General features: G+C 43.8%; 2 protein-coding genes across 5 annotated transcripts; one reads left to right on the top strand and one right to left on the bottom strand.

Moving 5' to 3' along the window:
- The first annotated feature begins 24,750 nt into the window (after positions 1-24,750).
- SLC11A2 (solute carrier family 11 member 2) lies at positions 24,751-103,174 on the top strand. Of its 4 annotated transcripts, XM_075591611.1 has the most exons (18): positions 52,708-52,832; positions 57,805-57,888; positions 63,172-63,293; positions 64,411-64,536; positions 66,092-66,211; positions 67,591-67,697; positions 69,872-69,942; positions 71,637-71,704; positions 76,166-76,321; positions 78,556-78,714; positions 79,328-79,414; positions 80,148-80,267; positions 82,106-82,255; positions 83,995-84,068; positions 84,565-84,718; positions 86,819-86,872; positions 100,826-100,856; positions 101,567-103,174. In XM_075591611.1, exons 1-18 carry the CDS (start codon positions 52,763-52,765, stop codon positions 101,593-101,595), a joined length of 1,782 nt encoding a protein of 593 aa, XP_075447726.1. In that variant the 5' UTR covers positions 52,708-52,762; the 3' UTR covers positions 101,596-103,174. The 4 variants fall into 4 exon arrangements, with proteins under 4 accessions (XP_075447727.1, XP_075447726.1, XP_075447724.1 ...); XM_075591612.1 differs by lacking the exons at positions 52,708-52,832; positions 100,826-100,856 and adding an exon at positions 24,751-24,948; XM_075591609.1 differs by lacking the exon at positions 100,826-100,856.
- A 5,400-nt stretch (positions 103,175-108,574) lies between these two features.
- On the bottom strand, positions 108,575-132,933 carry HIGD1C (HIG1 hypoxia inducible domain family member 1C). Its single transcript, XM_075591613.1, has 4 exons — positions 132,785-132,933; positions 122,697-122,800; positions 116,885-117,019; positions 108,575-115,980 (listed from the first exon to the last, which is right to left on the bottom strand). The coding sequence occupies exons 2-4, from the start codon at positions 122,788-122,790 to the stop codon at positions 115,916-115,918; spliced, it is 294 nt and encodes a 97-aa protein (XP_075447728.1). The 5' UTR covers positions 122,791-122,800; positions 132,785-132,933; the 3' UTR covers positions 108,575-115,915.
- Positions 132,934-144,179: the final 11,246 nt, after the last annotated feature.

Raw genomic sequence — 144,179 nt, 5'->3', positions numbered from 1 at the left:
CACTGGTATTGCACACTACCCGGATTTGACCGGATTTTTGAGGGTGGTAGACACCAGATGATGAGAGGTACCAGCATTCTTCACCTTCTTTCAGTGAGTGCGCTGGCTCTGCATACCCGCTAAGGAATATCCTTAGCATGAACGCCACAAGTTGATTCTTGGTCTCCGGTTTCCCTTGTAGGGTGCAGCGGAGCTAAGTGAGCCTAGAGATGACATGTTCTCTGTTGTTTGGGAGGCGTCTTCTTGGTGAACGGAATGGTAGCGGGGTCATCCAACTGCCCGGTCCGTCTTTGAACAGCTCCTCAACCGTTAACCTGGGGAATTCTCTTTCTTCCATCGATGGTGCTTGCTTATTTTTTTATTATTATACGGTCAAACGTTCCTTGTTGTCTGAAACGTTGTGCACCCTAGGTCATCGGTACACATCTCTGGCACAAGAACATCTCCATGTATTTTGGTGATACGTCTTTGTGTCTCTTTGTTAATCGCTTTCAGGAGGTTGTTTTCTCCCTGGACATGACGAAGAACAGTCTCTTTTGCCCTTGTAAATCCCTTTGTGAAATGTCTCTGCGACTGTCTCTTTTTAGACGTATGAGAGGACAGTCTTTTTGCCCTTGTAGTGTCACCTGCAGGGTGCAATCTTTTGCAGCTATGCCAGCCATGGCGGCTGGCTGCTTTGCCACCTGGCATTCTGCGGAGAGGAATGGCTGTACGTCTCAGATGTGCCATTGCTCACAGGAGGATTGTCCGATTGTCTCTCTTATTTTGGACAATCCTTTTGTCGATCACCTTCAGGTTGTTTTCCTTCTTTAGTGAAGTCGACTCATCATCCTTAGTTGTCTGGACTACTGAGCATCCTAGGCCATTGTCACATTCCCCTGATGCGAAGATGTTTTTGTTGATCTCAGGGGTATGACCTTGTCTCTTCTCCTCGCTTGGCCTTCTTGTCACTTGGATATGGCCAAGACATGGTTGGATAGAGATGTATATCCACATTCTGTTATTACTGTTCTGCGGGCGTCAACATAGTCTGGTTCGTGCCCTTTGTCGATCTACACGTTGCCCACTATCACCCATCCTAGGTCAAGTCTTTGGGCGAATGGGGCGTTGTGGGGTCCGTTGCGCTGTTTACGGACTTTGTGTACCCTCAGGATGTCCCTACCGAGCAGCAGCAAGATCTTGGCGCCTTGTTCTACCGGCGGGATGTAGTTGGCTATTCCTCTGAGGTGTGGGTGATGGCGTGCCACGTCTGGTGTGGGAATCTCATTCCTGTTTGCCGCCATGTGATTACACTCTATGAGTGTAGGGAGAGCTATCTTCACTCTGTTGTCCACTGAACGTATGGTGTAGCCATTTGCTCTCCTCCCTGTTGTCTCAGTTAGCCCTGCGCAGATTCTGACTGTGTAGGGTGAGGCATTGTCTTGTGTGTTGAACAACAGAAAACCGGCGCCTCCAAGAATATAAGGTATGTGAAATCTGACCAAATAGAGAGTCCAATCGGGGATGGCAAGCAATCCTGAGGGAAAACTTCAATGAAGTCTCACGAGGATAACAAACACACATAAACAACAGAAAAGACAAAGGGAAAAATCATAGTGTAACTCAAAAAAACAAACACTGAAAAAGAATAACTAAAGGATTATTACAATTTTAATAAAATGCAATTACTAAATATAAAACAACAAACAAATGTCCGTTGGGCTAAAGACACTAATGAGGCAGTACCATCCAGTAGGAGTAAAATTGAAATCCTACTTACAGCAAGGCTGAGTAAATAAGACCCATAGAGTAGCTGTCCTTCCTCCCCAGGCCAGGAAACCTCTGCAGAAGATGAAATTGCGTGTCCTCCAGAGCTCCACGCTGCCAGAACAACCACCGCTGCCGCACTCACAGACCTGCACGGTCTACGGGGGATGCCACACGGATGATCCGGAACTCCACGCTGCTGTGACAGACAGCAATGCCGCGCACATAGACCCGCTGGTCGCGCGGTGTGCTGATGACGTCACAGTGTAGCGCTGGTGCACGGGGAAGTCCTGGAAGTCAATACAGCTCCTGGGGCTTAGAGGGACAAAGTCTGGGCTGGGCACAACTCAATAGGGAGGGAATGATACTGGTCTTAGAGCCAATAGAACCACCCTAAGCGTTTCGTGACGGAAGTAACTTCCAGGACAGGACTTCACCGTGCACCCGCGCTACACTGTGACGTCATCAGCACACCGCGCGACCAGCGGGTCTATGTGCGCGTCATTGCTGTCTGTCACAGCAGCTTGGAGTTCCGGATCATCCTTGTGGCATCCCCCGTAGACCGTGTGGGTCTGTGAGTGTGGCAGCGGTGGTTGTTCTGGCAGCGTGGAGCTTTGGAGGACACGCAATTTCATCTTCTGCAGAGGTTTCCTGGCCTGGGGAGGAAGGACAGCTACTCTATGGGTCTTATTTACTCAGCCTTGCTGTAAGTAGGATTTCAATTTTACTCCTACTGGATGGTACTGCCTCATTAGTGTCTTTAGCCCAACGGACATTTGTTTGTTGTTTTACATTTAGTAATTGCATTTTATTAAAATTGTAATAATCCTTTAGTTATTCTTTTTCAGTGTTTGTTTTTTTGAGTTACACTATGATTTTTCCCTTTGTCTTTTCTGTTGTTTATGTGTGTTTGTTATCCTCGTACGACTTCATTGAAGATTACCCTCAGGATTGCTTGCCATCCCCGATTGGACTCTCTATTTGGTCAGATTTCACATACTTTATATTCTTGGAGGCGCCAGTTTTCTGTTTTTTTTACTGTTGGTTTTTGTTGATTTGTGTTAATCACATTTTGCCTAGGCAGCCTCACCTTTAAGTCAAAGTTTTCATAGTAATCACTGTAATTAACATTGTTACTATATTGTATTTCAAGCATTAGCGCTGTTCACACTTTTTCTTTTTGTGTGTTGAACAAGCTGAAGAATTCCGTCTTCGCCAATGATCTGTTGCTTTGATCATCGATGATTGCATACAATCCTAATAGCCCTCTCAGGTTGTCCCTGGGTGTGTACTACGACAAGGCATATTTTGGAGCAGGACCTTTTGTCACATCCTTTTCCCCAAACCTCGGTGCACTGAGACGTGACAGATGTTGGCTCTCCTTCCTCCCCGCCATGGAGGATGGGTTGTTGAGTTGGTGTAGTGTCAGCACCTCTGGATGTAGAGATGTTACACGTGCTTGTCACTTTTGCACACTGCACATTTGATGGTTTCTTTACAGTCTTTGGCTAGATGGGTTGTGGAATCGCAGCACCTGAGCAAACTCCGAATTCTCAGAGTAACTTCTTGTGTTCCTCTATGGACTTCATCCTGAACCCGAAGCACCTGCTAAGTGGGTGTGGCTTCTTGTGTGTGGGATATTCCCTGTTTGGTTCCCTTAATTTCTTGTTCCCAGCGACCGACTTGTTTGGGTCATGGGGGACACGTCCGTCCTGTGGACCGAGATGGGTGTTCGAGCGTTACCATATCTCGCCACTGGTCTCTCATTCCTCAGGTGGCTTTCACTGTGTGAGGTCTGCGCACCTAAGATGAAACTGGGATCGTTTCGTGTCCTTGCTGCTTTGCGAAGAAAGCTCAAGAAGAATGAGAAGGGAGGGAAGGCGACTTGCTTCTCCCTTTTGTATTTGGAGCCTTGTGACGTCCATCTTTCTTGGAGGTTGTAGGGTAGCTTCTCTAAGATGGGTCTCACTCCACGAGCTGAGTCTAGGACGTTGAGACCTGTTAGGGTCTGTTCTTGCAGACTCCAGCTCCTGCAGCAGATCCCCAATCTCTCATAACTTCGTGTATTCTTTGGCTGTGATTCTAGTAAAGTCGTCAACTCTTTTGAAGAGTGCGTCTTCGACTGCTTCTGGGCTACCGTAGCACTCCTCTAGTCTTTCCCATACTAAGTCAAGACCTACTTGGGGGTGGTTCACGTTTGCTGCCCTGAGCCTCTTTGCATGTTCCACGGATTCTTTCCCCAGCCATTTGGTGAGTAGGCTGAGTTCTTCCCTTGCGGAGAAGCCCAGACTCTTGATAGCGTCCTTGAATGTGAACTTCCATATGCGGTAATTCTCAGGACGGTCGTCGAAGTTGGTTAGTCCTGTTTGCACCATGTCACGCCGGATCATGTACTTGCCCATGTCTGTTAGGCCTGATGCATCGGTGTGTAGGTCTGGTTCTGATGTGGCTGCTGGGAGAGGCCTTATGGTCTCCTCTTCCTTGGTATGGGTGTTTGCTGACTGCTGGTTAGTGTGAGGAGCTGTGTTTCTCTGCGTGGGTGTACCTGGATTGCGAGCCTGTCGTAAGGCATCCATTTGTGCGCTGGCGTGTGGATCACTGTTGCGGCTGTGGCCATCCCAGGTTGCGTGTACCCTTGAAGGAACAGCATCTTCTCCACGTATGCCTAGCAAATCTTCGGCGTCTGTTATGTCACCCTCGTCCTGTTGAGATGGTACGCTGGTGTTTACGCTGAAGAGGCTCCTCACATAGCCCTCAGTGCGTTGGACTGGATCCTCTGAGGCTATCCGTCTGTACGGTTGCTCCCCGCCATCCTGTCTCGCAGCTGCCTCTAAGACTTCAGCTTGGGCTATGGCGGCGGTGTCCTCCTCTTTGCTTAGAGCTTCTAGATCCGCGTCCAATCTGGCCTTTCTACACACAGCGGCGGTGGTATTGGCGGCAGCATTGGCGTTCGCAGTGGCAGCGGCGGTGGCATTGGCAATGTTTTGCTCCTCTCCTACGCGCGCTCTCTCTGCCCTTATGGCTGCATCTCTCCGACCATATTCGGCCCTAGCACATGCGGTGGCTCGCGCCTGGGTAGCCTTTGCGCTCGCGCTAGACATGTTAGGCCTCGGGCATGGTCAGTGCTTATGTGCTGAGCCGTGCTGCTGCTCGGCACTGAGCCCCTGCAGCCGCAATGAGAGCGGCTTTAGCAGGGGCTCGCGCATGCGTCAGCACGCTTGGGGAAGCGTGTGTCTGACGGAGTTTTGAAATTTCCCCGCTTGCCGGAGCGCAGGGCCAGTCACGTGAGCGGTTCGCCCAATGAGGGCGAACCTGCTCCGTGACGTCACTGGCCCGCCCACGTCCCGCCCCCTGACGGCGCGCTGTGTAAGGCCAGGGAAAGCACCGTTTTCCCTGAGCCTCAGCGCGCCTCCGCACTGTTTGGGGCACTATGTCCCAGGCCTTAGATTGTACTGCTTTTGCTGACCTTGATAAGAGCCTCGATGTGTTGGAGCGCTGTAATGCGGTTTCCAGCAAAAGGTCTTTTCTCTTATTCTCAGTTTCTGTGATAGTGGCTCGCACGCGGCTGTCACAAGTCAGGTCAATATTACGCTTTCGCCGATGTTGGCCCTGGTCAGGTGATTGATGTATGTCTCTGAACAATCTTGGTAGCACGAGTAATCAGTCCTTAATTGAGTTATTGCCTGCTCGAGCTACTGTACATAATTGCCGGCGCTAGCAACATTGCGTATTCCCAGTGTGTTTTTTTCCCAGGCCGTCTCTAATTTAGCGCTGTGCGCTTCAATGTCAGTCTCATATTTTTAGCGGGCCTTTTGTGTCAGTGTGACTTTCCGTTTAGGCCTTGCGCCTTCCTGCGCCTGTTGCAGTTGTGCAGCAGTCTCTGTGTCAGAGTGGTCACTCTCCTGCGTTGTGTCTGGTGAGGGTCTGAGATCTGCCATGCTGCAGGTGTGTGTAGGCCTTTAGTCAGTGCGTGTGGCGTGCGGTCTGTTAACTGCGTCAGCGACGGGCGACTATCTCGGATGATGCCGGTCGGTGTCCTGCAGCATCAGCGTAGGGATAGCTGTACTTACAGGTGTCCAGTGGCTCTGACCCTTGTCCTGGCGCGTGGCCCTTGGTGGCGCTACCCCTGGGAACGTGGCACAGGAGTAGGTGTGATGGTAGCTCCTCACTGTGTAGCTGTGCAGAGGGTGGAGTCAAACAGAAAAGGCAGTAAAAGTTCTGTGTGTAATGCACTGGTGTGCTGGTAGTGCTGCTGTTTTTTTCAGTGCTGTGCTGTTTAAACTGCTATTTTGCTGTGTAGAGCTGCAGGCTCTGTGTGGCAGTGAAGCTGCTTGCTTTGCTGTAGCTGTGTAAGTAGCAGTTTTCCTGACCCCAAAGCACACAGTATCTGTATTTGTCATCATAACTCTATGCCCAGGATATACTTGAAAACGAGAGGTAACTCTTAATGTATTACTTCCTGGTAAAACATTTTATAAATAAATAAATAAAGCCCTGGAAGAAGTATTTGATTTCATGCACTTTTCTGGAGCCACAGGGTATACGCTGGGTAAAGGTATGGCCAGATAGCTTAACTCGTTCCTTTTACAAGTACAACAAGTTCTATGTCTTTTCTTCACTGTATTGGGGAAAGCATAGACACACAAAGACACTTGTAGATGATGGTGTAGTGAGAGAGATGTACTTGCTCAGCAGCTAGATTAGAAAGGAAGTGTAAAGGAATCTGGGAAACAGGAATAGTCTCAGGAACAGACTAAGGCTAAGTCCTTAGTGATTTTAGCCAAGCGGAGGCGCCCTGAGGCTGAGGGAAAGCGGGTGCTTTCCCAGGCCTTAGACCGAGCGCCGTCCGGGGGCGTGTCGGGGGGCCTGTGCCATCACGGAGCTGGTTCGCCCTCATTGGGCGAACCGCTCACGTGACCGGCCCTGCCCTCCGGCGAGAGCAGAAACTAAAAATTGTTTAAGACCTACGCTTCCGCAGGCTTGCGGAAGCGTGCGCGAGACCCTGCTAAAGCCGCTCTCATTGCGGCTGCAGGGGCTCACTGCCGAGCAGCAGCGCGCCTCAGCACGGGTCAGCGCCTATGCGCTGACCATGCCCGAGGCCTAACTCTGAACAGAGACAAGGGAGGTAGGAATAGCCCACTCTCAGTTTAGGAGAATAGGAGGTTGCTAAGGCAACCAACACTGACTAGGGCTGTGTAAGAGCATATGTATCAATAATGTTGCCTTACACATGCAGCTAGCTGCTGGGACAGGGGAAATTACAGGCAGCTGAACTAGGGAGACATACAGTAAATCCTATAAACTGCAAAATGACACAGGAAATTAGACAATCCTGTTCCAGGACATGCACCACCTGTAAAATTAGGTTTGGAATTACAGTTACTTTAAACTAGACTAAAGGCCCTTAGGGTTTACACATGGTAGATTTCAATATTATGCACAAGGAGGTTAAGTGACTTGCCCAAGACCATATACACTGGTATTAGAGCTCTTTCAAAAGCAGTGTTCTTACCTCGAAGCTTCTTTTTGCCAAACAGTGTAAATCTATTTCTTTGTATTCTGTCACCAAATCAATAGACTGTAAAAACGCTAAAGCAAGCAAGATTGTCTAGCCAGTGCATGTTGTATATATAATATTTGTACTGGTTCAGAGTCCAATTAAGCCTTTTAACTGTATCAATGGAATGGTTTTGAAATGCTGATAATGTGTTTGCTTTTTTGTTTTGTTTATTTTTTTTTTACCCAGAACACACAGCCAAATTCTTTGCTCTCTGGCCCTGAGACAGAGGGGTACAATTACTTTTACATTTGTTTGGAAGGAAGTGTCACTTTTACAATTTCTTCCCCTGATTACTGGAAAATCACTTGATGGTGTTTGCACAATTTCTATTGGCTTATCAATGTCTTTTTAAATTCTAGGTAGCGATGCCAACCAGTGAAAACCAGTTTGAAGAGCTCTTATCTAATCCGAGAGGCCCCTTTAATAGTGCAAAAGTGGCACACCACCAGTGGACAGAGAGCTTGCCTGGGGCGAGCATAATGGGAGACAAGAAGTCAGACTGTCCTCCATGCGAACTAGGTAAGTGTTCAGGGTGCAATCAGACTGCGTTGAATAGGAGAGCCAAGGAGACTTCTACACTGCTACATCTCACCCCAAAATGTTAAATCACAGCAATTTGTACTTGGGGATGGCACCTATTGCTGTGAAGACATCTTCCCCGTGCTGAAGGAGATTTTAGTCCCATTCATTTGAATGGCGCTAGAACGGTTTTGCAGCACCGACGAGACATTCTCTCAGGATATTACATGGGCGCACACCTTAGTTATTGTATTTCAGTTGCAAAACTGGTGCATTACTGAAAAGGTTTAGCGCCAGGGTGGTCAACTCCAGTCCTCAGCGGCCACCAACAGGTCAGGTTTTAAGGCTATCCCTGCTTCAGCAAAGGTGGCACAGTCAATGACTGAAGCAGGGATCTCCTTAAAAGCTGACCTGGTGATGGCCCCTGAGGATGGGAGTTGGTCAACTTGCTCTAGAGCACGTGCAGCAGTTTTGCAGTGCAACTTTAGTCAATGACCCCTTGTGACTGCATGCTATGGTATTTAGGGATACAGGGGATCAGACATCTCAGTATTTGGGGGTGCAAAATTCAAGGGCTCAGGTGAGTTAGATTTTAAAGTTCTGGACCAAATTTTTTTTTCCATTGGAATTAATCCGATTTGTAGAGTGTTATCAACATTAACAACGGGATAACAGTAAAACTATTTTTGTAGTGTGTCCTATTTTAAAATGTCAATCAGCTACAATTAACCTATTATACGGGCCAATTAGTTAATGTTCGTCCTAGAGGAGACTGTATAACTGCACTCTTCACTATCACTTACTTACCCCCATACTCTTGTAACGGGTATTCCCCCCCCCCAATCGCAGATTATTACTGTGTGGGTGCAGGAACATATAATGTTACTCAGGTGTGGTGCATAACCTGTTGGCTCACAGGAGGGCTGAGCTTCCGCCACGGGGAACCTGGGGCAATTACACTAGGGATAATACTTACAATGATGCAGCGCCTCCACCTGCGATGGCTCCCACCAGAGGGGGAGTGGTTCCTCGCAGGACAATCAATGATAACATACACAGTGAGGTATAATAACTAAGGACTTTACTAACATGCAAACAACGTATCACGGCAGTACCACAATATAACCTGTGTCCCTCTCTCGAGGAGACACCTTCTGCGTCGCGCAGGACGCTAACCTCTATGCGCCACGGCGGACGCTAACCACTCTGCGCCACGGCGGACGCTAACCACTCTGCGCCACGGCGGACGCTAACCACTCTGTGTCCAGTAACCCCCCACCCAAATGTCTCGCACTCCCAAGGTCAAATATCAATGTGCGTGTGTATGTGTGACTGCGCAGCCACTATGTTTGATGATAGGCCTGGTTGGTGCACGTGAGTTGCAGGTTACCTGCCCGGGGCTCCAGCCACGGGTACCGCGATATCAAGGGGGATCCGCACGATCCGACGTTGTCCTCCACACCGTGTGGGTTGAAAGTCCCGCGCGGATAATGTCACATTAGTCTTAGGGTCTTGGGTGGTGGTCTGAGCCCAGAACCCACCTCGCAGGGCCGCACGGCTTCAGCACTGTGTCCCTGACTAATCAACCAATTAATGGGGCAGTGTCCCTATCTAGGGCCTGTCCCTACAGCTCCACAAACTACTTAGTGACTCAGGACCTAACTGGGACCTTGGGGGCTGCTGGCCTAATGCAGAGGGTCACTGACCCCTGCATTTACCTCTTTCCCCTAGCTGATCCGGATCCTGACTGCCTGCGTGGCTGCAAAACCCCGCGAAATGTATCTTTTCCTTTGCCAGGCAATCCTTCAGCCCTATTGGCTCCCTGGGGTCATGTGTCTCTGCCCCTATGCACCCTGGGGGCTGGCAGTCTCGTCTCGCGCATGCGCGAGCTCTCTGGGGCCTCTCGCGCTGTCTGTACTCACTGCGCATGCGCCACAGCCCTATACATGGCGGCGCATGAATTTTTTTGGAGGGCAAATGTTTGACTTTTTTGCTCTTTCACGTAAAAATGGCTGAAGAGACTTATCTCAATCCATCAGTCCTAGAGTATTTTCAATAATACGTTTGTAATATAGCGCTGACCCTGTACACATAATTTTGCAGGCATGAGTCCCTGCACAGTAGGACTTACAATCTAATGTTTGTAGTGCAGGGTTTGTGTATTTATAATCTAATTTTCGTGTCTGAGGCACAGGGACATAAAGTGACTTTCCCAAGGAGCTGACAAGGGACAGCAAACCAGGCTCCCTGCTTCAAAGTCTGTGCCATGGACAGAGAGTCAGGGCATTTACTCGCTATCACTGAGCTGCTCCCTTCCTAACTTCAATTTGCAGAGTTTTTTTTGTGGTTTCCTCTTTCTTGTGTCCCAAAAGTGCCTAGTACAGCTTTTCATTGGAGCTGCTCAAAACACACCCCATAGCATTAGAGCGACATGTATCATAGTGTTTTCATTGCGCTTTTCCAGGATGTTTCTATAGTTCTCAAAGCCACAAATTAGGCATCGAGATGAAATCTTTGACCAGTTTTGCATCTTCCCTATATAGAGCATACTGGGAACAAGCTCACCTTTCCAGTACAAACTAAGGAGAAGCCTTAGAATGTCTACAACCAGCCGTTTCTTTGCTTCATTAAATACTCTATGTTATCGCCACTGGTGCCCCATTTACTACCACCACCTGCTTTTCAATAAGAGATTTTAAAAAGTCATTGGGAAAAAAATACTCCATTAATTAAATGCTGTGGACCTACCTTAGAAATAACGACATTGGTACTCATAAACTTTGAGTTATACCATTAAATCACAAATCCTATCAAAATAATTGTACTTCATATTGTATAATGACGTTGCACATCTGCTAATTCATGTGGAGTTAAAGCAGCAAAACATGTAGCACTGCGCAACAAACAGCAGATTCACCAAAGGAAAAAAAACTCAATATTTTTAATACAATAGAATTTCCTTAATTACTTTTATTTTTTATTTGCCATATAGATTTATTTGCAGTTTCCTTAAAGCTTTAATGCATTTCTGGCCCCTCGGGCAGAGGAGGAGGTAATAATATTGAACTGTGATGGGATGTGGACCCAAGACACTATCTGGAGAGGCAGATGTAATATTAAAATATCATCATAATATGCATTATGTTCGCATTGTTACAATGACCTACAGTAGTTATGGGACAGTATGTTTCAGGTACTATATTTCCCTTACTGTCAGAGACGTGCAAAAATGGGTCATTAATTAAATAGAGCTTTTTAGCAGAAAAAGTTTTGCCAATATGAACAAGTCAAAAGTTACATTTTTTAACTGAATTTTTGAATTTCACCAGAGAAGATTATACCATGAAATATAAGAGAATGATCGTGTGATAGTCCGATTTCATAGAGTACCCATTGACTTATATACTGTACCTTCCAAAACAGTCCTCTATAGTCTATACAACTTGTGGAGAGATCCCCGTGCGCACGCCTAAGGTACGTGTGAAAGGATCCTATCTGCATATTCAAATAATCTCATTTGCACATTTGAATGAGTTTATTGGTACGTATTTCAGGTGTGTTCACAGTATTGTATAGAGCAGGGGTTCGCAAACTTTTATGTTCGCGCTCCCCGTCTCCGCTCCCCCTTGCCTACGCCCCCCCCCCCCCCCCATACCTGCTCTTGGGCTCCATGCGTCATGTGACACATTGCCATTGGACGCCGCGTTGTCATGGCGACGCGTCAGGGAAGAGCCGGCTGGGAGCAGGTAAGTGAAGTTGCAGAGGCCTCGCGCCTCCCCCGGCATATAATTTACATGCCTGGGGGGAAAGTGCAGCGGCTCTGCAACCGCGCACCCCCCATAGAAAATCCCATACCAGCGCACCACTGGTATAGAGGAGTGTTATAGGAGGTACTTCAATCACTGAGACTTTACTAAATAGGACTCTCCCGCAAAATCCGTATTTCAGGTTGCGGAGATCTTTACTTGACAAACTCTTTTTATTTTATTTTTTTTATTTTCTATTTTACGGAGTCTGACAAAAATGGCAAATTTTGCCAGGTTCTCCAATTTAGACGAAATGTCCGCACATCTCTACTACTAGCCATCTCCTGGTTACTTTTGTTGGGAAAAAAACCCCCCAACTATTTCCAGCAGAAATGATCACATTCCTGGAAAGTAAGAGATTAATCCCAGTGTTGTTTACCTGAACGTGTAAACTGTAACTAGTTAAAGAAAAAAAGGCCCAAAGTAGCTGAGCTAGTTTGCAAATAACCTAACACTTTTGCTGCCAGAAACTAACTATAACTAAACGTATTTATCTAAAAGATAGGTCTATTATTAAGTGCATGTAGTAATAATTTTCCTTTCCTATAACATACATGTAGTAAATGCCGTTTTGATATCTAGAAAGCTCTGCCCCATTGTTTAAAAGGGCAGGGTATGCGAATGAACGCTGCAAAAAAGCTTGCAATCTTCTAACCAAATCTGTCTAATCACATGTAGCCAGGTCACCCTTTGTTGCCCTGCGACCCCCATCACCTCCGTGGCCGTGATCGATGGCGGGTGCTGCCGGATCCAAGCGGCAGACCCCACGGCCATTTCGGAGGGTGGGGGCCGAGCAGGGAGTGCTCCGGTGCCCCGGAGGTCCCGTGCAGGGCGCCGTCATGTTGCGCAAGTTCGCGCATGCGCAGTGAGTGCCGGCGGCCCTGAAGAGTTGCATGCGCAGTGATAAGGCGCGAACGCTAGCCTACCAGGGAAGGCTCTTGAAGGGACTACAAGTCCCATGAGCCTCAGCAGCACCCCATGTGACGCCAGGGAGCCAATAGGGCTACAGGAGCTCCCTGCTTGCAGGGAATGGATACAATTTGCGGGGTTTTTGCAGACGGGCAGTTCAGACCAGGAAGAGCTAGGGGAAGGAGGTGAGTGCAGGGGTCTGTGACCCGCTGCATTAGGCCAGCAACCCCCCTTAGGCCCCAGATAGCTCCTGAGCCACCTTATAGCTTGTGGTGCTGTAGGGACAGGCCCTAGGTTAGGGAACCTGCCCCATTAGCTGCTTGCTAGTTAGGGACACAGCGGACGCTGCACTTCCCGCCAAAAGGCTTGGGTTCAAGCTTACGCCACTAAAGATAGCTGGACTATCTTCACGGAGACCACGGCAAGCAGTGACTGCGGCCGGCCAGCTGCAGACGGATTCCCGCCAAGGTACCAACGGTGCGGAGCTGCGGTGATATTATCCACGCCAGAATTCACCCCACGCGTAGGAGGACATCACGTCGGATCAGGCGGATCCAAAACCAGTTGTATAGCAGCACCCGTGGCTGGAGCCCGGGCAGGTATCGTTATAAAGTGCACCAACAGAGCAGAAACATGCTTTAAACTGGTTTCAGTCCTACCTATCAGGAAGATCCCAACATGTGTCCATCTCAGGCTCTAACTCCAACCCCCTGGATATCACTTGTGGTGTCCCGCAAGGCTCTGTTCTGGGGCCCCTACTCTTCTCAGTGTTCATTAATGATCTTCCCACAGCTTGTAAGGAAGCCTCAATACACATGTATGCAGATGACACAATCCTGTATGCACACAGCCATAGCCTCTCTGACCTTCAACACATACTTCAGTCTGACTTTTTGAGACTCGAAAACTGGATTTCCCAAAACAAACTGTTTTTAAACACTGACAAGACTGTAACAATGGTATTTGGGACCAAGACTAAATTTGTAAAGCTTCCAGTGACTGAGCTCCTGATTAGAACCAACGCTAAAACCACCCTAACACCTGTCACTAGTTTTAAATACCTGGGCTTATGGTTTGACTCCCACTTAACATTCGGGATGCACATTGATACCCTGACAACCAAGACCTATGCCAAACTAGGGGTACTTTACAGGAACAAATCCTCCCTAAGTCTCCTGGTCAGAAAGCGTATTGCACAGCAGATGCTAATGCCAATTATTGACTATGGAGACATAGTATATGGCTCGGCTCCTCAAACCCACCTTAGCAAACTTGACACCCTCTACAATTCAATTTGTCGTTTTGTTCTCCAATGCAACTACAACACACATCACTGCGAAATGCTCAAAGAACTAGATTGGTCATCACTAGAGTCTAGGCGCAAAGTTCACCTTTCCTGTCTCACCCTCAAATACTTTCTGGGCAAGCTACCCAGCTACCTGAACAAGCTCCTCACCCCTACCACATGCAGTACCTATCACCTGAGATCAGACTCCAAAAGACTATTCATGGTCCCAAGACTCAACAAAGTATCCGGACGTTCCTCCTTCTCCTTCCGTGCACCCCAAAACTGGAACAACCTACCAGAGACTCTCATATCCACCACCAGCTTAAGTTCTTTCAAATCTAAGGCTGTCTCACACTTTAATCTGGTCTGTAACTGTTTCATACGCTCATAATATATATTTTCTTTAACTGTGCATGCAATGTCTTGTATATAAATGTATACCTTGTTCATTTATGTAACTGTATTTGTAACCATGTATTATTTGTTTTACTCTGTGCCCAGGACATACTTGAAAACGAGAGGTAACTCTCAATGTATTACTTCCTGGTAAAATATTTTATAAATAAATAAATAATAAATAATTCACACCCAGTGGCAGTGCTGACCACGGGACAAGGGTTATACTGTGGACACGGTGTGGGGGTACACGTGGTGGGCACTGGGTATACGCTCCTAAGCGGGGGTGACGGACAATTGAGACTTTGGTACAGAGTGGTACAGTTATTGGTTTGATACATATGGTTAATGTGTTGTGTTATGTTGATGCTGCATATAATAAATGGTTATACCTATACTCCAGGGTATGTGATTACTATATGCGGGTCCTGTGTAGGGGACATTCTACACTCCTAGAATCCTGCACAGGTGGAGGTGCTGATCAAGAAACGTTCCAGAGAGCACCCCAGGTTCCCAGCAAGCGGAAGCTCAGGCTTCTTGTGAACCTGCAGGTATACGCACCACACCTGGTAACACATAGGTTCCCCCTCACATACACTCTATATGCGGTTGGGTGGGGGAATACCCATTATATTTGGAGGCGCTCCTGAGAGCTCAGACCTGGGGTGCCCCACTCAGTTATTAAGTATGTCACCACCATTACTTCACCGTCACCGTCACGCTCAGAAGTGTATGACCGGGTCATGGAGCTGCAAGTACCGCCGCTTCACACGCTCGCGGTGAGCCGGGTCCCTGCTGATACTCCGTCTTCGGCAATACAAATGGCCTTGAGGCAGCACCCAAATATCCGGGATGCCGACAAAATAAAAGTGTTGGAACGACGTAAGGATGCGGACCAGGAGTGTTGCTCCGTGTTAGTGAGTATAGGGTAAGATATAACCGAAGACCGGGGCCCGTCCAGTTTGTGGCTCGCGAGGCCGACAGGTTCCTGCTGTATTGTTGTCTACCCTGAACTGCCTATAAAATCCGAGCCAAGCAGCTCTCACACGAACTTACAAGAGGTTGCTATGCACACATCACCTTCCCCCCCTGAAAGTTATTGCGGAGGCGGCCGGGATGCCCTCACAGACTACAGTCCACCGTTAAGTATTGCCAGCTCGTCCTCTAAACGTGGGGATGATATCCGAATGCTAGCTCAGGCTATCCTACAAATGGGGGCGTCCAAATCCGAAGCTCCGGCCCCGCAGCAGTATCGCAAGTTAAAGATCTTTTCAGGACCAAGCCGACCCCGACTGGCGAAGAAGCGTTTGAAGTCTGGAGAGAATACACTTCTCAGGTCCTAGAAGAATGGACATGCTCTGAGTCGGTGAAGCGGCAACGAATAATGGAATGCCTACGTCTCTCGCGTCCACCACAATACAGATGTGTAAAGATCAGCATGCGGACGTTACTGGGCATCAGATGCTAGAGACTCTTGTGCGGGCTTACGGGCGAACCGAAGACATAGGACAATTGATGAAGAGATACTACAACCTTTGCCAAAAAAAGGGAGAGGATCTATCTGACTTCCTACAGAGGATTCAAGCGGTCTTATGGGAACTGCGTAAGCGAAAACGTATTACCGCCGCAGAGGTGGATGAGTATCGCCACGCGCAATTCCTGAGTGGAGCCCTTCCCACTCATCCTATTGTACTCATGATGAGGTGTTCTCTGATGCGAGGTGACCCCCCTTCCTAGGAGGAGCTAATGGATGAGATAAAAGAACATGAGGTCTACGCCCGGTTGCATACTTCCAAGAAGTCTAAGGAGTCTCCAAAGAGTGAACCTCTGGGCTTCTGCGCCAAAGGCCAAGAAACCTCCAAGTCAGGAAGAGGAGGCCTCACCCAAGATCCCGGTCTCCAAATCCAGACCATCCGGGAAACCATCTTCTCCATACCCGGGCCGCCCTGAACCCGGCGAAGTCGTCTGCTATGGCTGTGGTCGAAGAGGCCACTTCCCAGGATCCCGACGAAAAACCTCCAAGTAAGGGACGTTACGCTAAAGCCATGCTCTGCCGGGTACAGACCACCGAAGCCGAGACATCCGAGGCCACCCCTGCGCCTCCTGAAGCACCTACTGACCTAAGTCCCGACGATGGGACTCCACCCGGGGATGCTTAAAGTATGGCCCCTCTCCTATCGTGCGTGTGGTAGTAGAAGGAATCTATGCCTCTGCTCTGCTGGACACTGGATCCCAAGTGACCATAATATACCAGCAATTCTATGACCAACATCTCCACCACTGCCCCATGCGGTCGGCGGAACATATGAAGGTGAGGGGGCTAAGTAACGAAGATTACCCCATCGATGGGATCGTGAGAGTTCAACTGGATATAGTCCAACTGAACACCGGCAAGAAACATCCCATGCATGTGGAGGCAATCGTATGTCCGAAGCCCCAAGGCCAGTGTCAATACCCGATCATCTTGGGGACGAATACTGATATAGTGCGAGCCGTAATCCGACCATACATGAAAGAGACCAACGAATTACCTATGGCTAGTCCACTCCTTGACCCTGTACTGCGGGAAGAGTGCAACCGAGTATATGCCTTAGAGCGGCATGGGGAACTCTACAATCGTCAACGCGGACTGACGACTATTTTACCAGGGGGAGTGCAACGTATCGCCGTCTGGTGCTGTTATCCCGATCGAGATGATACTGAACACCTGTTCTCTCTGGAGAGTACCCCTGAGGAAGAGGCTCAGAGAGGGTATAGGGTAATACCCGAAGTGCGAGAGTGGAAGACTAAAATTCCTCCCTGGACCTACGTATATGTGCAGAACCTCTCCCCGTTCCCGATGGAGCTTTATGTCGGACGAAGTTTGGGTTGCATATATCCGGTCAGCCCTGTGGAAACAGCGCCGCAGGTGAACGCCGCTACAGTGGGCGAGCAGTTAGTTGATCTGGATTTCAACTTCGGGGACTCGGCGCTGCCGACTGAGTGGAAGGGTCGACTGACGGCCAAGCTGAATGAATGAAGGACGGTGTTTTCCACAAGTGAAATGGATGTGGGCCGCAGTCGCAGCGCACAACACACCATTAGGTTTAGTGACGCCACTCCGTTCCGTGAACGCTCTCGTCGCATCGCCCCCAGGGATATGGACGATGTAAGGAACATCCTGAAAGAAATGGAGACCGCTGGGATTTTGACGGAGTCTCGGAGTCCTTACGCCTCACCCATAGTGGTGGTTAGGAAGAAGAACGGATCTGTGAGACTGTGTGTCGATTATCGAACCCTGAATCATCGTACAGTACCCGACCAATACAACCTTCCTCGCATTGAAGAGATCCTGAATGCTCTCACCGGGAGCCAGTGGTTCAGCGTTCTCGACTTGTGTTCTGGGTACTACCAGGTACCTATGAGTGCGGAGGATCAGGAAAAGACAGCCTTCGTCTGCCCCCTGGGCTTCAATCAATTTACCCGCATGCCCCAAGGTATATGTGGAGCTCCTGCTACCTTCCAGCGACTGATGGAGAAAACAATCGGGGACATGAACCCTCGGAAGTGTCTTGTCTACCTGGATGACATCATTGTCTTCGGAAAGAACCTGGAGGAGCACGAAGAGAGGCTGCTAAAGGTGATAGACCGTCTTGGACAAGAAGGATTGAAGTTATCCCTCGACAAGAGTCGGTTTTGTCACACCTCGGTGACCTACGTGGGACACATCGTGTCTGCTCAAGGAATTGCTACCGATCCGGCCAAAGTAGAAGCGGTAGTGAACTGGCCGCGTCCCGAGAATGTCACGGAAATACGATCATTCCTGGGTTTCTGTGGGTATTACCGTCGCTTCGTGGAAGGGTACTCTAGTCGAGCCAAACCCCTGAACAACCTCTTGAAGATATACCCCGAAGACACCGGAAGGAAGGCCACGTCGGCCCGCCAAGCGTTTGGCGATAAGTGGACGCCCGAGCGTGAACAAGCCTTACTGAACTTGAAGAAAATCCTAACAGAAGCACCAGTGCTTGCGTATGCTGATCCTGAACAATCATACGTTCTGCATGTGGATGCCAGTCTCAATGGACTGGGCGCTGTCCTACATCAGAAGCACCCGGAGGGTCTTCGACCTGTAGCCTATGTCAGCTGCAGCCTGACCCCCAGCGAACAAAAGTACCCCGTACACAAGTTAGAGTTCCTGGCTCTCAAATGGGCCATCACAGAAAAACTCCACGATTACCTCCACGGTGTCACGTTTGAGGTAAGGACAGATAACAATCCCCTCACGTACATCAATACCTCTGCCAAATTGGATGCAGCAGGACACCGGTGGCTGGCAACCCTATGTAACTACATATTCTCTCTGAAGTACAAGCCGGGGCCTTTGAACATTGGAGCTTATGCACTCTCACGACGACCAGGATTAAGTGCTACTCCCGATGATCATGAATGGGAAGAGATCCCGGGACCAGGGATGCGAGCAATGTGTAGTATAGCAGCCGTCGTCAATGATCAAGTAGCCTTCTCCGAACTACGGGTTGCAGATTCCTTAGGATGCCAGTCGCAGGCTATCCCCGCCACCTACTGCGATCCCAAGGGAATGAACCTAACGTATGATAAGGCCATACGATGGAAGGACCTAGTGGACAACCAAATGAGAGACCCAGTAATCGGCATCATTCGGCAAGCTGTTCAAAGAAAGAATCTGGCATTACTGAAACGTGCTCCCAGAGACATGGTCGCGTTGCTAATGCGTGAGGTGGACAAGTTTGAGATTGACAATTGCTTGCTCTATAGGGTAGTACCATATCACGACCACCCTGATAGGCGACAACTGTTTCTACCCCAAAACTTAAGATATATGTTGTTGAAGTCGCTACATGATGAACATGGGCATCTCGGAGTAGAGAAGACCTTTGGATTGATCAGAGATCGCTTCTTCTGGCCCAGGATGCGGGAAGCGGTAGAACAATACTGCCGCCGTTGTACTCGGTGTATTCAACGCAAGACCCTGCCTACAAGAGCTGCCCCCATGGCCCATCTGAAGAGTTCTGGTCCCATGGACCTAGTGTGTATGAACTTTTTGTGTATTGAGCCCGATAGCCGAGGAATATGCAACGTGCTGGTCATCACGGACCATTACACCCGGTATGCGCAGGCCTTCGCCGCAAAAGACCAGAAAGCCATCACAGTGGCAAAAATATTATGGGAGAAGTACTTCCTTCATTACGGTCTCCCAAATCGGCTTCACTCAGATCAAGGTCGCGATTTTGAGAGCTCTCTGATCCGGGAGTTGCTCAAAATGCTGAACATTGCTAAATCATGGACGACTCCGTACCATCCCGAAGGAGATGCGTTACCAGAATGATTCAATCGGACCTTATTGGACATGCTCGGGACTTTAAAGGGTGCTCAGAAGACTGAATGGAGTCGACACGTGGAGACCCTGGTTCATGCGTATAATTGTACCCGCCACGAGTCAATTGGATTCTCCCCATACTTCCTTATGTTTGGGCGAGAGGCAAGACTGCCAGTAGATGTACGGTTTCGAGTGTCCACGGATGGGATACACAATGCTACCCATTTCAAATACGTACAAAGACTCAAGGACAGTCTACAGCAAGCCTACCAACAGGCTGAGGAATCTATGGCTAAACTGAATGCTGGCAATAAAAGACGATATGACTATAAAGTCAAGTATCGGGAGCTACGTCCTGGAGACGCTGTGTTACTTCGTAATCTGGGAGTCCCTGGAAAACATAAATTGGCTGACCGATGGAGAAACGGAGTATACGAAGTAGAATCTCAGATGCCTGGTCTCCCGGTCTATCGCATCAAAGACACTGAAGGCCGGGTAAAGGTGTGGCATAGAAATCATCTCCTGCCCATACCTCAAATAGGGGACAACGAATTGGAAGTGCCCACTGCTTCGCTCGATGGAGAGTCAGATAGTACAGAGGATGGCCCAGAGACTGTAGTAAATGCCACCTCTGAGGATCCTATAGAAGGAACCTCTCAAAGGGGCCTTCTGACCGCGGGGGTATCTCCTGAAGGAGCTACGGGTAAAGGACCCCTTGGTCCAACGACATATATGTTGACTCCAATGAGCCAGCCATTAGATCCACAGAGCCCATGCTTTGTGCCGCAAAGAGACTGTTCAGAGACATTTCTCCCCTCAAGGGAAGGGGCTGAGCCTCAGGACTGTACTTATCCTCCCCAGAGGGAGTTGCTGAAGAACAGCTCCGTAGGAGCCAAAGAGTCAGGTACCCTCCAAACTGGGTAACCTATGATCAAATTGGGGCACCCCATTATGAGGCTCAGCAGTGGTCTCGGAGCAAAATCCAATCCGTGATTGTGATGCTCACAGAATTGTGTAACATTGTTTAAAGTTGATGCAATGTGCTAAGTTATATTCGTACAAGATGCATTTTTATTATATAACGTTTGTGTATAGTAGTAAGTTGTGTTCCAAGCGAGGACGTTGGGGATTTTACCAGGGGGAGGATGTAGCCAGGTCACCCTTTGTTGCCCTGCGAACCCCATCACCTCCATGGCCATGATCGATGGCGGGTGCTGCCAGAGCCAAGCGGCAGACCCGACGGCCATTCGGAGGGTGGGGGCCGAGCAGGGAGCGCTCCGGTGCTCCCTGGCAGCTCCCGTGCAGGGTGCCGCCATGTTGCGCAAGTTCGCGCATGCGCAGTGAGTGCCAGCGGCCCTGAAGAGTTGCGCATGCGTAGTGATAAGGCGCGAACGCTAGCCTACCAGGGAAGGCTCTTGGAAGGGACTACAAGTCCCATGAGCCTCAGCAGCACCCAATGTGACGCCAGGGAGCCAATAGGGCTACAGGAGCTCCCTGCTTGCAGGGAATGGATACAATTCGCAGGGTTTTTGCAGACAGGCAGTTCAGACCAGGAAGAGCTAGGGGAAGGAGGTGAGTGCAGGGGTCTGTGACCCGCTGCATTAGGCCAGCAACCCCCCCAAGGCCCCAGATAGGTCCTGAGCCACCTTATAGCTTGTGGTGCTGTAGGGACAGGCCCTAGGTTAGGGAACCTGCCCCATTAGCTGCTTGCTAGTTAGGGACACAGCGGCCTTAGAGTGGCATGGGGAACTCTACAATCGTCAACGCGGACTGACGACTATTTTACCAGGGGGAGTGCAACGTATCGCCGTCTGGTGCTGTTATCCCGATCGAGATGAAACCGAACACCTGTTCTCTCTGGAGAGTACCCCTGAGGAAGAGTCTCAGAGAGGGTATAGGGTAATACCCGAAGTGCGAGAGTGGAAGACTAAAATTCCTCCCTGGACCTACGTATATGTGCAGAACCTCTCCCCGTTCCCGATGGAGCTTTATGTCGGACGAAGTTTGGGTTGCATATATCCGGTCAGCCCTGTGGAAACAGCGCTGCATGTGAACGCCGCTACAGTGGGCGAGCAGTTAGTTGATCTGGATTTCAACTTCGGGGACTCGGCGCTGCCGACTGAGTGGAAGGGTCGACTGACGGCCAAGCTGAATGAATGAAGGACGGTGTTTTCCACAAGTGAAATGGATGTGGGCCGCAGTCGCAGCGCCCAACACACCATTAGGTTGAGTGACGCCACTCCGTTCCGTGAACGCTCTCGTCGCATCGCCCCCAGGGATGTGGACGATGTAAGGAACGTCCTGAAAGAAATGGAGACCGCTGGGATTTTGATGGAGTCTCGGAGTCCTTACGCCTAACCCATAGTGGTGGTTAGGAAGAAGAACGGATCTGTGAGACTGTGTGTCGATTATCGAACCCTGAATCATCGTACAGTACCCGACCAATACAACCTTCCTCGCATTGAAGAGATCCTGAATGCTCTCACCGGGAGCCAGTGGTTCAGCGTTCTCGACTTGTGTTCTGGGTACTACCAGGTACCTATGAGTGCGGAGGATCAGGAAAAGACAGCTTTCGTCTGCCCCCTGGGCTTCAATCAATTTACCCGCATGCCCCAAGGTATATGTGGAGCTCCTGCTACCTTCCAGCGACTGATGGAGAAAACAATCAGGGACATGAACCCTCGGAAGTGTCTTGTCTACCTGGATGACATCATTGTCTTCGGAAAGACCCTGGAGGAGCACGAAGAGAGGCTGCTTAAGGTGATAGACCGTCTTGGACAAGAAGGATTGAAGTTATCCCTCGACAAGTGTCGGTTTTGTCACACCTCGGTGACCTACGTGGGACACATCGTGTCTGCTCAAGGAATTGCTACCGATCCGGCCAAAGTAGAAGCGGTAATGTGTTGTGTTATGTTGATGCTACATATAGTAAATGGTTATACCTATACTCCAGTGTATGTGATTACTATATGCGGGTCCTGTGTAGGGGACATTCTATACTCCTAGAATCCTGCACAGGTGGAGGGGCTGATCAAGAAACGTACCAGAGAGCACCCCAGGTTCCCAGCAAGCGGAGGCTCAGGCCTCTTGTGAACCTGCAGGTATACGCACCACACCTGGTAACACATAGGATCCCCCTCACATACACTCTATATGCGGTTGGGTGGGGGAATACCTGTTACACACACGTAGAGTTATCTGCCTCCAGGGTGAATGGAGCCGGGCGAAGGCGTGCTGAGGCTGAGGGAAAGTGGGTGCTTTCCCTGGCCTTAGACCGCGCGCTGTCCGGGGGGGAGGGGTTGGGGGCTGTGACATCACGGAGCTGGTTTGCCCTCATTGGGCAAACCGCTCACATGACCGGCCCTGCGCTCCCTTGAGCGCTTGAATGTAAATTTTTGCTAAGGAGCAGCAGCACGCCTCAGCACGGGTCAGCGCATAAGCCTTACTCTCTAAAGCAATATTATATAATGTACCACAGTATACTCTGGACTGCAGAGATTGATTTGAAGACACAGGTCCGTATCCTGTAGAGAGAGCAGTGGTCCCCACCTCTAGTCCTCAAGAATCCCCCAACAGTTCAGGTTTTAAGGAGATCCCTGCTTATTTCTTTATGTAGAGGGGTACCCCCTGGCTCCTATTCTACCCAATGGGCTGGCTGTAAACCCTGGTATTAACAGGCTTGCCAATAGTTGGTATGGGGTACCCCCTCACCTCTGAGTGACAGCAGCGGGTGGTACATCCTGTTGTAGCTGGGACAACGGGGTGCCCACCTTCTGGCTGTACTTAAGGGCAGGACTGCCCTAAAGTTAGGTTTGTTGTTCCTTCCCTCTGAGAAAGGCAGGTCGCACGACTGGGAGCCTGAGATTGGGGCCTACCCATGTGCTCTTCCCTATCGGGAGGAGTGAGTGTAGACCAATACCTCTGCCTCCACTAGGGAGGTGGGGAAGAGCTAGGATGGTTTCGGGTGCCCTTGGCCTGTAGTGACCGTCCAGGGACCATCTTCAGTGATAACTGATCTGAGAGACTGTATCCGGCAGAAGACTGCTGAGTACCTGTTGTCTTACTGCAGACCGTAGTAATAAACCGTTCCTGTTTGCAATATACCTCCGGCCTGGTGTGTGATCTAACTGGGGGGAGATGTCAACAAACACACAGATACCCAGCAAGCTCTCAGAAACCCCCCTCATCAGTTCTACCGTGGGAGATCATCTCCATTTCCCTGGAGCCTACGGCAGGTGGAGGCGCTTAACTGCTAAGCATTATTTGGGGTATGAACCCCAGAAGCCTGTTCCTGTGTTCCCAAGTAATTGCGGACGACTCAGCCCTCCTGTTGCCAGCAGGTATATGCACCACACACCCCGTAATGCCCCTATCTGCGATTAGGGGGGGGGGGGGTCGGGGACACCGTTACATTTATAACAATATTTATATAGCACTCTTATCCAGGTGGCTCAATCAGTGACTCAGCCACCTATGCTGAAGCAGGGATAGCCTTAACATCTGACCTGTTGATGGCTCTTGAGAATTGGATCTGGGAACCACTGCTGTTTAGCACTCAGCCTAAGTTTTGTGTTGGGGAGGAAGGTATACAGCCCATAATCCATAAACCACCTTTACAGAGCAAGAGAAACTACTCTTTGCTAGTCCCAAGTGCCACATATATCACCCAACATTTATATAACACACGGAGAGACATTTGAAAATAAAAAGATGCATTATTATTATATCCCAGGTGTGCTCCTTTTTGTGCACAGGTCGCTCCACGTTATATAAAGGTGTGTTTGGGGTGCTATATATACAGTAGCACATGGGAGTCGTCAACTAGCACTGTTTATTATGTGTGCACAGTTAGAGTGCCACTACATTGTTAAAGAAAGTAGTCTTATGGCAATTCACCAACTGATGAGTACTCAGTGGCTACTATTCAATGTGCTTGGAGGCGGTCTTCTCCTTGCTAGGGAAGTTTTTAACCCTATTCAAATAGGTTAATTGAATGAAAGGCGGTTACATTTTCCCTAGAACGGAGAAGATGGCTCCACAGCATATTGAATTGGTGCTCAGAGCAGCCGCCATCACGTGATCTAGCACTGCCATCCTGGGCTGGAACTACTGTAATAATGTGCGTTATATAGAGAGCCTGTGCACTACCAGCGCTCCACCAGCAGGGGGCGCACAGCACGACATCCAACCTCCAGCAGGTAACCCGATTCTGGCGCGCGCCGCCCGGTGAAGTCAGACAACCTGACCCTCGCGCCATAGGCCACCACGCCACTCATTCTTCCGGAGCACGTGACATGGGGGCGGGGCCTCGGGATGTCACCGGCGGAAGCCATGGAAACAACGAGGTGACCGAGGTGTCTGCGCCCGGCCCCAGGGACCCGCTGACCGGGTAAGAAAGCCGCGAAAACCCCCTAATCACCGCACTGCCAGGTGTACACAGACACACAGACAGAGAGACACACACACACACACGACAGAGGCACACAGACCGATACACACATATATTAACACACATATATTAACACACATTCCCTGCTATCTCATATATATACACACACACACACACACACACACACACTCACACACTCACACACTCACACACTCACACACTCACACTCCCAGCTAGCTCATATATATACACATACACACACACACACACACACATACACACACACACACACACACACACACACACACACACACACACACACACACACAATAGGTTACATGTGGGTTGTTATTGTTACATGGACACTTCGGTCCTGTGTGCAGTGGAAGGGAGCAGGGTGACATTGGGATAATTCCTGCCAGCAGTATGTCACGTAAACAGTACAGAACATTGCAGCAATATCTCCAGCGGTCTGTTCTCTGTAACTAATCGTGCGATGAACATGAAACGCTTCTTGTTATATATCTTTATTTTATATTCGCCTGAAGGAGCGGGTTTGCGGAGAGGTGTTGAGCATGTGAAGTTGCTTGCTGTACTTCCCCCCCCCCCTCACTGCACAGCGCCTACTATTTTCTATGGCACTGCTCACAGTAGGACTTTTAGAGACTTTAAAATATATATAATTTTTAAATAAAGAAATTAATATAAAAAAATAACCCATCACGTGATATGTGGGTAAAATAGGTCCTCCTAAAGTTGTGTTGGCCCTGGCGATTTCTCCTCGGTTAGTGCTGCCTTTTGGTGGATCAACATGGGGTTGTATACAACGTGTCGTTTGTGCGTTAGATAAAACCCCATATACAGACTACACTCTGCATAACACTCGAGACGTTTTCCATAATGGGTCCTTATAATTCTTTGTTTTCCTTAAGCTAACACATTTTAGGTTGAGTGGTTGAAGACGTTTTGCTGCAATCGCAGGCCAGAAATTTCTTTACCCTGCTCTGTCTCCCTGCTCTATCCAATCATCAATAATGCTTCAGTTCCTTCTGTCACATAACATTATAAGCACGTATTGCATAATGAGGGTTGCAGAGGCTCTCTTGCAGCACTTCTTTACACACATTACGTAAGACGTCCCAATATTGAGACCTCAACTGAATACTCAACCCCTCTTCCCCCCCCAAAAATAAAATAAAAGACTTAATTGTTGCATATCCCATCTCCTAATTATCTTGAGCACGCTGTTGAGTTTCCTTATTTTCCTGTTCTATATTGGATACACCTGCAGTTCTGCCATTCATTTTTTTATGTGCACTGTGTTCATTTTGGTTATTGTATGGTTTCTGTGTGAGGAGCATCCCTCTTTTACAGTACTTCGTCTCATTGTCTGATCCAGGGGTGCACAAAGGGGGATGTGAGATTTTGTAAGGTGGGCACAGTGCTTACAGAGGCCCCGTGCTCTTCGCCGAGGCAAAATAAGTGCTGGGGGGGGGGGGGGGAGGAATCGTGCAAGGCCTCTAACATCCCTTAAGCGACACGTCACCATGGCAACGCGACATCAAATTACGCCGCGGGGTGATGACGTGTTGCCATGGCAATGTGACATCCTTTGACGCCGGAGACAAGGTAAAGAGAGAGAGGGGGGGGGGGGGGGGGAGAGAGCAGGCAGCGGGGCACAGACTGAAAAATTTGCGCACCCCTGGTCTAATATATTATCTACATCAGGGATGTTCAACTCCAGTCCTCAACCCCCCCTCCCCCGAACAGGTCAGGTTTTCAGGATAACCCTTTTTCAGCGCAGGTTGCTCAACAGGAGGCTTCAGCTCTGTAGACCCCCTGTTTCAAAACTATAATAATACTAATAATTTTATATATATATATATATATATATATATATATATATATATATTAGTGGTCGACAAATAACCAAAAAATCTACTCGCCACCTAGTACCAAACGTGTGCTGCTTGGGCCAATAGAAGCTCGCCACAATGTAAAATCCACTCGCCCGGGGCGTGCAAATGTATAGGTTTGTCGAACACTGTATATATATATATATATATGTATGTATATATATATATATATATATATATATATATATATATATATATTAATAAAGTTAACCTGTATTGTTGCTCTACTATAATGTATAACCTTTTTTTAATTTGTGGACGTAAACTCTGTACTCCTATTAGTATTTGTATTTAATTATTTGTTTGAATTTGGTGAAATGTTGTGATATTTGGAGCACGCATCCAACATGTCGTATTCCACATGTCGTATTCCACTGACATTCGTTACTGATTTAAGTTGTTGGCATGGAAATTGATGGTGACCAGAACTGTGGATTAGCAAGCTGTTATATATAATTTTCATTTATTATCCTGCATTAATGGTGGGATCTCCGAATTCTGATTGCTATGTCCCCCTGACTTTGATGATGGAAAAAGATTAATGCAGATAGCTGTTTTATTGATAAACCGTTGGTTGCATTTAATGAGACCAGTATTATTCTTGTAATATAGTTTGTGTTGTACCAATGCTACATCCATGTGCTTGAAAGCTAAACTGATTTATAAATAGGGATTACGGTTTTAGGTTTTATCCGAAAAACACAGAATAAAACACCCCCGAGTGATGATTTTGCACTACCAGTTAGAACCGGTAACGAGGCATCATTTCTTATTGAAACCTGTCGTAGCAACCCAGCCACATGTAGGATACACAGGAAGTATGCAAATAATTGTATTTTTAAAAATGCACTGACATACACCGAAATGAAACGTGTTTCAATTATTTTTTGCATTGTGAACGCAGATAAAACAAAATATATCCCAAAAATAAACATTGCAAAACGGAATCTGTATTTATAAATAATATATTTGCATGTAGCTTATTACAAGGGGGATCAGAAGTGTTTGGTTTTTGTGTGTGAATTTCTTTTCTATGATGCTTACAATTTTCATACTGTATGTTGTGAAGTAAGTTTTAAGGGAAGGAATAAGCAACAGTTCATGTTTTATCTAGGTATGCATGTGAGATTGCAATCGGATTTCTACTAACGCAAGACTAATATTTAAAGTATAGACCTTATCAGTTTGTTTTGTATAACCAAATTTACTTTACGTTTTATAGTAGATTTAAACAAACTCATTGCAACACATAGTCAAGATCTAAGATAGCATAGCTGGCATTTTTACCTCGATCTTGTGATACCTGTGATGGTTACTGTGTTTTGGATATATTTCATGGCCTTGTATGTAGTTTTAGACGGTAATAATGAATTCCTGATGGTCACATGGATCTTAAGTGGTGGACTGATGCCGGCAAGTTCCACTTTTTTTTATGTTCAAATATTTTTATTGGGTAAGCAGAAAATAAACAACATCTCGAGACATTGATAGGAAACATGATACAATTATATTTTCAATGAATACGGGGATACAAAAAGAACATTGACTTACCAATAAATCCAATAAGACCTTATCCATATTGACCAATACACTGGAAGTATCAGTTTCCTACAAGCTTATGACAAAATCAAACTAATTCTGTCCAGTGGGTGTCGTATATAAAAGTCAAAGAGAAAGAAGAAAAGAAAGATACGGACGGGGGGGGGGGAGGGGTATAGTGAACGGCAAGTTCAATTTTTAATGTCATAGACATAAGACTTTTCTATATATGAAAGAAAGAATGGGGACTGAGGTTTGTACAGCACGTTAGGCCTCGGCCAAGCTTCCTGCTGGCGTGCTGAGGCGCGCTAATGCTCAGGGAAAGCGGGTGCTTTCCCTGGCTTTGCGGGTACTTTCCCTGCGCGCCGTCAGGGGGCGGGCCGGGGGCGGGCCAGTTACGTCATTGGGCGAACCGCTCACGTAACCGGCCCTGCACTCCGGCAAGCGCTTGATTTTTAAAATTACCTTAGACCTACGCTTCCGCGCGCTTGCGGAAGCGAAGGCGAGCCCCTACTAAAGCTGCTCTAATTGCGACTGTAGGGGCTCAGTGGCAAGCATGAGCGAGCGTCAGCACGCTTCAGCGAGTAAGCGTTTACCAAGGCCGAGGCCTTAGAAATTGGGCAGACTACATGGTTCTTATCTACTGTCACATTCTATGAAGATTCTGCTGCAGTAGAGCAGGTGGTTTTAAAGATGGATGTTGTATGCACCACAGTAGAACGCTCCTCCATTATCTTGATGGACAGCGGCTGCAATTCAGCAAATGCTCTCATGAGTGAGTGTTGACTTTTCCAGAACATACATTTTAAATTCACTTAGAAATGCTTAAAAAATAACTTGAATAACTGTGTTTTAATAAAAAAAAATTTTTTTAAGGTATTAATCCTAGGTTAATCCATTGAATGACAGTTGGGACTGCCCCTTTTTATATCCTTTGTATTGCTTTTGTGTTGCAGGCCTGATCTAGAAACTAAAAAAAGTGTTATGCTCATATCATTCTTTAATATGCTGCTCTCTGAATTGACTAATTCTACAATAAATGTAAAGTACTGTAGAACCGGTGCTGTTATGAACAGAGTACCAGCACAGATCCTATTTTCTGTCGCCGTTGACTCCACTGCTTTCCCCCGGTGGGTGGAGGATTGCTGGAAAGAGCAATGTCACCTTGTCATAAAGTAAGTTAGGGCTGCGCAAACTTTTTGCCCTGCGCCCCTGCATGTTTTCCCCCACTGCTCGAGCCCCTACTCACTTTGTATCAAGCGTCAAATGAGGCCAAACGTGACCAAAGGCGTCTTTTGACGTCGCGCTGCCATGGCGAAACAGTGTCAAATGATGCCGCGGGTCATGTAATGTCACATCACATGACACCGTGGCATAATTTGTCTCCGCTTCGCCCGAAGCCATCTGTAAGTGAGTTATAGAGGCCTCGCGTGGGCCCTCGGCATTTCATTTAAATGCTTTCGTGAAGAGCGTGGTGTCTCTGTAAACGCAGCGGCGCCCCCCCCCCAAAAAAACTTGCGCACCCCTGAAGTAAGCAATACAGTTGCTCAGAAGTTTGATGTAGCAGACGTTGTACCAGTTAACACTGGCGCGTTATTGAAAAGCAATGGCTAAGAAAATGACATGAGTTTTTGCGTGCGTTAACTTGTGGTAACGGGTTAATAACGAATACATCTCTAGATGTCTGTTTTGGGTGCTTTAACAGACCTGTAGTTTAGCACAATTACAGAGCAATTGTGCTATTATCATAGTAATATTTTAGCTCTGTATGGGGAACAAGAGAAAAGGGAATATAGACAATGGGGATGGGAACGCACCCACTTGTCCGTTAGAGCAGATGCCCATGTGCAAGATGTCATTAGTATGTTCAGCTAAATGTCAATGTTCTATATTTGTTAATCTGCAGCAAACTGATAAACATAAAGATCATCTCGAATTCCTCCTAACTTGTGTTTTGTGTGGCTGCAAAAGATAACCCTATGCTGTGTGTCTGTGTAGGTGTAACCCGTGTGCGGTTCACCGCCTGTGCTCTGCATCTGCAAGATGTGGAATTGTACGTTGTATGCACGAAGGGGGTGTCCCGGCCCCAAAATGGGGTGGGGGGGAAGAATTGCACCAGGTTTATCAAAGGAAATTATTCCATTTTCTTTCAATTCCTCTTTTTTTTTTTTTTAATTTTTTTTTTGGCACTACTGTTGTGATAAACCTTGGTAAATAACCCCCCTGAACACTTTCTGAAGATAATAAATGCACCAGTCCTTGAATGGCAGCCAAGTTATACTACCTTTTGACCATATATACCTGTATGTCCCTGTTACTCTGGAGCCTTTTCCCTGTTGGTAAATAAAAAAAAATCCGTCCCACTTCTTTGTTCTGTTTACGCTGCCTTCACTTTGGGTTCTTCATTGTGAAATCTTCCAGTATTGTTGGTGTTTTGTTAATCTGTATGGGTAATGAAGGCAGTGTTTACTTTGCCTGTATATACAAGAATGTGAACACAGTCTTATGACAAGAGATTGGGTAAAGGCTTTGGTTAATGGGAACATTTAAAAAAAAAAGTTCTTGTTTGTTGTTTTTTAATGTCGTGAATTTAACCTCTTAAATGTGCCACTGCAGGTAGGGCCAGTGGGGGCTCTCCAAGTAGTTTTCCAAGTGTAGGAGTACTAGGCTACATCAGTATTGTAATGTAACTATAGGTACGTTTTGAAAGACTTGAAATTAGCATGTGTCAATGTTTTGCAAGCATTTCTAGAATGTTATGTGTATTTGTACAGTTCTTAGCTGCCTGAGCAACCAATCTGCAATTATCAAAATCCATTGGCCAGACGGTGAAAAGTCTTGGTTTTCGCAGTGATTTTAATAACTCGCGTAAGTCTGTGGTTCTCAATCTGTGGCCCCTAAAGACTTTTTTAAAAATTCACTTCCAGCTGCTTTCTGTTTGCTGTTTGTGCATTTTTTATCACTGCTCAAGGGTGAACCTTTAGATAAGGATGCAGCATATTTTATATAATAGTTTTTTCTTTGATAGCGCTGACGGTGACGGTACAAACATACATTTTTTTGCAGGCATGAGTCCCTGCCTTGCTGAGCTTATAAACTGTTTTTGGTGCAAAAAAAGTGTTATATAGTGAGTGGCGCTTAAATCTATTCAGTGATATTGATCTTAAAAAAGAAAATATCGACTTCCGGTGATGTCACCACGGATGGCTGACCTAGGAGAAGAGCTCCTGACACCCTCTGAAGAAATTGATCAGAAAAAGCATTCCCCCCCACGTCAAACCACCCGAATTCAGCTCCTAACTCTGCACCCAGCACTGAGGAGATGGCGACGAAAGCGAAAAAGGCTCAGAACACCGTTACCAAGTTCTTCACCCCGGCACCGCGCCAGGCAGAACTAAGCCCTGGATCCCAAAATGGCGCCGAAGAGCCGGAGCACGCTTCGCTAAATGAACTCCAGGAGCAGTTTGACCCCGAACAACCTGGACTCAATAAAGAGTTCTTTGAATCCCTGTTCCTCAAGATGAGGAGAGGGGTCCCAGAAGACATTGAGACGGCTCTGCAGGGCATCCGAGCCGACCTAGGAGTCCTCACCAGCAGAACGGACGAATTGGAGGCCAAAATTGGGGGAGCCATCAATACCCAGACAGAGACCCACGACGAGGTCTCCAGATGCGGCGATGTAATCCGAGACCTGCAAAATGCATTAGAAGACCTCGAGAATCGAGAGAGGAGACAGAACATCGCCGTCAGAAGCATCCCAGAGGCTGTCTCCCACAAGGTTCTCCAAGCTTACCTCCGCAAGATTTTCCTGCAGCTGGTGTCAGGCCTCACTGAACACGAGCTCCTCATGGACCGAGCCCACCAGGCCCTGGGCCCAAAGCCGACAGACCCCAACAGGCACAGAGACGTAGTGGTGAGACTCCACGCGTACTCCACCAAAGAACGCATCATGAAAGCCGCCAGGGGTCTGCGCAGCATTCAAACAGACAATGCGGACATTCAAATATTCAATGATCTCTCCAGGACCACAGTGCTCAAGAGACACGAGATGAAGCCACTTACCAGCTACCTCCGCGACGAGGGGGTCAAGTATCGTTGGGGATTCCCCTTCAAACTAGTGGTGCTCCGCAACGGGCGGCACTACACAATCTCTCTGCCCCCAAGGACGCGAGAGATATCCTCAAAACCCTAGGGATCCCCCCTTCACAGAACGACAACCGCCCCCCCCCCCCGTGCCGTGGCAGGTTCCAAGCCCTCGGATGCACCCGAGCGTCTGAAAGGCTAGCCAGCCAGAAACCACGCTGACCGAGCGGGCTTCTCCTTTGGAAGATCCTGCCTCCCTAGACGGATGAAGACCCGTCGCGCATTCCTAGGTTGCCTACCTACCCTGAATGTCAGCAGCCCTCATCCCCTTACCTGCAACGCTGCTCCCCCGTGAACAGCGACTGGCTCCATCTTGCCTTGCAACTTCCATCAGAGAGACCTCCGCGCAAGCCCTGGGGCACACCAAAGATGGCCGCCACTAACCCTTCACATCCTCTGACTCCCCAAGACCGTCCTGCAGCAGAGGAGAAACCCCGACTACCTAGCGGTCCATTGCGAGCTCCCCTGCTCTTCTGCCCCCCTCCACCCTTCCCCCCCTTCTCCCTTCCCCCCCTCCTCCCCTCCCCCCTCCATTCCCCCCTCCACCCCTCGCCCACCCCCAAGAAGTCCCACTACTCTCCCTCACGGATCCAGCTTTGCGAAGAAGGCCCCCCTCCATTCGGCTGGAGCCACCCCGACAGATGCTTCCCGTCGGCTTGCTCCGGACCCCACCTTGACGCGAGTCCGTCCCCAAGTCCCCGGATGCCCAGTTCACTTTCCCCCCTTTTTTTTTTTAAAAGGAAAGAAAAAAAAACTGAACCTACTGCAGAACTGATGCCTCTTAAGAGACCAGCCCGGGCCTGAAGCACTCCTCTTACCAGGGACTACTTTACAGCGTCCCCTACTTTCCTGTGTCCCCTCCATAACGAATTACGGTGGTCATGTTGTATACTATCGTCTTGACCCCCTCACACTCGCATCCCCCTCCCCCCCCCAAGTCAAGCTCCATATGCCACCCCTCCCCCCCATCCCCACCCTACCCCCCCCATCCCACCTTCCCACCACACACCCCCTTCCCCCCCGTCCCACGGCCTCAGCCTCCCCCACACTATGCCCTATGATACCCCCTACTAAAACGGAGGTGGACATACCCGAATCGCGCTAAACCTGGCTGTGCTATATGTGTCTTTGCCGTATCCGTACGATCTATGCAGAGCCCAGCCTCATGGGCCCCCTTTCCCCAGCCCAACAACGGGTCCCACCCCCCCCGATGCCCCTCCAGGAACCCCCTATGCCAACATGAGGAATAGTACTTTTGATCTATATATGCATCTACAATGACTGTTCCGTATGGTTTAAGGAGAACATAGTCTGAGGACTTGCAGACAAGGTGTTCAACTCAAATGTGCTCCATGTACCACCCTAACAGTACCCATCCCCCCTCCCTCCCCTCCCTTCCACTTAATGTCGTCAATTAAAATCATCTCCCTCAATGTTAAGGGCCTCAACTCAGTTAGAAAACGCAAACTGGCACTCCAAGAACTTAAAAAAACCAAAGGTGACATTATATGTATCGAGGAAACTCACTTTAACACCCCAGATCCCCCTAACACGTTCAAGCACGCTTTCCCCCAAGCCTTCTTCGCATCCTCCCCAAACAAGAAACGAGGAGTAGCCGTATTGATTAAAAATAACATCCCCTTCGCCCCAACAAAGATAATAAAAGACCCTGAGGGAAGATTCTTGCTCCTACAAGGCATCCTATCAGGATCCCCCATATCTATATTGAATATATATGCCCCTAATGACAATCAAGTCCAATTTCTCCAGAACCTACTTGGCTCACTGGACTAAACCATACTTTCCTCGCTACTGGTGATTGGAGACTTTAACATGGTCCTCTCCCCAGACCAGGACAAATCTACCCTGCCCACAACACCCCACACCGCCCAAACACAGAAAAAGGCCAACAATTTTCGAGAGGTTTTACAAAACTACTCCCTTTCGGACATCTGGAGGACCTAGCACGTGGGTCAGAGGGACTGCACGTTCTTCTCAGCTCCACATCAGTCTTACTCGCGGATTTACTATTTTCTAGGCTTTCTCTACCCTTTGTCAAAAGTTCCGCATATAAGTGGAAATTAAACGACTCTCTCCTCAACGACCTCCAGGTAGTTAAGTCAATCAAACAAAAACTAAATACTTTTTTTCCAAATAAATAGTGGTTCTGTCTCAGCAGCAGCAATGCTCTGGGAAGCACATAAAGCTACCATTAGAGGAGACCTTATCTCGCTAGCCTCCCATAAGAAAAAAATGAAACTTAAAGTGCAAAAAGAACTAACGGACAAGATCCTGGCCCTTGAGCAGGCCCCATCTAAAAGATTTCTCAGAACACTAGATAAAACAAGAACAGAACTTAAACTACTGCAGCTTGATGAGGTGGAAAGGGCGTTGAAATGGACCAACCAAAGGTTCTACGACAGGGGCAACAAGGCAAACAAACTCCTGGCCTCAAAACTTAGAGGCGTAAAGGCCAAAGCCCAGATTACAAAAATCCGTACCAGAAACGGACAAATATCTTATAATGAAAAAGAAATAGCGCAGGAAATCGCAAAATTCTATGAAGATCTTTACAACCTTCACCCCACATGGCCAAGAGCAGGACAGTGCCAAAATAGCCGCAAAATACCTGACCCAATGCAACCTCCCATCCCTATCAGCTGAATAGCTCGAGTTCCTTAACCAAAAAATAACTCAGGAGGAATTTTCCCAAGCCATATGCTCCCTCAAAATAGCTAAGACACCGGGACCAGGTGGGTTTTCTAACGCGTATTATAAAAAGTTCGCTGCATCCCTCTCCCCCTATCTACTGGACATGTTTAATTCCTACCTGGAAGGTGAGCCAATCCCAGGCACAATTTCGGCCGCCAATCTCGCTAGCATCCATAAGGAAGGAAGGGACCAGCTACAATGCGGTAATTACAGGGCGATCTCCCTACTTAATACAGACCTCAAACTCTTCAGCAAGATCTTAGCAAACAGACTGAACCCGATTCTCCCCAGACTAATTCATATAGACCAAGTGAGTTTTGTGTCAGGAAGACAGGCCTCTGACAACACCCGCAAAATTATTGATATTATAGACCACGTCCACCTCAACAAGATCCAAGCCATGATTCTAAGTCTTGACGCCGAAAAGGCATTTGACCAAATCAAATGGTCCTTCCTCGACCAAACCATGCTTAGATTTGGTTTCTCAGGCCCATTCCTAGAGGGGGTGCGAGCCCTTTATAATAACCCCACCGCTTACCTAAAACTTCCAGGTGGACACTCAAACCCAATCCCAATCCCAATCAAAAACGGAACCAGACAGGGATGCCCTCTATCCCCACTACTATTTGCCATCTCTATTGAGCCACTGGCTGCCCGGATCAGAGCTGAACCCTCCATAAAAGGCATCCCAATTGCAGATACCGAATACAAGATTTCCCTTTTCGCCGATGACGTCATTTTGACCCTGGCTGACCCACATATCTCCCTTACCCAATCTACAGAAACTATTAGACCAATTCAGTCTGGTTTCCGACTATAAAATAAACATGGATAAATCGGAAGCGCTTAATCTCTCCCTCCCAGACCCCATATGGAAATTATTACAGTCCAACTATAAATATAAATGGAATACTTCCCTTATAAAATATTTAGGAATAAAAATAGCCAACTCATACAGCTCCCTTTTATCAAGCTAATTATCCCCCCCTGTTCCGCCAGATCAAAAGAGACCTGGATGCATGGCACGCCCACCCGATCTCCTGATTTGGCAGAATAGTGTCCACTAAAATTAACATTCTCCCCGGTTTACTTTATTATTTCCAAACTCTCCCTGTCCCAGTTCCATTATCAGAACTACGGATCATACAGTCACATATCCTCCGTTTCATATGGAAACAGCGCAGACCGAGGGTCCCGAGATCGGTGTTATTATCCTCAAAGATGAGAGGGGGTTTGGGGGCCCCAGATGTGGTCAGATATTACAATGCAGCCCAGCTGAGGCAGGCGGTGGTCTGGAATAACTCCCCGACCTCTAACTGCTGGTTGGCAGTGGAGTCCCACTATGCGACCCCCACCCCCCTCCCGGTCTTATTATTGCCCCAGATGCACAAAAAAAGGAGACCCCAGAGATTCGAGCTTGGGGCGATGAGATGCACGTGGTCTACCTGGATAAGAACCAAAGGGAAACATGGCCTAGCTTCATCCCCTTCACAACTCGCCCCCATTTTCGGGAATCCAGATTTCCCGCCTGGATGCGCCCATAACCAATTTGGTCAATTTCAGGACCTAAACATTAGAATGGTTGCGGATCTGCTGAAGAGTGAGGTACTGTCCTTCCAAGAGCTCAAAAGTAAATTCTCCTCCCCCGACTTCCCCATTTTCAAATACCTGCAGATAAGGCACTTCCTGCGAGCTCTATTCCCAAACTCTAAATTCACTGCACAGACCAGATTTGAATCCCTTTGCCTAAAAGGGGAATATCAGAGAGGATTAATCTCTGAAATCTACCGAACGATCGAGGCCTCCCACCCCCCCCCCCGTATTCCTTTTCTCATACGTATATGCAAAAATGGAGCGCCGACTTAAACGTACAAATCGACCAGGAGGATTGGGAGGATGTCTGGGAAGCCGCTTCCATAACATCAATTTGCTCCATCACAAAAGAAAATATATATAAAATCCTATTCCAGTGGTACCTTAGGCTGAGGTCCCGTTGCACGCGTCCGCACGGCTGGCTTGCTTGCCGGCGGCGCGTGCAACTCGCTGTACCGCGATCTGCGGTCTACAGGCTGCTTTTCTTGGAGCGGGGGGGGCGTGGCCAAACGGGTCGGGGGGGGCGCGGCCATGACGGGAGGGGGCGCGGCCATGACGGAGGGGGGCGGGGTCCAAAACAAAGCAGGGCTCACAGCACTGCAGCAGCTCCACACACTAGCACACAATAGCTGGCTTGCCATTCGTTGAAGGGAGCCAGTCTATGATTGGCCCCTTCGCGTACCATGTGACGCGTTGCAGCAAGAGAACACCATTCTCTCGTGTCTCCTGCTGGCTACCGCGTCACAGCATGTAGCACGTTAGAAGTGAGGAGGGACTGGGACCCGATCGTGAGTTCAAACAGGAATGGTAAGTTGAGCTCACGTCGCCGCCCGCGCACACGGGCGCAGCGGGTCCCAGCCCTTACCCCGAGTAGACTGAGCCAGATCTTCCCCGGCACAGCAGATTTGTGCTGGAGGGGATGTGGTCAAAGGGGGGACATGGCCCATATCTGGTGGTCATGCCCAGAAATCCAGAGGTTCTGGACCAAAATCCAGAGACTCTTGATTGAAACCCTAGGACTGGAGATCCCCCTGGACCCTCTGACATACGTGTTGGGAAAACCAATTGAGGACCTCCCTGCCCCATTGTCCAGACTGACCTCTGCGATCCTAACGGCCGCTAGATGCTCGGTCGCGGCGGCCTGGAACCAAATGAAGGCTCCCTCCAGGAGAACAGTAATAAATAGAATAGACACGGTCATGAACATGGAGAGACTCACAGCCATGCTGAAACAGAAAATGCACCATTTCTACAAAACCTGGGAACCATGGCCGGGCTCGGGTGCTCCGTCACTACTACAAGTCTTGGTCCAAGTATGACACCCTGCAGCTCAGAAGGGACCAGAGACCCACCGAACCCAACCCAACCCTCCCCTGACTTCCCCCCCCCTTCTTTTTCTCTGTGTCGTTCCCACCTATCCACCCGCCCCTTGTCTTTCCCCCTCTTTTTCAACATAAAAAGGAAAAAAGGTTTGAGTATCTCAGTCCACGTCGCAGTCATGTGCCTATGACTTATTACTATATGTTTTACAGCTGTGACTGTTGTTACTATCTGTACTTACCTTGCAAGATACCAATAAAGGAAAGAAAAAAAAAATATCAAGTGATATGAAAGTGCATAAGTAGTGCACACCCACCCGTATTCTCAATAAATTAGCTTAAATAAAGTGATTGAAATAAAAAAGTCAAATACAGACAAATAGGTATGTTGCAGCTTCAACCCTTGATATGGATTGCTTTCCCAAGCCAAGATTTTTCATGTGTCCAGGTGATTCAGGGAGCGCAGATACATATAAAAAGAGAAAACACAAGCAAATAGTGCAATATGTTTGCAAAGTGACGATCTTCAATAGATCCCTTCAAAGAGTCCAAAGAAATTTGTACTCACAATTTTCTAGTGTAAACGTGTATATAAAGGTTTCTTTGCTCTGTAGCACCAGGCTAGAGGCAGCATATACAGGGACACCTTAGTGGAGTAGAACAAGAAAACGCAACATACCGCAGACTGATAACTTTACTGTAAAATGAATGGATAAGGAAATACACTCACATGGTGCTAGCTCAATTTAGGCATATTGATCATAAAGATCAACGCCGACGGCTGGGAATCTCTCAGCTTCTGTGCTCTAGATGGCTAGCGTCGCCCGTCCTCGCGCTTCTGGGTGGAATCCCCGGATGGAACTGGAGACGGATTGGTAAGCAGGCAGGTAGCGCTGTGTACAACCTCCCACTCGCTAGTCACTGGATACACTCAACGCGTTTCACCTTATCAAAGGTTTCAACAGGAGTGGCTTGGAGTAATATCATTCGCTATAAGTACCCTATCTAGGCATTGTATTGGGTGGTTCTCTGTCAATGAAATAGGGAATACCCAAATGAGCAATCTGGTCTTTAAATAAACATAGCTACCGATCCTACAGTGCTTGATACAATATATAAGTCCAATCGGCAAATATGTTGCTGATTGGACTTATATATTGTATCCAGCACTGTAGGATCGGTATCTGTTTATTTTAAGACCAGGTTTCTCATTTGGGTATTCCCTATTTCAGGCATGCGCAAACTTTTTTTTTGCGGCGCCCCCTCTCCTTAATTCCCCCCTCCTTACCTCACGCAGTGTCAAATGACGGCGCGGGGTCGTGTGACTTTATGTTACCATAGCAACCGTGACTTTACGTTACCATAGCAACCGTGATGTCACATGACCCAGCTGCGTCATTTGACACCGCGTTGCCATGGTCACGTTTTGCTGAAGCCGGCTGAACCTCGGTAAGTAGAGATTGCAGAGGCCTCGCGCGGATTTAATTTCAATGCCTGTGGGGAGAGCGCGGGACCTCTGCAACCGCCCGTGCCCTCCCACTACCCCCCCCCCCCCAAAAAAAATCTTGTGCCCCCCAGTTTGCGCACCACTGCCCTATTTCATTGGCTGAGAACCACCCAATAGAATGCCTTGATATGGTACTGCCCCGGAGACCAGGCATTTACACCTTTATACTGGGGTCGTATCACTGAGCAAAACAAGATAATGAAATAATTTATAGTTATAGCTATAGCTATGTTACAATAGGCATACACACAATGATTCACACAATGATACACACAATACAGGCAAAAAGACACACTTACTTGGGATCTGGGATAACAACCTAACATTCCTAGGTGCAGGGAATCCTTAATTAAGGATTTTCCCCTGATACCAGTTGCAAAAAATAGGATAGAAAATTTGAGGCAGCTTTAGCTGAAGCAGCCCTTTCTTGTTGGAAACTTAGAATCTTTAAACTTTGGAGAATCTGAGAAAATGAGGCGCGCCAGTGGTTATAACACCGTCATTCACAGCACCTATCTCCCTATCAGGTGTGCGAGAATATCCTTAGCAGCCAATCTGAGACAAACCAGTATCAAAAACAGGGTTTCTCAGAAATCTGAATGAACCCAAGGGCAGGTGAAATATGTCCCCTCTGCCCCTGGTTCCCTTCATGCCATCCGCGGTGACAGGCTCCGGCCAGACTGGGGAACCCCTGTCACCTGTACAGTAACTGGGTATCCTCCCTAACCTGGAGACCCCTTATCCTTACAGGGATACTTTACATCCATTTCCACTCCAAGGCTGTGCTGAAGCAGGGAACTCCGGTGGGGAGTTGCGCAAAGGGAGATCTTGCCTGACCAATATGTCTATATGCAGCCGGGGATCACGCATGATTCTCGGGTACATTTTTTGGGGGAGCCAGCAACTCTCGGTCCCTACAATCTAGGCACATTCTGACCAAACTTTCTCCGCAAGCCCCCCCTTGAAACTCGTATCACAGCAGTCCCCGCTTGCTGGCATTCCCTGCAAAGGTAAAACACAGAAAATTCTTTATTGTCGCATAATTACAGGCAATGACAGGTAATGCATATATAACAGTTAGGTCCAAGAGCTAGCACTCTAGGACCCCAAAACATGGATCAGAGGAAACCAAACAGGCTTAACCTTTATTAGTGAGCCTGGCTGCCTCTTCACCGTCACAGGTACTTATAGCGAATGATATTACTCGAAGACACTCCTGATGAAATCTTTGATAAGGTGAAACGCGTTGAGTGTATCCAGTGACTAGCGAGTGGGAGGTTGTACACAGCGCTACCTGCCTGCTTACCAATCCGTCTCCAGTTCCATCCGGGGATTCCACCCAGAAGCGCGAGGACGGGCGACGCTAGCCATCTAGAGCACAGAAGCTGAGAGATTCCCAGCCGTCGGCGTTGATCTTTATGATCAATATGCCTAAATTGAGCTAGCACCATGTGAGTGTATTTCATTATCCATTCATTTTAGATAAAGTTTTTTCAGTCTGCGGTATGTTCCGTTTTCTTGTTCTACTCCACTAAGGTGTCCCTGTATATGCTGCCTCTATATAAAGGTGTCCCTGTATATGCTGCCTCTATATAAAGGTGTCCCTGTATATGCTGCCTCTATATGCTGATACGTCTGGTGCTACAGGGCAAAGCAACCTTTATATACACGTTTACACTAGAAATTTGTGAGTACAAATATCTTTGGACTCTTTGAAGGGATGTATTGAAGATCGTCGCTTTGCAAACATATTGCTCTATTTGCTTGTGTTTTCTCTTTTTATATGTATCTGCGCTCCCTGAATCACCTGGACAACCTGTTTTTGGTGCCTGAGGGCAGGGAGATAAAATGACCAAGGTCACAGGGAGGTGATACCGGGATTTCAAACTCTATGCCATTGTTTAGAGTCAGTGCCTTTTACTCACTAAGGCTGCGTCAATAGAGGGGGGAGCCGCGCTCCTCCGCGCTGAAGCTGAGGCTCGTCTGCGCAATCGGGAGCGATTGCATGAACTAGGAGACAAGCCAGCGTGCGCAATGGGGATGCGCGGCACTGATGTCACTGGGCCAATAGCCCACGAAGCGTCAACGTCACGGCGCCTCAGCACGCCTGCGGACGCTCGCGGGGGCCCCTCTCAAGACATCCTCATTGAAGATGACTGGGCTCATTGCGGAGCGTCCGCATGGCTCCGCGCTGACTGTCCTTCTATGGACGCAGCTTAAGGCTGAGTCCATGGGGACTACAGCCATTCGGAGGCGTGCTGAGGCTGAGGGAAAGCGGGTAATTTCCCTGGCCTTAGTTCGCGCGCCTTCCGGGGGCGGGCCAGTGATGTCACGGAGGTGGTTCGCCCTCATTGGGCGAACCGCTCATGTGACTGGCCCTGCGCTCCCGTGAGCGCTCAAACTAAAAAATTGTCGGCTACGCTTCTGCACGCCCCTGCTAAAGCCGCTCTCATTGCGGCTGCAGGGGCTCACTGCCGAGCGTCAGCACAGGCTGACCATGCCCGCGGCCTAACATTGCCACACCTAGGAGCATTTGCCAAAACACTACTTCAACCAGTTAGGGGGATATAAAACATGTATTAACAGAGCTCTGGGTATGTGTACTGGTCCCCTTACTGATTATTAACATTAAAGTTGTCCTTGTCATGGTAAAGTTTGAAAAACACTGTTGTGGCAAATATCAATGCTTACATTTGATATTGGGCTCTGATGAGAGCACAAAGTGGCATATAAAAGTAAACAAATGAAGTAATTGATTTGAAAATTGAATATATGTGAGGAAAACAATGACCAAATCAATAGCCCATGTTATTCAATTCCATTAATATATTCAACGTAAATGTCATTAGTTCATTTTGTTGCGGTTTTGGACGGCACCTTGTGTATAAAGGTTATGCACCTGCTTCTGAGCCTGTCACTGCTATGAATGAAACCTGTGCCATTGTTTGAGTTCTTGCCCAGATTCCTGCACAGTCAGAAAGCTTGGTAAACTTGTGAACATTTCTCATTTATGGCTTGCTGACAACAGGAACTGTAAAGAGCAAAGTCAAGGAAAGTCCTGAGCTTCATGGAAAGTGTGGGTACATGGTAACCTTTTTGGCGTCAGAGGTCTACTGGCACGTGGCCGTGGCGAGCCCTTTGATAAGAGCCCTCCACTTATGTTTTGGATGCTCAATGGTACTCCCCTATAAAAAGAGCAATATAGGCATTACTTACCTGGTTCGTCACAAGGACCCTGTGCATGCCATCCCACATGATGTACATACTGTACCAGTTACATCAATTCATGGCCTGTTGGAAATGGTATTTTGAACTTGAGTGCATTTGTAATGCATGCTATCTACTTCATGTTGTCTTGTTGCATTGCCCCACAATTCCTGACCAATTCATTTTGGGAAATTGGCAGAATGGGATTTTTGCAATGTTAACACATTTCTCTCTTTTTTTTTTTTTCAACTTGCTGCACTAAATATTGATATTAAGTACCTAAATATACGGTACCCCCAGCGCCACTCCTGGAGAAAATGTAACCTAACGCAGCTTCCTTTCTGGCTCCTAAATGTTTGGTGGCTTGTAGCGCTGTCATTGTGGGTGGCTTTTCCCAGAAGTAGGATTTTGGCAAACGCTCCTAGATACTGTATGTGGTGAGTGAGCGGCTGTTCTTCCCGGGAGACTTTAATGATGTATTTTCAGCTCAACCAGCAGTACTGATGAGTTAGCAGGTTGTAAATTTGCCGTTATTCTCAGTATTGCTACTTCTGCATTGTCGATAGGAGACTGTAAACACGAACACTGTCTTCCATAATCCTTTCGCTGCCAGAGGGGCTCGCAACGCAAGCACTCCACTTCCTGTGTTCAAAAGTCTTTCAATTTAGACTGCACTTTTCCCATTTAATTGATATACTTAATTCCAGAAACTATCAGGATACTGTAACATTAATTGACTTCTCTATTTTTCAAATACGGACGCCATTATCAATTTTCTAAGAAGGGCATTTTTGGGGGGAATCTGTGCAACATTTTATGGGTAAATAGGTATAATTCCCTAACTACTCCCAACAGAAGCAACATATTTGATGCAATCCAAGGTATTTCGGCGGTTTTATACTTACTGGAAATAGTTTGAGAAATAGTTTGCATTAAAGACAACATATACAAAGAAATTGTTCACCACCCTAAAAATACATATTAACACAAATAAAAACATATCAAGTTAGACTTTTAGGTCTGTATTTGAAAAGCTATAAAACTAAAATAAATTAGCCAAGTGAGATTGCAATGTACTTTAACATTTGCCACTGCTGTGTTTTCCAGCTTCGACCTATTGTATAAAATTCTCCAATATTAAAGCAGCAATACTTTTTTAAAATGTTATATGTTGCGCCCTCCCTGGGCGAACCGCTCACGTGACCCGGCCATCGCCCGGCAAAACCAAACACGTTTGTCTCACCGCGCATCGGTCGCCTCACCACTCGCGTGCACGTGTGCATTGGCCTCCATTGGTTTATATAGGGCGCAAGCGACGTTGCTGGCGCCGTCGGAACCACTATGGACGCAGCCTAAGGTAACATTACGTACTTTACAAAACTATATACAGGCATACCCCGGTTTAAGGACACTCACTTAAAGTACACTCGGCGAGTAAGTACATATCGCCCAATAGGCAAACGGCAGCTCACGCATGCGCCTGTCAGCACGTCCTGAACAGCAATACCGGCTCCCTACCTGTACCGAAGCTGTGCGCAAGCGGGGAGACTATAGAGCCTGTTACACATGTGTTATTTACATCAGTTATGCACGTATATAACGATTGCAGCACAGTACATGCATCGATAAGTGGGGAAAAGGTAGTGCTTCACTTTAAGTACATTTTCGCTTTACATACATGCTCCGTTCCCATTGCGTACGTTAATGCGGGGTATGCCTGTAGGTGTAACCATGTATTTGTCATCATAACTCTGTGCCCAGGACATACTTGAAAATGAGAGGTTACTCTCAATGTATTACTTCCTTGTAAAAGATTTTATAACTGTACATAAATACATTATTTATGGCTACAGTTTACAGCTCAGACTGCTGGGTATATTGGCAACAAATTATCACAAACAGGAACGTTGCAAAAATCTTGCACTGCTGGGGAGGTGGGTTAAAGTGAAATGGGACATTTGGCCGCGCCAATTCGCTGCTGAAACTTCAGCTCCTGGCCGCTTTGACGGTAAATGTTATTGTTGGTTAGGGGGTTAATTTAAGGGGTTTAGCGGTTCGGGTAGGAAGTTAATTGAGGGGTTTTAGTGGTTAGGGTATGGGGATTTAGTTTAGGGGGTTTATTTACCTTAGCGGCTGGCGGCGGAGTGTCCTAGACAGTGGTTAAAGGAGCAATCCAAGCTGTTTTTAAATGTTTTATTTAATTTTGTAATACAGGCTTGAAGCAGGATGTATCCAGAGATGAACCTCATTAATTTCAGCTCCGGGAACTCCTGCTTCCAGAAATACTTACCTCTGGAGGGGGTGCCGGTATCTCTGGGCAGTTTTCTGCAGTTTAAAGCTCCCATGTCACATGGGCCAATAGGAAGCCGCCACCGGGTGACTTCATGGCTTCCTATTGGCCCGCAGGGCGTGGGAGCGTTGATAATCAGCCGTAAAGTGAACCTTGGAGAGCTACCGGCACCCACTTAGGCCGTGATTAAACCCAAAAACACGTGTGGCATCGCGTGTGGCATCGCGTGTAGCGGACGGCTGGGGAAGAGATTGAGAATTTATTTTTTGTGACAGCCTTGTCATGGGAGTGGTTCAGCCAATGGGGGCGAGCCGCTCACTGCCACGCCTCCCAAGCCTCCTCCTTTATTTTCACTCAACCCTATTCTTCATTAGTTAAGCATTCTGGCTCTATATAGCCATTGGGTCTGTTCCTGGAGCTAATAGACATTTTTTTTCTATCCACTATAATCTAATATTACAGAACCTTTTTATTTTAAAAAGAAAAAAAAAAGCCATAAGGCTGCGCCACGGTGATGCTGCGCACGCGCTCAGCGCGATCAAACACATTGCTAGCAATGTGGTTGTTCAGCTTGAGTGAGCACGTGTAAGTTCCCGTGAGCGCACAGAGCTCAGCTGCTTGCAGAGACCAGCAAATTTGTTTTTGCCGCTCGCTGGCACGTCACGTGAGCGGTTTGCCCAATGAGGGTGAACCAGCTCTGTGACGTCTTGGCCGCTCCCCCCGAGCGCGCAACTGGCTGGCCACAAATCCCCCAAGAAAGATGAGCGCCGAGCTCGAGCGCCACCGTGGCCGCAGCCTAAGATTTCAAATGCTTTGCTGTTTTAAATCAGTAACTATGTTGTTTTTATAGTTCTAAGCAAGCGAGTACTATGTGAAAATACTACAACAATTAGCCAGTTACCGCTACTCTCTGTTGCTGTTCTGACTTTACATACCCACAGGCTAATGCTGACTGTTTTATCCATCAACCTCAACGTTTCATAAGCTTCTTCTGTTTCTCTTGCTGTTTTATTATTAGAGTTGTGCTCTTCCTTCTTGAATATGCAACAAGACACACCAGGATTTGTAATTAGGACGGAATAATTGCATGGTTTGAGTGTATCATTAAGCACAAGGTGTGGAGTGTGTGAAAAGACATAAAAGCAGCAAGTAATTACTACTCTCATAATTACTCATCCAAAAGGGCTACTATGGCAATTAAACCATGTTAACAGCCCTATAAGACCGTTATTGGAAAATAAATCTAAAACCGAACCCTGAGAGATTTCGGTACGATTCATTAAGAAGAAATGTAAAGGTAATGTTGCTGGTTGCATTAAAATATGGCAGATTACTGGGAAATGCGGGCTTTTTATCTGACACGTAATATGCGGCATCCATCACAGGTATCAGACACGTCCTTCAGGTATTGATATAAAACGAGTGATAAAAAATATATCTTGGCTTTATCCCGTCGCCTAATATTTTAATGACAAAATGGGGTTTAAAATGGTCTGATGTTTACATGAAGGGTATACCTGTAAAGTTTCAGAAGTTTTGTACACTATTATTTCATCCATGAATAACTCCTGCTGGTTGCCTAGATTAAGGTATCACAATATGGACAAAAGATAGTTTCCGTGGGCGCCTATATTGACAACTGCTATAAAAGGATATACGAAAACCAAGCCTGTTGGTTGTGAAGAAACGTGGCTCCTCACGGTGTGCTTGAAAGAAAAGAAAAAGCACAACACATAGCGTAATACTGTAGAATGTAAGACAAACAACACTTAAGACAACATATAACAGCTGAGAACTGGATAGGTGAATTTAGCACAATTAAAACATTTAATAATAGTTAATAATTAATATAATGCACAATACACATGGACATATATTATGTGAACAAGTAAAATGAATGAATTAATGGTTCTAATACTCTGTAGCACCAATGATGATGGTTGCAATGCCTACTCACCAGATGGAATAGGTTTGCAGGCAGTGGATAATTTAGAGAGTATCCCCTCTCGTTTCTTTAAGTTGCTCTCTGCTAACTGGCGTCTCCGTCTGCTCGTGGATGTAACTCATCAAACAGGAACTCCAGCAACACGCTAGGGAGGACGTCCGGTAGATGGTAAACAGCAGCAGCTGATTCAGCACGCCGTCGGCAACGGGAGACTAGCCAGTTAGTGGCGCACACAGATTCGCCAATGCGTGGGGATACTGACACCAATGTGCTGGGTATTAAAATCGCCACCCTACGCGTTTCGAGAGCGCTCTGCTCTCTTCCTCAGGGGTATATGAAATAAAATTCCAGCGACATCCTTTAAATACAGGGTCCGCAATTTTAGTAAGTAATTTCACCTGCAGCTGATTGCACATGCGCAGTGTGTAACGGTTTAAATGTGCTGTATCTCATTGTCACGGTAACTTATGACAGGGTTATAATAATACACACCAAAATATCTCTGGGTTGAATTGAACACGACTTAGATATGATAAATTAGAGTTTATTCCTTAAAGAAGGTGAACACACAAGATATACAAAAACAGGCAAAATATACACTTACTTGGGTTTGGAATGGGGATGATGAAGTAATCAGGAAACAGGATTAGCAATTCATCTGGCATCAAATAGTTGGTAAACTTGAAGGCACGAAAACACGAAGAACACTGAGTATAAGCTGGACACTGGTTTATATGCAATTTCCAGTCTATACCTTATTATTGAGTGTAGGCCATTGGAGATCAATTACCTGTACCCAATCTCTTCTTGCCATCTCACCTGAGGGCACCTTAACACCCGCCCACTTGGTGGATATTATTCTAATCAGGGGGCTTAGTTCCACAACCCCCCTCCCACAAGCCTGGCATCTTAAAGTCTAGCGTGGCCAGGATACCCTTTGTCCAAGGTGTGAATTACCACACTTAATCTCAAGTACCCATGTCCTGCATTTAGTTGGGCTTGCATACACAAGCAGGGGGGAGTCTTTGATCAGGAGTTTATGATCGACCATTTGTGTCCCATCCTGATCATTAACATAACATATGGGCTCTGAGTTTTCATACCAGACCCAAAATACAATTTATACTTTAATACCTTCACATATTAAAATAATCCGTTCTGCGGGGCGCAGTGGGCTGATACTTGCCAATCCCTCATGCCGGAGGGGACTCTCCATGGTGGCCAAGTTTCAGCTCTCTGCGACCCTCAGAACCGGAGATACACAAATGCCGTTTAAAATACTTTTTAATACAGGATTCTTCGCTTCAAAATGAATCTCTGCTTTTCACTCTTTTCCCATTGAAATCAACGGGCTCCGCCGCCATGGGCTTTCAATGGGTCAACTCCGCCATTGACGTCTATGGGACTTTTCCACCATAGCCTTTCAATGGGGGAACGCCGCCGTTGACGTCTATGGGGAAAATCACCAATCTTTACAGTTACCCATACTCCGTGTGGTTGTTCGGAGAGGCCTGGAATTGGCCATGCAGTCATGCCGGAGCAGTTACTACATGCGACCCAAATCCCAGTCCTCTGGTCCTCGCAGAACCGGAGATATGGACTTATACTTTTTGCAGTCTCGGACTTAGCCGTTTTAACGCCACGCGGCTCTCTCCCATTCATCAATGGCCTACGCCGCCATAGGAAATGCATGGGTGAGCGCCGCCATTAGATTCAATGGGACTTCCGGTCCGCCATTAGAGTCAATGACGTGACCCTCTTGTTGAGCTCGTCCCTTTATGGGGGTCCTGGATTCTCGGACCCGGTGGTGGTCGAGTGTGGGGAGGCCTAGGAGCTAGGGGCAAAAATAATTTTATTTCTAGGTGCCCTAGAACCTAAGGTTCCCACGCCAATTGTGGTTGAACTTGAACTCAGTGATAAAGCTCTTTTCAAAGACATTATATCCACTCTTGCGGTCTGCGGTTTGGATGGCTGCCAACCTGTTCCTGGAGGTCGGCGTCGAGGAATCCCCATTGAAGTCAATGGCCCCATTGACTTACAATGGGAAACCGCCGCTCCTCCTCTCGGACGCCATCTGCTGGTCTTCGCTGGAAACAGGCCCAAAGCACCAGATCTGTCATTGGAATGCATGGAGCTGCAATTGCGACCTATGGAAGGCTGAAAAATGGAGCCTGAAAAGGCGGGAACCTGGAACAAAGGGCTATAAACACTAAGTTAACCTTAACCCTGTCCCTCCCGCATCAATCCCAGTGTATGTGTTGGTGCAAACACTGGACTGAGAACAATACATTTTTACAGAGGAATATACATTTGGTTGCTGAAGCAGGGAAAAAACACATTACTGGACCGCAGTCCAGTTAACCCCTTGCTTCCCAAGTAAGAGCAGGGGGGTGGCCAAATGGGGTATATCCCCTTTAATACCGGACCAAACCCCCTCTCCCATGACAGTCATCAACTACATGAGCTCCTTGGAAGGCCTTTTTTAAATGGTTCCTTGACACTTCATTGCCATCTGTATTTGCTATATAATTTCAAACCTTCTAACTGCCTTGTTGGAGAAGCATGTGCTCTGATGCCAGACTTTACCAGCAGGCAGAGGAGAATAAAATGTCTCTGAAAAGAGAGAAACTGTATTTAATAAGGTTTGTGTCTTGATAAAAGAACGGTTTGTAGTATACTTCAGAACATTTGCTGCTTCACACAGCAGGGGCTCTTCTGGTCCCTGCAATCGCTCTTTAGGGTATTTGCACTTCTAAATGTTTTCAACATAAATGCAAAACCCCTTAATAGATCTATTGTGGGAATGGAATTCAAAGTGGTTACAAGGAGTGTCTTAAACACAGGTGCCTTTGTTCTGCATGCAGATTTCCATCCACTTGTGCATGTAAGGGCCGTGTACAATGGAACTGCGATTTGGCCAAGACTTCAGCCTAGCAGAGAAAATGAGATGGCGGATGTGATACCCTGAGTATGTACAGGACTTCAATAGTTTAACTGAAAATCCCCTACTTATTCAAAGCCATAAACATTGGTCTAGCTACATGGGTGCGGTTCCGCATAGCAAAGTATATGGGATTTGCAATTAAATGGAAGAGAGAAAAAAAACACTTGGCAATATAACTTATTACCACTTTTAATGTTTGTTTTCATAGTTTTATATCTGTTATAGCAGTGTTTCCCAACTCCAGTCCTCAGGAAACCTCAACAGGTCAGCTCTTAAGGATATCCCTGCTCCAGCACAGGTGGCTGAGTCAAAATGACTGAGCCGCTGATTGACCCACCTGTGCTGGAGCAGGGATATCCTTAAGACCTTACCTGTTTGGGTTCCCTGAGGACTGTAGTTGGGAAACACTGTGTTATAGTGTTTAAGTTTAGACCTGGAAGCCAGTCTGTCTGCCCCCCCCCCCCCCCCTGTCACTTCCCCCATGCGAGGTAACAGGGACTTTTTTACCATTTCATTGCCAAGGAGGCCTTTAACACCAATTACACATTGTAAAGTCAGAGTTCCAATTTGCACTCGCAGATCGGTATTAATCCTGCCACGGGGGCATGTCAATCCTGCAATGCTGAAGGAATAGAACACCATAGAAATCTCCAGGGAATTCGTAGTGAAGAAGTAATTTAATTATTATAACATCGGTGATCAATTTTTTGGGCCCATCTAGGACCATCTTGAGAGGTCAAGTATCAATCACATGGTTACATTTCTAAAGAGACTCTTCAGAGATTTCTTCTCTGTAAAATTAACACGAGAAAAGTAGCTGAAGTATTTAGATCTTGGTCTGTTGGTGTTCGCCAGATTTTTTGGAAGACCCTGTAGCTTTTGAATTCTAATTTATCTAGAGTAAATTAATGGGATTCTGTATGCCCCTATTCTTACTCATTATTTTCTCTTTATCTGGCTATTTCAATCAGTGTTTACTCCATAATAACAGGAGATTGGCAGAATAGTAATGTGCCCATACTGCCAATGTCCGTTCTTGTGCAACCGTGTTAACTGAATAATGCATAGGTAAATTTGTCAAAGTAAACAAGATTCTCATGTTACTTTGGGTTAAGATTAAGCAGTTCTTTTAATGCAGCTTGCAGGATCTTAATGTCGTGTTTAAAGCTGCAGACCAAGCAATATCTTACATGTGTTTAAAAATAAAAAACGAAATCAGTTGTGTACTATGAGAAAATACTTGTAGTATTAAAAAAAAACAAAAAAAAACCTAACTCTTTATGTATTCTAATGTAACAAGCATTATTTGTTTCTATAGCAACGATTTACAAAGTCACATCCCCTTTCACTTCTGAAACAGGCTCTGGCACAACCCTTTTTGAGCCCTCTCTAGCAGTGCACCAATTGTATCTAGTAACTTAAAGTGAACATAAGGCACAAACAAAAAAATTGATATTTTGTGAACAATCTCAGATGCGGCCTAAATACCTGCGGTAACCCAGACCGCAAAACACACTAAACTAAGCAAACTGGTGTTCGTGGCGCAAAATGAATGTGAATATATCAGTGCAATATAACCATGCAATAAACCAAGTGTGTACAAATAGACACTATCACTTAAGCTGCGCTTATAGTGACAGCAACGCGACGACATGTTAAAACAAATGCATTGTCGCTGGCGCTTATAGTGGAAGCGACGGAGCGACAGAACTACCAAAAATCTGGTAGTCAGTGGTTTTTGATTTTTGAAGAGACAGTCTCCACATGTGACTGGCTATAAGCCAATCAGGGAGCTTCCCCGCCGTCTGCCTTCCCCCATGCTCACGTCATTTGGCCTTGTAGCCAGCAACGTCTCCCAAACATTAATTACAACTTTCGCAACAGTGATGGGTGATGTCGCCGGCTGTATAAGCGCAGCCTTATTCTGCAACTCCGTGGAACATGATCCTCCGAAGTGGTTCCTCCTTGAAAAACCTCATGTAGAAAAGAAAGCACAGATACATGCAATATGGTGCATTAACATGTTACTTTCATTGACAAACAACACGGGGGAACAGGATCTCGAACCCATAGAACATTGCATCTTCAGTCCTCTCTTGCTGCACTGACAGCCATTTAGTGAACCCCTCTGCCGAATTTTTGCTGATCGATCGTCAACTTAACTAATTACTTATCATTGTGTGGATTGTATTGATGCACATAAGGGGGGGGTGGAAGAGAGTCGGGGACAGCAACTTGGACCGTTGCTTTAAAGTATGCTTTCTCTCTCAGTCATGGCAAACAGTGTGTGTATCGTTGTTGTAGGGGTAAGTCATTCACTACTGTACATTCTTTGAGTACTGTGGAAAGGCGATTAAATGTTCTTTTTGACAGGAAAAATTCTATATTTTAAAAGGAAGGTATTTTGATAGAATAAGTTCTGAAGATTAGGTGTCTTTAATTCGTTTCTCAATAGAAATATCAAGAAATTCAAAGTCAGGAAATGCATTTCGTGAGGTTTAGCCAAAAATGCACCTAATGAGTTAACTCTACAACAACAATATTGACTTATTTTATTTGGTAATAGGTACCGTTCCACCCCCTTTTATCCCTCCTCCTTCTACCAATCTTATACCCCTTCTCTGTTTACAATGCATGGCACTTTCCTCTGGCAGCGGAGCTGTGTCGTGTTCCAATACAAATCAAGTCATTGTTAGAAAATGACACCGGAGAACAGACCTGTTACATGGCATCATAAGACGAGAAGTAATCCTGAGGATGCAGTGCACGGTCAGTCACAGTCATTTTGGGAAACAGAGGAGGGACACTACTGATTATGGGGACTCTTTGGGGGGAGGATTTTACAGACTGGCACATGAATTGAAGGACAAGCCAGTGACCGTTTCTGTCCTTTAACCCTGTGAGGGCTGGGAGGTCAATCATGATCTTCCTGTAAAATCTGTGGGGAGCGCAGAATGTGATCTCTCCAACAAAGACGCGCAATAAGATTATGAAGTGGCTATGGCATCATGGAGCCCCTGGAGTGCCAGACCCCATGATGTAGCTACGTCCGTGGGCACCCAACAGGTTGGAGGGGCAGTCGTATGATGTAGATCAGGAGTGGCAAACTCCAGTCCTCGAGGGCCACCAACAGGTCCGGTTTTAAGGATATCCATGTTTCAACACAGGTGGCTCATTGAACCACTGCATATAAGATTTACCCCCACCCTGTCTATTAGTGATCTCTGGTATGTTTTGAATAGTATTTACTAAGATAGAGAAGGATCCCCTTATGCGGCACAAAACACCCAGTAGAGTAAAAATCAATTTTATTATAATTCATTCAAATATAGGTGTGATGGATCAAGGACAAAACAAACAAACAAACGAATAAACAAAAAATTAAAATAATCCGGAGAGCCATTGTAAGGGTAGAGAAGGAGTAACAGCACTGGATAGAGTAAATTAGTGTATCTACTACCCCCAAAAAGGTTGTTCTGTTGTTGCTCCTAATGTCCGTGATGGGGTGTAATAATCCCTAAATGATGGTGTATCAATGCAGTAATGCCTAAACTATATTAGCTATAGGCATGCTGTTTGAAATAATGGCTGTCCTTAAAAGCTCAAAATACCAGTAAACTGTAGTGTAAGTACCACTAAGAAGTAACGTGATGAAATATAATATCTGGTTCTTGATAATTAGGTAGTTAAATATATATCCCTAAAGATGATAATATATTCTAGGATATATACTGAGTAAGCTTCCTGCAGGTATTATTGGACCTAGCAACCCAAATAAGTGGGTGGATATAGTAACCCTTCCACCACTAAGCAAAATAGTTATTTGCTCAGTTGGGTAGTACTAAGAAGTACACTTCTTACATGGACGTTTCAGAAGTGTTAAATCCAGTATTCCGCTCCGTGGCTGTTTGAAAGATAAGTATAGGACACCATAATAAACAAACTCTGCATAAGTTAAAGATACACACATAGCATCAGAACGTTCTTGCTGTCCACGACCACAGTCTCCGAAACGCTCTGACAGATGGGACACCCTTGCCTCTCCGAATCAGCCGACGTCGCTAGTTAGCTGACGTCGAACGTACCCGACGTACGTTTCACCACAAGGCTTCATCGGGGACCACAGGCGTACCTGTGTTCACTTGTATGTTTTGAATATCAAACTTTATTTTTTAATTGTGTGCTGTTAATTGTCCAGCTTGTAACAGGCAGATTTATTTGGGTGAGGTCATGTGACTGTTTAGCTGTATACATTTCAAGGCACTTAGGGCAAGCATTGCATTTTAAGATTTGCGTTTTTAAGTGAATATGTAGTTGGACTGGAAGCTGGAACTTTCTGCAAACTCATCTGCACAAGGCAACAAACAGTGAGCTTATCTGACCACGCTAAGATTCCATGCTTGTTAGCCTGCACAATTAATCCACCCCTTGTACACTTACTGCTGCCTCTCCAAAACTTGACTGCACACAACTGCCTTTCCCCCCCCCTTATCCTAAATCCCTCTGCAACCCGTGAACAGACCCTTGCATTGCAAATGCTGCAACACATTTTGACAAGGAAAAGGCACTTCTCTTCTGTTTACGCTGTCCACACTCACTTGGCTCACAAGCTTAATGCAAAGTTACTTACCTTTTGTGATCATGAACTTGCTACTTACCTCAACTCTGTCCTTTTATTGTGACCTCATGGAAATATTACTCTCTCTATCCACTACAAACTCCTTCATCCTGGGCCACACCCAATATCATTATACACTATCGCTTATCATTTATATTATCATTTTCAACCCCTGACCTTACACGTGCTGTACAGACTACAGTTTCTGAATGTCTGTCTGCGATATCATCCTGGATGGCCCTACGCCGACTTAAACTTAACATGGCAAAACCAGTGCACCCAAACCTGGCCCTACTACCTCTTTCCACATTACTGTTGGAAGTACTATCATACACCAAGTAGCCCAAGTACGCTGCCTAGGGGTCACACTCGACTCCTCTCTCGCATTCAAAAAGTATCTCAAACCTGTCGCTTTTTCCTCTGAAATATTACAAAGATACGCCCCTTCCTCTGTTGCTCCCCTGCTAAAACTCTGACTCAGGCCCTCATTCTCTCCCGTCTCGATTACTGTAACCTCCTTCTGTCCGGCCTTCCTGCCTCTTACCTGTCTCCCCTACATATTATCTTTAACTGTGCATGCAATGTCTTGTATATAACCATGTTCACTTAATGTCACTATGTATTTGTCATCATAACTCTATGCCCAGGACATACATGAAAACGAGAGGTAACACTCAATGTATTACCTCCTGGTAAACATTTTCTAATTACATAAAATAAGAAGTTACAAGAAAATACATTTTGCCCATTTTTTGTGCTTTTTGATTTCTTTCATTTCTAGGTCAAAAATTGATTGGGTGGTGGCTTTAAATCCTGAAGGCCTTCCTTCCCCTCATACCAAGTGTGTCTAAAAGTTACGGATTCCATTTGAAGTATAAGACATTTTTTATGTAACCAGTTTGACTACTACTTACTAAATAATTTCATTCTATTGCACATGCCCAGCATGCTGGCTCAGATCCTGTTACTTCATGGAACATCATTCGGACCAACCTACACATTACCAAGATTGATCCTGCAGGCATCAATATTAATTTATTTGGATCTTAAATCTACAGAAAATGGCTAGATATACAGGCCAGGAGTATACGGTTTGAGAAGCCAACATAAAACAAAAGTGCACCAGAGAGCTAAAGCCCTGGGAATGTTTTGTCTGTTAGAAGCTTTAGGCCACGTCCATAGTGCGAGTGACCGCGAGGTGCAAACAGGCCACACCTCCTGAGGCAGGCCATAGAGCGCGCAATGAAGCGCGGCAGCATTTTCAGGAGACGAGAATTAGTTTTTTGTTGCGTGATGGCCGTGTCACGTGAGCGGTTCAGCCAATGAGGGCGAACTAGAAGAGAGTAGCTCTGGCGTGGGTTAATTCACGTGAAGCACAGTGCATATGGATAGGGGGGTGAGATGCAGGGAGGTCAGTCAGGGAAGTTTGTGACGTCCTGGGGTTAATTGTGAGTGCTGCGACTGATCCCCAGTTGTGGACACGATCAAAGTCCTTTATAAATGTGAATAATATTCTGACTCCGTCGGGGGACTAAGTGTAGGGCAATGGAGGCAAAGAAAACCTCCTTACCTACTATTATTGACCCCTTGATTCAGCTCTGCGTCCCACGATCAATGGAAGTCCACGCTGCACGTCTGCAGCAGCAAAGAAATTTCCTCTTCCCCCCCCGAGGTGCCAACAAAAACCGGAAGCAACAGGTATAGCTGTAGCAATGTTTCAGGGCACTCGCAAAGAGTGGAATTAGGGTGAACCAGCCTCGTGACGTCATGGCCACGCCTCCCCGTCGCTGTGGATCTCCGTCCTCAGATCGCTCGACAGGCGCGCGCGGCGCCATGCGCTCCAGCGCGCGAGCCCACTATATCCGAGGCCTTAGAAACCATTCTTCTGAGAATCCCCCACCCAGCTCTACAGCACACTAGAAGAAGAGATGCCGTGGGCTTAATTCATTATTTTTTTTTTTTAGTTGCCTAAATGTTACATAGTTGTAATAATGAAAGATCTTTAAGTTATTCCTTGTGTTGGAGTTGATGTGATGGTGTGTTACTGTGCCACTGGTTGCAGATTTAAACAACTTGGAAAAACTCTGGATTAAGGGTGGTTGATTTGATCCTCTCTTGCCCAGTTCTGTTTTAATAACCCATCTTTTCCAAGACCTGACTAGAGTAACTCTTTCAGTGCCAGTGCGACTATTTGGGAAGGAGTTGCTGGTTCTTTTCTGCCACTGACATATTTAAGATGTGCTTTGATGGGTTTCCCACCTGCATTGAATGGAAACAAATGGCCACGGTGGGGATTCTCACGTGTGCATTAAATTCATGGGATTTTGGGGGGGGGTTAATATTGTGGGCAAGTAATAAGGCCTCGGCCATGTTATTTGCTTGCTGGCGGAAGCGCGCTCCCGCTCAGCACTGAGCCCCTACAGCCGCAATTAGAGCGACTTTAGTAGGGGCTCAGGGGAATTTAAAATTCCCCCGCTTGCCGGCGCGACAGGCCGGTCACGTGAGCGGTTCGCCCAATGAGGGCGAACCAGCTCCGTGACGTCACTGGCCCGCCCCCGGCCAGTGACGCGCCCGCCCCCTGACGGCCCGCTGAGAGCGCGTGCGGTAAGCAACCGCAAGGCCAGGGAAAGCACCAGCTTTCCCTGAGCCTCAGCGCGCCGCAGGGAGCATGGACTCAGCCTTAGGATTCTTGTCAATGAAACATAAATATTTGCTTATTGCATCCAGTGTTGCCACTGCTGCTCAGGAACTTAGTAGTTACTGCAATGCAGCCTACATTTCTGTGCCTTGACTGCAAATCACTCATTGCCTCTCCTTGTCTGTTATGGAAAATTCTAGAACATCTAAGCACTATTAAACAAATATTCTTTTATAATTTCTGAATATAAATCCTATTCTAAATGCATTGTCCCGGTATAAGTCCCTAATGTTTTGTGCCCTAGCAACTGCACCCTTCTCCAGAAAGCACAATGCAAAATGGTTTGTGAAGGCTAGATGAATCCTTCTCTTTATAGCATGCTTTTTCTTTTTTTGCCGGTATTTTTGATTAAGTAAGTGCTTTAAAATTGGACCCTCCATTCAGTACCAACGACCTGTAACCATATCTTTTTGTTTTCTCTCTAGTTAATGTGGTCTATTCAAAGGAACGTCAGTCATCTCTAACAACTGCAACCATGCCGTCGGACCAGGATTACCAGCATCTAGACGGTAAGGATAAGGACCTCCTCATAACGCCAGACGGCTACAGTATAATAAGCAGGGATGTCTTTTATTGAAGTTCTGTTTTGTGTATTTGGCTTTTTGGTTCCAGGCTCTCAATTTATTTTTTTCTCCCAACATAGTTGTATATTGCAATTATTCCATAAAAAATGATTGCACAGCTCAGATAAGCTACTGAAGCGTGATCACTGCAGGGGAGCCACCAGAACATTGCAAAGTAATATATTGCAACGTGTTCCTATAGCAATGTCGTTGACGTATATTTTCTCTCCTCGCGATGGACCTAATCGCCAAACTCCTGAGAACAGCAACGGCTTCTTCAAACCCTTGTTTCTAAGCAGCTGCAATGTACAAGGGGCTGAGCTTCTCTCATATATTGGAAGGTGGTAGGGAGAACGTGTAAAGAGTTCACTGAAAGCCAGAGGCATGGCTGAGCTGCTGCAGGCCGGGGAGCTACAATGTAGGGCTAAGGTTAGCGTGGGTAAGTATGCGTTATCAGCCCGAGTACAGGATTTCTAGCAGCAACAGTAATTGGGGAGGGTGGGATTATATAGTGGAGGCATATGGGGCAAAACCAAACCCAGCATGCTTAAATAAGCTCTCAGACAGATAGTTTAGACACAAAGTTCCAAGTAGCAGTGCTCAGTCTGATATATACATGTGAAAGGTATACATGTTGAAGTTGCACACATACATGTGTGAAAGAAGCCCAATGATGCTGAATGAGTGACGTACTGGACCCAGTGTTGTGTGTATAATGTAGTATAAACAGAGATAGCTATAGTCGTCCATAAGTTGGATACATTATCTTCATACGAATGTATCACATCAATGCATTGCTCCACCAGACGAAAGCTCTCTACAAACAGCAATGTTGCCGGTCAACAACTCCTCCTGTTGTAAGGGGGAGACACAGTACTCACATATAGCAGCTTCTTGTCCTTGCGTGCATCACACCGATAAGTCATAGCAGGAAAACAATCCAAGGATAGGAGACGGTGCACAGCTGAAAAAACGGGGCCAGCACCAATGCTATGGAAGTTTAAAATTAATTTATTGGAACAACATAGTAACGGGGAACAAAAACACACTCTAACGCGTTTCAGGCAAACGCCCTTTCTCAAAGAGTACATCCGCATCTGATCGCGCTCCCTGTCTTATAGGGAATACCCCGCCTCCAAACGCCGATGTCATAGTATGAATTTGGCGAGAGCCGCATATAGAGCGATCCTTGGATTGTTTTCCTTAAGCCATCTACTGGAAACGTTTGTAAGTCGCTGCTGCAACTTTGTAAAGATTACTAGTATCATGCTGTAGTAACAAAGAAGGGAGATTTCAAACCTCTTAGGGTCCTTCATCAGGTATGACAGAAATACATGATAATATACAGTGTACAGTATGTAAGGGGGATATCCGGTTACAATGGATGTAGACTGGAAGAGTGAAATAAGAGGTAGCCTGGTGTGAAAATTAACAGTAGAGACATACTGTAGAATAAGGAGACGTGTGGGGCAAAACGGTGAATATGAAATAATATCAAATAAAAACCACTAGAACTATTTTATGTTTGAGAGGTTGGAAAGATTGTAACATCAACTACTTGTTGGTCGAATAAAAAGTTATCATAAGCCCCTACTCCCTCTCCCTCCTTTGTTACTACATTGTTGAAAGGACCAACAGGGCTACTCGCCCTTCTTTGCCTAGTAGAGAATAGTACTAGTAGTTTCTAACAAGTTGGTGCAAAGCAGAATAACGTTACTAACTATAAGCAAGTTTATAAGCAAATCTACTGCACACAGTTAAATGTGCAAAATATGTATAGTACATATCACCCACTTGCACTTTATATTCCTGTATTTTGTACATGTAAAGCAGATAGTTTGCTAATGGATATAGTGCAATTTTCTTCTGTACCTAATTTCCTCATATCTTAATAGACCTAAGTTAGTAGTGGCTTTGTAGCTGAAAAGCTGCCTATGTGCAAAGAGTTTAGTCAGATTGTCTGTGACTTCCTAGAGTAAACTGCAAACTCTGGGAGACTGCCCGGCATGTCAGCTGATTAACAGCTCACCCCTTCCCTCTCTGATTCAGCGGTTATGGATGTTGTGTTGTGACTTTTGCCACCCAAACGATTGCAACAGCAAATTAGTGTAAGGTAAAAACCCTTTGTTTATATGGTAAAGTCACATACTGTATCTAACGCCCATGCAAGCCACACTTATAGTATGTGTGCCACACTTATAGTATGTATGTGTGCCACACTTATAGTATGTATGTGTGCCTGCATCTGATCGTTTTAGTAAGTAGTGTTTCTTAATACAGTGCTGTTTTATTATTATGAAATTGTTTGGAGTTGAACATTTTCTCCTCCAACCTTCAATACTAATTGTACTCCTTTGTTTGAAAACAACGGCATTAGGGCGCCGGCAGCAAAAGTAGAACTTGTATGTATTCAAAAGAACATTATTTTGTTTTTCCTGTGTGCACTTTGTATAATCCATGTGCTGAAATGCCCTTCAGATCTCCCCCATAACAAAGGGATAAGCATCTTTTACTAGCTCACTGTTATCGGCCTTACAGAATGTAATAAGAACAGCCGTGGGCTTTTACTTAACACCTTTTTTAGTCATTTTCTCTGTTTTATTCAAACCTTCATTAAAAATGTGTTATGAAGCTTAATGTGACGACATAAGGCTTTGCTAAAACGTTCGGATCGCCATGTGGCTCAGACTGGGCTCTAAACTATGTAATGGTCTTCAATAGCACAATGCGCTAATAATCTCGTTTGACCAATAACATTACCACCATTTCGGTTTTATTTGACGGTTTGCTGGGCACAGCTGCATACACAGATAATAAATATGCGCCCTCACAATGTAGGGAGGGACACAACCAGGCACTCTCCCTTATTTTGCAGTGGAGCATGATAATCGTGTTTAACTTCTGACAAGCTATTTCGCAAAGGTTTCCAGTTTGCTTATGCAACTGTGTGTTTTATTTAGCCTGATAAATTAGTTTTAGGCTATTCCAGCGCTGAGGGGTTAATTTTGTTTTTGGAGCTTTGGATTTTGAGTAAAAGATGTGACGAGGGTAAGGAAGAAAGATGAAATAATGCACTGGCCATTAGTATAAAACATTTACACAGGTCAAGTGGGACTATCAGTGCAAATGCATTCTAATCGTTGCTTTAGTTCCTGGCAGGGGTAATCAACTCTAGTCATCAATGGCCACCAACAGGTCAGGTTTTCAGGATATCCCTGCTTTAGCACAGGTGGCTGTCAACAACTGAAGCACGGATATCCTGAAAACCTGACCTGTTTGTGGCCCTTGAGGACTGAAGTTGGCCACCCGTGGCCTACTAGATGGGTTGAAGAGGCAATCCAAGGCAGCAGATTTTTTTTGCAAATGTTCTTATTGTTTTATTTATAAAAAAAAAATATATATATATATTATTTGAAGCAGAGAGTCTCTGGCACTGAACCCCTTTAATTTCAGTTCCGGTGGGAACCCCCTGCTTCCAGAGATACTTACCTGCGAATTAGGTGCCGGTAGCTGCTCTCCTCGACAAACAGGGTTCACAATACAGTATGTCCTCTGTTCCTTTCCCGACCTGTGGGCCAATAGGAAGCCGCTTTGTCATCAGTGCAGCTTCCTATTGGCCCATGTGACGCGGGAGCTTCAAACGTGAATGCTCTGCTCGCTGAGCCGGAGCAGCTACACGCACCTACTTTGGAGGCAAGTATCTCTGCTTCAATTCTATATTGAAATTGTTTATTTTATTTTTATTTTAAATTGTTGTTTTGGATTGCTCTTTTGAAACTAATGATCACTAATTAAAACTCGAAGTGAACTTTTGTATTTGATTTAACACTGGCTCTCATCAGGCGCACGTACTCTAATTAATTGTGTAAACAGCGGCACCTTGTTTACATAACCACTTTTTTTTTCATTACAATGTATATCTTTTATATTCCCTCCCCCCCCCAATCATCCCTATTTATCTGTATTGTATGTCTTCATTTATATAGCGCCAAAAGTGTACTCAGCGCTTCACAAAGAATACAGTACAGGGCATTATAATAATACAATAAGTGCAGCAAAATCAAACAATAGGAAATAAAATCGCTGCTCCGAAGAACTTACAATATAAGGTTTGAGGGAAACTTACAGAAACAGGTGAGGGAACAAGTGCTGTAGATGGCAGTGCTTGGCTACAATGGGTGGTAGGAGTGACTGGGTGTGGGACAATAACCATGAGTGCAGGCTATTGGGATGCTTGATTTGTGGGGCGAGTTTTAAGGTTAGTCAGTAGTAAATGGAAAGGTTGACACCATTTGCATGGGAGGAGATGGCAGTTAGGCATGAATGAGTGCAAGTGTGTATGTCTGGCTTCCCAGCAGCAGAAATGAGTAGATAGAGGGTGTGAATAGAGGATTTGTGTGGGTGTTTTATATTGACAGGTAAAGAAGATGTTGGGAGAGAGGTGTATAAATAATGGCGCAGAGGGGAGTGGGGAAGTTGCAGAGAACAAGGACATTCACAAAGGCGTGAGGAAACAGTAAACAGAAAAGGCAATAGAGAGGCACAGTGAGATACAGGAGGAGAGACTTCCCAGGTACTGGAGGATAGGAAGAGTACAAATAATCACAGCGTTTAGAAAGTAAAGTTCTCACAGTTGCAAAGTTGTTGTGTGTAGTCCAGATCTTCCTCTATCTTCACCTCCACTGTTAACTCTGCCCAACCCTTAAATATGACACTTTAAGATGGGACACACAGCCATATGGCTCACAGCAAATATAGCTGGTCTTAAATACTCTAAAACAGTCACTTCAATAACAATCATGGGAGGGGTGTGCCTAATCAACTCACAGATACATACCAAATGGTTAATTACATTTTAAGAAGTGCTCTTGCAAATTAAATGTTAAATTCTGTAGCCAATTGATGATGGGATTCAGCTCGGAAACATATATGTTTTAAGAGATAAATCAGAATGTTAGTCCAGATATTCAGAATGATTTGATTAGTTAATTTGTGTTTTTGTGTAAGCATTTTATAATTCCATACAAAAATACAATAAAAATGTTTAACAGAAAACATTTACTAATGGCTTTAAAAACTACGGTTTATTGGAGGCCATCTATTCAACCCTTTCAATACCATTGGGGTGGTTGGATCTGCTTAACTTCTGTGCCCGTGCAAAATGCCAAGAAAATCAGACTGCTCTATATTTAAAGTATTTTGAGCATGTGCTGTCATGTTGATTTCTAGAAAATGCGTCTGGAGATCACAATAACAAGGGGGACAAGGAAGTCAGCATTATGCCGGTGCTGGAAGCAGAGCCGTTTACCAGCTACTTTGATGAGAAGATCCCCATCCCTGAAGATGAGCAGGTGAGTGCCCATCTCCTAATACAGCGTTGCGCAAACTGGGGGGCGCAAGATTATTCAGGGAGGGCCCGGGCGGTTGCAGAGGCCCTGCACTCTTCCCCCAAGGCATTCAAATTAATGCCGGGGGATCGCGTGAGGCCTCTGCAACTTCACTTACCTTCTCTTTGGCGATGCGTCGCCATGGCAACGGGTGTCAAATGCCGTCGCTGGGTCATGTTGGCATGGCAACGTGACCCCGCGACGTCATTTGACGCCGGAGAGGAGGTAAAGGAGGGGGGGCGCGAGCAAGGAGGGAAGCAGGAGGGGGGCGCACGCGGGAAAGATTGCGCAGCGCTGTTCTAATACATGAGGTTGGGGCAGTCTCATTGCGGGCAGCCATCAGAAATGTTGGCTGTTTTTTGCTGTGATTTTGTTTTGATGAAAGTAAAAGTGCAGTCCCATTTAGAAAATGTATTGGGTGGGCAATAGAAAGAACAATCCTGTATTATTTGTGTACATTTGCAATGCTCGTTATCTTCATTTAGGCTGTGGTGTTAAGCTTTCAAAAATAAAACCATGAAGCTAACTCAAAGGCCCAACAGCAAGTAGCATGTACTATAGCAGCATGCCTGGCATCCCTTTCCTAATCCTGCAGCATTAGCAACATGCAGAGTCACAGCAGAGATATAACGCACTGTTTATAAATCACAATGGTGGCCATTTAAGAGGCTCTCAAAATAATTATTTGCATCAGTGTTCCTCCAGAATATACAGCTACTGCTGGTAGAATGCGAGTTAAACATAGAAAGTAAATCATCATTGTGTATTAGAGCTTTACATTTAATGACAGAAGCAAACTAGGAAAACTGTGTGATAGTAACATCTCTTGGTTCCTGCAGCCTATACAGTACTGTATATGCCCAATCATGTGACATAGCAGCCTCTTTACTAAGCTTCTTCAATCCCAGTCACTTGAATGGACCGCATGATAAATATGGCCCTTTGTCTTTAGCAGAGTTGGTTTCACCAGGGAATTTTGCTTGCTGAAAAATGTACATTTTTATGTAAAACTCCTCTACAGTTATCACAGAAGAGTTTAAACATAATTATAGCCGTATTCTTTTGTTGTTTGTCTCTGTAGTACTCTTGGTTCAGCTTCCGTAAGCTCTGGGCCTTCACAGGACCTGGCTTTCTCATGAGCATTGCCTATTTGGACCCTGGAAACATAGAATCTGACTTACAGTCTGGATCTGTTGCTGGCTTTAAGGTGAGGAGTGTTTCCTCAGTGGACGTAAAGTTCCTTGTCCTAAATATCTTAATGTGTTTTTTGTTATGGACATACAGTATTTGTACCAGTCATTGCATTATCACCATTTATAAGCACACTTAATGTACCGAAACAGGGCTTTGTTAGAAAATACCATTCTGATAGTTGAAAACGTTGACATTTAGTCTGGGAGATTTCATGGTTTTAAGATGATTTTGTTCAGGACCATGTTACCGGTGTTCTCCCCACAGTTTGATTGGATTATGTAAGATGTACAGCTCAACCCCGTTATAGCGCGATCCTCTACAACGCGGCCCCGCTTATAACGCGGTCTGGGCGTGGCTCCCGTTTTTTTTTTTTTTGCATAAAACATTCAAGCTTCACTCACACAGACACAGAGCATGACTACAACATACCCTGGTTGGTAACACATTGTTCCATAACATGACACAAACTTTAATAGCAGAGAGAGAACTGCATAAGTGGGAATACAGCTTTAGGCTGAAGCAGTCGGGTTTTAGGACCATGGGGAAACCTTAACCTTACAGACTGCTGTCTTTGCAGCCCCTCACAAAGTAGGAAAGCTGGTGGTACTGTAATTGGAAGTGTGGGGAAAAGTGCTCTAACTATACAGTTCATCCACCTACACCTGACAGGAAAGGTCTTTAGGATAACAAGGTAGTAATTGACACTGCCCAATCAGGGCAGTGTAAGAGTTAAGTTATCCAGCAGCTGCTGACCTCACTAATTGCTGAAGCAAATGCACTGCTGGCCCCTCAGGCAGAGAAGGGGTTAGCAGCCATGGACACAGGAGGAGTTTGCATTGCACAGCGCCCCACCCCCTGTGGTGTCGGATACCCTGCACCTCCGGGTAAGTCCCGATCGCGGCGGCCATTTAAATTTTTTTACATTTTTTTTTTCTCTCCTTCCGCGATCCCGGTTATAACGCGGTCTGTGGACTGTGAACCCCGAGTACCGCGTTATAACGGGGTTCAGCTGTATATATGCAAAGGCAGGTATCTCATTTGGAGAAGTTCTCTGCCTTCTAAACTTTGAAATCAAGCAAACCTTTAGTGAGATTTGGAGGCTGTGAATCCGATTCCTTGGTGTATATCCATTTCAAACCTCCGATGAAAATAAGAGTATTCAGTAATATACTGTACTGTACATGAAAACACAGAGCAATATGATTTTATTTCCACCGGGGTCTCTTGATACATAATCCCCTTATTGTTTATGCTAAAAATATACCTTTTGAAAATAAAGTTGAATGCTACAGAAAAAAAGAGACATGGTCTCCCAAAGTGGTAGTGCTACTGTGGAGTTCTTAAAAAATCAGACTGCATTTAGAGTCCTGAGTGTGGAAGATGGATCATTGTAGTCTCCTTTCCCGTTAATCGGGGATTTCTAACTGACTATTGTGCAAAAAAAATAATCTTATGTCTAGAAACGTTTTCACCTGTTTAAAAAAAAAAAAAAAAAAAAATCATATAGAATGGGGGAGTACATAAAACAACCTTGTCATACATAACCCATGGGGTTTGTTTCTTCTCAGCTGCTGTGGGTTCTCCTGACTGCCACCATCATAGGGCTCCTCTTGCAGCGGTTAGCAGCCAGGTTAGGAGTGGTGACTGGCCTCCACTTAGCTGAAATGTGCAACAGGCAATATCCAAAGGTATGTTCATTTCATCCAACCACATGACAGATATTATACCTGTTTATATGTAATTCAGTATGGCTGGTCAGAATGAAAGTTAATGGTTTTTGGTTTATAATTTTTTTTATAGAAACACATTGATCTTCCCACAGTAACTGTCAGTATTAAGAACATTTTCCTTGACATCATAATGGGTTTCCTTTTTCCCACGTGGGTAACTCACGACCACTCCAAAGAGGCATTGTATGTGTGCATAAAACTGGTCAGCAGTGTATACTGGAATCAAGAGTAGAGCTCAGGGCAGTGCCCTCAGGCTTCCTCTGTCATAGGTATACAGGGCACCATTTGGAAAGGATTCATTTTGGTGCTCCAAAATTGGAAATTATGGAATTAAATCTGTAGACCTTTCCAGTTCCAATTATTTGTGACTACTGATATGCCTACATATTTGCTCCGATTGTAATAGTGTGACGTCTTAACAAATAATGAAGCTTCCAGCTCTGGTTATACTGTATGTGAAGCTCAGGGCAAAAAAGTTGATTTCTTGCAGATCATGCACATAGTCGCTAATAATAGGAGAAGAATGTCACGTGAATCTTAGAGTTTTGAGCATTGGTTATATATCCGCATGTGTGAGATCCGCATTGCCCACAACTATGCGGTGCTTTTTTTTAAATCACGCAGCAGCATATTCACTCACTATAATGTTATAATGGTAAAATAGATATTTCATAACAAACTCTTCAGTAGACTCTCCAAAATGAGATTTTACCTTGGATACACATCTAGATGTATTTCCCAAAACCTAGGCCCAAATGGGGATATTCTGTATAGAAATAAATATAACGTAAAACCACTGCATATATTTCACATGTTATTGCTAATCGTTGATTATGGTGACACCGTGTATTACATTACGTCCCACACCCAACTCCATAAAATTGACCTTTTTGTACAATTCCAGACCATGTTGTCCTAATATGCAAGTTACCCCAGCTTGCTGTGAGATCAGGATAAAATCCAAACCTGATGGGATGTTCCTTGCGTAGTCTATGAAAACTCCTGTGATAAATGACTTATCTGATCATCCTACTTATTCCAGCATTGGCTGGGGCTTCAGTTTTTGAACCAGAAGTCTGCTAAATCTTCCCAGGGTTTATAAGGAAGTTGGCGTTTTTTAAGGAATTTTGGGAATGGATACTATCTCACTTAAACACATCTGTACATGTAGCTATTCAGTTCTTGGGTTGCATCACAGAATGACGCCTTCTGATTATTAAAATCAAAACAAAATGTATATTTTTAATGTATCTGCTTTTTTTCAATAAAAAAATGTAAAATAGTTGTTGCCGCCTGGGATCTGATTCATCACTTGCCTCTTAACTTTCCCCCTTTAGGTTCCTCGCATTATGCTGTGGCTTATGGTGGAGTTGGCTATCATTGGATCTGATATGCAAGAGGTCATTGGCTCGGCCATTGCCATTAATCTACTATCTGTAGGAATGTAAGGACCTTCTTTCTATGACACCGTCATTTTTAGCCTAGTGCACATATAATGAAATATTATTTAAGCTTTTAGTACACGGTAACACTCCCCCACTTGCCCCCCCCAGCCCGCCCACCCCCTTGTAATCGTGAATTCACATTTCCTTCATCTAAATCACAGGGATGGTGTATCTGATACATAAAGCAGACCCTTTTGCCCTTGTAATTATTTTAAATCAGCAATACCTCCTAATTAGTTTACTTTTATTATTATTATTATTTATTTATTACATCAGAACTGGGCCTTAAACGAGCTGTTTGCAGCTTTCGGGACCCCCTGGTTCCTGAAATATTTAACGTTTTTTATGTGCCAGTCTTTTTAGTGCTCACACGACATCAATATGGCTGCTTTACTCCTGTGGGCCAATTGTAATTCACATCACCAAAAGCATGACACTGACTTCCTATTGGACAACCCTGGCAGACATCTTTGATCGTACTTTCAGTTTACTGCACATAATAAAAGGAAATATCTCAGGAACCAGGGTAGTTGCAGAAGCTAAGAATAGCTGGGTTTAGCTCCTAAGAAACCCTGGTTCTGATGGAAAACAAAATAAAAAATGGTAGGGATTGCTGCTTTAACCCTTTGCGGTCCAATTAATTTTCACTAAGTGCGCCAGCAAGTCTAATTTATTTTTCGGGAGGAGGAGGGATCAGTGCAGCTGCTGAGAGAAGGGGAATGCAGGGGACTTGTGCTGCAGCCGGCGCCTCACTCCACATCTTCCTCACTCCTCCTCCCGATCCGACATTGAACCGCAAGTGGCAAAATATTTTGTCGGATATAGTCCGACATTGGACCGGAAAGGGTTAAGTACCATGCTTCCACGTTGTCTTGCTAGTTTTGTGATGTGTGCCAATAGATCCTAACCATTACCCATATGTGATTGGTACATTTCTCTTATCCTATTCATAAGGACCTATACTGACAAAATATCATTATACTGCCCACACACGTCCTACCAGGCACATTTGCCCCAAGCACGCACACACTCCAACACATGAACTTGTTGTCCTGCTAGTTATATATTTTTATATATAGAGGGGGGGAAATGCAACTCCCAGCACACCATTAAGGCAATGCGTCTAGAGATTCCCCTGTGTACTGGAATAGAAGAAGATTCTAGGGTGACTGGTGCTGATAACTGGGATCCACTAATGTATGTTTACTGGCAACTGAAAGGAGAAACAAAATGCGTAACACATGCTGCAGGGGGATTCTTTTAGCAGGGACAGCACGTTACAATCACACCCAAGTGCTATGGAACCTCCTCATTTCAATACAAAATAGAACAACATTAAAAGGCATAATATTTTTTGCAGTTAAGGGCTTGGTGTAATACTTTGGCCCAAGGTTGCCTATTACTGAGCTAACTCACACCACCCCTGCAAGCTCAGAACCCAGAACCAGTACACCATATATGTGTCAAAAGGAGTGTGTTACTGGGATTGTAATCTCATGTATAGAACAAAAGACAACAAGCCCCAAAGCTACATCCAATATGATAATTTATATAGTTAAATATATATCTGTTTTTCGTCATAAATGAGGATAATTTAGTTAAATTCTTTGGCCAAAGCATTGGAAGCTTGCAAACCATGCCACGGTATGGATGGCCCTTCCTTTGGGGGAAAACCAATATGTATTTAACTATATAATTTGACATATTAGATGTAGCACTGGGAGTTTTTTGTCTCTTGCTATTACCGAGCTAGAAATTAAAACGGTGTGTGTGTGTGTGTCCTTGATAAAGGACCCATAGTTGTCCGAAACGTTGCTCAAACTGCTGTGTTGGGTTACTTCACACAGTGTGAATAAATACCTTTTTTGACAACATCATGTTGGTGAGTGCTGTATGTATGTATGTATGTATGTATGTATGTATGTATGTATGTATGTATGTGAGAGAAATCTGTAGGGAATTTCTGTGAATGTGTCTAAGTGGACGGTCAGTGCCACAATGAAGAAGAAACCTATGAGGTTTCGAAAGCTATGTACCCTGTAATTGAACCTATGAAGGACTGTGATGTAGGTCCGCTAAAAGCCATCACAACCTACAACAAATCTGCATTGCTGCAATGAGAAAGGACAAGGATATTTAATGAAGACCTGTATGTGTTATTTTTCCTTTCCAGAATTCCTTTATGGGGAGGAGTGTTGATTACCATCATAGATACCTTTTTCTTCCTCTTCCTAGACAAGTATGGTAAGCATGAAAAATGTTTGTTTTATAGTTTATACAAAGAAATGAGAAGCTGTAAAGATACATACTCTTCATTTCCGAAACCCCAAGGGATGTCTATGTATTGACCTCTGTCGTGGAAAAACTCAGTTCACACTTATTATTATTTATACAAAAGCAACCTGTTAAGAAACTTTATTGCAGCGGCCGCTTGCAAGAGTGCATTGGAATCAAACATTGCTGTCAGACTTACACAAAAAGCACTGATGAGATGTTCCAAAACAGCCTTACTTATACCCCAAAAAGGGGGCGGGCATGCATAATTTCATATGTAATTATTGGTTATACATTTGCTATAATATATCTTTGTCGACTAAACATAAAGAAAAGATTTTGCTGGCTAAAGATCTCATCTTCCCCCTTAAAGGCAAACAGCTGTATATCTCTTGTCTAAGGGCTGTAATATAGTGCGTGCGCGCGCATGTCAGTGATAATTGGCTGTGTAAGACTGTTTGTATACTTGAGACGCGTGCGCGCACGGCCATGAGCGTTGGCGCGGCAGATCAGAGAAATTACAAGAAAATTGTATTTTCACGCTGTTGCCGCGCCACGTGACGCTATGAACCAATCACAGCACGGCCTAATGCTGTGATGTCATAGCCATGCGCGTCTCCGCTAGCTCTATAGAAACTATACATGCGTGGCAAGTGAACGCGCAATGCCATGTGCGCGCCCGCACGCGTACCAGCTTGTACTTACTATATTACAAGCCTAACTACACAGAGACCGTGAACAGATAAGAACATGACGGGCCCACCTCAGGAAAATAAACACAGGGTCATCAGGTGACAAAGTTCAGAAAAGGAAAAAAAACCGTCTTTCATATTTCAAGTCTACTACTTCACTGTTACCCATAATATACTGTAACACAAAACATGGCTTTTCTCATAGTTATATAATATTATACTGCCACACCTCATACTCTCAATTTGTCCCATTGCTTGGAGCTGATGGCTGTTGTAGGTCAGGGTCACAGATTTGGTGTTTGGGTTCAGTACTTGTAAAGGTCTGCTCTCAGCCTTCATACCTACAGGCAGCCAGTAGTTCAGGATCTACAGTAACTTGTACTGTAGCTGTGTGTGTCACTAACCTCATGCTCTGAAGTTCAGCATTTTTATAGAGCTAGAATGAAATGGTGCACATATTCCCATGCAAATAATAAGTCATCACTCAAGTTACGCAGCAAATAAGTCAATTTTATAATCATTTATTATTTTGTTTAGTTTCATTTATTTTTTCCCCCTCCAACACCTTTTATATAGTATAAAAGTATACCGCACTCCCAAAACAAGGTCACTGCGAGATGCACGGAGGCATTGCAGAATACAGCATACATACATAGGAAGGAGCCTGCGCACACTATTTTAGCAAAACGGATATAATATTTATTGCTGAAACCAAACTTTTTCATGCATCTTCTTTAAAGACGAAATACAAGGTGTTGCAGCGAGTTTTAGCTGTGCGCAGCTCCTTGTCTTATCTTGTTACTCTCTTGCAACGGAGGAGGCTCACAGAATTGTTCCCATTTTCTTGTCCTCGCTTGCAAATAATACATAAAATGTGCTGCTACATTGGTGGCATGAGCTTTCAAATGGGGGATTTCCTGTATCTTTAAAGTCACTTTTATAGCTCCATCTAATGTTGTTTTTTATTTTTAGGACTGCGGAAACTGGAATTACTTTTTGGGATTCTTATTTCAATTATGGCGGTTACATTTGGTTATGAGGTAGGGATTTTATTTTATTTCAACTGATAGACGTCCACACACCGCGATTTGTAACCCATTATTTAGATCCTGGTGGGTCATGCATCGAATTTCAGAGACATCCCTCTCGTGTAGGATTCATCAGATTCACATCACTTGCTGGTCTTGAAAAATGTATAATTTATTAGCAATATTTTGTTGCCCAATCAGAAGTTCAGTCAATCAATGTTTGTATGAAAGTGTATCTGCATGTTGCCCTTTGGCCACTCTGCTCCCTGATGGTGCAGGGCTGAAAACGCACGGGAACTTACATTCCCCACACATGGGCTGACTGAGAAACTTGGAGGATATCCCTCCTGATACGAAAGTGAATGAAGGACAGTGGCATGTTTCATAAGATATAATGTCGCTGGTATTTTTAAATACTTTGTTTTAACATTTCCATAGCAAACTTAAATGAGTGTTTACAATCTTTATATAATGTCTTGGGGGGGTACGATTGTTATAGGGGGATTCACTAACCTCCAGTATGGGTTAACGCACTGCGGTAATGCGTTAACTGACATTCAAGTCAGTGGAAGTCGACACTGGGTCACAATGCGGTATCCCGCAGCAGAGGGTAATCTCCCCAACTCGTCTGTCCTCAGATTTAGGTAAAATGTTCTTTTTGCTCTGTTTTATGTTTGACTGCTGATGGCTTCATATTTACGTTGCAAACCATTTAAAATAAATGGCTTATATGCTCAAATGTAGCAGATCTGTTGCAAAGCAAAAACATTCATCTGTGTCCAGATACATATAAGTAAATTTGCTATACAAAGGCTGATTTAATCTTTCTGTGACTGGCCCTTTAATAGTAATAGAACTCCCGTATTGTCCTTGGCAGCACAGTGCAGGAGATCAGGAGTGATCATGTGCTACCCTAGTCATGCAAATGCTTGTGGAGTTGAAGATGATTGCCTACTGTACAACACATGACTTGCTCCTACAGCAAGGAATAGGCTAAGGGCTATATTTATTAATTAGTGCCAAGCTGTAAGGCATTTTATAACCAAAGGATTTGAATAGGCTGTGTGAGGTGCGCAATTAGAACCATATACTGTATATGGCCCATAGATGTTTCTTCCTGTTTAAAGCAATATTCTGTTATTTAACTTATCAACACACTGCTGGTAGCAAACATATTAAAAAGATAGTTAAACTATTTAGCTTATAAATTATATACAGATGCAGTCGGATCTATTGTTGCCCTGCCCCACACATGAGCTGGTGAACTGTGGACCAAGTGCGGCCTGATCACTGCTAAGTGCAGAGCAGGGGCAATTGTCGATCAGATCAGGATTAACACAGCAGCGTCCCTGGATCTGAATGGGACTCCTGCTGCGCTAATTGTACCGAGTTGCATCAGTCTGGAAAAGCTGTGCAGTGAGAGCAGACAGAAGCAGTCCCTCTTTCTGCATAGCTCGAACAGGCGATCGCAATGTTTTTATTTGAATTACATAGTATTGAAGCAGGGGCTCTCCCGATCTGAATTATTAAACGTTACAGGCCATGGTATGGGCTGCTGGTATCTCCTGCAAGTTTAATTCTCCCGCGTCACGGCCCACATGACTGGGACGTTTAAACTTGCAGGAGATACCGGCAACCCATACCAGGGTCTGTATCTCCAGAAGCAGAGGGTCCCCGGGGCTTAAATGAAGGTGGTTCAGCTCCAGAGACCCCCTGTTTCAATACTATGTAATTAAAATAATAATAAAAGTAGCTTCATTACTTTAGTAGCCAGCTGCTAAGGTAATGAAGTGGTGAAATAAAAGTACCCAGTATGTTGGGGGTGAAGAGGGTAGTTGCCCCGGCGTGGGTGGTTAGGCCTCATGTGAGGGTAGCAGGAGGGGTTGACCCCTTATTTACCATGGCGGTTACCACCGCTAGGGTAATTAAGGCGTTAACCCTTCCCGCTACACACCCGGTAGGCCTAACCACCCACCCCTGGGCAACTACCCCCTTTACCCACCCCCTGAATACGGTACAATCAAATACAGTACATTCAAAACAAACACTATCCATTTAATCCACTATTGTCACTATTTATTTATAAAATATTTTACCAGGAAGTAAAGGAATGGAAGCAGGCACACGGTCTTTCTAAAGGTGCAGTTTATTGTGCCACCAAAGGTCCAACGTTTCGGCAAATAGATTGCCTTTATCAAGGAGAGGGCTACAGAACATGCTAAACATACCACAATTTATACACAAATGGGTACTCACCCCTCCACGATCACTGCTGCCTTGCTCCTGGATGTCGACGCCCCCATCGTGACGTCAGAGCGCCAGCGCGACGCGGCGTGATGACGTCATGCACCACCAGGGGAGGATCCCAGGGCTCCACGAGGAGACAGCCTCCCCAATGCCTGTAACAGGCTAAGATGGCTGTCCTGCAGGAAGCTGGAAACTCAGGGAGCCGCCCCCTCACTGGCAGCAGAGGCTCCCCTGGTGACGTCATCACGCCCTCACGGGGGAGGGGGGGCGGGCCCTAGGCATCAGACCTGGGGGGGCGGGCCCTAGGCATCAGACCTGCCCTGGAGTGGAAGAAAGACAGCCTGATGCCCAAGGAGGACTGAATGATCGTGCAGGGGTGAGAGCCCTTACATAAACAATCAAGTGTAATGTGACTACAATTTTATTAAATAAAAAATAATTAAATAAAGTGTACAAATTAATTATATAACCACAGTGTCACCTAATGCAGTGTATAAAAAATGGTAGAGAACTGTATTTATGCTAGCAGCATTACATATAGAATTAGAACCTGAAAGGATACATGATACATATAGATAAATGCATATACAGCAATCCTTAGAGGAATTACCTCTCGTTTTCAAGTATGTCCTGGGCATAGAGTTAAGATGACAAATACATGGTTACAAATACATAGTTACATAAGTGAACAGGGTATACATTATATACAAGACATTGCATGCACAGTTAAAGATAATATATATTATATTATAGGCGTATGTAACTTTTAGAGACCAGATTCAAATGTGAGACGGCTTTAGTTTTGAAAGAACTTAGACAGGTGGCGGCTGTGAGAGTAGATTGTTCCAGTTTTGGGGTGCACGGTAAGAGAAGGAGGAGCGGCCGGATACTTTGTTGAACCTTGGGACCATGAACAGTCATTTGGAGTCAGATCTCAGATAAAGACTCAACAGGGGCACAGATAGCAACATTTGCAATCAATGGGCACCCTACTAGCGACCCCCCCCCCCCCCCACCACCATACACTTTTGCCGTTTCAAAAACAATCAATAGCCAGCAACCCTGCCAGGATGAAGGTCATCTTCATTGCCATCAACATTAAAATAAATAAACTAGCTACTGGCCAGTAACCCCTTAATTACCTTAGCGGTTAGTAATTACTAAGGTAATCAAGGAGTTAACCCCTCCCACTCCCCACCCGGGATTCCTAAACACTCCCACTATGCACCCGGGATTCCTAAACACTCCCACTACGCACCCGGGATTCCTAAACACTCCCACTACGCACCCGGGATTCCTAAACACTCCCACTACGCACCCGGGAGGCCTAACCCCTCTCACTACGCACCCGGGAGGCCTAACCACTCAGTTATGAATGTTAAAACATTCCCGGAAAGGCAAAGTAAATATAACGGCGCATTCCCCCAAATATTTAACCGCAAAATGCGTGTATTGCCATATTTTAAATGGCACTGTGGCTAGCAATAATCAATTTCCCAACTGTCTGTGAGAGAGGAATCTTTGTACGTATGTTTATCATTGTGTAACAACATTTAAATCCTACTAACCTTCTTAACCATGACTTAATAATTTGTATGTACTAGATGAAAAATACAAATAGATACAGCTCAACCCCGTTATAACGCGATCCGTTACAACGCGAATCCGCTTATAACGCGATGCAAGCTTGGCTCCCAATTTTCGTATTAATGAATATTTTACAACACGATTATTGGTATCTTAAATACTTTATTGTACAATGCATACAATTGTACATTATTTTTAAAGCGATCTGCTTATAACGCGATGTGATTCTTTGGGCCCCACGCACAGCGTTATAAGGGGGTTGAGCTGTATTAAGTTGTAGAAGTAAATCTCCTGATAGCTTGTTTATTTTGCGGAATTTCAACAGGCCTCAGCTGTACTACTGTACATCGACACGCATCATTAGTTTATAATGAAGTAGACGTAACATCCAGATGTTTTGGTTTGATGCTTCTCATCTGGTCACCCCACATTTCATTCCCCAGGACCCGCATCAGCTGCCCTCAGTGGTAGATAGTTTGTGGAGCGATTGTGTTGGAATTGACCCAATCGCAGCAAACTTTCGTAAATGCAGAAGAGGGGTTAACTGTCCCCCAGAAAATAACAATATTTACTATTATGATACTGTATCTGGATGCTTGATTTAAGTGATTAGCTCTTCTCTTTGCTTCTCTCTTTCAGTATGTCAAAGTAAAACCTGACCAGGGGCAGCTGCTTAAAGGCATGTTCTTTCCATATTGTGAAGGATGTGGGACCCCTCAGCTGGAGCAAGCAGTGGGCATTGTGGGAGCTGTGATCATGCCACATAACATGTATCTACATTCAGCTTTGGTTAAGGTATGCTATTGTAAATAATACTGTCTTGGGGTCATGATCGTCTCATTGCCCGTGTTTGCTTTTATACTTCTGCAGCCAACACACTTCAGGTTTCTTGGCTAAACTATTGGGAGTGCAAAGGAGTTGCCACCATAGACTGTGTATGTTACCGGGTTTTGAACTGTTCAAATATTGTATGCATATTATACACTGCATGGAGAAGAACAAAGAAACTTAAACTTGATAAATTCTCTTCTTAGTGTTTCCCAAATTGTTTGTGTCCTGTTAAATGAAAATCTAGATTTCTGTCATTCAGAATCGGAGCAGACAAAGGGAACCTTAAAATAACAGCTTCTAGATATACAGAAAAGTACTGTAGTGATCTCATTCACAGATCTCAAAGACAAATATGAGATCCTAAAGGCCCATTTTTTCAGATAAAAAGTGTATCAATACCTTAACTAGGGTTAATGATACGTCTGTTTTTTTTTGGACTCGTCCAACTTCTTTGCATATTAGAAGAGCTTTCAAATTCACCACCCATCTTGTATATAATTTATTCAGAAGTCAAATCATGTGCAACAAATAAAGGGGCGATCCCACTAAAGTGACTAAACAAACACACTGTGATAGTGTGTACAATGAGCTAATACTGTGAGTTTAACGAATACTTGTGAATTTCTGTGTACTAATACAATGATTAATAATTGAGAACATGTGTGCAGTGCTGCTCAGCTCAAAATAACTGTCCAAAATAGTGCTTCACCACATTCTTCTCCCAACTTTGGGAGAGCAGCCAAATAAAACAGGGAGAAATCAAGAAAATATATAGTGTAGTAGTCTTGTGCACTATAACCTGAAAAGTTGAACATTAATTCAAGCGTCAAAGTAGTCATCCCAGGTTATTTGCATTTGGATGCCTTCTTGTTATTCACTCTTTATCCTCCCCATAGATGAATATGAAAATAATATCAGAGACCGTGTAATAGAGTGTATAGTTTATTGTTGTTTAAAAGTTTGTCAAAGTCAGCAGTAGATCAGCAGCTTATGCCCTCACATAGATCTTTTTTAAACCCGCTTTGGAAAAACAGAGAGTTGGTCTAAGAGACTCGGCTTATGCCACAATCGCCTTTGCAGATCTGTGGGTACCCGGTCGTCTAGTTCTCCTCCGTTACGCGTCATTTCCGGATGCGCAGTACTTTCTCCTTCCCGTGTGGGATTCTCACGCTCTGCCTGTCCATCCAACTCAATGTCTGTTGTCATAAGAATTTCTTTGATAGCAGTCCCTTAATTGGGGAAAAAACAAATAGATCTATATCCACCACACATTAGTTAAGTTATGGCGGGTAAAAAAAGTGACAAAAAACCTCCACCATAAAGCATATAGCAAATGGAAATATTACTGTGTGCTCATTTGCATGTCTTAGACAGGTCTGTTACATTTGCATTATCTATATATAATATATCTATATCCCTTACTTCACATATTGGCATCAATACTTTTCTATTCAAACCGCGCATTGACAATCTCGCAGATATCCTCAATGTTATAAAAACAAAACAAAAATGACCAACATTTAAAGGTTTTAATACAAAAATGTATATTTAAAACAAATCTATATTTCTCTCAAACGCTTAAGAAAATAGTGAAAAGAATATAAAGAGAAAAATATAATGAATACCACTTAGAAATGCATGTATGCACAGATGTAACCTATTCACCACCACCTCTAAAATATATCTATATCTATTATCACGTTTTAAGTTATGGTGGGTGAAAAAGGCAACAAGAAACCTCCACCGTATTGCATTTAGCAAATAAAAAGATCACTTGTGAGCACATTCTTAGGCATGTCTGCAACCCTGCCTTTCACCATTATCCCCAGCATACAGTGCTTCCACTGCAGCAAGGGATTCTGGGAAATGACATGCAAATGAGCACACAATGTGTCACCTTTTGTCTGAAAAACCATTGTTACATGGAGCCCATATAAGCTATAGTAATACTAGACACCGATTTAATACTTTTCTTCCTATTCCTGACTTCTTGTATCTTTATACATTCAAATCTAGTGCTTGGAAGATAACTAGAGGAATCAGACATGACAGTTGGTAACTTCCTGTATATATATATATATATATATATGCTTTTTGATATTTTGTGGTTATACTTGCTATATTAGCTATACTTTTTTGTTTGAAAAATGATCTCTCTATCTCTCTATCTCACCTGGCATCGGTTTTGTTTTATACAGTCCAGGGATATCAACCGTGCCAACAAGAGAGAAGTGAGGGAGGCGAATAAGTATTTCTTCATCGAGTCAAGCATAGCCTTGTTTCTTTCTTTCATCATCAATGTCTTTGTGGTTGCGGTGTTTGCAGAAGCGGTTTTTGGAAAGACCAATGAAGAAGTGGTAAGCCTTCTATCCAGGGATTCCAAACCACACGACCCTTAATCTAATGTTAACACCGCATTGAGCATTTCAGAAAAATGGAAATGAGCCGTAGCTTTATGTAATGTGATCAACTTCAACCATCGCATTCATTCTCCCGGGAAGACACTTTGAAGTTGACCGGTTATCATAACTTTATGGGATTATTTCGAATCTCTGCGTGAGGGGGAGGACAAATTCTCCCCCAGATTACATTGTGCATACTACAACTGCAACACCTGGGCTGTCCTGTGTTTATTCCAGTTGCAACTCTGTTAGCGCCTTAACTGATGTTTGAACATATAAATATCTGTGCCCTTTGTTTCTATATGTAATACATAGTAGAACGTTATTTCAGAAGTCTAAGATAATCATTTACTTCCTATGTCATTTTAATTGTGTTTCCAAAATAGGGTTCATAGTTTGCAGCAAAGGGCATTATTTTCTAAGAAAGTCTAAGCTGTTTTGGTGTTTGCTGATCTATGCATGTGATATTCATAGCAAAAGGGGTAGATCACTTGAAAATGTGTTTCTTTTTTCCTTTGCTTTTATCACACATTGTAAAACAGACCTTGTTCTTCCTTTCTATATCCAGTATGAGGTTTGTTTAAACAGCAGCAGTCCTCAAAGTAACTTGTTTGCCAATAAGACGTCACCGCTGGAAATTGATATTTACAAAGGGGTGAGTGTTTCTAAAGATAAGCTGTTTCCTTGTATTAAATCTATTGAAAATGTAGGTACAAGAAAAATATACAAAATGTATCCTTCAGTTCCATTCGTTCAGTGGCAAGTCCTTGTGGGATTGAATCTTATCTGAGAAGATTAAGGGGAGATATGTAAAAAAACGCTCTTCCTTCAATTCTATTTGTGTATTTGTGTTTATCATGACATGGTGTATGAGGATAGGTATAGAAGGTATAAGGTAGATCAAAAAGAAGATCCAAAAGATTCCTCCGCTAGTTGCACTCTATGCATACTTGGAGAGAAAATAGATAGATATATACTCCGTTTATACAAACAAATACCTTATTTAGAGATGTCTCAGTAGATATAAGGTACCTACCAAAGACACACTATTAAATTAAATTAGCTACAATAGTAAGCCATACATATATTGAGAATATGCATGGATTATTTGTCCAGATGATATTTGATAAAGGAACATAGAGTGCAACTAGTGGATGAATCTTTTGGTTCTTCTTTTTGATCTACCTTATACCTGAGCAGATTAAGATAAGACTTTTTTTTGGATAAGGTTCTTTATACTCTGCAAATGTCTAGGTTAAAAAAATGAAACTTAAAATTGGTAATCTGCTTTAAAGGACATCACATGGAATTCACTTTCAAAATACGTCATTTTGGGGGGTACTGTGCTCTTGACTCAATCACTAAGAGGGGTGTGTTTTGTATTCCAGGGTGTGATCCTTGGATGTTATTTCGGCCCTGTAGCGCTCTACATCTGGGCGGTCGGTATTCTAGCAGCAGGGCAGAGTTCTACAATGACTGGCACGTACTCCGGCCAATTTGTTATGGAGGTATGTGTCTATCTGTGGTCAGATGTGCTACTTATGTGCCATAGATTGTGAACTGGGAGTTTCAACTCTATATGGACGTGGGCAAGCTGTTTTTTCTCCCTCTTCTAAATGTGATGCAAACGCTTAACTTGGAGAATTTGTTCCACTTGTCCTCTGTATTCCCACCTAAATATAACAACACAAGAGAACACGCGCTCAATCCCAAAAGGAAAAGCTGATAGGTGCACTAAGGGACAAAATCGTACATTTCTACACTGAAAAAGAGAGAAAATGCTTCTAATTGCACGCACGCTAAATCTGAAACTTGATACTAGAATATAATATAAAACATAACCTTTACTAATTATCCAAAGCTAAAAAGAAAAAAAAAAGCTGTGTGTGCTGTGCACGCGCATAGTAAGTGAAACTGCTTTGACTTTTGTCACAGAAATTGTATTTGTATTGGTGATGTTTTAATTAAAAATCAAAATACAATTTCATTGACAAAACGCAAATAAATTTGACTTATAATGCGCGTGCTCGGCACACATCCCCTGTATTAGCTATTTGCACTAAGTGTGAATTCCTTGTGTGTATGTGTGTCAGTCAGTGTGTGTGTGTGTATATGTGAGTCAGTGTGTGTGTGTCAGTCAGTGTGTGTGTGTATGTGCGTCAGTCAGTGTGTGGGTGTATGTGTGTCAGTCAGTGTATGTAAGTCAGTGTGTGTATGTGTGTGTGTGTGTGGGTCAGTCAGTGTGTGTGTGTCCTGCTGCAGCCAGGGGCGGGGTGTAACATTGCGCACCACCTCTCTTTTTAAGCCGTTCGTTGAACTTTCTAAATCGACTGCTAATAAAAGACTGGTACAATTTAATGTATGAACGCCCACATTAAGCTAATTTAAATAAATTAGGAATATACCCTACCACCCATCAGATTTATGTGTTCTACACAAAGTGTTTTGTGCCTCTTTTTGGCCAACTCTACATCTGAATGATATTTTTACAAAGTCCAAAACACCATTTGTTTGCGCAATTAATTTGAACTATGACTCCATTGACCTTTGACAACTGTAAATTGGCCCCTTTGTTTGATACTGTATATAAATCTAAAATCCCGGTCTTTAAACAAACCTGCACAGGAATTGGCCAGAGCGGATAATAAATTAGTTGCACATTTTGCAACAGCCACGAGGTGTGAGATCGCAGCATTTGTGGAATCAAATCACAATTCCATCTATTGACAAGATTCGGAACAGAATTTGGTTTGTTTGCCAGATGGAGAAGTTGACGAGTTTAGTCAACGATACTGGCCCAAATTTCCAAAAGGTCTGGTCGCCATGGTTGGCCCGGACAGATATCCAGGGAGTGAGCAAAGCCACCGTTTGGCTCTGATAGGCTTAGGTGCGTTCTCCTTTGATTATCTGTAGTGGCTCTACAATTTGGAACAAAGGTCGGGTCTAGGGTCCACACGGTATTAGGTAATCAGTTAAACATGCCGAGGAGCTGCCGGACGAAAATTGGAAAGACGTAAAGAACGGAGTCCTTTAAGGGGGACCACGATTCAAAAACTTGGTGGCTCTCCCCCCCTCTCACCCTCTCCTCCCCCCTCCCCCTCTCCCCCCCCCCCCCCCCGCCGCTCCTCCCTACTCCCCTCCCCCTCTCCTCCCTAACCACCCGTGTTGATGTTTTGTGTTTCTGTGTTTTTTCTGTTTTTGTTTCGTCATGAGGTTTGGCAAGGACATTTACTTAAGAAAAATTAAGGTGTCAAAATGTATGTCTGCTATGCCTTTTGAAAAAACTCAATAAAATTTTGAAGTTGAAAAAAAATCCCGTTCTTATCAATCTTGTTCTCTTTGCTAGGGTTTTCTGAACCTGAAGTGGTCCCGCTTTGCTCGAGTGATCCTGACCCGATCTATTGCCATCACACCCACCCTGCTGGTAGCAATTTTCCAGGATGTTGAGCATCTTACAGGGATGAATGATTTCCTCAATGTGCTTCAGAGTCTACAGGTGAGGTGTCTTGGTATATACATAGTGTATTCTTTGAGATGAGGTCTTATAATAACCTTTCTCCAGTTGACCCATAATGAGGCACAACCAACTCCAGTTTTGGACGTATACCTAGTTGTAATGGTTGCAACTTTCAAGTCACTAAGCAGCCAGAGGTCGTGTTACTGTCTGGTAAGTCAAAAGTGGATTGCAAAAATGGGCATATACTCAGCACTCGTGTTACAACAGGAGATGGATTTGGAGAATTAGTCTTTAAACAATCCATTATGTTTCTCCCTAACCTTCCTCTTCTGGCCAGTATAAATCTTTATTTTATAGGTCAATGAAAAAGAAAAGACATCCAAACCGTAAAATGAGTTGCCCCTACCCAAAAGAAACCCTAATTTCTCTGTGCTGGATGGTGCAGTGTATTACCATTGACCGTATATTCTGCACTTTGGCAAAGTGTGTACACGTGCTACTAAACCCCCTGTTTAGCACAGTGATGCTGCATACGACCCTTGGGGTCTTCTCCTGCGGCCATCAAACGCTCACCACCAAATCAGTCTGCTCTCACTTTTCCCACAGGGAATGGAGATGTTGCCGATCTGAATCGTAGCTTCTTTCCACTCCCTGTGCTGCCTAATGAACGTGCTATTTACTAATTCCCAATGGAAAGAAAGGAAAGGGACCGTTTTATTCATAATTGTGTTGGCACTGAGAAGCTGACTGGAGGGCAGAAGCTCATACCTATGGTTACAATATCCTATACACACTCATTATACACACATATATATGCACATACACACTGTACTGTACACGTGTGTATTTAGATTGTAAGCTCTTCGGTGCAGGGACTCCTCTTCCTAAATGTTAATTTTTACGTCTGAAGCATTTATTCTCATGTTCTGTTATTTGTTATGTATATGATTCTCATGTGTATTACTACTGTGAAGCGCTATGTATATTAATGGCACTATATAAATAAAGAATATATATATTGTTACAAACGCCCCTCTTTTGTAGCGCTGACGTCTGTCTGGGCTCTTCACGACACAGGGTTAATTAGAGAAATAATAGGACAATACAAAGCATTACGTTGCTTAACTCAGGCTTCTGCCTGCTTTATTTTCATCCCACTAAGGGACTGAAGCTTTAACAGGTATAAGCAGGAGGCAGTTCGCTATTAACCTTCAGCGGTTTACTCATATCAGTGATATATTTCACACACTGTCACTTTAAGAAAACAAAGAAATCATAAATAAATTCTATCCCCTTCAGGGATCTAACTACACAGCAGAATATGCCTCTCTAACTGTTGCTGGGCCAACTAACCTGGTTCCCCAGTTTAAACAATACCCTCTCATTTAGGGTCACTAGACACAACATAATAATATCAACAGTTTTTAGACACAGCTTAACTGATAGAGGAGGGGACAGCGTCCCCAGAGCCTGAAATCCATTTTTACATGGAACCCTTATAATGCTCGCTGTTCACCCAGCTTTATATATACACATATACGCACACGATAGGCTACATGATGTACCATATATGTAATGTGTGGCCCTTTATGTAGATAGTGTAGCCTACCACTGGTTTAGCACATATTGGCAGTCACTGGCACATTCACTCAGACAAACGAATATGCTTTAATAACAGCAGCACTAATTGACATAACATGAAAGCCCTGCATATTTTATATACAAATCTGTGGTATCATGGATATGTGTTTTATGTATCATTTCTTTTCATATTTTAGCTTCCATTTGCATTGATCCCAATCCTGACGTTCACCAGTCTGCGGTCTGTGATGAATGAATTTGCAAACGGGCTGTAAGTATACAAACCATATTTATGTAAAAGCTCTGAAAAAATTGCAAGCAAGCAAACTTCCATAGATCTCTCAGGAACTTGAGCATCCCAGATCATGTAAAAATAATAAAAAGGTCACAAACACGGGCACTAACGCCTTATTCCCACCCTCAGCCTCTGCCCACGCTCTCTGCTCCCTCCTCACTGACCGGCGCTGCACTAACACCCCTTGTATGTCAACACTGCAGCTTGTCACAGCATCTGATTCTGATGTCACGTTAGTGAAGCAGGATCGGGCACGCTGTGACGGGCTGCAGCGCTGACTGATGGTTCAATCAGCGCCCCCACCAGGTTGCCCGCTTGCTCCCATTCCCCATAATTTCGTTTGTTAGTATTTCATAGCAGTGGTTCTTGGAACTTTTCTTGCATTGCAAACTTATTTTACCATAGATTGTTAAATGAAGACATTACATGTTTTTCACGATGTTGTCTCACATTTTATTCTCTGCATTTACAGAGGTTGGAAGATTGCTGGAGGCCTTTTCATTCTTATCGTTTGCTCCATAAATATGTACTTTGTGGTGGTGTATGTCTCTGCGTTAGGACATCTGGCATTGTATGTGGTGGCAGCGATTTTGTCCATTGCCTACCTATGCTTTGTGGCATATTTGGTAAGTATGATTACCTGATTTCCCTAATTAAATATGAGTTGATAGTCTGGTAACCTAGAAGAAGCATCTTGGCGTGCATTTTTCATAATTTATAGTTATATCAAGAGGTATTTAACATTCTTCCTCTGACATTATTTCTAGTTGTGGGGAAACTTTGAGGTCACTGGAATGAAAATTACCTCCAATTCAATGCTGCATTTTTTTCTGTGTGACCTTAATAACCACATTGTTGGTTTTTTTTTTGGAGGGGAGGGGTGTTGACAGCATTAAACGGCTCGGGACTATTTAATATGATTCTCCACTGATCTCCTCCCAAATTTAGCAGCAAATTACCATTATAGCACTTGGTGATAATGATTCACCCTGTGTTTAAAAACAAATAAAAATCACATCCCCATCTGTAGTATTTTAAAGCATCAATTTAAAGTTATTTGCAAGCGTATGTTAGCATTGCAACATAAAAGTATGTTAGCATTCGTGCCCCGTACACAACCTTGCTTGTCTGTAGTTTGGGATATCACAGATTACTACTGTGGGACTCCAGTTATCCCTTTGAGTGCCCCATGACATAGTAATGATGTCATCCTCACAGGGTATGGTTGTTCTTGCTTTGACTGCGCCTTGCGTTCCCATGGAGAGCAAAACGCAATCTGCCCAGTAGTGAAACGGAGGAGGCCTCTTCCTTTTCCCAGGAAATGGCCATCTGTAGTTTCGCGACTGCACTTTGCCAAATTACCCCTCTGGCACTCAAAGGGTTAAGTGTTTACTGCTGCTTTAACAGTCTGAGTTCCCCATGAGGTAGCTACCACATCTTGAGGTCTTGCACTCCAGGGGATGCATGGGGTAGAAGCAATGTCATGGGCTTTTTGCTTGTCTTGATCTCGATGAGCTTGAGGGTGCCTGCATTTTAAAGCTCCTGGGCCAATAGGAAGCCATACCTGATGACATCACGACTTCCTATTGGCCCTAAGCCATATAGTGAAACCTGGAGTGGCTACCAGCATGCCCTACGGAGGTAAGTATATCCGGAAGCAGGGGGAAATGAATGGGGTTCCGCTACGGAGACCCCCTGCTTAAATTCTGTATCTAAAAAAAATGGAGAGAAAAAAAGCGGCTTGGATTGCCTCTGCAAAGGCTAATTTTTACTTTATTTTCTTTACTATGTACTATATTTTGTGGGGTCTCTTTGAGTGCAGCTTTAAGGACCACTATTGCTCCACTCCTTTTGTTAAAATTCCTGGTTTCTGCTAGCACCAGCCCCTGTATATATAAACGTTATAGTTGAGCAGGCCACTCTATCTAGTATATCCCTTGATGTAGTTATAATAATGAATAAACTTATTATCATTCATCCACTGAAGCGCCACCTCTTTTTTTCTACTGTAAACCAAAACCTAGAACCTAGCTAGCTAGCTTCATCATCACTTATTTTATTTAGAATATACATTTTATTACTATTCCTATAATAAAGCCTTATAAAAAATATACTGTGTGTGTATATGTGTGTGTGTGTATATATATGTATGTATGTATGCGTGTATATATATATCTCTATATAGATATAGATATAGATAGATAGATATATATGGATATCTATATATATATATATATAGAGATATATATATATATAGAGATATATATATATATATATATATATACATATTCTATCGCAAATGGAAATATTACTGTATGCTCATTTGCATGTCTTAGACAGGTCTGAAACCCCGCCTTTCAACATTATCACCCAGCACACAGCTGGTATATAGTTATATTACACACACACAACTTTATTTAGGCAAGTATTACCTTCACGTTACAATGGGTAGTAGCCCTCCAGAACCAAATCATTTTTCAGGTGCTGGTTAAAACACTGGCAGACGGATTGTGCATTGTTTTTTAGACCTCTTCCTTAGCCCACTCAGTTTTTACTAAATCATTGGTAGGTGCAATGTAGACTAGAAAGCCTCAAATGTGCTGTCAGCCGTTTAGCTCACGTGCAGCACATCTGCTCAAAGTTTAGTTATAGTTTGTATAATATTCGTTTTTGTTAAATAATAATTCTGGACATATTATTCACTATTTCTTTTCTTCCCCCTGTAGACGTGGCAATGTTTGGTTGCCCTGGGCTTGTCGTTCCTTCAATGCGGCCAGACGGTAAGCATCCATCAGATAATGCTTCCCGAAGATCAACCCTGCTCCCCAATTAATTGAGAACTGATTCTATCTGTGCGTGACAGGTAGCCATCAGAGCCAGTGTGTTTCTATGGTTTACTGTGTGAACATACCAAAAATGTATGTGCAATTTGCACAGAGGATGATTAGACGTAAAGTCAAACTACTGATCATTTTGTTGTATAAATGCTTGGATGTACAAAATGTTTTTTTTTTTTGTTGTTGTTAAACTGCCCACTGGCAGCAGGCTGTTTCTTCTGCCAAATAGTCTGTTTGTTTTACTTTGTGGGGTGCCACCCACAACTGACATAATGCCATGTTGAAATGTTAGGAAGTAAGGTTTCCCACAAACACAATCAGGATGTGTATCTTAGCATTGTTGCCTGCTGCTGAAATTCTAAGGGTACTTTAAGGTTTCATGGTCTATGATTTAGGTTTCATTAAGACCCCCAGGGACCCTGATTTTCCACTGGTCTGCCCTAGTAACACTACTGTACCAACTTTTCCAGTGGCCGAGAGTCTTAAAAGGAAATTTGAGCCCCTTCTCCCCCAAACCGATATGCTTTCTTATCGCTCACATCACAGTGCCTAGCCGCTCTGCCAGTTATATTCAGGAATCGGAGCATACAGCTTCCCATTAATGCTTAGGATTGTATGTGTTATTGAGAATTATGGACTTTCCGACATGTCATTTAAGAGCAGCAGGAAATTTGATCACAGCCTCATTACACCTATCCTCATGCATGAGTTTAATTTCCAGGTATCGTTCTATACTAATGTTTACATACTTCTGCAGAGGCCTACATGGCACTTGACCTATTCAGTGAAAGGCACAAAGTCTTTCCCTTTTACCAACAAGAACCTGTAGCATGACACACAAACCCAATAAGAGTTGCACTTTGGGTGATATTTAAATGCCGCCGTTCTATAACTGCGTAGACTATAACCTTCCTTCTGCTAGAGGAAGTCTGTAGGAAGAAACATAACAGCCCCCTGCAGCAGAGAAGGCATTTAAACATTGTTTGCTCTACTTCCCACTGTGATTGATCAGGTTACATGGACCAATATAAGATGCTGTATACAACTATACATAAGCTCTGAGTCCTTTTTGTTGGGAGACAAAATTTGTGTCTTTGCTTCCCATGCAAAAGTGCGTGCTGGTCATCACAGGAGATGGACCGTTTCATTGTCGTGTATTGAAAAATATATTGATATTGCTGTTATCCTGTTTTTCGTATAGATGCAAATGCTGTCAGCTCTGAAATGTTACTAGGCCTTTAAAGAGCCAGGTGTCTCAATATGATTTAAAGATAATGGGACAATGTATCCCTTTGGCATATGCTACATTTACACCCCTTCCTACAGACACACTCCACTGTTTGTTTCATTCACCAAACTGCTGCACATTGCACAGTAAAATAATGAAAGGGAATTGTACACAGTAGATCTACATCAGTTTGTGAATGAAGCCGCAAACTGTTAGATCAGCGTTACTCCTGGTGCCCCCATCTTTTTCTGCCTGCGGTATTTATCAGCAGTCTCTCCATTTGTCACAATGCTTGCACCTTCTGTTGCAGCCAGGATAAAGTTTTAGTAAGAAAACTAGAAAAACACACCCGATCCCATAGAAAGAAGCCAGCAGCATGTTCTAATGCTAGTAGGCACCAGTTCTTAGCACCACACAGCAGAACGTGTTTTTCAAGATACAGTATACCTCAATTCAAATGAATTTGCTACAGTTTTGTAAGGATGGCGTAAATGTCATGAAAACTTTACATTGTATGTTGATCGCCTATTGGTGTCATGGACAGGTTTGGAAACCCCCTGTGTGCTAATGAAATGTGAGAACAGTAGTTCCTTAGTATTACTGTCAATGACCTCTGATGAATACACTGTTTGGAAAAGGTACTTATGTGCTACAAAGCACTTGTGAAAGAACCATAATATTTAATATGAAGAGGAATAATCTCATAACTCCGTTCTTTGTCGCTTTCGCATAAGAAATATTTCCGACTTTTCTACTTTATTTAGAAATGCTGACGCAAAAATCACTGTCAAAGTGAAGGGCTCCTGTTAATGTGGCTGACACAAATAATCCTTTTACATTTATAATCTGTAGGAGGCACTGTTTGGGGATTTGAATCATTTCACATTTAGGCAATAGATTTTACTTACACACTGGTGAACAGAGAAAAAGAATCCCTGGAAGAGTTTGAATGAAAAATGACGGACTCGCATAGTCTGATTTCCAAACAACGGTGTTTATTTTCCAAATGTGGCCCTGCTAAAGCTCCCCATGAGGATCAAAACATTGACATACACTAGGTGAATAAATACACCCTTTTTAATGTAATTTTTTTTTATCTTTTCTTCTTTGAGATTCAATAGTGTAGTTCTCTTTGTTTTGTCTTCTGGATGCTTTACTTTTGATCTTCTATGAAAGATCAATTGACGGTCCTCATTTATGTGTGTGTTCTTACTACTACAGCAGGAATGGCCAACACCAGTCCTCAAGAGCTACCAACAGGTCAGGTTTTCAGGATATCCCTGCTTAAGCATGGGTGGTTCAATCAGTGGCTCAGTCATAGACTGCATCACCTGTGCTGAAGCAGGGATATCCTGAAAACCTGACCTGTCTTAGTCTGTTTTATATTGTCTGCATGTAATTGTTTCTTTCTTTTAGTTATTTGAATCCTTTTTGTGCGTGAGATAAATACTCCATTTTGTGTAAAGTTTAGAGAAGCCATGTGTGGCTGGAAAAGCACTGAGCTTGGTATCTGTAGCGTGGTGATTAGAAAAGTCACCAGGGAGCATAACAAACAAATCAAGGATTAATCATGTTGAAATAATTAAAACCGTGCAATTTGAAATTCCATTCACGTGACACACCCACACACCCATTTCACTTGCTATGTCCCCAAGAAACCTGTTCACATTCTTCGGTGTGAAATCTTCCATTCGTGGTTCTTGAAAAATCAATGATAAATATTTGTTGTGCTGTAAATGCTCACAGAGCGAAATTTGGAAGTGTCCCTCCCGCACTACAGCTTTTGTATTCAATCATTTGGCATGGTGTCATTAAGGGAATGGACGTTGTGCCTAAATGAGATTCTTTTGTAGTCTCTTAAATTTGAACATGCTAAATATTATAAATATTAAATAAGCGGTTCCTCCCTCCATGCTCCCCCTCGCCCCATATTTTATATTTTACATCTGTGTGGAGCAAGGCATCTCAGGAGTGTTTACTGTATTTAAGTTCCCTGGCTTCCAAGATACATACTGGGAACATTGGCGGCGATACTTCCATGCTTGTTGAAATCTCCAGCGTAGGGGAAACTGCTGCCTTTTAAATTATGAAACAAATTTCCTATAACCTTTTTAAATGCTGCTGCTTAAAAAGAAATGGTAGTTTATATTAGTGATTGTTGCAAGCCATGGTATTGCTTGGTATTAGGCCCATACTCTGTATATTGCTTGAGGTTATTTAATTCCCTTCATTTGAGTTCGATAGATGTATTATTTTCATTTGCAAAGCATAAATAACCAGGCCTGGTGCCTTGTGGTTTATACGAACGCTTTGACTTCTGTACTTTGAAATGGCTACTTGAATCATTAAATGCACGTACCTATGCTGTGATCAGTGAATTTGAAAATTCCTCCACCTGATTTCTGCAGGAGATTATAATGCATTACAACTAACTGCCTAGCACTCTACTTATAGCTTTTTTTAATTGACCCTTCTGCTGCGTCCAGATCTTCTAATTGGTTTAGCGGCTGTCTTTGGTTTGCATGCTTTGCCAGGTTCTCCAAGTGGTTTTATTTCTGCTACAGGCCATTGTGTTTTAGCTCAATTACCTATTATTAAATTTCTTCTTTATAAATGAATAGTAAAATGAATGCGAATCATCAAGGACACAATTTACACAATATTAATGTAATGATTTTATTTGACTTCTTCCTTCTCTTCGCCACTAATTGCACTTCTCAGTTTGAGAGAGAACTACTTGTGTCTTCAGCAATAAACACTTCGCAGACAGAAAAGGGGGTTACACATGTTCTTTATTTTTATCTTCTAAGCAAATGGCACACAATAATATAATCACAAACAGTGTAGTTTGTTATATTAAGTACTCAATTTTATTAATCTGCATACATTCACAATATTTTGTACATACATTATGTTAATTAAATTAGCAACTTGTTATTTTGCACAAATTTGACACAGCTTGTTGAATAAAACGATTATTACGTGTTATCTGTTACCATCTCCGCAAAAACGTATCTAATAAAAGCTCAGGTTTTCACAAAAGATCTCTCCGAAAATTGTATCGTCGCACTGAGGACCAGGCATTAGTAATAGTCGGGAGCGAACGTCCTCTTTTTATAGGATACATGGCGTTCAGCAGTATGTTCCTTCAAGTACCTTACACGCAGAATAAAAAATGGATGCCCCTTGACGCTTGAAAATACACCTAGATTATTATTTAAATTTCAGTTGGAATCACTCCAATAGTGTACATACACATTTTCATTATTTTGGAGATATAATTGAAATAATAGAGGGATTGCCCAAAAGCTGTTATCTGCTGGATGTGTGTGCAGCTCCACCTTCTGCATTGCAACCTGCTACAGCGGTAAGGGAGTCTATATGAAGAAGACATCCATCCATTCATCAAATGATTGCTGTTCAGTACAACTATAAAGTATTGCCACACACACAGATTATACAAGAGGGTTTTTTTTTCTTAATAAACTGAAAATGGGGTTGATCATAATAAAAAATAACTAGCAGCGAGATGCAAATTACATTTCATGTGCAAATCCTCATCCATGGGAAACCATAATGGAGGATGTGGTATTGGGGGAGGGTGGCGTGATATTTTTTGTCTGGGGCTTTTTGCTGAAGATCTGCTTCATATTATTATTCTTATAGGTTACAAGAATCCAATGTAAAAGCTAGTTTGTGATGCCTTCCTGTAAAATTATCCCCTTTAAGAACCATGTGAAATAGTAATGATTTCTAAAAGGGGGAAAAAAGAGGGATAATTAAAGAAAACAATTTTTTTTAAAGTCTTGCTTTGTGATCTGCTGTAGTTGCTCATGCAGAAAATGTCTTTAAACTGTTATCTAACAGTTTCACAACCGGAACCTTAAAGGCTGATACCATCACAATCGGTGACTGTTTACAGTAGTGACAGCAGCTTCTCTACAGCATACTGTATTAAAGAGAGCGCTCCACTGTCAACAGGACCTTATTTTTTAAATCCATTAAAGAGCAATATACAGCATTTTTACGTTGCAACGCTATTCCTCCAGCAAAGGAACGAGTAAAGGAATCGGAACCATTGAAAACTTGATGGCATGCTGCTGTTTCCTGGGGCAATAAATCCAAACTTAACTTAACCTTGGTTGGATTCATCACTTTTTTTTATCCCTACGGAACAGCACTAGAATAAATTGTACGATTTCCACGCTACTGTGAATTGTTCATTCTAATACAATAGAACTGTATAGAACAAAACAACAAAGTTATTGCCCTTTTGTAATTGTCCTTTAATTGTATGTTCAATCTAAAACAAGACTACTTAAGCTTTGGAGCGCTCTTTTATACAATCTGTTTCAGTGCACACGCAAAAATAGATGTATAGTTTTCAGATTTATGGTGCAGTTGAGAGATAAGCTTTGAAAAGATAAATATAATTTATAAATACAAAAAAAACATTAGGGTTGGGAGTGAAAACTTCAACACATCTTAATAGCCCCCAACTCATTACGTTGTAGTACTACTGTCTACTGCTCACCTCTTAGTAGTGGATGCAATAGTTCTCTAGCCGAAAGAGGTCTATTCCAAAAATGTACATTTGAAGTAAAATCTAATCATAGATTTTGTGCTGAAAACTAGATACCAGCCTCTTGTGATGTACATGCATATAATGCCTAACCGTTTTCTCTTTTAATGGTTAGACTGAATTTGCCCAGTCTGAGAGCCTGGAGAGAACGTGGCGTCTCTTAACTCACAACGCTCCCTCGTTTTAAGAGCTCGACTTTTAAATTTTAATCAGAAATGATGGTAACACTTTTTTTTTTATTCTTGATCACTCCAATGGATTGAGATTCTCAGTGTGAATTAGAAAAACAAAGAATCAAAAGCTGTGCAAAGAATAAATGTGATATAATTGATCATGGCACCTTGACTGTTCCAATAAAAGCATTGCTGTTTAATTTCAGCCGTCTGTGTCTTCTTTAAATTGAAATGTGTTAATTTAGTAGTCTGACCAAAAACACCAATCAAAGGCAGATCAGAATGCATGGGCCATATACATAGGCTCCTTGTCTCAGAATTGGTATACGTCTGCCTTACATCCCATTACAGTATTGTAATTTAAACAGAATTACATTTTGTTAGATGATAAGCTAACTGCTACTGTGTAGGATTTTATTTCGTTTCAATAGTGAGGCATTCAAAATTAGGAAACCTTGAATGATCATCAACTATTCAAAGTGTACTCCTTCCCTTGCATTTAACTGGGGAAATTAACAAGCTTTCAATATTAATTTCCAGAGGGAAAACACTTTTTCATCAGGTAATTTTTATAGCAGATTTAAAGGAAAATATTGGGGAAAAGTGGTTACATGTGCAGAATTTCACATCAATTAGTACAAGAAATATAAACGTAACATTCACAAAATTGTGATCATAGTCCCTGTTTATTACCTTTTGAATTTACCCAAGCAAATTATTTTTGCAATTTCCCAATACAAAATACAATCTGAGCAACCATAGCCAATATAATAAGTAAGGAATATCTGGTTTATTTGCAAATGTAGGTGGTGTATTTTTATATAGCTCAGCAGACCGCAATGAACAATACAAAAGCTCAGAGTGTTAATTTGGTTGCGTCAGGGACTACATTTATTGTATGTCTTTATTTATATAGCGCCAAGAGTGTACTCAGCGCGTCACAACGAATACAGTACAGGGAATTATAATAATACAATAAGTGCAGCAAAAATCAGACAATGGGAAAGGAAATCCCTGCCCCGAAGAGCTTACAATTTAAGAGGTTTGAGGGGAAACTTACAGAGACAGCATGTGAGGGAATAAGTGCTGTAGATGGGTGTGCTTGGCCACAATGGGTGGTATAAGTGACTGTGGGACAATAGCCATGAGTGCAGGCTATTGGTATGCTTGATTTGTGGGGCTAGTTTTAGGGTTAGTCAGTGTTAAATGAAAAGGTTCACACCATTTACAGGGGAAGAGGTGGCAGGGAGGCATGGGAGAGATCAGGTGTGTATTTCTGGGTTCAGGCTTAGGGGAGATCCCCAGCAGCAGGAAGGAGTAGATAGAGGGTGTGAATAGAGGATATGTGGGGGGTGATTTTTATTGAGGGTTGTTGGGAGAGAGGTGTATAAATAATGGTGGAGTGGGGATGTTGGAGAGAACAGGGACATTCACCAACGAGTGAGCAAACAGTAAACAGAAAAAGCAATAAGGAGGGCATAGTGAGATACAGGAGGAGACACTTCCCTGTTATTGGAGGATAGGCAGAGGACAATTAATCACAGCTTTTAGAAAGTAAAGTTCTCACGGTTGTAAAGTTGTTGTTCAGAGTCCAGATCTTCCAATCTTCACCTCCAAGATTAACTCCACACACTTAAATGTTACACACAGCCATACGGCTCACAGCCAAGGTATCCTGTCTTAAGTATTCTAAAACACAGTCACATTGATTAGCAATTAAGGGAGGGGTCTGCCTAATCAACTCAGACACACCAAATTGTTAATTACATTTTAGGATCTTGCAAATTGATTGAAGGAGACATACCAATTAATACATTTTAAAATCTGTAGCTATTGATAGTAGTAGAATCCAGCTCACACATACCTGTTTGAAGTAGTTTGAAGTAGTTTTGTAGTAATCTAGTGACGCAGTAAATCTCATAATCTAATTTGTGGTTTGTTAGGTTCTGTTTGTGTTCATGGGATGTCCTATCATCCAATACTTTTGGAACCTCGTACATGAGACATTGACAGATATTTAAGTACCTGTCTTCACATGTATTCATTGGATACCAAAGATTTATATTTGAAAGTTTTTCTTTCTTTTTTTTTAATGTAATATCTAGGCAATTTATGATTTTTTTTTTGAGTCATACTAAATTTTGGGAATAATTAACCAATATTTTTTTTGTGCACCAAGTTCATGTGTGCTCATTCATTGGTTATCACATTGCTGTAAAAAAATGGCAGATACAGCATGTTCAATGAGAACAAAGCAATACTTCTAAATGACAGAGCAGGAGGAAAGTTGAGCGACTTTTTAAATGGGAGATCAGTAGGTAAAACATGGAGATGGCAAGATTTAGCGAAGTTGTGGTGATCACAAAGAAGTGGATAAAGGAGAGGTGAGACAAAAATGATACAATATGACAGGGCTCTTTAACGGGCTCTCCAAAGGGGCCCAATCACAAAACATTTAGAAGGGTCATTAGCTTATTGTAATGTCATTTTAGAGACATTTCAAGACTTATATTTCTTTTATTTCAACATTTTGCCAGCATGCCATATATATTTACATTACCTTGGCTTACAAGTGAGCTGTAGTGTGAAAAGTGGCACTTAGGTGCCTCAGCAACATGTATGTATGTACAGTATGTATATAAAGCCATTAATGGATATAGCAGTAATACACGTGACAATCATATAAATAACACATAATGGGAAGAAGTGATTCAGATATCAAGGTGACATTTAAGAAAAAGAGGCCCTGCCCCGAAGAGCTTACAATCTAATTGATAAACTAGTATGAAGAGAGTGCCAGGGCCACGACAAAGCCTTTAGAGAGCTGCCATTTGAAGAGTCCTGCAATATGAAGTGGAAGAGATGGATGTAGGCATATAACTTTGAAATATGACGGTCTGTAACGAGAAGGTAAGTATAGCACAAGAAAGGTTGTACACACCAGGCCTGAGGTGGCATTCCACATTAGTGGTGGTAGAATATTAGATTGAATGAGAAGAGGAAACTACAGTAGCCAAGCTTGGTAAATACAAAGGAGTGAATAACTAGCATAGTCGACTGACTGGGTCTAACGCATTTTCCATTATTTGGATGTGGGTAGAATGAACATTGTCAGAAAACACAAGAGGGCTATTGACAGCTATGCCACGGCGGCATGTTTAAGTGGGTGATGACTATAGGACTAAGAATAACCTCTGGAGGGGGGGCAACGGTTTTTTTTTTTTTTTTTGCAAACATCTACTTCTACAGATATCAGCAAAACAACAGGTTACACAGGAATGCATACATAGTGTAAATGAGGAACGAGCAAAAAAAAGCTTATTTGCATCTGTTTAGGGAGAATATGAAGTTTTAAAGAAGAGGTTAGTAGGCCGAGCTCGGTGAAGAGGAAAAAAAGACTTACTATGCCAAAGATTCCCAAAGGAATGAACAGTAAAAAATAGAACAGTTATCATGAACTGTGACACTGAACTGATTCTGGATTCACTGCAATTCTGCTTTCTACAGCCCAGTGTTGTATAAAAAATAAATAAATGTTCTCCCCTAACAAAAACAAATGATGTGGGTAGGGAGCAGCAGGCGTAATATCTCAGCATTTGACAAAGTGGGGATCATCTGGGGTGAGGCTTCAATGGAGATTTTCAGGTTCCCTCAATTTGAATCCCAGTGTTTAATGGGAAGATGGAACTGTGTACTGTTGTTAACCAGTTGGTTCGCCCCAATTCCTGCTCCTTGCAGGATTTTGTTGCAGTGGAACAATTATATTTTCAATATTGCTCATTTTAATTGCTTCTGTAATCTGTTCAAAATCATACCGGGCTGTCAGTCAATTTCACAAACTAAGGAATAGATCCACTAATGCAGCGGTGCTCAAACTGGGGGGCGCGCCCCCTTGGGAGGGCGCAAGATTATGTAGGGGGGGGGCGCAGGCTGCGTGCGGGGAAACCTGGGGGCGGGCAGAGCTGTGCACGGGCAGCCAGAAGCTCCGTGCTGAGGCTACTTCCAGTTCTCTGCTGTGTCTGCCTGCAGAGGGGGCGGGGCCTTGCTGCGGGGCCTTCCCTGCACACAGACAAGCCCTCCTCCTGTCTGTTACCCGCCCGTTTTCAGCAGCACATGGGGGACCTGAGCAGGCTTAGTTACTCCCTCCCCCCACTGTGGGTGTGTGTGTGTGTGTGTGTGTGTGTGCGTGCGTGCGTGCGTGCGTGCGTATAGGGACTGCAGTGTGTGTGTGTTGGTTGTCATTGAGCGTGTGTTGTCTGTGTGTTGTGATTGAGTGTGTGTGGGTGTTGTGATTGAGTGTTGTGTGTGTTGGTTGTGATTATGTGAGTGTTGGTTGTGTGGACTGTGACTGTGACTGTGTGTGTTGTGATTAAGTGTGTGCTGTGTTGGCTGTGATTGAGTGTGTGTGTGTGGTGTGCCTGTTGGTTGTCTGTGTGTGTGTGTTGTGATTGTGTGTGTGTGGGTGTTGTGATTTAATGCAGCGGTGCACAAACTGAGGGGGGGGCGCCCCGGGCGCAAGATTATTTAGGCGGGGGGCTTGCGGCAAAACCTGGGTGCACAGGCAAAAAAGATGTGCGTGCGGCCAAACAGAATAGTGCAGGTGGCGGCCACGTGATACGGAGGTACGGGGGAGGAGCACGCCCCAGCGCTGTGATGTCAAACGCCCCTCCTTCCGGTGTCTGCCCTACAATAGCGCTGTGTTCCTGCTTTCCTCTGCTGGCAACCTGCTTCGCTGCGATCCTCTGCAAGTGAAAGGGTAGGCTGCCACTATATCAATCATACTATGAATGTACTGAAATAATAATAAAAAAGTGTAAACACTTCCCCGCTCGTGCTTGCAAAATTATGCAGGACACCCTGTGCTCATGCTTGGAGAGTTGGTGATGTGACCGCTCTCAGCGGCAGCGTGGACACAGCCTAATTTTGCAAGAGCGAGCTGTTGAAGTATGTAAGTATTTAGGCTGCGCTTATAGTGCCGGCGACGCGACGTCGCCCGAAAACAAATGCATTGTCACCGCCGCGTGCGCTTATAGTAAGCGTGACGTGGCGACGTGATTTTTTTTAAGCCGGCAATATTTGATTTTTCAGGGGCGATCACCTCGTGACAGCCCCTGAACCAATCAATGGCCTAGTCGCCCACGCCTCCGCCGCAAAGCGAAATACAACTTTCGCTAGTGTCACCGTCGCGGGCACTATATGTGCGGCCTTAGACATATTTGTATTTACATTGTAAACCGTTTAATAAAGGTTTTTTTTAATGTGATTTTGATTACATCAGGCAGGGGGGGCCCGAGAAATTTCATGGATAAAAAGGGGGGCTCGGCATAAAAAGTTTGCTCACCCCTGCTAGTAGTGTCTGAGGGTCTGCAATTTGCATAAGGGATAACCCACAAATTAAATACACCCTTACATGCAAGATCAGAAAATATCCTACTGTCTGTGAAGGTCTACATTAGAAGAGCCAAGCCTCAAGGCAGCAATTCATCCTACTGGAAATCAACATCCTGCAATAAAAAGCATGACACTGGTGCTGTAAACCGTCACTTACTTGTACCCAAAAAGTACAAGCGGCATTAAACTGAAACTCTTAGGCTTGTTATATAGTAGGCGCTGGTGCGCCCGGCGTTACGCCTTTAGTTGTTGGGGTGCAAGCGGTGATGCGCGCGGTTAGGGAGCATGACGTCACAGCGTTAGGCCGCGCTTTGATTGGCTCGTGGCGCGTCAGCAGCACGAAAATGCAATTTTTTTGTAATTTCCCTGGTCTGCCGCGCCACCGCTCACGGCCGTGCGTGCGTCCCTAGTATAGAAACGTCTGCCTTAACACAGCCATTTCTAACTGACGCACGCACGTGCACTACATTACAGGCCGTACACAGCATTTTATCTTCACAAAATAAGTGAAAGTGGGGTTGCACGATAAAACTAAGGAGGACAACCCAGTACCTTCATCCATCCGACCACATTGGAAGGAAACGTCTGTTAGGTATCAACATTGCAAGTACCATATACAATACAATCAATGTGAGGGCTTGTTTAAGTTCTATTTTATTTTAGGAGAGGAAGCTAGGAATTCTTAGCACATGAAAATATCTACTGCTGTAGTGCAATTCGTTTGTAGAGATGAGGGGATTCCACTGCGAGCAATAGCTGCTGCTTTATTAGGCCTCGGGCATGGTCAGCGCTTATACGCTGAGGCGCGCTTACGCTCGGCACTGAGCCCCTGCAGCCGCAATGAGAGCAAAATTTAAAATTTTCGCGCTTGCCAGAGCGCAGGGCCGGTCACGTGAGCGGTTCGCCCAATGAGGGCGAACCAGCTCCGTGACGTCACTGGTCCGCCCCCCAACACGCCCCCGGACGGCGCGCAGTCTAAGGCCAGGGAAAGCACCCGCTTTCCCTCAGCCTCAGCGCGCCTCCGCCCGGCATCACTTACCATGGACGCGGCCTTAGATGGTGAGAGGAGTTACAAATCTAGGAAAATTACATACAAATACAAACAAGACTTCAAATCAGTCACAATGAGAATTTCATACATGAAGCAGCGATAGCTGCACAGCATACATGAAAGCTCATTGAAATGAATACCGTTCCTGTAGTAAGTATGTTACATTTAGCACCGTCTTGGAAGCAAAGCTCTGTGTTTGTATAACTTTTGGTAGTAATCTGTATGAAACATGAAATGCAGCAGAATACCAGTCATGCACGCTGAGTGAAGCGGACTGTGGAAAATGGAGAATAAAATGACTAATGTAAATGCATCTTAATACATCCGTGGAAACTGTTTGGATTCAGTATCACCTTCCATCCAAAGAATATTCTAACAGGCTTTGCTATAACATATTATCTTTAACTGTGCGTGCAATGTCCTGTATATAATGTATAACCCTGTTCACTTCATGTAACTATGTATTTGTAACCATGTATTTGCCATCATAACTCTGTGCCCAGGACATACTTGAAAATGAGAGGTAACGCAATTTACTCCTTCCTTGTAAAACATTTTTATAAATAAAAAAATAAATATACCTTAACCATAAACATTCAGAAGTCTGGTGTGTACAATCCATATAGTGCATTTCTGGTACTCTACTGGGCAGTAAAGTAACTCAAATAAATTGATTTTGTGGTCTCATACTGAGGCAGCAACTTAACCCAGTATTTGACATGACATGCCACGTGCTGTATCCTCAGGCCACACATCCACCCTTGAGAAGTAGGGATCTGAAGTGGTGTTCTGCTTGCCCTGGCCTGTGAAATTGGTACAACACCAGCATGAGGTCTCCTTTACCTTGGATACCAACTTCCATTTAAGTGAAGCAGAAAGACAGTGGGACTGATGAAACATGAGGGGCAGCACGAGCCAGTGCTTGTTGAGAGTTTTTGCTCTCTAGGGGTCAACCATGGATGAGAAATGGACTTTATTGGGAGAAGTCTTAGGCTTGTTTTATAGTTAGTGCTGGTGCGCGTGCACGTTTCGTTTAAATAGTTGTAAGCAGTGGCGTGCTTGTGTATAAAAATGTATTTTTTTAAAGTGTATTGTGGTCTTTAAAACGTTCAATTATTCAAATAGTTGTAATTTTAATGGAAACATAGGAGCGAACCAATGTGCAATTCAGTTGCAAATAGTTGTTCTAAATCTGTATTGCAGCCTCACTGTGATTGGCTAAAGAGTGTGACGTGCACCGGTAGCAGAGCGAAAAGATACTTTCCGGGTCTTTCCCCCGATCTGCCGTCTCAACGCTCACTACCGTGCGCACGCGCGGCTGAAGTATAGAGCGTCAGGCCTGGACACAGCCAATTCTAATTGACGTGTGCGCACTATATTACACGCCTTAGACATATTGAATATATGAATGTTGTGTAATGCTTGTTGCCTGCACATGTATACATGCTGTTTTCTCTGCTGTTTTTACAAGCTTTCTTTGGGTGTTATTGGAGTTGAACTGTGTAAGTACCTAACTTTGTAGTTGGGAGGAAATGTTGCATGTTTTATATGATATGTGGTTTCTACCCATAAAAATGTTTTAGGACTAAATAGTTTTGCTATAAGTAGTAAAACCCAGAGCCTGAATACTGTTTCTGAGACACATTTAGTGAAATTGGTACATGGTGTCCATTGTTATCCAGTACTAAACTCATGGGTGCAGGGGGCTTGTATTGAATTATTGAACTATTGAGCAGGGTTTTTGAAGCCTCTGTTGCAACCAAACGGAATAGCAATTCTACTGGTTCATTTCAGACGCCAGAAACTGAATTTTTGTTCAATACGCAGTAGAAAAGTGAAGTTCTAATTAAAGGTAGATGTAATGCGTTGCAGGATCCTCTGCATCAAAGGGATTCAAAATGTTTCACTAGATCAGGGGTGGCTAACTCCAGTCCTCAGGGGCTACCAACTGGTCAGGTTTTAAGGATATCCCTGCTTCAGCACAAGTGGCTCAGTCATTACCTGATTGAAACACCTGTGCTGACGCAGGGATATCCTTAAAACCTGACCTTTTGGTAGCCCTTGAGGACTGGAGTAGGCAACTCCTGCTCTAGATCTTTCCCCTTCAGTGTACATTTGGTATAATAAGAAGTTCTATTGGGGCGCTCCTTTTTTGATCTTGGGTTTTCTTTCTCCTGTGGCGTTTCTCACATTTCCTCTCGCTCCCTTTTAGTGCCATCTCGGACTGACTGCCTATCCTGAACTTTTCCTCTTACACAACATGGAGAAAGAAGACACCTCTTCGCCCCGATGATACTGGAGTCAGAAAGCAGGGCTTATCCTTTGGCTAGCAAACCTCCATTCTTGCTAGAGGCCCCATCTAAGCACTGCACAGCACACAGAGTTACCGTGGTCAACCTTTCGGGACACCTCGTATGAGAACAGTTTTGCAATCTATGTAAAAGGTGGGCTGTCATGCTCACATCCTTTACTATACATGGCAATGGCATGCACATGTTAACTGTTAAGTGTTTTCACACGATGCATTTTACTTCCTATTAAGTTGGTTGCAAACCTATTCTAGGGCTGAATGGGAATCAGAAGTGTGTTATATTAGTGGTAAAACACTCAATGGAGTTCGCCTTGGTTTAAATCCTGTTGTCAGCTGTCCTTGTGAGCAAGTCACTTTATCTACCTGTGCTTCAGGCACCAAAATTAGATTGTAGGCTTTTTGAGGCAGGTCATCTTTGTACCTGCAAAATTCTTGTATATCTTTGTGTACATTATCAGTGCTATAAAATATTTGACTTCAAAATTTGTATCCGGCTCACACTGAATTGATTCAGTGCCATCTATAACTCTTGAAGTAATTAATTCTGCATGAAACAGCACCCCGAGGTAGGATTACTTACTTCCGAAATGTTGCATTGTGTATCAGTGTATTGACGTTTCCACAGTAGCGGAATCTGATTGATCAGATCTGTTCTGTATCTGGCCACATATGTGAAATCCAAGCTTGCCAGGAAAACTGGCAGCATGCAATAGTGTCCTTTGTTCTCTGAGAAGCATCGCACCGAGGCCTATCAGCAATTTAACCTAAAATGCTAATGGCTTATAGAGGCAGTACTACTATTTTTATTGGCTACTGTCTTACACAGGATAGTGGCTCTGGATCTTTGTCATTCATATGCAGGTAAACTCATAGGTTCCTGTACTGTGCCTTGTACAGTTGAGGGTTTGCGTCACTTTGTTTCTCCTGCACATTACCAGCTTCTCCTAAAATTAGACACATCGATCGACAGTTCCTGGCCAAACAATGAATTGGCTGACAGGATTGCTTGACAAAAAGACAACGTTTTGCGATGTCTTTCAAACTGATTCTGTGTCTGACAAGATGGAAGCCTATTTATCTAGAAAATGTTTGTGACGTAACAATAGACCCTGGAATGTGGAGAGCATTTAGATCAGGGCGATCCAATTGTTTGTTGACGGGGAACTAGCTTTTTTTTTTGCAGTGTAAGCACGAGTCGAATTGAGGCTCGCTGAAATAAGTCATCGTTGCTGTAGGGGGTGAAAACTGTAGAATATGACCTGACCAGGCCTCAAAAGAAAAGAAATTAGATTTAAATCATGTTTTACTTTTCCAAATACGCTTTGAGACATATTAACAACATACACAGATTCCCATCAAGCTCTGAGAAACCCCAACCATTACCACACACTATACAGTATATATGCATATAAGTGTCAAAAGGAGTGCTAGTGGGCGTGGCTAAATGTATACCACAAAAAACAAAATTGCCCAAAGCTACTTCCAATGTGACAAAAATACACAGTGCAATACCTATATATCTCTTGTAAAAAGGGTCATTTAGTTTAACCCTTTGGCCAAAGCGTCTTAAGTCTGCCGCTACTTACAAGGCATGACCGAAGCAGGATCTAACACTCACCAGTGTTAAAATTCTTATTTACCTGTATAATTACAGGAAGAATGATCACATTGGATCTGTCATAACCTGGCAAAATGAAACTGACCTGCCAACTTGGAAAGTGGGGTGGGACAAGCTTAAACCTTGGGGGGGAGGGGCCACTACCCTCCCATAAGCTACTGAGACCAGCTGCACATGCTATGGTCATGCCTTGTAAGTGGCAACAGGCTTAAGACGCTTTGGCCATAGGGTTAAACTAAATGACTCCTTTTACAAGAGATATATATATATTATATATATATATATATATATATATATATATATATATATGTATTGCACTGTGTATTTTTGTCACATTGGAAGTAGCTTTGGGCATTTCTGTTTTCTGTTTTTTGTTGAGACATATTAAGGAACAGCCTTTAACACAATGGGGATGTGAAGAACTGGGGTGGGTGAAATATCAATACACCAGCATGTACATTTAGAAATCATTCTAAAAATACAGCATTCTTCATTTCAAGGGTTATTTATATCCTAATACGACCTTAGAATAATGGTATTTGTTGCAGTCACAGAATCATATCGGTCTCTCTTTTTTTTTTTTTCCAGTAATCACAAAAAGTGATATTGTTTTCTTCCAGACAATATAGTGATTAGGCTTGTGTTACCATTTATGATGTGATGAGAAAGCAGTATGTTGATCAAATAGGAGTCTCTCCCACTCGTACCTGGAGTTACTATTTTTTAGACCCGAAATTACCGCCATACAAGATGACAAGCTACAGAATCTTTAGCAAACCTTTGATATTTAAAATGAAGATTTGACGTCCGTCCCCTACATTGCATCGTCTTTTGACACACACGCACACACGCACCCACCCACACTTTTGCAGGGATCTGTGACAAAAACAAAATTGTAATTTTGGACAAAAATGTATTTTGTTACATTGAACGCACTCAATGTTTTAATTTAATTCATTACCTTGTCTTTTCAAAATGCATTTCGTGGAACTGATCCGTTTTAAAATAGAATAGGTCGGGCAACTTTAATTGGAATAAAGCACGTATAGGTGGAGAATGAGTATCCTTGAGGCAATAGCACTTTCCTCTCATATGTAGAAGCACAGGGACACAGGACAAATATTATCATCATATTCTTTTACGTATATGGCGCCAACAATGTGGGGGTAAAAACCAGAAGAAAACAAAATACATACAACCTGCTTCGAGGAATGTATCTTATAAAATATCTCTTACTCCCCTCCCCCCCCCCCCCCCGACCCTGCCCCACGTGTTTTAGGCACCAAGAACAGATTGCAAACTGTCCCGGCCAGGAAACTCATTTGACCTGCAAGTTTCTATGTATAACACACTCTATATATAGCAATACATTGTTAGTGCTGTCAGATAGTAAATAATGTACTCTCTGTTCATGTTGTTCTTATTGTAACTGCAAAGGAGTTTGAAATGGAAATGAAATCCTCCAATTAAGGAATGTAATGATTCCAAATAATTTGGAATAAACCCAATTGTAGGGATTAACACCTTATACTCGTGGTATATTTTTATAATCTGTAGTTTAATTTATGTAAAATACTGTGTATTTTAAGTGAGTATTTAAACTCCTATTGTTTAAACGTGCAGTTTCGCACAGGCGACCAGTTGGATTTCTGTGATGCTTCTGAATGCTTGTCAATTAAGTACTTTCTTTACCCTTATCCCCTTGTCCTTATCAGAGAACCAGTAATGTTAGGCGTCGGAAGGGAGGGTGACGGGGGGACGACTTGCTGATCACACAAAAGGGAGGTGTGAGATTAAATCAAACTCCTCCCAAGTCTAATTTTAATAAATACATATAATACTTATAGGTGAGAGAGTTGGGTAAAAAAGGCATCATTTACCCAGATGAGCCCATTAAACAGGCCAATGAAATGAGTTCACTTTGGTCCTAGGAGGCATTTCTCCTTCAATAAGAAGAGGCGTTTATTACCACTGCGCTCATTTGTTGCTGATAAAATAGGAGGGTTTCTTTTGCAAAACGGCGAAATAATTTGCCATGCATTTTTCAGTAATCCGAGTCTAATCTGCGAGTGACCGTGTGTGTTTGGACCAAAGAAATTATATTTTGAAAATGTTGTCCAGCATTTTCTATAAAAATGTGATGCTCAGCACAGCAGATAATAGCTGTTTTGCAGGTCTCAGTTGCTGTAGGTGCTATTTTCAGTATACAGGCCAGTTGTAGGTTACAGTACAAGACTAGGAAAAAGGATGTCTAGCTGTAGGTGACTATGAATAATGTTTGACATTTTATATGCCTTTCTTTAAGAACCGATAAACCATTACACACACAGTATTGTAATAGAGATGAAATATCCACAAAAAAAATACCTATACTTTTTTAAACAGCCCCCTGTGTACTTGTAAAACCTTTATAGAAAGACTCCATTATATCGTTTTCACGTTATTAAATCGATACATCATTTTGCAATATTTTCTTTGCATATGAAGACTATAAAATGCAGTTTTGCAGGATTTGGCCATGCAAGAAGTATTTAATGAATACAGCAAGGTGTATTCCCTTGCAAAAAATATGCATTTTATACGTCATATTCGCAGTTACGTTTTACAATGCCGGGGTCCTGCAGCACCAAAGTGCCACAAGCATCTCTGACAGGCCCCAGAAATGGAGGTGGAGAGGGCTGTACTTTGGTTTCCATCAGGCTGATTAGCCCCTACATCATGAGCAGGTACCTGGTACTTCATTAGGGCACTATAATAATGAATGAATAGGCCCGAGGTCCAGACTTATGAAACAGTGTTATGCCTTAAGATATCATATTCCACGCAAGTATATCGCAAATGTTGTCCTTCTGTAAGAGCGATAGTTAACCACAAGCTAGTGGCATTTACTTCAGTGGTGTTAGCATGAATGCAGTCCTCCCGAGTTCTCATTTGTGTCTTGCTGAGCAGATACAAACAGTTAGCCGGTTGAGCTGGCTTAACTACTGTAGTATACAAGTGGTGGTGTTTAGTGCACCAGGTTATATGGTAAGCTCCTTGGAGCTGAAATGAAGTGTGCCGGTAATGTTCTACCCTCTGCTGCTAGGGCTGTAATAATAATAATAATATTATGGAATAGTCAATGTATTTATTGCATTTACCGTCATGAGAATTGTATATCCTGCTGGAGAATGGGCAGCTTTTTTTTTTTAATATGAGTATAATAGATTCATGTGTATTAGAAAATGTTAATGTGGAGATTCTTAAAGCAGCAGTGCCACCTATTTGGCTACTTTTTGATGAGTTGCAGACAAACCGCCATACTGTAGTACAATGTGCTATTGCAGAGGGAAGAGGCCCGCGCCACATCCTATTATATTCAGGTGATGGAAGAGTGCAAGTCGTTAATCAAGTCTTGCAGATTTGTTTCAGATCCGCCTCCTTCTGCTGGTGTCTCTTCCTTAAATGCCACCTGAGCCACTTACCCAAAAAGATGGTGAGTAGGTGGGATGAAAGGTTCTTACGTTTCAGAGTGAAACGGAGCTATGTTCTTCCCATTGTTACAAGCCTGCTGTTATAAAGCACTACAGAAGCATGGTTAGTAATAACGTTGTTCTTCATGCTATGTCCCTTCACATGAACGTTGATTACGGATGTAATGACAATGTCATTGTAGTTGTATTATGAATTTAGTTGTGCTATACATCAAATACTTTCACCAACTGTTGGCCCTTCTGGCAGTGACCACCTGGTAGTGGTAGCTGCTACAGCTGTTTAGAGAAGAGGTTGTTGTAAGCTTGCCACATAATGTACATATTCCATTCATAAAATCAGACAACTCATGTGTATGCCTGTGCCGGAGAACTGCAAACAGTAGCTACAGAGAATTTGCGTTTATGCAACATTCGTTCCTATACACATACTGCTTTGCTATAATCCTCAATATGCATATACAACAAATCCAACCAGAAGTGTAACGCTCAATGCAATGTCCTGGATATTAGGACAGTGTGAGTAGTTGATGTAAAAGCTTGATCTTTACATGCATACCCAAGTGTCTTGCTTAAACCTTCCCTTAATGCATAAAACAGGTACAACATTGTATACACCCCTTTCTCTCACTATGCTCTTCCAAAAGGTATTGGTTAGTCAGTATAATACTTAAAACACAGGATGTTTAGTTATTCTGGGCGAGATGCCTCTGATACAGTCACTTCATACAGCATTATCTGAGCCACGTCAAAGAAAATATGGCAAGTAGGCGTATCATGTAAAGTCCCGGAGTGAAAGGTTTCTAAAGTACAGGATGAAACCTAAGTATGTTCTTCTCATTCTTACCCACCCTTATGTTGCACATATTCTGCCTTCCCAAAGCCATTTGCCACTTGAAAAAGGAACCGTGCAAGCAGTGGCCGTAGGAACAATGTACTGCACAAATGGTGCCTTTGTTTTAGAGGGACCATCTGTTGACATTTTAGCCACAATGATCATTCACTTCCTTCGCTTTAAAGGTGTAAATCAGGGATTCTCAAACGCTGTTCCCTGGCCTGGACCACTGGTGGTATCTCATGAATTGGTGGTGATCCTTAGGGCCCTTTAAAATGAATCTCAGGTAACTCTCACCTGCAGGCATCTGTGGCCCATCCTGTCACTTTCAGCAGGTGCATGCTGGAGACGAGTGTGTGACATGCTGCTTTTAAGACTGTCTGGGCTCTTATAAATATATTGATGAACATAAATATGGTAGTCATGCACATAATTATTACCACTTGAACAGCTCTGTAGAAAGGGAAAGCTTGTGAAGCCCTGGTTTACATTCATTACTTGCGATGTTGATTGCTGCATTACTAGTAGCAGGCACTCATGTAAAGATAACATGAGTTACTATCAGTGAGGTACTGCTAGATAGTGAGCCATTTTAAAAATGATTTTGTATTAATGCTATTTTTGTCAGCGGGGCCAGCGACACATTGCAAATCATTAAGGTTAAAAATCAGTGATTCTGGAAGTATTGGCCAGTTAAGAGTTTTAGATGGAAATTATTAATTGCATTGATATTCTGAGGTGACTGCATCCCAAGAGGCATCTCCTGATCACTCTTATGTATGAATGTTTAATTCAAATGTTAGCTTTTTATGGGGTTTCTTGCATATTCGGCCTGTAACAGGGACACGTTGCTCTGTAATAAAGAGTCCTACACCCAGGAAGAAAATTGGTTAATGAACCACTGTGCCTTTTTAGCCTTTATTCAAACAAGGTTTCATGTTGAAAACAATAATTATTGTATTGCAATAAAAGCAACAGAAACAGAATTGAATTTGGTGGGGTTTTATTTTTCACTACACATTGTCTTTTTCCTTCATTTGAATTTGAGAGAGAGAACATAATACAGTGTTCACAGGTGAGTTAAAGATCAGTGAAACAATAAAGTGCACAAATCATTACATTTATGTTGATTACAAAACACCGCACAATTGTCACAGCATTGGGTAATAACCAATCACAATAAACTCTTCACCAACCTGTGTGTTAAATTGTTACTCTATAGGGATTTGAATACTGTTGGTGAATGTATCAAATAAGGAGGTCTGGAATATGAAATTCTATTTATGTACCGGTTACCTATTGTAAATAGACAATTACATGCTTCTCTCCCACATCTGTACACAAAGTGCCATTCTCTAGAATCCTGGAAATGAATAACTTGTGGGTGTATGCCAGTCTCTGCAGGCACTCCTATATCTGCGCTCATCTGGCAGGGTACAATTGTAATACAATGGAGACCTGTGTATGTCACAATATATCAAATGCAGACACTTAAATGTGCAAAACACTCATATCAATACTGTGTGTCCACATTTGTTGCCTTTTTAGTCCTCCATTAATGGGATCTATATGAAGACAATAACAAACTCAAAATATCCCACATAAGTGTTCATTACAAATTAAACCACTATGGGATGGTATCATGAATGTGTGATACTCCCGATTGTGAGCAAACAGCCATTCAAGTGAATTTGAATCATTAATGTATCCATCACACAGTAACCACTTCTACCGGCACTTGGATTTGTTTAACATCTGTTCTCTTTCCATTCTCTTGAAAAAAAATACAAAAATATCACTTGTGAGCACATTAACGTCTCAGACAGGTCTGCGACCCTGCTCTTCACTATTATCTCTTGGCATACAGTGGTTCCTGTGCAACCATGGGATTCTGGGAAGTGACATGCAAATGAGCAATCAAAATCCAAAGTTAAAAAAAAATGACAATTTCCGTTCAACAGTTCTGTCCTACGCGTTTTGGTCCTAGCTGGAACGTTCTTCAGGGATGACTGCCCCAGAAACACGTAGGAAATAATTATGTAAATATACATTTTAATTTTTTCTGGATTAGATCGGGTGCCCGTTGGCTTTCTTCAAGATTTCTTGTATTCTACTTGGGACCCCTTACAGGAAGAAGATTCCTGGACACCATTGGTGCACCTCCTGATTTTATTACGGTGTAGTGAGGGTCCCAAGTGTGCATGCTCAGCCAAGATGAGGGCAGGTTTTCAAGACTTCTCTAAATAACACAATGAACCTATTTACACAGCTCTCCATCATTAAGCCAACTTGGCTACATCTGTGTTGCCCAGAAAACCTGCTCTGTTCACCCTTGAGGACTACACTTAGACCACCGTGGTCTATGTAATCGTTCACGTGGAAATTAAATGCTGTTTTATGCTCCCTCCTTATATATGAAATTGACAAGCTGACACCTTAAGTCACCTCCACCCAGAGATTGATATCCTCTGTATATACTCTCAAAGCAGAATTCAGAATACCTGTCTAAAAGTAGCCTGCATAAGTATTGCAAATACTTATTGAAAAATAAAGTCAACTTCACACCCACCGAAAGAATCTTGATTACAGAGGCTACAATGAATGAATGAAATGGCAAAGAGTAAAGGAAGCACCACAGAACTGGCATACTCTTTTACAGAAGAGTGGTCCAAACTATTGTATCTCACAGAGATGGGCAGATTTGTGCAAGTTCAGTTCCTGAATATTCCTCTGAATTATATACGAAATTCACTGGACCATGAACATTTTGCTGCAATGTTTCCTTTATTTGCAAGGTCAAAAAAGCCGTAATTCTCTAAGTATTCAGAAGCGTAATGCAAAACGCACCAATTTTTGCCAAGATTCACAAAAAGAAAATGCATATAATAGTGACAACGTTTGGGGTCGTTGCGCATTAAATTTGTGTTCGGCATTTTTTGGAAAACTTCCTTTTCATAACTTGTTTTGTAATTTGATGCGATTATTTGCACGTGTTTCGCATGTCTCTACATATATTGCTGTTTTTATATTTCCCAATATTGTACCATATGTCACTGAAGTGCTACAGTACGGTAGATACATATACAGCGGGTCTACAATTTAGGGATTGTAGCACCAGACAATAAAGTGAACATTGGGAGAAGGGAACAAGCTGATAAGGTAAGTTATGTGTAAGTACTTCAATAGTATGCGATATCTGTTTAATTTGGACTGACAGAATATATTTTAAACACGAGTTCCTCAGGTCAAGCAGTACATACTGATTTAATAATTATTTGTACTAAGTAAAGAAGCAGGAAGGCGTTTCCGATAAAGGATCAGAATGATAAAGGAAGGTGTAAGCGAACAAAACAGAAAAGAAGATGCCAACAATGAAACAAGGGCGAAAAAGATGTGAGGGATACAAGAGGTGCACATCTCGGGAGGTTCCATGTGAGACCACAAATGGTGGAAACTAGTGGTGGGGTTGGGAAGACAGACACACGGAGGTGTCAGTAGAGTTGCCAGGTGTCCGTTATTTAACCATATTGTACTGTATTTGGGCACTGCCCAGTGTTAAAAAAAAAAAAAAAAAAAAAGCAATACCAGACATGTATATGTATACTGGCATTACCTCTCTGGACATAGTGACCTGACTTGTTTGGGGTCGCGGCTTTTCCCAGAGCAGAAAGAAAGAAGGGCTGTTGCTATTGGACTGGGCATTACCCAGTAGCAGCCAATCAGGTGGTGTCAGGAGCTTTGGGTGGAGCCAAGGAGGAAACAGCATGGAGCGGTGAGAGGTGAGGCTGCGTGTATGTGTTCTCTGTGGCTGTCTTGTGTGTATTTGTTCTGCCTTCTCCTGTAGTGCGTGTGTGTATGTTTTCTGTGGCTGTCCTGTGGGGGTGAGAATGATAGATGGGGAGGAGAGAGAATGACAGGGAGGAAGGATGAGGAGGGGTGCAACAATCTTGGCATTTGTGGGAGAGGTGCATTAAGATCAGTATTGCTCGCCACGGGCCTGTATTGCTACAGGTATGTTATTTATAAAATGATCTGACCGTTGCGTAATTTTTTTCACCATTTCGTATTGTATTTCATTAAAAAATAGAAGAAATTATGCCAATTGGTGCATACTTGGGAGGGAAATTTAGAAAAAAGACGGAACGGTCAGATCATTTATACATAACATACCTCCCCACCAACTTTACTCCAGCGTCGCCCCTTTCACCATTCTGTCCAGTATTTTTTTAGAGAAGCCACCACCTAGTGGCCCAGGCCTGCTGCTCCTGCTCATTTAATTGCAGTCGCTCAGGCAGCTTTATTTAATTTATTTTTACACTGAAACGCAGTATGAAGATAACAGAAAAAAAGGCTTTTGTACGAAGAAAAAAACAAAGTATGGTATCAGTGATACCTTTAATGGTTAAATTCTGTTTTTAAAAATAACTATTTATAAACATCAATTAGCCATTACAGTTATTTTTATTATAATGTACATTATGTTACGCTTTTGGCTTTTCGACACGTAACGTTTTTCTAATCTGGAAACGTAGTTGAAAAGCGCTGGTAAATAGTCAGCAAGCTCAGAACAAGGCAAAACATTATTCTCACACTGAAAAAGAAAGAGGATCGCTCTCAAAAGCTTGTTTTTTTTTGTTTTGAGATACACACACACACTCCCAGTAAATAAAAAAAGGTATTACCTAATACTATTGAAGTACAGTACTCATTTTTCCTCCATTTCACCTGGACTGGCAGGTACAATAACCTGTTGAGGTCATGTTGTGAAGCTGGAGGTTTGCAGGGGAAATGTGAGGGAGTACTTCACAGAAGGGGTGGTGGATTAATGGAATAGCCTCCCGACAGAGGTGGTAGGGGTGAATACGGTAAGAGACTTCAAACATGCTTGGGATAGACATAAGGCGATCCTCAACAAAAAGGAGCCATGGATCACATAGGGTCGGAGGTTTTACAGCAAATGGGAAGACACAAGAGGTTCTTATCTGCCATCAAATTCTATATCTCTTTGTTAACTCATTACCCATAACAAAGAAAAAAAAGCACGTTGACACCTATCGTGGAGTTATTAAATGGGTTACTTTCGCTGGGCACATCAGAATAACTACGACATTAAAATTGAAGTAATTCCTATGATCAATGAGCAGAAATATATAAAACAACTGAGAATTTCACAAAGGCGTGCATCGGAGATGAGCCCCACAGATATTACTTTACACCACGCGCGCACAAAACACAACTGTCGCAGGATATGACAACAAACTGTGTCATCGGCAAATTAATGCATTTAAACGGTACTGCTGGTAGCATCTAAAAGATCTCAAAACAAGGCTAAAGTACTGTTTCTTAATATACGGTACAAATAAAACATGTCTGAAGAAGGAACCCAATAATTAACATTGGTTAACCTATAAAAAGGAGTCATTTTTACAGAGTACACACACTACTGCTTACTAAAATATAGTATCTGACACAGCCACACGTACAAAAGTGATGGACAAAAAACAATGTTGGCCACCGTTGGGCCATCACAAGAATCATGTTCCTGTTTTAGATTAGAATACCTTTTAGGGGATAAACTTTAGGGTTCTTTATAGATGAGACGTTAATAATTTACAAAGCGTTTAAAAGCTCACGGTTCTGCTTTAACCCTTTGAGTGCCGGAAGGCACATGATCGCTACGCTACTTATGCGAAGAGAAGAGTCCTCTCCTTTTCCGTTCCTTGTCTAGTTTGATCGCGTTCCGCTTTCCACGGGAAGCAAAACGCAGACTCGCATAGAAAATGAGCAGAAAGCACATGACGGAGCTACTACATCTGTGAATATCCCGGTCGTTCCTCTAGAAGGGTAACATGTTCAATTTTAAAGTAAAATAAAGACTGAAAAAGAGAGGGTGTCATGTGTTTCCACATACACTCAGTATTAAGAAAATAAAGCCTTACTCACTAAAAGCACCCTAGTAATTTAGTGGGAGCTAATGCCATTGAATACTGTACTAAGATTCACTGATTTCCGTCCCATTTCTTTATATTATAATTAATGCATGATGATAATAATGAACCCAGCTGCCGTTTAGACCTTAAGTGCTCTGAGGGGTCCTCTGTAGTAGTAGTGAGTTGGATACAGGTACATAAAGTATAATCCTCCTGAGGAGCTGTGGCCAAGTGGATGCAGGAGTCTGCATATTTTTTTTTTTATGATATAGCTTAATAAATTAATATTATATTAATAAATGTATTTTTAATCTTCCCACCCTGTTTGTGTTTCCTAGACTGTATATACATAGTTAATCTTAAATTAGGTTTTCAGTCAAATTACAATCGGGGGAAGTGCTGTGGATGTTGTTCTCAACCCAGACCCTGTGTGTTATCTATCTTAAAATGAGATTATGCTCAAAGTAATACAATTTGTTTTGACGAGACCCATAAATATGTGACACAGTTAGCTGCTAGGACTTACCCACTATGTCACTGTTTGAAACATGAAACTTTCCATCCTGGTCTACATGTCCCATAGAATGTCACAGAGCATATACTTTCTGTGCTATATATCATTTCAACTCATTGCTACTGGGGTCCTTTTCTATATACAGTACGCTGTGGCTGTTTTTGTCCAAAAACTCAGTCTATGGGGATTTTAGACCATTTATTTATTTTTGGCATTTATACAATTACCTTTTAAGCCTCTTATTCAATGTGCTGTGAAGTTGCTTCACCATCTTCTGGAACCCTCAGAGTTCGATTAATTTCACATGCGATTATACCACGAGCTGCAGGGCGGCAGCGCTATCCTGTGACGTCACCCTGCGCTGCCGCCGAGCAGCATCTTGATTAGACCAGGGAGAGAAGAGATGCAGAGGCGTGACCGTGAGAGGTTCGCTCTCATTGGCTGAACCGCTCACGTGACGCGGCCGTCGCCTGCCAGAAACAATTTAGCAAATCTCTTCAGGAGACTGCCGCCCTGCAGCTGCACGCGGCGCGCTGGTATGTAAATCAGCGGATTTCAGCAATTTGTTTTCCAGCCGCGCGCCACGTGGCGTCGCCGGCAAGTTCTGGTATAATCGTGGCCTAAGAGAAGCGGCTTCATTTGAATTCATGAAATGGAACATGGAGACTTCTCTGAGCTCGAGAAGCAGCTACACAAGTGTATTGGAGAAGAGCGTAGGCGCAGGAAGGTTTCGTTATCTTCGCCATATTACTGTAAGTTCTAGCAATTTAATGTCTGTATACTGTATATAAACGCAAAAAAACACAAGATCAATGCACATCCAAATTGACTGAAACCCAACATTTCATAACTTGTAACCCTTTCGTATTACTTAGGCAAGTAAAAATATCACTTGTGAGCACATTTAAGTGTCTCAGACAGCTCTGCAACCCTGCTTTTCCCCATTCTCTCCTAGCATACAGTGCTTCTACTGCAGCTAAGGATTCTGGGAAATGACATACAAATGATGCTGAACAAAAAGTCTGCACATCTTTAATGCTCTTAAAAAGCTTAAATTAAAAAAAAAAAATAGAAAGTTTTTTGGTCAATTTTCCAGAGCATTCCAGCTAAAATGATACGTCATTACACGTACTAGAAATACTGGGTGAGCTTATCATACCATTTGAGCTGGATTTGTGTTTTCTGGACGCATGGTAACCCTAATGGTTTTAGCTCTTCACCTACTCCCAGGTGATCTGCCAACACAAGATTAAAAAAATATATATGTGTTTGCTAGTCAGAGTCTTCCTCCATGAAAACCAAAGAGAAAAACGCACGAGGAATTCAGCTCAAAGGACATAAAATTAAAAAAAAAATTTTTAAGTTAGGACTTGTCTGAAACAAGGTTACTTTTGCCGGGGTGAGCAAGCTCGTCCTACTTTGGCCAAAATATGCATCTAAAACCCCAATTTCAATGAAATATTAGAAAGAGATAAACATGTGCAGACTGTTATGCATTATAAGTAGCAAGAAAGGGTCAATGACAGAAAGTTGTGGTTTTAGTGACTTTTGATGTGTGTTGATCTTGTGTTCTTCGCTTGTAGATTTTTTGGGTCACTTTTCAAAAGCACTTGAAAGCTTTAAAATGTTACTACATTGCAAGTACTCGATGTAACAGGTGGGCTTACCAGAACACACGGGACCGGCTTTGTCTGGATATCTTATTTGCCTCATTATGTTTGCCTGTTTTACAGATGTTGAGTTAATCAGAGGCTGCAGCACTTAAATATATATTAACCATTTTGCTTCTGGAGGCTCCATTAAATTAATTGCTGGGTAGGTCTCAAAACCAAATATGCGAGTGTGTGTTCTTGGGAGTTCCTTGTTTTTTCTCTTGATGGTTCTTACTTCTCAGATTCATCATGAAACCTAGGCTTGATATATTCCTTATACATGGAATACATTACACCTAAAACAGGAAAACAGAGCAAAATTATAAAGGGATGTTTAAAAATAGATTTAAAATCAACCAAGTTACTCCCTATATGTACTTCTATGCTGTGTCATAATGTAGTTAGAAAATTGGATAAGACTCCCCTGTGCAATGCTGCTTTGTTACTCCTAGAGTCCATCTCCTCAGTACCAAAAACTTGGGAACATGGGATAATTGGTCAAGTGTTTACATTGCTTTTTAATGCCAAATTATAAAAGTAGCTCAGAATAAGCAGCTACGTGACTCCGTTATATTTATTAATAGAATGTGATGCCCATGTTTGACAAGCACTGCTCTGTCACACTCATTATAGAATAATAAGATTGTGGGCTTCCGGTTTATACTTTTCTTGTCGTTACTGTCAGCAGAAGCAAAAACATGTTGAAAGCCCCACATACACAGCTCTGTTATGCGCCTACTTATAGAAGTAGCCCCCTTAACTTTTCCCCACAGCCACGTTTTACATGGCGAAAAGGATTGCAGCAAATTCAGGTGGGTAAAGCTGTTCAATGTTTAAAATGCAGCCACTGCTGCTGCTCTTTCCCGGGCTGTGGGACATCGATTGTTTTCCCATGCTTCTGGGGGCAGGTAAATCGGGCTGCATCTGGGGAAAATTAGATGCATGGGAAGCAATGTGATAAGACTACCCAGACTCGGTTTGCACTGTTATGCAATTTCCAGCGGTCGTCACTAAGTGACACAAAGACATAAATCTTGCCTTTGTGTGGTCATCACCCCTCCTATCAACCATATATTCCCCCTATACTCACCTCTTCTAACCTGTACACTAGCAGTTTCACTTGACTCATGCCCTGAAAGTAGCTGTAATAGCCCTGACTGTGCTGCTGACTACTGGGCCCTTGAAGGTCCTCCATCTTACCAAAAGTCATGGCACCAACCACAAATCCTTGAGCACCGACCCTCATGTGAATGAGATGCACCGACATCTTCTGTTCCCCTCGGCTACGCAGCTTGTATATGCCGAACGCCACCACAGCCAGGAAGCCGGCCACTCCTGTGTGTTCAAACAAAGGAGATCCATGTGTATCTGTCCCATGCAGAAGCCGTTTGCTATAAAAGCAAAGATTGTACTCGACTGAATTCCAAGGGTTATCAAAAGACCAAGATGACAACCGAAAAGTGGGATGGGAGGTTGAAATGAGAAAATGTGTTGGGGCAATGTGGGGAAGCGAGGCTTGATCCATAGCTTGGTGTCTATCTGAATGCGACAGGGGTCCATAGGATAGTTGTGAAATTCCTGACATCACAGGTATCTAAATACTATACGTGGTCCTCGCTTTTCCGATGGAATGCGTCCCGCTAACCGCCGCCGGTTAACAGGTCCCATGTTAATTGGCGGCGGTGACCGTCAGATAAGCGGGTCCGGCGGCGGATAATGCATCTGGCGGACTGCTTTATGTGGCGTCGGATAACGCATACGTCGGAAACCGGGACGTTGGTAAGCGAAGACCACCTGTATAGGAAATCTTATTACAAAAATGATCTAATATATAAAGTTGAGCGACTTGTATTTCATCATTTTATAAATCTCAAAAAAGGACATTTCAGAAAATTCATAGTAATGAACATTTTAAAAGCCTAAAATCCATAGTTTATGGTTTAGACAATAGAAAACTGGAATAGAAAATGGATACCCAACTTCTATGAATGAAACATTCTTGAGCAGAAACCTTGTAAATTTCCGGGTTTCCGGACGTCTGGGTTTCAGTGGGAGAGGGAAGCAGACAACTGCTGTGCATCAACTGCTAATGTAAGACCCCTCTCTACATTACAGAAAACCGCTAAGCTCCACCTCAGCTAGTTAGGACAGACAAAAAGGACTACCCAGAGAGGAAAGGAGGGTCTAATTATATGTCCTCACAAAGGTAGAGTTTCCTGTCCTATATCAGCTGGAGGATGGAACATAACCTATTGGTGACCACTGCCATGGGGACAACCAGGAACATTGCATTAATTTTAGGCCGAAAAATGGTGACTGGGAAAATAATTACTGGCCTCCAAAAACAGGGACACAACCAGTGCAAAAGGATAGCAACAGATTTATTAATGGACATAGTCCCAGTGCTTCAAATGAGATTCCCTTTCCTTGATAACTATGGTGCAGAGACTTTAGTAACGAAACCACTTACTTTCTACATTTTTTCCCCCATTGTTTTTGTCATATGCTACACCTCCTCTGTAATGCAAACAGCAACTGCAAATGTAGTGGAAAATACACACTCCTTTTATCTATTTGTATTCTGATGCAAAGCCCTACAGGTACTTGGAGTACCATCGCCTACTTTTCACCATGTGTGACCCCAGTGTTTACCAACACAGGTGCAGGTCTTCAGAAAAGCTGCTCTCGAGTGGACTGGGTTAATTCCACACAAGGTGATGTCACTGCAGTTTGCCTAATGGGCTGCACTGCATGCTAATTAGATTTGTCTTTGCTATTAAGGTTTAGTAATGCCAGATGATCACAAAGAACCAGACCATTCTAATAGATTATTTGTGCTTATCAAAAGCTTGCATGTATACTTCAAGGAATAAATTGAATTAACAGTGAACAAGATAATTATGCCTATGTAAACTTGTCCAATTTCACCCTCTCTCTATTTTCTTAATTAAACAGAAGGCTTTTATTTTAGGGGACTGGTTGCTGTTGCCATGTTCATTTTATTTATTTAGTTTTACTTTATTTATTTTTTTAATAAGATTTTTATGGGGACTTTTGAAGACCATATCACAATGAAGATACAGAATGACCAACAAAAAAAAACCCCAATAAATGTAAACCAAGGTGGATTAGGTACACTTCAGATGCAATTTCATGTAAACAGACTTGGTTGGAAGGTTGGTACTTTCCGTTGTCACGGTCACACCCGTTTTGGACACCAGTCAGCGACAGTATGATATGTTTTTCTTGGGCTCATTGACCGGTGAGATTTTTTTTTTTTATTTAATTTGTTTTAAGCTCTGGCTTTATTCGGGGAACCTCTCCGGCGCGGGCTTTGCAGATACCTATAGTGTAAGTAATTGTATATGGGAGCCTCAGGGATCGCTTCTCGCCATCCAAGGATGGAAGACTCCCTCAAAACTTAGGCCAAGGTCCCGTTGCACGTGTCCGCACGGCTGGCTTGCTTGCCGGCGGCGCGTGCAACTCGCTGTACCGCGATCTGCTGTCTACAGGATACTTTTCTCGGAGCGGGGGGGCGTGGCCAAACGGGTCGGGGGGGGCGCGGCCATGACGTGAGGGGGCGCGGCCATGACGTGAGGGGCCGGAGCGGGAGGTGGGCGGGAGTGGGAGGATTGACAGGGAGGGGGGGGGCGTGGCTTGAGCGGAGGGACCTGCTACTCTTCCCCCCCTCCCTCCACGGGCTGCAGGTAAGTAAAAAAAACACACACACACGCAGGCACTCATACACACACACACACACACACACACACACACTGAGACAGGCACGCACGCACTCATACACACACACACACACACACACACACACAGACAGAGACAGGCACGCACGCACTCATACACACACACACACACAGACAGAGACAGGCACGCACACAGACAGGCACACACATAGGCAGGCACGCACGCACGCACTCAGACACACACACAGAGAGGCACTCACGCTGCTTTCACTCCACACTCCTCCCCGCTCCCCGAAGCCTCTCCTCCTCCCGCAGCCTCCCCTCCTCCCGCAGCCTCCCCTCCCCATTGGCTCACAGCCACACCACGTGACGCGTCGAAGCTAGGAAACACCATTCTGTTGTGTCTCCTAGCGGCTGACGCGCCACAGCGTGTAGTCAGCTGTGCAGCCAGTGGGGACCGGGACCGGCTTGCGAGGATTCCCCTGCTGGTGGGGAACTCGCTACATTGCCGCCCGCACCAACGAGCGCAGCGGGTCCCAGGCCTAAGCCACCCTTATCATGGAGGGTACGCCATAGTCTTTTTTCTAACTCAAATATTATCGGGCATTTTAATCACCAGGAGACTGCAACACAACATCTAGTTGCTGTAAGAATGTATTTAAATTAGCTTAAGGGCTTGTTTTGGGATTTCTTCTTGTGGTTTATTAAGGAGGGCCTGCCAAGGACTGAGAACGATTCTAAGGCCCATTAAGTCATGTATGAGGTCGTAGGTCTTTTTCCAGAGAGACATCACCTCAGGGCACTTCCATTATATGCGATACATTGTACCCTCACGCCATTATGTTAATAATAATAATAAAAAATAATAATAAAACAGCTCTGTAATATAGTTAAAAAAATTACTTTGGGACATTTAATGTCAGTCACACAGAACAGACCGAAAATATATATGAAAACAAAATATCAATGTAACTGGCTTTGTTAGAATGATTGAATCACCCTGAAAATGAAACGATTACTTTATTTGTGTCATGTAATAATGGAAGAGTTTTAACTTCAGTGGATTCTATCCGTCTGACCAATAACGATGTCAGCATTATTTTAAACAAGACAAAGATAAATGCCAATTGGTCTGTCGGCTCAGTCTTATCACACAAGAGATTAGGTACAGACGGTAATATAAACAAAATTAAAAATAAATAAAAAACAAACTAGCGTATTTAGTTACCATTGAAATAAAACTAATAAGTAACATGCAATGATCGCCTGGGTAGATTGTAATTTCTGTGTAAATGTGTTTGCAGGTTTCACACTTCTTGTGAAAAAGTGAACATGATAAGCTGTTTCCATAGATGGCAGCCTGTTTCTGATAAGTAGGTCAAAGAGATTGGCTGATTGTTTATATATGGTTCGGTTAATATATTTCTTAGCGTCTCATCCTCAGTGAGCATTGGTTACAGGACCTTAAGCTTATGTTTCAGTGGTGAAAATATATTATTGTAGGTGATGACAAAGGGAGCCTGGTTGGTCTGTTTCCTCTCTATTGGGCCAAGTTCTTCCTCATACCCTTCTAGCACATTCTATTTCTCGCTCGGATTGTCTTGTTGAGTGTCCACGTTGGATGAAGTTTTTGTGAACAGAGGACAGATGTTTATTTTGTGTATCCTTATCGGAGTAGACATGGTGGTAGCAGATGGCTGGGCTGTAAGTTAATCATTATTTTGTGTCGCCATGATGGCAGCTGTTGCTATGAAGGTATTTGTTGCCATTTGAGAGGTTTTTTAGATTCACTATATTGTCAATTCCTTCATTCTCTCTGATGCTAAAGAAGAGGCAGAGGACCCAGCAATGGGTTGTCACCTATATAAGGGCTGCGGGATCGGCCCAAAGTGTGAAGTGAGTCAGACACCCACTTGTGGGTAATTAAGAGGTCCTGCTGCTCATCCGGAGCAGCCCAGGTTGTGCCACCACTGTAGCGCTAGCAGAGGTGCAGCCCCATCAAAGCTGAGCCGAGTGAAAGCTCCAGCTACTGCCCCAGGCTTCTCGGCCCTGTAGGAAACACTCGGCCACTTCGAAACTTTTTTCTACTGCCGGACCCACCTTCATCTCTCTCCAAGTCTCACGGGCTTCCACTTCCATTCCGGAGTGGCCGCCCTCCTCAGCAATTCAGGAACGGAAACCTCTCCCCACCCTCTCACTCATGGGGATCGACACTCCCCTCCCCCAGGCCTCGACACCAGACAACACCCTCCCTCCAACATTCAGGGCTCCCTTGGAGCTACCCTCCCCCCACCAGCAAGCATATCCTCCTTGCCAGGCTTGGGCTGTTTTTTCTTCTCCCAGCCTCTTGGTCCTGCGTGGGGCCCCCACCCCACAATGGACAGGCCTTGGTAATGCACACCCCCTACTCAAATCAAGTCAACCATGGTCACTTTTGTCCTCCATTGCTGGCCAGTCTACCGCTTCCGTTAATGGTCCCTCGTTCCCACCCGCTCCCCCCCGGAGCAACATCCCCCAGGACCAGCAGCAACATTGATGAAGATAATTTTTAACTGTAAAATAAAGCCGTGACCAATTTTTTACTTCAACGTAAAACCGCACGCGTCTCCTTTATTTTAAGTAGGTTGAAACAAGGAAATCGGCACATTAAGCCTTCATAATAGTATCCAGGAAGTTGATACGGTTTGTGGAGGTTTCAGTAGTAGTTGTTGGTGGAGAAAATTTATTTTCCAAGTTTGTCACACAGAGGTAAGCATATGGTGTGGCTGTAGGTGTCCTCACTGCTCCCTACAGACGATAGACCCGGGCCGAAGGCTTTCGTACGCATGCGCGGCCGGCAAGCTCAGCCCAAGCATGAGCGACCGGCAACATGACATCACATTGCCATAGCACCAGACGGTGCAGTGCTGGAGTGGGGCAACACCAGGTAAGTGCCTATGGGCACCGTTTTTTTTTTAATTCGATACTGCCTAGATGGCACCAGTTATCAGGTCTAACTTCAAAAACAATGCCAAGAAAATACAGGACCGCATCCATTTATAAATGTCCTGAAAATGATGAATTTCCTCAATGCTTCTCCAAAGAAGAAAACCACTGGAGAACTTTACTAAATATGCGACAACTTTTATTATTATTATTTTTAACAAAACGGTTTTTTTTTAAAGGCAACTTAAATTTGGGCAAAAGCTCAAATCTATGGTTTGACCGGGTAGAGCTGCAGTTGATGTAATGTGAATGAACCTAAAGCCTTGGACAATTACCAAGATTGCGCTAATTTTACAGCACAAGTCCAAAACAACCCAGTAGTACTTTACCTATTGGGACGAAAGGAGATTCCTGGGATTTCCGAAGCAGTTTCATGGGAGCAGTGTCCACCACATCACCTGGTGTCCAATCGTCTGAAGACATGATTTCTTTTCTAGATGAAGGGGGGGGGGGGGGAGAAAGGGCGTCATACAGACTATACAATTAACTTATTGCAGGCAATTCATAATGCGAAAATGGGTTTCTAACAAACCATGGGTGTTATTTATTCTATTTTTCCCTCGTGTATACTTCAATGGGTCCATTGAAAGTGTATATACTGTATACAGGCATACCCCGTATTAACGTACGCAATGGGACCGGAGCATGTATGTAAAGCGAAAATGTACTTAAAGTGAAGCACTACCTTTTCCCACTTATCGATGCATGTACTGTACTGCAATCGTTATATACGTGCATAACTGATGTAAATAACGCATTTGTAACAGGCTCTATAGTCTCCCTGCTTGCGCACAGCTTCGGTACAGGTAGGGAGCCGGTACTGCTGTTCAGGACGTGATGACAGGCGCATGCGTGAGCTGCCGTTTGCCTATTGGGTGACATGTACTTACTTGCGAGTGTACTTAAAGTGAGTGTACTTAAAGCGGGGTATGCCTGTATATACTTTGTTCCTTTTTACAACTTGCAGTATAAATGTGATTGGATTCCTGAAAAGAATGGAATCACCCCTTAAACCTTCCCCTATTTGTTTCCTGTAAAAAAAAAAAAAAAAAACCCTATTTCCTCGATTCTAAGATGCACCCTTTTTCCGATTTTCACATCTGAAATCGGGGTGCGTCTTAGAATCGATGTAGTAAAAAAATAAAAAATATTAACCCCTCTTTTCAGTTACCACCTTTCAGGAGCGGTCCCATGTCAGCGGAGGACGGAGAGGGCGGCGGCGGTGGCGGCAGGAGAGGTCCCACGTCTGCAGATGGACAGCGGGCGGGAGTGCGACAGCAGGACAGGTCCCAAGTCTGCAGGTGAATGAAGATAAGACGACAGCGGGTGAGCGTGCAGTGGTGACAGGAGATCATAATAGGAGGAGAGCTGAGCAGGAGCAGAGCGGCGTAGGGGAACGGCTTGGGAGGTGCACACTAACACCGAAAGTCAGACACCTGTCAACTTCCGGTGTTAGTGTGCACCTCCCAAGCCATTCCCCTACGCCGCTCTGCTCCTGCTCTGCTCTTATGATCTCCTGATACCGCCGTCACCGCACGCCCACTGTCTTCTTATCTTCAATCACCTGCAGACATGGGACCTGTCCTGCCGCCTCCGCCCTCATCATCCTCCGCTGACATGTGACCTCTCTTGAAACATGGTAAGTGAAAAAGTAATTTTCCTCGATTGTAAGACGCACCATCGATTTGGCCCCTACAATCGAGGAAATACGGTACATAAAAAAAAAAAAAAATCTGAATTATTTTCCTTGGGTCCTCTTACTTGTAACAAGACAACAAAGTAAAAATAATCAGAAACAGAGAGCTTTTACTTCAGCTGACTCAACGTTATCACCACTATCTTCATTTTAATAGTGACTCGAGATTAAAATAGTTATTTTTTTCGAAGAGATTATAGCACAGAGCAGAATAATATGTAATGGCCGCCTGGAGAATCAGAGACAGTGGTTCAGTTACCATCAAATAGTAGTTGTCTTATTGATGATAACTGATCTGCTGCAGTCAGTTCCTTCTCCAACAATATTTATTCCAGTCAGGGATCAGCAGCACCTGGGAATTGCATGGGGATTATGTATTCATCTCTCCCGACTGCAACACTGGGGCAAAAACCAGTGTAAAAAGAATTGCATCAGATCTAGTGAAGGGAAAAAAATGATATTGATTTCAGAGAATGTTGTATTGTAGCCATGAGACTTTAGTAAATAGACCCTTATACTGTACATTTACAAAAAAGTGGCTTCTTATATGTCACGTTTAACACAGATTAAAAACAAGAAAATGGGACGTCGCTCAAACCATAATATCAAATATAATATACAGAAGGCCTGGTGCACGGGAAAAAGCAATATAGTGAAAGAAAGTGACAGAGGTCACTAAAGTCCCTTATTAATTGCACTCACGGCAAGAACTAGTTAACCAACTAAAAGATACAAATATCCTCAGTATGGACTCAAAGTCCCTGATGTAACAAAAATTGTAGCTAGAGGATACAATATCCACAGATAGATAGAATGTCTCAAATAAAGAAAAATGCACATAATCCATAAAGGACCATATGTCCACAGAAGATGTCTTCTGGCCTAAAGTATAAGAGTGGCATCCACTATTAAAATCCAAAAAAATAAAAAAAATCTTTAATAAACCATTTATAACGGCGAAACACAAAAGTGACATAAAAATAAAACAGATTGTGATGTTAAAATACCCCTGTAGGGGAGCGGGTAGGAGAGGGGTAGCAACCAATGAAATAAGGGATATCACATCAATGGTAATGAATATTGTGCATATATCACATGGTATCCCTAGTGTTGCTACCAAAGCTGTGCAAGCTCAGTGGGTAGGTCATGGAAAAACATATAAACCATAGGAAACCTAAGTAAATGGGTATAAGGTCAACCATTCATAAGATACCCAATGTATCTATGTGTATACAGAATAGTATGCTTAGGAAGATACATGTAGTGGTAATATTCAATCAAAAAGCTCCTTGCACACCCACGGTTATACAGGCATTAATAATGACCAAACGGATGAGCTCCTCCCCCCTTGATGAAGTGTGAAGCGTTACACGAAACGCGCGTCGGGGTGATGTCACCTGTGGGCGTCTGAGAGCGGGAGTACTCGTGGAGCGGAGCAGCATCTGTTGGGAGTTATTCTCGGTCGGGGCATACACAGCCAAATTAGGAGCACGGTTGTATCACTTTCGTTTGGTCATTATTAATGCCTGTATAACCGTGGGTGTGCAAGGAGCTTTTTGATTGAATATTACCACTACATGTATCTTCCTAAGCATACTATTCTGTATACACATAGATACATTGGGTATCTTATGGATGGTTGACCTTATACCCATTTACTTAGGCTTCCTATGGTTTATATGTTTTTCCATGACCTACCCACTGAGCTTGCACGGCTTTGATAGCAACACTAGGGATACCATGTGATATATGCACAATATTCATTACCATTGATGTGATATCCCTTATTTCAGCGGTGCGCAAACTGTGGGGCGCGACCCCCAGGGGGGGCGTAACACTGCCGACGGGGGGCGCGGGGTTTACAGAGGCCCCGCGCGCTTCCCGAAGGCACTTAAATTAAGTACCGGGGGAGCTGCAGGGCCTCTGTAAACCTAACTTACCGTGGCTCCGGCGGCTTCCTCCCTGTGTCGCCATGGCAACGCGGCGTCAAAATGACGCTGCGAGGTCATGTGACGTCACGCTGCTATGGCAACGTGACGTCATTACGCCGGAGTGCGGGTAAGTTGGGGTTGGGAGGGGGGCGCGGGAGTGAGGGGACAGCCGGCAGGGGGGCGCAGGGAAAAAAGTTTGCGCCCCCCTGCCTTATTTCATTGGTTGCTACCCATCTCCTACCCGCTCCCCTACAGGGGTATTTTAACATCACAATTTGTTTTATTTTTATGTCACTTGTATTTTGCCGTTATAAATGGTTTATTAAAGTTTTTTTATTTTTTTGGATTTTAATAGTGGATGCCACTGTTATACTTTAGGCCAGTAGACATCTTCTGTGGACATATGGTCCTTTATGGATTATGTGTATTTTTCTCTCTTTCTTTGAGACATTCTGTCTATCTGTGGATATTGTATACTCTAGCTACAATTTTTGTTACATCAGGGACTTTGAGTCCATACTAAGGATATTTGTATCTTTTAGTTGTTTAACTAGTTCTTGCCGTGAGTGCAATTAATAGGGGACTTTAGTGACCTCTGTCACTTTCTTTCACTTTAACACAGATTAAAACCCTTATGTCACTGCCATTAGTACACGTCGGTCCTAGAAGAGACAGCTTTAAATGGCTGTTAACAAATCAGTAATGGGTTACACACTCCAGTGCGTAGAAACCTTACTCTGAGATTATTGTTTAGCCCAACGATATATAAAACTGCATGAAATCTGTGGCATTCTCACGTAGGATTTTGTTATATTCCACCTACGTGCGAAAAGGAGCATAGTTACTCCTTTAACGATCAATCAGAGGAGGATTTTATGGCACAGTACTGCTGAGAGATGCGTCTCAAGAAACATGAACCTATTTCACACAACATTCCCATTCACCCAACAAAAGGCTGTATATCTCACCTACTTGACCAGAACCAATACAGAAGAAAGTCTGCAAGAACATAACGTGCAGAAAGCAGTTGATCTGGAACGTGACGGCTTCGTGTAGAGCGCTATCATGGAAGCTGAAAGCCAGAGAAAGTTGCCTCTTGCTGGAGACTTCATTGCAGCCCTTCTGCGCATCCAGACATTCAACAATGTCCTCAAACTCTGTGTGATCGTATCAGAGTACGAGCTACCGCAGAGGCCACACGTGCAAGGGCTGATTGCAGTCAAAAAGGAGGTAGCCATGAAATTGTAGAAAGCCTGTATCAGAGGAGAAACAAAAGGGACGCCTCTGTCTCCACGGGTAATAAGGCCGATTTGGAAGTGAACGTAGAGGCCTTACGTGAAGAAAAAGCATCCCTCTCTGAAGCCGAAGCCGAGATCTTGGAAACTGCCGTGAGACAAGATGGCAGGGAGCACCGAAGCAATCAAATAGCTACAGAACAGCCAGCCCAGCGCACCAAAGACTAATCTAATATGTCACACCAGTCCACCATCTCTACCCGATGAGGAGGGTATTACAGATGCCAAAGTTATGGAGACTCCACATGAAGTAGATGCTGTTCCTTTTAAAAAAAGGCATACAACTACCACAGTGATCCACACGCTCGCACGCATACGGATGCACTGAACCAGGCTTGCAATCCAGGTACGCTCACACAGAAACACACTTCCTCATACTTACACGCAACCACCTCACATCCATCACACGGAAGAGATGACTGCAAGGTTCCCCTCAGCAAGAGCCATTGCAAATAACGCATATCCTGCACGCACACCAAAAGGCATCGGATCAACCCCACTCTACCCTAAGGTTCAACACTGTGAACCCAGGTGGTGAACATAGCAACATACACAACTACAAAAGTCCACATCTTCCACAACACTCACAGACTGAAGCATCAGGCTTGACAGACTTGGCCAAATACTTGGTCCGGCGTGAACTGGACTTACCAAGTTTGACAACCATCCTGAAAACTACAGGGTGTGAAAGTCTGCGTTCAAGAATGTAATCAGAAGCCTGGATATCACTGCAAGTGAAGAACCTGACCTGCTAGCCAAGTGGTTGGGGAAAGTCTTCAGAGTATGTGACGAGACTCAGGTCACTACCAGTGAACAGCCCTCAAAAAAGGTCTTAACTCAAGATGACAAAGATCAGAGGAGTGCTATGGCAGCGCAGAGGTCATTGTAGATGTGCTCTTCAAAAGGATTGAAAACTTTCCCAATATCTTAGGCAAAGACAATCTAAGGTTACGAGAGCTTGGAGATCTGCTGTGGGAATTAGAGACAGCAAAAGCTGATCCACTTCTACCAGTTCTCAACTTTCTAGACACTTTGCGTGGATTATAACACATCTTGGAGAAACTGCCACATACTGTAACCTTAAAAAAAGATGGAATTCACAAGTTTCAAAATACAAAAAAGGAGAAGCAAGTCACCTTTCCTCCTTTTTCATTCTTTTATGATTTTCATTTGTTAATCAGCAAGAACGAAAAATTATCCTAGTTTCACCCTGGGTACATCAACCGTATCTAGTGCAAGCTACTTGAAGAATTAAAGACAAGTCACAAGATATGGTAACAATAAAACACCTATCTCGGTCCACAGGACAGACGTGTCTCCTACAACATATACATGTCCTATCCATCCTATCGCTACAAGCAAGAAAACAGGGAACATCCCATACATAAACCACACCCACTTAACAAGTGTATCGGTTTTAGAATGAAACCCATAGGAGGAGCGCATGAGCCTACTCAAAGAAAGTGCACAACAGAGAACAGGTCCTCTCTAGACTTGCTTCACTAAGTTGTAACTTTAAAAAAAAGCCAGAGACAAAGCATCACTTCGTAGCCTTCATAGGGAAGTTGTTCCAGAGTGGTCATGCAGAACCCGCACATCCACTGAAGGAAGGCGAAGAATGCTGGTACCTTCCATCATTTATTTAGTGTCTGCCACCCCCACAAACCTGGTCAAATCCGGGTAGTATTTGATTCAACAGCTCAATTCCAGGGAGTCTTTAAAACTACATTCTTCTTACTGGACCAGACGTAACAAATAGTCTTCTAGGAGTGTTAATCCGCTTTCGTAAAGAGCCTATTGCCATAACAGCCGACAATAGACAATATTCAACAGATGTTTCACTGTTTCCTCATGCGAGAGGACACCAAAAACTACCCAAGGTTCCTGTGATACCATAATAACGACGTTGAAGACAAAATCATAGAGTAAAGGATGAAAGTGCATGTCTTCGGTAATAGTCCATTACCGGCAGTGGCTGCCTACGGACTCATGACAGCCCAAGAAGAGTGGTGGGGAAAAAAAAAAAGGGAAGGAGTACGGTACAGACACCAAGAAGTTTATCGAAAGAGATTTCTACATAGACGATAGGCTCAAAATCAATCCCTAGCGACTTGCTCAGAAGAACACCAAAGATGCAAGCAAGTGCCAACCTGAGGCTCCACAAGAGAGCCTCTAATAGCGCCATAGTGATGAAGGCTTTTGATTTGGACGATCATGCAAATTATGTGAAATAGTTAGACCTTGGGGTCGATACGCCACCTATACAGCGGAGTTTAGGATTGAGCTGGGATCTTAAAGCGGACACTTTTACATTCCAAGTACCCATTAAAGAAAAGCCATACACCTGACGTGGAGTCCTGTCTACAGACAAGTCTCTACGACCCTCTCGAATTCATAGCCCCAGTCACCATCCAAGGAAAGTTTCTCCTCAGGGAGCTGTCTGCAGAAACACAGGACAGGGATACGCCATTACCTCCAGAAAAGCGAAGAGAGTGGGAGGTATGGAAGGATTTCTTGAATACCCAACTGTAGATTCCATGCACCTACTCACCCATATCGCTCACCACTGCACACAAAGATTGCATTTTGTCAGATGCTTCTATGAAAGCCATAGCAGCAGTGGCTTACTTAAAGGTCACAGATACCAATGGAAAACATCATATTAGATTCATCCTTGGCAAGGCTAAATTGGCACAACAACCTGACCACACTATACCGAGGCTCGAGCTGTGTTAGCAGTATATCTCATAGTAAACTAAACGGATAGTAAACCAAATGTTATCAAGTTCTATACAGATAGAAAATTAGTGCTAGGCTACATTTGCAACCAAACAAGAAGATTATATGTATATGTTTGCCAGAGGATGGAACAAATAAGATTCCATGATCCCAGAAGCAGGTTCAACTCGACATCAAGTTTAACAACGTTTATGGTCGAAGTCTCAACAATTGTAAAAGCCAGAATCTTCATCAGGCCCATTACAGAGAAAGTAGAGTCAAGTCCAGAAAAGGGAGATGGTGCTCAGCTGTTTAACATGTAGCCATTGTGCTTTGAGATTGGAACAGCTGAGGGTCTTACTGTGTTTGGTCAGACACACACCCCCTGCCCAGCCAACTGCATGAACCCGCGGGTTTATAAGTTGCATTCATATGTGTAATAAGCAATCCCTGATGAAGTAGATAAGGTCTACAAAACACATAGGATTGAATGCAAGATCTGTAATCTAAGGACACCACATACACTATCACTTAAACCTGTGTTTGCAGTATTCAAGAGCATCTGACTATCACCGGTTGGTCGCAATATAGTAACGCGGTCCGGTGACGTCAGTAGCTGCCGCTGAAAATGCAGTGAGTGTAATCGGCGTTTGCCACCAGTGTGGGAGATTCCCTGGTTTTGCTGAGCCACGATAAGCATGGATTGAACTCTACTAGCTGCTAGTGGATAGTGGACCCAGGAGTCAACAGCTCACTACGAGGATGCTAACAACCAGCTACCTGGGGGGCGGACTACAGGAACTGTCGATCGGTGTGGAGACCAGCTGTGCGCCATTGTGGTAATATGAACCAAACATGTAATGCCTGTTTAACTTGAACTGATGTATGTGCAATACTCACCTGCTCCATTAAAGCACAATATATTTTGTAATATTATACCATGAGATTTGTGCGCTGTCTTTTTTCTTTTTACTAGCACTTCAGGATGATGAGCCATCTTGTCTGATTAGCAGCAGACTCTCTGGTTGGGAACTCAAGGTTATATTGTATCATATCCATTTTTCCACGTATGTGTTGAGGACACATTGATATTCTTAGATACATTGTATCACTCAGTGTGTGATTGAATCACCTATTGATATCTACTTATCACTTTGCCACTATAAGTATGACTGTATTATTATTATTAATTGAAACACACACACACACACACACACAGAAAATCACTTGTGAGCACATTCACATGTCTTATACAGGTCTGCAACCCTGCCTTTCAACCATTATCACCTAGCATACAGTGCTTCCACTGCAGCAAGGGATTCTGGGAAATGACATGCAAATGAACACACAATGTGTCACCTTTTGCCTGGAATATTCATTCAAATGAAGCCCATTTAAGCTAATGCATCGCCATTCACACCGTTTCTAAGCATAGCATGGGACTAGCAAAGTACAAACCACTCACAAACATGTTTCAACCTTGATGGGTATCATCAGTGTGAGGTTGGTTTATGCTTGCCTTGAAATATTTCTAGGCTGGGTAGGTTTACCATATCACATTTTACGTTATGGTTGGTGAAAAAGGCAAAAAAAACCTCCACCGTTAGCATATAGCCAATAAAGATGCATCAGCTTAAATGGGCTCCATTTGAATGGATATTCCAGGCAAAAGGTGACACATTGTGTGCTCATTTGCATTTCATTTCCCAGAATCCCTTGCTGCAGTGGAAGCACTGTATGCTCAGTGATAGCAGGGTTGCAAACCTGTCTAAGACATGTGAATGTGCTCACAAGTGATATTCTTTATTGGCTATATGCCAATGGTGGAGATTTTTTGTTGTCTTTTTCACCCACCATAACTTAAAATGTTATATTCACTATCTGGTGTGTGGTACAACACTTTCATTTAACTTTTATTTTCCAGAATGAGTCCAGTGAAGAGCTTGGTATACCCGGTCCATTCACCAACAGAACCAGACCCATATTGGTAGGGTGGGGTAACACACTCACAAACATCAAAAGGTTCCAATCCAACAGTTTAATAGAACCCCTGTACTGTAGGATTTGAGATAGCTTTGACCCATAAAGGCAGCACATCTGAAGACAAACATGTGAGGTATTCAAACTCACATACAACTATATCTATAACTAGTCCCGTAAAAAGTACCACTTGCAACGAGCCCTACCTATTAAGCAACAAACCACGAGTGTGAACCAAGTGCAATAGGAAAATATTAAAAAGATGGATCTGTGATCACTGATGACCAGTTGCATAGCTACAATTTTTAGGCCCCCTGCAAAAAATGTTTAAAGGGCCCCTCAAATGAAAACTGCTAAATAAATCTAGTTTCCACTGGAGCCTCCACTCTTCCTCTTACACCCCCCCCCCCCCAAACACTCACACAATTTACCCACTCACGCTCAATCCACCCCCTGAGAATTTTACCTTGTGAGTTGGGGGGGAGGGGGGGTGGAGGGGGAAGGGAAGAGAGAGGGGGTTGCTCCAGTTGTCTGCTCTGGTGCACAGCTGGCCTCATATGTGCTTCTGTTCAGTTAACGTTCTTAAAAATGCTTTTTCATGTTTTTACTGTTAACCTCTCCCATCCAAAGGTCACAGCAGCAATAAGCAAATGCCTAAGGTCCTAAGCGCCCCAAGACACACCTATACACCCTCTAATTACTGGGCAGATCAAGGGGTATGCGGGCCGCTAATATACTCGTAAGCAGGGCCCACAATGAAGTAGAAAGGACCAAGTAAGGTGCGCAACTGAACTAACCTGAGCGCTGTGCGGTCTCCTCGCTGTCTGTGCGGATGATGTTTAGAGGAAAACACAGCGACTAGACACAAGGACACTCCTGCTGCACTCAGAATCCTAAAACGTCATCAGCGCGTTACAACCAATCAGCAGGCAGCCTTCAAAGATAAGAAGTTCAAAACACTGTTCCGGAGAGGTGACAGCCAGGAAATAATACATGCCAGGGCCACGCCCATATTTTAATTCAGCCAATGGGAGATTGTTTTCCCGTGTGTTTCACCCCGATTGTTTCTGTGAGTTCTGGTGGTTATCACAGTGTCACTGTTGCAATAAAATCGGTGCAGCGCTTTAATCATAGCAAAAAAAAAATCACATTGAAATATCTGTGAATTTTCTTTTACATAATTTTTGTAGCCAGGAGACTTTAATAAACGAACAGGCCTGTCAATGCACTGATTTATTGGGGGGTAATGAGGGTGCTGTAACTGTAACCTAACGAGGAAAGCTGCAGCAGGGCACAGTGGTTAATCTCACTTTGGAAAATTGCAGCCCAGGGACAGAAATGTAACCCAGGGCTCCAAGTGAATGAGTGGGGCGGAGGGGTGTACAAGGAGCCTGACTCCTGGATGGAGGGGAGAGGGTCCACCTGCTTCTTGCATTTCTCCCTGGATAGGAAGAGGCCTTACCCCTCTGCCAATTCCAGAAGTCGCGACCTACTTCTGGTCGGGTCAAACATCCGGGTATGGCAGGCGGGCACCCGGAGCAAGGGTGGTGACTCCTAGTGGCTCCTCCGCTGCAGGGTAACGTCTGTGTAGGCGATCCGATGCTGTCTGTGTGCTCCGTGTACCGAGCTCATGTACAGGAGCAGACGTCAGGGAGAATTTCACTGGGAGCTGCTGGGCTGTTTTCACAGTGCCTGAAAGACTGCACGCGCGTCTCTTACGATCAGCTGTAACATCTGACCCTACGCGTTTCGTGATTGCGTCACTTCCTAGAGTATATCATATACTCCCCTGCAGCGGAGGCGCCTCTAGGAGTTATCTGCCACTGTTTGGATGTGCCTTTTTTAACTACTAATTGTTGTGAGTAGGATTCTGTTTTTTGTAAACCGGACCAGCTGCGCGACGCAACTCATGTAGTACCGTTGCGCATGCGTAGAGAGGTGCCGGGAGTTGCGGTATCCAGTACAGGGCTTTGCGCATGCGCAGTAGTTTATGAAGAGCGGCGGCCATTGTCTATAGACTCCGTATGGGGAACTACAATTCCCAGCAGCCCCAGGGGCTGCAGTCACATGCTGCGAAGGGATCAATAGGGCGCTAGTATTCCCTACAAGGGGGAATGGATACATTTGGCGCGTCTGGGACCATGCCAGTCAGAGCTGGGACAGCAGAAGGGTAGGGTGTGCGTGTGCAGGGTGTAAGTGTCCCCTGCACTAGGCCAGAGACCCCCACTATGCCTCAGCTAGGCCCCGACTCCCCTGGGAAGCTTGTGGTTGCTGCAGGGGCAGGCCCATAGATAGGGACACTGCCCCTGTAGAACCAGAGCATAGGGACAAAGCCAGGACGCGTCTGCATCCTGGATTAGGGTGATCTGGGACCAGATCATCTATCTGTGCTTCAGAGACTATTATCCAGGAGGGACCCACCCACCATAGAGGCGGAGGCGTCGCGGTTCATCTTCGGATCCGTGGATCCCACCTGCATCATCTGTGCGCCCGGGTGTGGACACACCTGGCAGGTACCTCATCTCAAGTGCACCAACTATACACGGGATAGTGGGGCAGCGCTGTCTCACACACTTGGGTGGGTGGTTGATTCTGGAGACACTGGGACGGTCCGGTGCCCGGAGCACCTCAGTACATTGGGGTAAACCCCGCAGGGTTGTGGACACGGTGAAGGGTTGCAGCTCTGCGAGGCCTAGTATTGCGGTATTGGTGCTATTGTTATGATTGTTCTATGCCTATAGTAAATTGCTATTGTTTTACTGCATCAGTGTGTATTGGTCATATATAGTCCTGCACGGGGCTATCCCACATAGTTAGGATCACACGCAGGTGGAGGCGCTGTCACCCATCGAATCAGGTACACCCTAGTCTACCAGCAGTGGAGGTTCAGGCCTCCTGTGAGTCACAGGTAATGCACCGCACACACAGTAGCCACCATATCTCTCAGGGGGTGGGGGAAAGTGCGCTACACTAATATTTGCATTTATTGGACTTTTTTGGATTACCGGTTTGTATTTGTTATAATTAAAAGTAGCACTACTCGCCCTCTAGTACCATCACACATTAGCCACGGCTGTGCCCAGCGGCGGATTTCATTATCCACTGCCCCATGGCACTTGCCTGTGTCGGCCGCCTCCTTTCTGCCGCCCTCCTGCTCCTTTGGAATCCCAGCGTCAAATGATGCCCTCGGACGTCACGAATGCGACGCTGCACAGCAGCGCGTTGCCATGGAAACACAAAATCATCACGTAATTTGACGTCACGAAGTCCTGTTGCCATGGCAATGAGACGCCATTAAACGCCACGTTCGTGACATCCGCGGCGCCAAAACTGGAACAACCTACTCTCATATCCACCAGCAGTTTAAGTTCTTTCAAAACTAAGGCTGTCTCACATTTGAATCTGGTCTGTAACTGTTACATACGCCCATAATATATATTATCTCTTACTGTGCATGCAATGTATTGTATATAATGTATACCCTGTTCACTTATGTAACTGTATTTGTAACCATGTATTTGTCATTTTAACTCTGTGCCCAGGACATACTTGAAAACGAGAGGTAACTCTCAATGTATTACTTCCTGGTAAAACATTTTATAAATAAATAAATTTGATACCGGGATTCCAAAGGAGCAGGAGGGCGGCAGAAAGGAGGCAGCCAGCACAGGCAAGTAGCTTCCCACTAGGTCTGATGGTCCCGAGAGCGCGGCAAAAGCATAAGGGGGTGGACATTTTTGATGCCCCAAAATTTTGCTGCCCTAGGCCCGGGCCTAATGGGAAATCTGCTACTGGCCGTGCCTGTGTGTTATCTTTAACATCTCAATACATCAGCTCACCCACCCATTTACTTTACATGGCTGGTGGGATTCTCTGCACTTTGATATTTGAACAGGCTGTCTGCAGTGTAGTGAAAAGGTTACCGCTTGCTACATAAAAGAATGGCTTTGCCCTTTAGACACCCTTGTGTGTCCTTTATTTGCATTCCTTCTATGTTTATACATCCCAGAGGTCTCAGTATGATTTCTGAACATTTACTTTGAAATAAATCTTTGCAGCACGACCAAACTAAGCAGCCACTGTTAGCTGAGTCGCTGAGTTGGTGGCTGTGTTGGGGGACACTGCTAACTACCAAATATGGGTAATCAGGGGTACACCGTGTAAACTGGGGAAACAATATGGCCACCGGGGGTCAGGGCTCCCTCTGGCACTCAATAGAAAAGCTGTAACATCAAGTGATGCCAGCGGCCATAATTGTAGTGTTTTGGTGTCAAAACCAGCACACAAATAAACTACAAATCTCTGCAGAACTGGGGGAACCACCGATGAGATCCAGGGTCCCCCAATTAAGATTAGATTATTTATTTTTTAGCATCTTTTCTGGTTTAAATGTTGTACATTTCCATAGTAAACAAATGCTTTTGAATATTTGAAAATATTTTATGGAATGTCTTTTGTTTGTAAGACTGATCGCCAGTCCTCATATCTACAGGTAATGTGTTGTTTTTGTTTGAAAATGAAACATTCAAGTCATCATGTCAAATTGTTAGTTTTTCTAAGCAAAATAGTTACACTGATAAGTTGCACATATTGTGCACATTCCTAAATAGTTTCGTAATGCAATACATTTACCTAATTAATAAAAAAAACGTGCATGCAGATGGATCCAGCACTACACACTGAACAATTAATATCTTTATGCAATCCTATCACTAAACAAATAGTAGTATATAATCAAACAATATAAAAAAATGCTATATATATATATATATATATATATATATATATATAAATATTAGCTGAGAGACCCGGTGCTGCCCGGGACCATAACCTCCTGCTCCCTCCTCTCTCCACGTCCCTCTCTGCCTCCCCCCCCTGCGCAGCTCCAGTCCTCCTCCCCCCCCCCCCTGCGCAGCGCCGGCCATCCCCCCCCCTACACAGCTCCGGCCGTGCCCCCCCCCCCTGCGCCGCTCCGGTCGCCATTCCCCCTCCACCCGAGCAGCTCTGTTCCCCCCCCTGCGCAGCACACAGTGAGACACACACAGCGAGACACACACGCACACACACACACACACGCACACACACACAGTGAGACACACGCACACACAGTGACACACAGTGACATACACATACAGTGACACACACACAGTGACACACACACACACAGTGACACACAGTGACACACACATACAGTGACACACACACATACAGTGACACACACACATACAGTGAGAAACACACACACACACACACACACTGGGAGACACGCACACACACACTGTGTCCTCGGGCACCAACAACTACTGCAGTGAGGATGCTGCAGCCTCGCCAGCCCCCTCCGTCCATTCTCCGAGCTCCCACCGGTCCAGAAGGCCCCTCTCTCCAATCCGGGTGCTCCGCCACGGTTGGTCCCGGGCGTGGGGGGTGGAGCATGCAGCGCAGGCCGCCGTGCGACCCGGAGCGTGCGCGAGCCGGCGTCGGGAGGACGGTGAGCCGCCCAAGGAGCGGGAGCAGCCACGGTCCCGGGCGTGGGGGGCAGAGCATGCAGCGCATGGCGCCCCGGAGCATGCGCGAGCCGGCGTCGGGAGGACAGTGAGCCGCCCGAGGAGCGGGAACAGCCGCAGCGTGCGCACACCGCCAGGCCGCTGGACGGCTCGGAGCACACGTGCAACACGCAGGTTACAGGGGGCACCGGGGAAAGGGAGGGGGGACAGACACGGGGCAGCGGGGGGGGAGTGACACCTGGGGGCAGGGGGGGGCAATATCCGGTGGGGGTGATACCCAGGGGCAGGGGGACTCAGCGGGAGACAGAACAGGAGGGAGAGGGAGAAGAAGAGAGTGGCCAGGCGGTGGTGCGAGGAGGAGGAAGGCCGGTCGAGGCCACAGAAGCAAGCCAATGAGAGGGGGCGGACCACGGAGCAATCTAATTGGCCAGAGGCTGAGTGACAGACCAATCAGATTGCCCCAAGACACAGGGACATACAATGGTTTCAAAAATATAGATAAAATGTATATAAAAAGTGTACATCCATACATTGATCTACTTACACTGTGAGACACACTGTGAGCAATCGGACCCAACAGTGTATCCCATTGTGCGAGTGGATAAATGTATGGATGTACATATTTTTATATACGTATTTTTACGTCCCGACGCGTGGAGTTTATCTACTGCCCTGCATCATCACAGATGACCAGATTGTGGTGCTATCCCAAACGGAATTAGATGACCCACTTTCTGTCTACCGATACCGCACCCGTTCTCCATCTGGTGACTTCTTTGTTGCAGTCTATCCTCTCAAATGCGTGTTTTTTATCCCACATTGCGAGTGCATGTCCTTGCGACTGACTCTTTTTATTTTTTAATAAATTGCATAACAGTATTATGCTATAGAGCTTGCGCTTCTTTTCCATATATATATATATACATATAACTTGTCACAGCAGCTGGCACACACATATACTGAAAGAACTCCAGATGCTAGTCCCATAAAGAATAATAGAGGCAAATTTACCAGATTGCAGTCCAGTAAGGAGAGACAGCACACACGGGATATACTTCAAAGTGATGTATTGAACACTCAAAAAACCAATGTTTCGGTTCCTGCAAACGGAACCTTCCTAAGGGTTGTACCTTGATAAAGGACATTCGTGTCTGAAATGCGTAGGAGGATTTTTTCCACCTCTTTGGCTGATGTTTTTGTACTTGTGCTGAATAAATAGAACCTTATTTTTATACCAACTGACTCCCTGGCAGTGCACTGTTTTTTCGCTCTTTTTCTCTAGCATGTCATTATGTAACCTTGTTCGCTCTCCTTCCGAATGTAAAATGTATAATCCGCACATGCGATAATGTCAAATTGGAACCTTATTGAAAAACATATGCGTGTCATCACATTTCTGCGCATGCGTGTATGTCAAATTGGAACCTTGATGAAACACATATGCGTGTCATCACATTTCTGCGCATGCATGTCATTATGTAACCTTGTTCAGAATTACATTACTGTACAGTAAGATACAGTGCGTTTCCTCACTGTTCTGTAATTGTATGTAAACAATAAAGGCAACATAGTTTTAAACATTTTTATAGTGTACATCAAAGATATATTTAGATACAGTATATTTAAATGACATCAGTACTTTATTTATAGTACTACTGTAAGTTTATTTAAGCACTAAAAGCAATTTAATTTCAAGTTTTATATATACGGTATGTCAGATATTTATATATATTTAAATGCCTTTACAACTTTACATTACCGTAGTACATTACAGTACAGTGCTACTGTAAGTGTATCTAAACAGTTAATGCACCTTATTTGCAAGATGTTTATATTGTATACAGTACTGTACAGTACGTCAACGAGCTATTTATATAGTATACAGTATATTTAAATGCCTTTAGTACTTTATGTATAGTACTAATGTAAGTGTCTAAACAGTAAAAACATAAACACAACAAAAAGTATATTGAAAGAATTAACATTTTTATTTGTACAGGATAATAAAGGAAAAAATAATAATACATGAATACAAAGTCACCTTGTCTTCAAAATGTACAATCTTGTCTTTTTCTTCTTCGCAATGGCTGGTGCTTTTTGGACATCTTGGTCTGTAAAGAAAGAGACAATATTATATATTTACAATTGCACCGTACATTATGCAATCCAGATTTTTTGGGGGTTTGGGGAGACAGGGCATGACATGGGTAACCGTACATTATGACTACAGGACATTCTGACTACTGTACACATGAAAAAACTACAGTATTAAACCATGATGCCAGTACAGTCCATTGTTAAACAGTATCTTCTAGTTTTTGAAGGGGTTGGGGGAGACAAAGCATGCATGGCATGGGCTACAGCACTTTACAGTAGGACCAGAGGTTTTAAAGTACATTAGATTTTGGGGGGGATTAAGGGGAAGGGACATGGCATGCATGGATTTTAGCACTGTGTCTTACCTGGCAGTATTGCTGGGAGATTTTCCTGCACCAAGGGGGTGGAGAGTTGCAGGGGGGGGGGGAGGGGTTCCTGCACCTTGTCTTTGCCCAGCTCCAGATATTCAAAATAGAAAATAAGCATTAAACAATTAAATCTTTTTAAAAAATCAACTGGTTTTTTTAAGATTAAAAACATTGGCGGCACAAATTTATTTGTACATAAATTTATAACTAGTAGTCATCAAACAAGTCGATGGACCTCAAGGGAAGAGCCCTTGTATGCTTCAAAAGGCTATTGATGCTGTCTCTCACGGTTTTCATAAGAAAACTGGTAGCTTTAAAATTGCACCCCCCCCAAAAAAAATATGACAGTATGCCACCTCATAGAGAAATAAAAATGTAATGATTTTATAAATGTAAAAATTGATCAAATATGAGAAAAAATGCATACTGTAACATAACGTTTTCCTTAAAATCACTAATTTATTAAGGCCTGCTCGAGAGAAAAAAAAATATGACTACATTTTTTTTGGACTTGAAAATCCCATTGGCAATGAAGTCATTCTAGACCATTTACTGTAGACTGCAGGACTTCTCAGGCATGCGCATGCGCATGCGCATGAAACCAGACCAAGAACAAAAGGCTCAAACATAATGTTACTTTCTTGTTTGAAGTCCCATGGCCCGGGGGAGTGGAGGTGCTGATAAGGAGCCGAATGCCTTTTGCTTGGTTTACTGAGGGAGGTGTAGGGGAAGGCGCAACTACGTAAATTGTTTCATATTTGTGTAATTCTCGGTTGACTGTGCAGGATTACACTTGAAAGAAATCATTTGAACTGAACTGATGTAAAATATAATAAAAAGGTACTATATGACCCAAAGTTGAAGGTATTGAATAGAATACCCCCCCAAACGTCATTATTTTTTTTTTTTTAAATGGGTTTCTTGCCCGAATAAATTACACCTGCAAAGCCCAATTGTACAGTAAAAAGCAACCTCATTGCTAAGCTAAAATAATAATGTGATTTGAACAATGTTGAAATTGATGAAATATTTTTAAAAAAGCATTACATAAAGTGTTTCTTCAAATCACTCATTTATGAATCCCTTCTCAAGAAAAAAAGGGAAAAAAAGGATATGTCTTTTTTTTTTAACTTGACTTGAAATTCACATTGGCAGTGAAGTAATTCTAGCCAAATTACAGTGCAGGTCTTCTTATCAGCCATGCAAGAACCGAAGCATACGTAATGTCTTTCGGTGTCCTGGATCGACCGGGGGAGGTGTTGATAACGAGTCAAATTCCTTTTCCTTGGCTTTGTGGGGGCGGGGGAGGAGGGTGCAACTAAAATGTTTCATCTTGGTGTACATAATGCTGTGATGAGCCTGCAGGATTAAAGTTGAAAGAAATCGTCTGAAATGTTGTAAAATATAAACAAAATGTTTCAGTCCCTTGAAGAGTCGTAGAGAAATAAAAACGTAGTGATTTTATAAATGGAAAATTTGATTAACACACACATTCCCAGCTAACTCAAACTCCTACACCCACCACATTGTAAATATATATTTATGTCAAAAAGAGTGCTACTGAGTGTGGCAAATGTATACAATAAAAGACAGGGGTGCCCAATGCTACATCCAATTGACAAAACATATATTGATTAAGTATTAAAAAAAAATGCATCGCTGGCTGTGCGAAAAAAAGCAATCCTCATTAGTTAATGTTTGCCTTATCGAATGCTTCCAGCCACGTTGGTTCGGTGAAAATTTGAAGAATTCATATTTTTCAATTATATAGTCGTAAATCTCTGCTAAAGTCACCTTCTTATCTGTTCCGGCACTAATTGCAGAAAATATGAGAAATGTGTAACTACATTGTGGCTTGTTATAAGGACTTGACATGATGTCCATTCATACAACAAAAGACAGGGGTGCCCAATGCTACATCCAATTGACAAAACATATATGGTAATAAGCATAAAGTTAAATACTGCATTAATAATATTTTCTTGGTTATTTAGTTAGATCCTTTGGCCAAAGCATCATAAGCCTGCATACCATGTCACGGTATAACCAAACTTTGCAGGTCCTAACACTACACTGTGAACCCTTCTTTTTACCTCTGTATGAGGGGAAAGAACCATAGTAGATCCTGTTCTTGCAGCAAAGTGAAAAGACCTCCCAAGTTAAAAAGGTGAGGAGGAGTGAGCTCTGGGGGGAGGTGCCACCTACCTTCATACAACTGTTACCAGTCAGAAATTGATTAACACACACATTCCCAGCTAGCTCAAACTCCCACACCCACCACATCATGAATATATATTTATGTCAAAAAGAGCGTGGCAAATGTATACAACAAAAGACGGGTGCCCAATGCTACATCCAATTGACAAAACATATATGGTAATAAGTATAAAGTTAAATACTTCAATAATAATATTTTCTTGGTTATTTAGTCTAAATATGCAGCCCATATAAGCTGGTAATAAGTCTGTCCTTCTTGTTATAGAAGTCTGTGGGGTAGCAGCTCCACAATCTGCTGCAGCCAGTCTCCTCCAACAGCTGATTCACAAGCCAGGGGGAGCCAGTGTATCCTGCTGGTTCAGTCAGGACAGGGAGATCAAACCGGTAGGTATCCACATCAGCGGAGCAGAACACAATCTTACGTTATAGTTGCACTGGGATACGAAACGTTGAGTCAATAAATGTCACTTTTTTGCATATAGGAGTGCCTGCCCCCTTTTTTCCTTTTTCTGTATCTTTTTGGACAGTATGCACCCTTCCTTTACCCTTATTTTTTATTTTGTTTTGTGTGTGCCCTGTATATATATATATATATATATATATATATATATACCGTATTTCCTCGATTGTAAGACGCCTTCGATTGTAAGACGCACCATCGATTTGGCCCTTACAATCGAGGAAATTTCCTTTTTCACTCTGCATGTTTCAGGAGAGATCCCATGTCAGCAGAGGATGAAGAGGGCGGCGGCGGCAGGAGAGGTCCCACATCTGCAGAGGATGAAGAGGGCGGCGGCGGCAGGAGAGGTCCCACGTCTGCAGATGGTTGAAGAGGGACAGCGGGTGGGTGTGCGGCAGCAGGACAGGTCCAAAGTCTGCAGGTGAATGAAGATAAGAAGACAGCGGGCGTGCGTTGGGGTGCAGCGGCAGGAGATCATAATAGCAGGAGAGCTGAGCAGGAGCAGAGCGGCATAGGGGAACGGCTTGGGAGGTGCACACTGTAACCGGAAGTCAGACACCGGTCAACTTCCGGTGTTACAGTGTGCACCTCCCAAGCCGTTCCCCTACGCCGCTCTGCTCCTGCTATTAGGATCTATTAGCCGCCTCCGCCACCGCACACCCGCTGTCTTCTTATCTTCATTCACCTGCAGACTTGGGACTTGTCCTGTCGCCGCCACCGCACTCCGCCCGCTGTACATCTTCAATGATCTGCAGACATGGGGCCTCTCCTACCACCGCCGCCGCACACTTCGTCCTCCGCTGACATGGAACCTGTCCTGAATAATGTTACATTTTATTAATATATCGATTCTAAGTCGCACCCTGATTTCAGACATGTGAAAATCGAAAAAAAGGTGCGTCTTAGAATTGAGGAAATAGGGTATATATATGTGGAGGGTTTTTGTAACTTTTTTTTACTCACCATAATTTAACTCAGTATGGTAAACCCCATCCTTTAGCTTCTCTGCATACCCAGTTTACCAACCCTACACTGATGAGACCCATAAAGGTCGAAACAGCTGTCTGTGGGTGGGTTTTCTGGGTATGCACCTTAACCCTGGCTGTGCTCAAAGCTGTGACCATGCAGCAAGCTTAAGCCTATAGGGAACCATGTTAACAATGGTTTTTGAAGCAAAAAGTGTCACTGTGTGCTCATTTGCATGTCATTCCCCAGAATCCCTTGCTGCAGTGGAAGTGCTGTGTGCTGGGTGATAATGGTGAAAGGCGGGGTTACAGACCTGCCTAAGACATGCAAATGAGCATACAGTATATTTCCATTTGCTATATATATATATATATATTATAAATTATTCAATTAGCATTAAATATCTATTGCACTTGGTTTGACATCATCAGGTCGAGCGCACTTGCTATAGTTTCACTGCCTCTTGGCACAATATCTGCCTGTAGTTTAGCAGCCAAAGTAGCAAATACCTTAAGGATATAGTAACAGTTTAAACTACCAGTGAAGTATTTTAATATCAGGGGAGAGCTACTGCAACTTC

Source organism: Ascaphus truei, chromosome 3, assembly GCF_040206685.1.
Source record: "Ascaphus truei isolate aAscTru1 chromosome 3, aAscTru1.hap1, whole genome shotgun sequence".
NCBI classification, from domain to species: domain Eukaryota; kingdom Metazoa; phylum Chordata; class Amphibia; order Anura; family Ascaphidae; genus Ascaphus; species Ascaphus truei.
This window is presented reverse-complemented; position numbering and strand designations above follow the sequence as displayed.

Excerpts from the sequence above, each read along its gene's own strand:
- SLC11A2 (XM_075591609.1), top strand. The coding sequence starts at position 52,763 with ATGACACCGGAGAACAGACCTGTTACATGGCATCATAAGACGAGAAGT. Across the intron at positions 64,537-66,091 it reads GATCTGTTGCTGGCTTTAAG|CTGCTGTGGGTTCTCCTGAC; the intron begins GTGAGGAGTGTT and ends GTTTCTTCTCAG. Across the intron at positions 71,705-76,165 it reads CGGTTACATTTGGTTATGAG|TATGTCAAAGTAAAACCTGA; the intron begins GTAGGGATTTTA and ends TCTCTCTTTCAG.
- HIGD1C (XM_075591613.1), bottom strand. The coding sequence starts at position 122,790 with ATGTCTTCAGACGATTGGACACCAGGTGATGTGGTGGACACTGCTCCC. Across the intron at positions 117,020-122,696 it reads ATCTCCTTTCGTCCCAATAG|GAGTGGCCGGCTTCCTGGCT; the intron begins GTAAAGTACTAC and ends TTGAACACACAG. Across the intron at positions 115,981-116,884 it reads GGTTGGTGCCATGACTTTTG|GTGTAATGTATTCCATGTAT; the intron begins GTAAGATGGAGG and ends TTCCTGTTTTAG.